This window comes from Anas acuta, chromosome 3 (assembly GCF_963932015.1).
Source record: "Anas acuta chromosome 3, bAnaAcu1.1, whole genome shotgun sequence".
NCBI lineage: Eukaryota > Metazoa > Chordata > Aves > Anseriformes > Anatidae > Anas > Anas acuta.
The window spans coordinates 93267272-93399701 of record NC_088981.1 but is presented as its reverse complement, the minus strand read 5'-3'; the positions used below and the strand labels follow the sequence as shown (position 1 = coordinate 93399701).

Sequence of the window (132430 nt, the reverse complement as noted above, 5' to 3'; positions counted from 1 at the left end):
TTTCCTTTCCTTTCCTTTCCTTTCCTTTCCTTTCCTTTCCTTTCCTTTCCTTTCCCTGTCCAAAGCAGTTGAATGATACCATCAGATTTAGTTCCATCATTTTTTTCTCAGGATGGTAGGTCCTTTTTCAGTGAGGAAATCTTCCAAAATTAGTGGGCCTATGAGAAGGAGCTCCTTTGGCTTTGGTTTGCACAGTCTGATGCTCTGCATGTCTCTAACGTCCTTAATGAATTCAGTAACTTTCAGCTCTCTTTACTTCTGTATATGGCTCTTGGAACTAAGAAAACTGAATGAGTAGACCAAAGGAGCTCTCACTCTCTCCCTCAAAAAAAAAAAAAAAAAAAAAAATAATAATAATAATAATAAAAAGATTACTCTCGCTAACAATATTGCCAAGATATGACCAGGTTAGCAATTTTAATTCTTCATGTACATTTCTACCATCATACTCACAGGGATAATAATAAGTGTCTTAGTTAAAATGCCATCTCATTTGTGTACACAAATGGGGTCTTTTATTATTTTGCTCATCTCTGTTGGAAATGGCTGGTTGATGCCTGCTGGCCATACATGTAGATTTCTGATGTTGCTACCTGATTTTCAACAACCTCAGATTTAGTTCTGCCTTATTCATCTGTAGACATTTTGACAACAAAACTCTGCTCTGAAGTGAGTGTGGGGATGAAAACAAAACTCTGGTGTGCACACTAGGCAACAGGTGCTTCACATCATCCTATTCCTGTCAGTGAGTGGTGATGATTATTTAAACATTGCCAGCAGTTACACATTTCCACTTGGAACTGGGAAGGAGAAATCATTTTACAGATTTACATAATTTATTTAGTTACCATATTCGCATGTCAAATTTGGAATACATTTGAGAAATACCATAACTTTTCTCTTTCTCTTCCAAAAGAAATTAAATGAAAGGCAGAGCCTGTGGGCCCAGTAGACCCTCTTTGCAGTGGTCTGATTGTCAAGTGTATAGTTTGGGACAGTCTGTGAGGATAAAGAAAGCAAGGACAAGCCTGGGTGTTGTCAGGCTATGTAGAAATATTTGATTCTTCACACTAAGATCTGTGTAAAACTTGCTGCACCACTGTTATACATTCATTATAAACAGGATTTTCTTTTGTTGATCAGCCATCAGTTTTGGGGTACAGGCATGAAGAGAAATGTTCTATTTCCCCTTCTTATTGCTGTGAATTTTAAATAGGAACACAACACTGATGCAGAAATGATCATTTGTATGAAAGTTTTTAATGCATATAGAAATTTATATATTCTCTGAATGATCTTTGCGACACCTTGAAATTAAAAAATACTTATAGATATTATGCTGGAGATGGGGCAACTGCTTGATATTCAATCAGCTAAAAAAGGGATGCTGAGATAAATGGGATAAATAGAGACATGCTCTGTAAAATCTCTAGGAAGATGTACATCTTTGCAAGGTTTGAAAGGGGAAAGGAAAAAGAGTGGAAGCAAGCCAGGCCTTTTCCTTCCTCTCCTAGTGGAATATTTAGGACACCTGCAGGACCCAGTGCAGCCTAAGATAGAAACAAAAACCTTGAAAGGAGAAAAAACAAAACAAAACAAAACAAAACAAAAAACAATTAAACACCAACCAACCCTTGTATGCTTTTGAAGAGACTTACTGATAACTTACTGATGTGAAAATGTATTTTTCTATTCATGTTCATCCTCCTTACACCTGCCCCAAATACAGCAATGTAGGTTTTATTTCCACCAAGACTCAAACAATGCTGATGAAGCTCTCTATCCTTTAGTTTCATTTTCTGTGTTGACAAGAAGACGCCTGCACACAACTACAAGGAAGCACGTCATATTGCAACTTCTTTTTCAGTCCCAGTATAACATTATACTGAGATCTTGGCTATATTCAAAGGAGGGCTACAAATATGGTGAAGGGTCTAGAGGGGAAGATATATGAGAAGCAGATGAAGTTTGTTCAGCCCAAAGCAGAGCAGGCTGAAGGGAGGCCTGATGGCAGCCTGCAGCTCCCTAACGAGGGGATTGGAAGGGCAGGCGCTGAGCTCTGCTCTCTGGGGACAGCGACAGGACCTGAGGGAACGGCATGGAGCTGGGACAGGGGAAGGTCAGGCTGTATGTTAGGGAAAGGTTCTGCACCCACAGGGTGGCTGGGCACTAGAACTACTCCCCAGGGCAGTGGTTATGGAACCGAGCTTGCTGTGGTACAAGAAGCATTTGGACAATGCTCTCAAACACATGGTCTGATTTTTGGGTGTTCCTGTGTGGAGACATTAGTTGGACTTGATGATCCTTGGGGGTCCCTTCCAACTCAGGGTATTCTAGCATTCTGTGATTCTATGATACTCTTCTCAGCTTCTTGTCTTGTATCTGTAATGATTTTGTAGTCAAAGGAATTCCTTGTCCAACCTCTTCCAAAGGCAAGCAGCTCATCCCCTATATGAAAAATTAATGGGAGTCCTTGTGATTGTATCCATACCAGAAAACAGGGACAGTTCTCTGGCCCTGAGGGCAACTGGTGTAGTACAGTTTGCCATAGCTCAGTTCCTTTCCCTGATTCAAACAACCCAGCTTTGTCCAAATTGCATACTGGAAATGTTCCCTGGTTCATGCTGTTCCTGAGACCTCTCCTGAGCATTATCTAAAATATGCCTGGAAGCCTGCTAGGAATGAAACATTATGGATGATAGGAATGATGCTAAGTTGGTGTCCTGGTCCTGTTATTTTACCAAGTTGCACATATACGCCTTTGGGCCTCCTGCACATCCTTTGCTTTGTTTTGCCTCCAGGCTAGCCCATAATATTAACTGCTTTGGTAGCTGTGTGAAAGGGTATGTGAAGAGCAGTTGCATCTCTGATTTGACTGTTCAAACCTCAGATTTCTTCCTTTTTTTTTTTTTTTTTTTCCCCTTCTTTTGTCTCTTTTATATTTTTCCCCCCATAAGTCATTTGGTGTAGCCCTGCAGTTCTTCCCAATGCAAAAGATTTTTATTTCCTGATGGTCTTTGGTCAGAAGTACATAAAAAAAAAAAAAAAAAAGTGTATTAAAATAAAATATGAAGCATGGTAAAGTGAACTTCATTTTTTTTAAGAACATCCATCCAGTTTCTGTTTACTTAGGAATATTTAATGTTGGAAGTAGCACTGATTTTAGTGCTCAGCAATGATGGACCTATCTTCCATTTATTTCGTTGCTTGAATTTCGTTATAATATGTCCTGTAATGTTTTCCTCCAATGAGTTTTGTTTTATTACACATTATGTAGAATAAAGTAATTCTTTTTAGCTATAAATCTTCTAACACTGTATTTCATTAGTTGTTCCCAAGATATTATAAAGTGTGAATTATCTATCCCTACTCACTTCCTCCAGATTTGCTGTTTGTGACTTCTAGATCTTTCTCATAATCTTCACGTACATTTTAGCCAGAGTTTTACATCTGTTTTTTTTTTTTTGTTGTTTTGTTTTGTTTTGTTTTTTAGCAATTCATCAAACTCTTTCACATCTTCAGACATTACTGTTACCCTTTTGATTTATTTTATTGATATAGATGGTCAGGATGGTACTGAATATTTAAGATCTGTGTGAAATATTACATACTGGCAGAAAATCATGAGATTTCTGTTTTGTCTGCAGTTCTTAATACATCTAGCAAACAATTTACCTGTTTTAATTCTTGCTGAGGACTTGACCTTCCTCCACTCAACCTCTAGAATAAAATCACTTTCTGATTATTTCCATTCTGTACTTTTGTACATAGGAGTTATGAAGCATTGTTCTACTTTGTTTACTTTTTTTTTTTTTTTCAGTTTCACTAGGATCTACAATCATCACTTCCTCAGATGCTTCTCCCAGATGAAAAACAGAGGATGATTATTTTTTTTTTTTGGCACTTCAGAATGAAGTTGTGTTTATTGTAACGTTTTGAGAAATTGCGAAAGCATGTATTAAAGGACTCTACTTATTTAATAACAAAATTCAGGTTTCACTCCCTAGATTTCACTGTTCTGGAAAATGGCACTTAAGCATTGCTTGAGACAGTTCAATTATTTGACTACTCCGTTATTTTGTGGAATCCTCAAGTGAAATACTCAAATAATTCTCAAAGGCAACTGCACCTATTTTCTTGTAACATCAGTCCATTACATATAACAGACCAAATCTAGTATATGCTAAATTTCCCTAAAATCTCTTCTCTTTCTTTCTTGTTTTAATATATAAAATTGTAACTATTTTTGTTGCCTTTGTATGCAAATCTCAACCTTGCTGCCAAGTGCTGAAAAGATTTCACAACAAATGCAAAAGAAAGAAATGCTTGAGGCAAACTCTTTTTTTTTTTTTTTTTTTTTTTTTTTTGTTCTTTTCTGCCATGGTTACAAATCATGTAATTGTAATCATGTAATGACTTTTTACAATATCCAATGTAAAGAAACTATCTTTCCTGTTGTATTTAGTAGTATGTATTTTAGTGCTAAAGCCTACCTGCATATTTTCTTTATTTCAATAAACTGTTGAGGTGTATATGGTACGTGGTACAACTTGTAATGAATTTTTAATGAATTTTAATGGATACAGTTCAATTCCTGGTAACACTCCCATGTCCAGAATGCTGTACTTACAGCCTCCTGTAGGTACAGTGTACCAGTTTAGCTTAATTTTCATGCTGTAATAGTTCAGATGAGAGCAGGCATGAAACAACAAAATTATAAAGATGGATGTTGCAGGCAAAGCCAAATTTTCTGATGTTCAATCAGACCTGATCTGACTATATTAAAACTTTATTTTTATATTCAAAACTTACTTCCTGTATTGCCAGAAAGACAGAGATCTTGATTTAGAGAAACTGAAAGGATAATGTCCATGTCATGCCAGTTTTCAGAAACATCATTTGTGTCTATATCATCATAATAATGGACATTTGCTTTTTCCACACAATAAGTCTGAGTCAGGCAACTAGGGAGTTTTCAAAGGGTCTGCCTTAGACCTTCTCTGTTGACAGAGCAGAGCCTGTTAGAGATGCAGACTTTTATAATGCCAGTCATTTCAAAACTCAGATGAAGTAACCATTCAGTTGAGTTATGAATTAATAGAGGTCACTCTACCTTTCCTAGTACAAACAGGTCCTGCTGCAAAAATGGTGAGTGAGCAAAGCATTATTGTCCTGCCCAGGCCTCTTAAGAAGGAAGAGGAACACAGAGAAGTGGAGTTCCTTCTGCTCGGCTACCTCTTCAAATCAAAAGTGTTTCCACTTAATGTTCCTCAACAATAATTGTCTGCTGGAAACTGGCCTTAGCTTGCATGGAAACATTTGTGACTGTCAGATTGGAACAATTTGGGATTCAGGTGCGGGATTTTTTGCTTGTTTGTTTGTTACCAATGCCCGCATTGGTAACAGCTTCCACTGGATGAAGTTCACAGTATGAAGATGAGTTTTCAGTACATAAGCGATACTGAGACCAGTACACTGCATTTCCTTTAACAAAATTTAATTTTCATATATGTTGAACCAATGTAGACAAAATGAAATATCCTGCTTATTTCTGGTCTCATTCAGAGTCTCCGTCCCCATTAGCTGGAATGTGACTGGAATTCCTAATGTATAGGAATCATAGTCCTAGCCATTTTAAATATACATCCCAACGGAAAGATAAAATTGTACTAATTTCCACTTTTCCTCTGAACAAGTTCCCCAAAGAGACTTATTTATCTGACTGCTGTAGTAGGATCAAAAGCCTGCCCTGTGTGCCTCCAGCACAGTGGAGGAGTGCTGTTCAGAAGCTGGCATACAGAGAAGACTGGAATTAGCCAATATGGGAAATTTCAAGGACAATCCCTCTGGGACTTATGTTGCCTTGTCACCTTCTGGCAGAAGATGCTTTCTGCACAAAAGGTTGTCAAGAAAATTTTTCTTTCATAAGAATCCATTTTTATTTTATTTTATTTTTTTTCTAAAATATTTCAGAAAGCATTGTCTTCTTCCCTACTAAAATGTAAAGGGCCTTGTGTTTAAAACCATCACCCAGAAGTGAGAGGATTTCTCTCCTTGTCCTGAAATGACCCAAGCCCACAGTTTCCACTCTCTGGTTATCTCTTTGCTCCGGGCAGAGTGACTGGTTGCAGTGGACAACTACTGAAGTCCTACAGTTTCTCCCAACAGGGACTCAGGATCATTGCCACAAATGGCTAGCCCCACAGGGAGAGTTTGGGAGTGATTTTGGGAGCGGCTTTACATGCACTCAAGGAGATGTGAGGGCAGCAGTGTCTTGGGGCTCAGGGCTCTGCCATCTACCTGCTCAGCTCCCAGTCCATCGCACCACCCCCAGGCATCCTGGTGCTTTCCTCCAAAAGAAAGCTGCCCTGCCCTCACCAAGAGGTCTCAAAGGCTCAACAAATGGCTTGAGTTTGTTTTTTGGTGGAAAAGGACTGCTAGGAGAAGAGGAAGGGGAAGCATTGCTCTTACACCATGGAAGAGAAGAAAGGAGGAAGATGTTGAATAAAAGAAGGAAGAAAGAACATCCCCTGCTTTTTCTTCTACCCCAAGCACATCTGCTACAGAAATCATTCAGTGAAATTCTCTGGACTCCATTCTCCCACCCAGACCTGTGGAGATGCTCAGAGCCTTCTGACTCCTGCCTCTTGTTTAGCATCCCACATAGCTCTCCTCTGCCATCCCACATCTAAAAGAGCCAACTCTGCTGCTAATTCTACCCCTCTTCTCTCAGTGCTGCTCAAAACATACTCTGCCTCTCTCACCCATAAATATGATCCTCCCAGTGCCCCTCTGCCCCCAACCTGATCAATCCCAGTTATTTTCTCAAAGCAAATTAATTTAAACTGTAGATTTAGGCATTTTAAAACTAGGAAGTGACTTTTTAGGTTATATATAAGCAGCACTTATTTCTCCATAGAAATTACAAATGTTTTTTAAATAGTATTTATGTTTTAGTTTTGCTTTACAAATCCTGGTAAAGGCATATTATTTCTGTACGCCAGTCAGAAAAAAGCCTTATAAAAAATGTAAAGTATCTTTAAAAAAGGAGACAAAAGTATAGTACCAATAGAGAAATGCTACAAAGAAACACTCTTGTGGGTGAAAAACACCAGTTGATCATCTTTGATCAATTTCAAGTTAGTTTAAACTAATTCTAACTGAATTTCCCATGTGATGTAATTGTCTATAGAATGAGAGCATGCATCACTGGGCAAGAGTTATTTTTTGTTTCTTTCTTCTTTACTTCCTTTTCTTTGGCATTTTACACAACAAGCATTTTGCCCTCCTAAAAGACACAGAACCCATTGATTTTTAAAGTTACCTATGGAATTCTGCCCTCTAAGGTGCAAAGTGAATGGAGAAAATCACAAAATGTGGTGAAAGCCCCTGTGGAGCCCTCTCTAATTAACTGTGCACTCCTGCAGGATCCCCAGAGAGGAGAGAGAAAGGTGCTTGTTAATTGATGCAAGGGTTTCTATGGAAATGGAAAACAACTACTGTCTTAACTTTCTGCATGAAAACAATTGGGCCCATTTTTTTTTTTTTTTTTGAATTATCCCATGTTTGCTGCATCTTTCCAAACAGAAAACTTGGCTATTTTCATCTCTAATAATGACATGGGGTCCTGTTACTCATATTAATACAAACAATTTGTGTAACATTATTAGCTTAACTTGTTAGAGCCAAGTGGAACATGCTATACTGTTCATGCATGTGAACATGTTCAGCTAATTGTCTTTAGATATATTGCTGTCCTTTCGAATATAATTCTGTTCAGATATTAGCTATTTTACTTGTCTATCGATCAATGAAATCCTGACTTTAGCACCAGGCTGCTGTGCAAACTGCTGTTATACAAGCTGTTCTGTAACAGATGTGAAAACCCTCAGGAGCCACCTCGCCAATGAGTTCTGCAGATGCCACAGTGTCCGATCTTACAGTTCTCAGCCCTCTGCAGTGGGGGAAATTCAGGTCACTGAGCACTTAAAGCAAGACACAGATGCAAAATGATCTGAAATCGCTGTATGGATTTCACAATTTAATTTTTGCAATAGAAGCAGTATATTGTGTTTGAAGCCCTGCAAGGTCTGTTACAATGAACAGAAACTAATGAGTTGTTAAGCAACAAAAACATAGTGAATATAAATATTTCATATTCAATTTAAACAGTCCATTTTCTTCTGTTGAAATAATAATAATAAATTTATTTCTAAAATTAATTTAATGATCTTTGCCTTTCTGAAAACAAAATAACAAAGTATAAACACTTGAAGTGGGGTCTTACCCTGAGGATGTTTTTGCAGCTTAAGATGTATTTCTAGCCTCACTGAACTTGATGACATAACTGCTGCTCCCTTCAGTGGGATGGCACTCTGGTCTGTGAGAAAGAAAAACTAAGTCTTCTGGTTCTGACAGACCAGCAAAGCACTCTGTTTTTACTACTATGAAAGCAGGCAGTAAGTTAGACATACCCTATTTCCACCTTCAGAAACAGGTAGGGTTAACATCTAACATCCTTGAGAGCAGTAAGCTAGCTGTAGAAATACCACAAAAATTATCAGGCAGCTTGAATTCATAACTTATAGAGAATAGTTCTCTGACATGCCTTCAAATAGTTCTGGCCTTATGGAAATATCAGAAACAATGGATGGAAATAATAATAATAATAATAATAATAATAATAATAATAATAATAATAATAATAATAATAATAATAAAACAAAATGATTTATTTGTTATTCTGTCCTTATTGGATCATTTTCTGGTATTTGAGTAGTTCATGTTTAGGCTCTTGCTTCTTACACGCTTCCAAATATTTCCAAAATATATAACAGAAGTCTTATTTCTGCAGCATTTATTTTAATTGGAATTTGAGATATGAATTCACACCTAAAAGAAAAATGCTGGGGGATTGTTCATCTTTGAACATAATATCTTTTGCTGAAAATATATAAATAAATAAATAAAAAATCTCTGTGCAAATAGTCTGATTTACAATTAACCTCCTATACCCTGTTAAGAGGAAAAGAAAGATAAATTAAGTTGTCATTAGCATATCTCCACTGATATTGCTCATCACTGTTTTGATAGAAAAATGGTAATTTTTTATCATGATTAATAATCACACAAGTGAAAATAAATTTTTATTAAGAAAGCTATTTAGAGAATTAAATTTTTCTTTTATGTCATAATCTTCTGTAGAAGACAATGTGACAAGGAAAAAGGGATTTTATTGACTGCTTTTGTATATCAAACTAAATCTTTAGCTGTTGTTCAAAGGACCGGAGAAATCAAAGACAAATAATGGTCTGCAGTGTATGAGAGGCTAAACCTGATCACCAGAGAATGACAGATCTGAAAATTGTTTATGAACTGAGATTAAGATGATAGAAAACTGCTCTGAAACATTATGAATAAAAAGCTGGAGGATGATAATATAATTAATATTAATCTTCTAATACAAAAGACCTACTGAAAGTATATCCTGTCAAACTAACTTAACATTAGTGCAATAGTGCCAGTTTAGTTTACTTGGAGTTCTATAAAAACATTAATTTCATTTCATGAAATTTTGATGAAAAGGCTTTAACGATTTGAAATGGACAGGCTATGTGTTGACTAGATAATCTGTACATAAATCTTGTAATTTTAAAGGAAAACTCCCTGTTATATTTCTGCTGGGTATACCAAGCATCATTTCTTAGCTAAAGCTTTATTAGTATTTATACCATCATGGTGATGAACACTGTCTGTTTACTGTCTCTGTATCAAACTCATTGTCTTTGGTCATCGTTTTTTATTCATTATCAGAAGTAGTCACTTAGTATTGATTGACTATTAAACTGTGATAACTGGTGTGTGACTTATTTTGTATTAAATAATAATACATATGTGTCACTCATGAGCCAGCAAGTGCAAACTGCAAGGAGATGAGGGACAGGACTTGGTCCTTGCTGGAGCTCCCCTGAGATCCTCTGGGTTAGCCTCCAACCTCTTCTGAGCTCCCTGGCACTTTTACCACTTTTGTGGATAAAAAGAAAAACAAACACTTTCAATTTTAAGGGAATAGGCAATGTATATTGGGACCTGAACTGCTATAGTCAGTCACACAAGTTGGAACCAGCTGCATTCTTTAATGGCTTATAACTGCATAGTTAAACTTAATTACCAAACAAAGTAGACTCCTGTCAGACTCTGGCTATGTATGTACAACCAAACATGAAATGTTGGGAGTTGTTTTCTGGTCTTGAGACCAAATGGCATGGTATGGCTCATGTCCTTAAAGGTAAGTGCTCTTCTTCAAGCACAGCCACTTTGTCCATGCGGCGGGGCATACACCAGCAATTGAGCAGTGGGGACAATCACACACCTGTGCTTGAGCTCATGTTCAGATTTATCTAATACTCTTGTCTCTGGATGTTGACTAACGAAAGCACATTAATGTAATTAAAGGGAGTTAAAAATCACCTTTATTTGGTCAGGTAAAAGCATCATTGACACTCCTTAGAAACATGTAGTACTGGAGAACACTTAAACAGCAATCTGTGTCATAGCTGTAAATGATGAGTGCTAGCTAATTCAAGGTGGTCTTATTTCTGGCAACAAATGGCCTTGCTCCTAATAATGCATAGTCCATCACCCAAGTTAATGATGAAACTGCATATTAGAAATGCTCAGGGAGTACAACATTCTGTGTAAAACACATATTTTTTTTTTTCTGAAAAAAAAAAAAAAAGTGACTGAAACAAAAAACAACAGCAACAAGAACAACAAAAACTCAAAAAAAGCTAAAAACACCCAGAAATCAGCTCATCTCTACTCTAGGGCAGCAAATCCAGTTCTACAAGTTTTTGAGGTTAATGGAGTCTATGATAACAGGATAAATCATGACTGGGATATGGGCCAAATCTCACAGATATATTGAGGAAACCCAGCATTACCACTTAGGTAAGGAGTTAGAATGTGCTGAGCAAATAAAATCATCCAGTCTTAAGTAGAGCTTGTTCTCTAAACACAACACCAACACCGAAATCCAAAATGATGGCAGTCAGAAGAGTGTTGAAAATCAGGAGTATTCAAGAACTGAGTACCATTCAAAGACCTACAAAGCATCATATTCTGCACAAAACTTCATCCACTATTGCAATGTTCATCACTCTGACAGAGATCTGAAGCTGCCTTGCAGCATATGCCTCATGGTCAGATGATGACAGCACTGTCAGCTCCCAGGAGTTCTTCGTGGGAGAGAGAGAGTTGCAAGAAAAGAATAAAGCAGCTGTCATGAATTCAGGTGGTATTTTTGGTTTTAAACTGGGCATGTGTACCTGCATCTGTTACATCATAAATAGAAGAACTAGTAATATAGGAAGAAGTGCAGGGACTAGAGGTTTCAGGTAACTGAATTATTCAGAACATTTTATCTGAAGTGTATATCAACCACACCTTCCACCATTCCCTCCTCTTCGGTGTTCATATCACACAGAATTGCCCATAAAATACATAATAAAGAGGGCTTGATCCTAACAGGCCCAACTCTGTCTGTTGTTTTGTAAAATTACTCCTCTCTTGAGAAAAAATCTGGATAAACAGGACTCTTTAAGCTTTCAGAAGAGAATGTACTAAATGTACTCTCACAGGGTAATTCATGTGCTTGCTATTATCCACATTTTTGTTTCATCTAGCTTTTCCCTATCCTGCATTACACCAATGATGATGAAACTGTGCACACTGTGCACACTTGGAATTCATCTCTTAATGGGAAAAGTTGTTTTTGTTTGTTTTGTTTTATTTTGGTTTACTTCCAGAAGGTGTAAAGACTTAAATGCATGCCTTTGTGCAAAATTTGAAATCTATAATTATGATACTGTTGGAAAAAAAGAGACACCAGTACTGGATTAAATGGGTGTCAAGGTACTGTCAAGTCAGAACTCTCATGAAAAGGTAGCGAATCAAATAAGAAAGAATTTCAGGAACTGTCAAGGGGATGGAGAGTCTCTCAATGGAGACTAGATGGGAATTGCTGATTTACAAAAAGGAATATATATATGTAGTTTCAGATACTGTTACTGAAGTTGAATTTTTGTTTATAGGTGTTATGCCTTAATCAGAAGAGGCCTGTATCACACATGCAAAATTAGCTCATGCTAATGAGCTAATTAGCTCATTAGACTGGATCCTTTCCAGTCTTCAACTCTGTATCATAGTGGTACTGAAGGAATCCACAGCAAACCTGTTTTTTTCTCTCAGCATCCCTAAAGAGCATAATTATTTTGAACTTTCTGGGAAATTAACCCAACTTACTGACTTAGACTTTACTTAGACTTACTGACTTTACTGACTTAGAGGGAGAGTTTAGGATCGGAGTTCACCTATGAGTTGGGCTCAGGTCATCATCACTGCATTTGTGTATTCTCTATAATGATGCTGTGTTGGCCAGAGTATGAAAGAGAACACAGAGCTAATCATAACTTTCCTGAGACATTAATGAGCTGAAAGTTTCACTGAGCAGAAGATGATTCTCAGTGTCCATGTCTTCTTCCATTTCTGTGAAAATTTGGAAGGGTGCAATATCAAATTTTGATTGTGAAAAGCAAGCTGAACTTCCCATATATGTGTTCCTATACAGAGAAAATGCACAGGTGTCCTTCTAAAATCAAAGTATACGGAGAAGCTGGGACTGTCACTTCTGAGAATTAGCATGTTTATATGATGGCCTTCACTTGGATAAAATATGCATCTATATCTCTAAGTGTTGCTTATTTGCAGATATAGTGAGAACTGGTTGAGCACCTTCTAGCATATCAATGAAAACTCTTTGCTTCTGCAAGCTAGGACTAGCCAGACACACCTTGAATGGCATGAGAGACTAGTAGGCGAGTGACTTGCCTTTCACATGTTAATATACATGGCATAAGTTTACAATGTGTTGAGGGCAATACTGATATTTTTTGAAGGTCAAAGGCCTGCTCAGGAGGAAATTGTTATAATTTGGAAAGACAGTTTTAGGTAAGGCACTGTAATACAGCCTACTCTTTGTTTAATTGTCCTGAAGATGCTAGATAATCATGTGTGGGATGAACTTCCAAGTAATTTGAAAAGTATCATTAAGGAAAAGAAGACAGAATAAGGCATCCTGTGCCAACATTGCTAGAGCTGGCTCTTTCTTAAACACCTCCCACATACTTGATTCTGGGAGAGCTTTTACAGCTTGCACGTTCCATCCCACTGACAAGCTTCTTCTTGGATTAACAGTTGTTGAGAGCAAACTATATAATTTGAGGGGTGTGAATTAGCTCTCACTTATCATTTCTGATTTAGCAAAGGATAGATATTACTTCTTATTTTCAGAAAAATATACCAGTATTTCAACTCTTCTTGAGGTCTACTGTAATATTTATCATTTCTGAATCCATAAAAATGGAATGGAGGACTAATGAAATAAGGAACTATCATTCCTTGTTTAAATCTCATCTTCATCTTCTGATTTTGACCAGAATGAAATGTGTGTTTCTGAAATAAATAACTTAATACAAAAAGATAACTTTTATAAAACTTTATATCCTATAATTCTTTCTCTATGTTTAAGAGGTAACCTAAAATGTAAATTAAGTATCCAATAGTGTTTTAACTTCTATAATATTTTCAAAATATTATGATTATTAATGATATTTCTTTGTTGTTTTTTTTTTTGGTCTTTGTTAGAGGTTTATGTAGCAGGCATTTTTTTTTAAATGTTGCATTTTCTAGGATTTCTGATAAGCCGGTTTTTAAATTGGCTGACTTTCAGATCTAAAATATTATCTACTGTATTATCAATTTTTTAATATTTTGTAGTTGCTTGGATTTCCACCCCACACACACCTTTAAATCCTCAGGCTATTTTTTTTTATATTATTGAATTAAATTATTTAAATAAGTTTTCCAAATGTGGGATAATTATTTCTGGGAGTTTTGAAGAGCAAATGAATTGAAATAGAAGGTTTTAAGAAAAGATCAGGCAAGAATTTATCAGGAATGGTCTAGGCAGCTCTAGTCCTAGTATCAGAACAAAGCTATGTACCAGATAACCTCTTGAGGGCTTATGCAATTCTACCTTTTAATGTTTTTTGTTTGTTGGTTTGCTTTTAAGTAGAAGAAACCGTGAGATAATGGTATCAGAAACTTACCAACAAGTTGAAATATAGTAATATAGTATCTGAGAATTGTAAGTTAAAATTAGGCTGTTCAGCTCTCTATAGGTCAAAGAAATATTTTGCTAGTGTGGTTCTTTTATTGATTTTTAAGAGGACAACTCTGTTACTTGAAGAATTTACAAAGTGTCATCCTAAGAACTGAAATCACAAAATAAACCCATCACCTTAAAACTCATAAAAAGTGTAATTTACTCTAAAATACATTAAAAAAAAAAAAAAAACCTGCAATGGCACAAGAAACTTGACATATCACAAGTGTATTCTAGATATATAATTCTGGGATTTTTTTTGTGCTTTATAAGCTCTTATATATTATCTTTAGAATACTGTCGTGTAGCCAGTATTACCACAGCTGTAAAGAAGGGAAAATTGGTGCACAGAACAACTAGAATGACAAAATCATGGAGGAAATTGTGGTTAGGTTGTTAATAGAGCCCTTGTACCACTGAAGCAGAAGAAATTTTCTGCATCCTCTTAGGGTGCAAGGACAGTTTCAAAATACATATCTGTGAAAGAGATTCTATCTGTCTCTTCCCATAGCCTTTAGTGTATGGGGCTGCAAGGTGTTGAACGCAAATTTCATGATGTTTGAAAGCACATGGATTATCTACACCTGTATCACATGTAGTCTTCCACAGGTATGGAAAGTATGTTGTGATTTTGTGTTACTCAGCCTGTTGTGCCTTTTGCTTATGAACACAACTCTAATGAAATGGCATAAACAACTAATTTCAGATCATGAAAGCTGTAGGCAAGTTACAGGATATGAACACTTGTTTGAACTTGTATGTGTTTTTTTTTCGTTTTGCCCAATTCAGTATTTTGCATATTTTCCCTATTTTGCCTTTACACTTCTGGTGTTATAAATGGCTATGGGAAGTAGATGTTAAAATAATTCTACAGTTTATATTAATTAGACACTGAATGAGGGCCATAAAATAACAGTTTTATAAAATCATTAGATTTTATAAAATACATTTATAAAATACAAAATAAAACAGGAAATTACTTTCACATAATCAGGAATGGAGGTGAATGCTTAGATTTTCTAATACTTTGTAGACTTAATCTGGAAGGCATATTTTCCCCTGTATGCAGTGAATATTTTTAATTTCTATACACCCTGAGTATGCAAATACCATCTTGAAACCATCCCGTTTCTTTTATTCCTCTTATTAATATGAGTTTATATTTATTTAAAACTTCTTGATTGGCCTTTTCTCATTTAAAATGAGCACCAGAATTGTTGCTTTTGTTTCACAAATGCATAGATATTAAACAAAGTTAGTTACTCTGAATTACACTCTGGTGGAATAGTTTTGACTTATGCATGGTTGGTTACCTTATCCTCCAAAAAATAGGAAGAAACAGTCATTGTAGTGGTGATGAAAATCTTGAAACAAATGAGTAAGTGAGTAGACATCAATTATTTGTCAGAATTGTCTTCCAAATGTGGGAAGAACTGCCTTCCCACCAAAGTATCTTCAGCAGTTGCTCATTTATTTAATCTGAGCAAGAAAGCATTTATTAAAGGCTTCCCTGTTTTTGTAACTGTCAGTAAGAGGTTTGGTAGGGGAAGGGTTCCTTTAAATACAATGCCTTTTTTTTTTTTTTTTTTTTTTTTTTTGGCATCTCTGATGTAACTCCAATGAAACTCAAGCAAAGCAAGCCTAGTATTATCCATAGGTACCTCGGGAATATTGAGACAGCAGCAAAACTTGCTTAACCTGTTCGCTTTCCCATACTCCCAGGCTTTACCTAGCTGCCTTATGCCAACCTCCTGCTTAATTGCTTGATTTAATTGTTTCTCATAGAATAATAGTTTTTCTTAACCACATCAACTGCTGTTATACAGTTTTGTTGTTTTTCTTGCTTTCATTTATGGTTGCAATATTTTGTTTGTTTGCTTTTGACATTGAAGAGTTTTTAACTCATCCAGTACTTAATTTATGGTCCTAATGTTTCTCCATTCCCTGTGTCATAGAAAGAGATTAGGAAAGCCAGAGAGTGTCATGAGATGAAATTAGCTGAGATTCTTTCAAATATATCTTCCCATGGTGTCGAAAGAAGGCAGGGCCAGCAACCTGTAAGTTCTGCTTGTCCTTGGGATCCTAAAACAAGAAAAGTGGCAGAGACAATGGGAAGGGCCAAATTGTTCCTTTGAAAGGATAGGCACTGAAATAATAATATAGCTGCTGGAAAGCATTGCAGGCAAATACTCAGCCCTCCCTCTGTTCTGAGAAGTGTAAAGTGAATAAGCATGAAAAACTCAACATTTGTGTAACCTTTGTGATTCACTGTTTCATGGTTATCTACAGCCATACAAATGATTACATATAATCAAAAAAAAAAAAAAAAAGAGAGAGAAAACCAACACAATGTGGTTGCAAGAGATTACTTTTTAGATGCCTCTATAAAAGATCTCTTAAGCTGAGTAACATTTTCTCTCACGCCACATTCCATTACACAGATCTAGTTCCACTGGCCTTTATTCAAAAACAGGAGCAGCCAACATATTCCTATCATGCATCCCAGTGGGTATTGTTACAGCAGTGCTATTTGAAGGACGTCTCTTAACTTGTTGGAACTTGACTGTGCAAAGGCATATGGTATTTCATGTACTTGCCTGTTTATTGCTAAATAAAGGTCTTAATTGCTCTATTTTCAGCTTTTCTCTCACTTCACAGGAGTCATTGCCTGTTTTTTAGCTGCTCAGTAGAGAGTTGTTCTGATCATATTTTATCATTTAGTGATACTTTCTCACTTTCTGCCTCAGTTTGCAAACAGTTCAATTACTGATGTCAACTTTTGGCAGCCTTTACTGATACCCAGTGAAAACTCCGTTATTCTCACCCTGCCTGGCTGACACAGCACGACAGCAAAAGCCTGAATCATAAATGCCTTGTTTAGAGAGGAACATGCAGAGCAGATGGGTAGTGTCCAAGCCATCCCATCTGCTGAAACCTACAGCCCCGTGTCCTCCTTTCTGCACAAAGCTTCTTCCAATGTCAACACAAAAGAGCTTTGACATTGCAGCTCAAACCCAATTCTACTGGCAGTTTAAGCCAGGCTGCAAATTTGCTGGAGTAAGGTAGCATATGTGCTTTCTGTCACTCCAGTACTAACCTTGCTAGACGCCTGGGTCCATCCTGGAAATTTTCAATTTTAGAGTGTTTGCCAGATGTCTTGATTGCAGAGCAAACAAGTTTATTAAAAGCCTGTGTATGCTAAGTTTTCTGTGGTTTCAGTTTGGCTAATGTGGAGCTGACACTGCTTTGCTGCTAGGCTGGTGGTGTTGGGCCAGCTCCAGCCTCCAGCCCACAGCCAGAAGAACAGTGAGGGATAGTGACAGTGCACATTAACACTAGATAAACAGAGATTTGGGATGGATGTGTGTCATCTACTTGAAATGGAGGAATAATTTTTGAAGACAATGAGGGAGAGAGGAGGATCTGCAACTGGAGGATTATCAACGCTCATAATCAGAAAAAAAAAAATGCCCAGTCTGGAGATCCACAGATTTTTCTCATGGGAAGTTAAACAGATAACCAAGTAACACTTACTTTCCTCAAAGGCCTACACACCTGATCACCAGTTGCAGAAAGGCACTTTGCTACAATCAGGACATGGTGCCCTTTGCCCTCTTGCAGTTGGTTTCCTGTGTTTCTCCACAGAGTGGCTCCTTGCTGGGTGCTGGGCAGCTGAGATGTTCAACCAACAGCATCCTGAGTCCTGGCCTCACGCCTCTCCTCATGAAGGAATCTGAACACACAACTTCTGCCTGCGATGTCCATTCAGCAGTATCTGAACAGAGCTTGGACAGACATAAAAGTACACTAAAGATGTGGCATGAAGGCAGAGGAGGCCCAACCGAGCTCCTGGGGTTCCTGGGGAAGGCAGACTAGCTAGCAAAGATGAGCCAGGTAGGATGTGAGAAAGAAGTGGGGTGCAGCCTTTCTGGGAGATGAATTGGGCCAGAGGAAACTGAGTGCAGGGTATGTTCATGTCCCTCTTCTGTTAAGAAAAAACTAAGAAAGCCTTGAAAGTAAAACCACCAGAGTATTTTCTCTCCATTTTTCCCTTTTGAATTGGTAAGATTATACACCCTAACTCCATACTCACTCATAGTTATACTTGACAGCCATCTCCAACACAGGTACTTGGGTTCTGCAGACCTCATTGGCTGTTGTGTCCTATGTTTTTGTTTGTTTGTTTGTTTGTTTGTTTGTTTTTTATTGAGTTGCAATAAGTTGCTGTGCTTTTAAATGAGGCAAGAAAGAAGAATTACTTTTTATTAAACCATCTGAGATACTTGTGAGTTAAGGTAAAGGTAGCCACAAATTAGTGTGGTGTAGACTCCTCCCTGTATAGATCTTACGTACAATGCATTGTGAAATTTCCTGTTTTGTGCTATTTAGATTTTTCATATTTAAAGGGGGAGGAGGAAAGATTGTCATGATAATAGTGGTAATAGCTTTTGCCACAAGCATTTTGTGAGTATAACAGTGATTATAAAGTTTCTGGAGCAGTCAAATTCAGGATTGTGCTACCAGTTCTGAAGATGCTTGAAGATGTTTTTCATACTCTGAGAAAACTTCAGTCAGTTTATTAACAGTCTTCTGAGTCATCTTGAAAATTCAGGACCCAGAGATGACCTTCATGGAAGCACAGCAGCTTCTTTCATTTTGGTGCCAATGATTCTGATCTGGGCTTAACTAATCTGTCAAGTATCAACTGTTAAGATTAGGATTGTTGCATCCTGTCTTGTTCTGTCCTTCAGCCAAACATATGCTTTACTTAACTTGCATTACCACAGTGTGACTCTTCCCAACCACTAATCCAGTGCTCTGTATATTTTGGTCTGCTTTTCCTCATACAGAGACATACTGCAAGTTTTGTCACCAGACCTCAACCTTTCCTAGTACATTTTATATTATGCTCAAAGAAACATAAAGGACATAACTCTTAGCTTTAGGCTATTGTTTAACTTGTGATAACTAGATAATTCTGCAACTAGATGTTTCAGGAAAGAAAAAGATGAAGAGATCTGGATTTGCCTACTCATAACACTGTAGCTAAGAAAATAAATGAATGAGAAGAGTGTTGCAACTTCTGAGGCTAGTGAAGTTTAACTTAAAAAGTGCTGAAAAATACATTTTACTTAATTTCTGTTGGGAACAAGTTTAATCAAAAGTTAAGACTTATATTTAAAGCACATCCAAAGATCATAGAATCAGAGAATCACAGAATACCCCAAATTGGAAGGGACCCATAAAGAGCATCAAGTCCAACTCCTGACACCACACAGGTCTACCCAAAAATTCAGACCATATGACTGAGTACACTGTCCAAACACCTCTAAAATTCCAGCAGGCCTGTTGCCATGACATGTCCTTTGGGAGCCTGTTCCAGTATGTGACAACCCTCTCAGTGAAGAACCTCTTCCTGACGTCCAGCCTGAACCTCCCCTGAAACATATTTGCATATGTTTTTCATCCAAAGGTTTTAAAGTAATTGAGTTATATTTAAAGCACAACCAAAGATATTCTCATATTTTTTTCATCCAAAGGTCTTCAAGTAGTTTATGTTCCTCTTTTTATATCGTGGAATCCAGAATGTGGATAATGGAATGACTGAAATCCTTGTGTACATACAAATTACGATTTTTTTTTTTTTTAACAGAAACAATGTACGTTCTTATTGTTGGTCAGAAAATGAAATCTGTTTTCAAAAGAAAGTTGTCTTTGTTTCAACCAGAAGTTAGAGAGCTGATGCATGGATTGGCTGAATTTCTTCAGTTTGTCATCTTCCTATGCCAATAGAATGTCTGTTATCAAAATATTCATCTTTAATCAAGCATTTGAGTTATATCTTTGATAGCTGATCATTAGTAGAGATAGGAACAGAGCCTGTATCCAATGGTTTCCAGGCCAGTGCCTTCTCTGATAGGCCATGAGTAGAACACTTTAAAATTTATTGCATATATTACATATGTTAGAAATTGATTTATTATCATCCATGTTCATAATATTGCTTGTCAGAGATGTATAGTGTATATGAATAACATATATTCAATAAATAGAAACATTTTTTCACCACTAGAGTTAATGACAGGCCATCCATTGATGGAAAAAAAAATGTGTTTTAACTAAATGTAAGTGACTTTGGGACACTTTTGTATACTTTTATGCTGCCACTTTGTTTTGTCTTCTTGTTTGCAGGGACCAGTCAAGGAACATTTTACACAACGTGCCTATATTAATTCACTCCCAAGCTACAATTTATAGCAATCCTATTAGTTCTCTTGATGAAAAAGCTTTGGTTAAAAAGAGAAAACTTTTCTGACAGCTGAGTCAGTTCTTTTATATTATCCCAAGAGGCCACATTCCAATTTCCCTTTGACATAGTCTTATAGGTATGATATAAATATGCAAATGTGGTGCTCTATGAAACAACCGTTTCATTATTTGTGTCTTTCTTTTTTTTTTTTTTCAACATCTTCTGGTGAGGAAAGTACATGCAGCTTCTCACAGACTCCTTTCCCAGCCCACTGCAGAGAATTTACTAGGTTATTTGTGAGAAAATTTTCAAGCCTGCTGTATGTACACAAGCACCCTGGGAATTTCACTAGTCATAATTGAAATGTGCAAAACCTGTCAATCAGAGTGTATTTATCAGTTTCACTTCTTTGTCGAAAGTTGATTCTGTTAGAGGAAGATAAAGATTTTATAATGAGACAAAAAAAAAAATTATGGAAAATTTTGCACTGTCTCAGAGTTGCCATGCTACTGACATGCAACGTAAAATAAGTTTATGCATAGCCCACAACAAAAAAGGCACATATAACCCATTATCTTTATACTTCCAGAAAACATATCTCTACCAATTTTCCTTTCTTTACACAATGTTTTCAAGATAGGTTTGAGAGCATTTATATTTAAACATGCTATCCCACCTGCCTAATGGAAATTTCCATTTAAAAAGCCACAGTTTCATTCTGCTGTTGTAGCACTTCTTACTGAGTGATACGGCTTCCTCCCCAAGTCTAAGCTTTACGTCTTCTCAGTAGAGGTGATAAGTCTTTCATTAAACTATTCAGCTGGTCCTATCCCAGTTCTTACTTTACTCATTTATTTCGGTCTTTTTACTCTATCATATTGTTATCTGTCCATTTCTCTCATTGAATGCTTGCAAGTGTAACTACAAAGAGCTTGTATTTTTCCTTCCAGCCATAACAGAGTGATTTGTTGCCCGGACATTTCCATCCTTCCAATTTTTCTTCTACATTTATTAGAAATAAAACTTATTTGAGAAGGACATTAGTGTTTGCACCTGCTGACGGTAGGTTTTATTGGGATGTATAATACTATTTCTTCCCCAAATTTTTCAACAATCTGAAAGGAAAAAAAGCTTTTCTCAAACATCCTTCAGCAATATATACTCTACCCTATTTTAATTAAAACATTTCACATCTAGACAGAAAAGATATTAGCAGTCTCTTCCAGTATGCTTTTTCCAACTGCCTAACAGAAAAGGTAAATTGAAAACCACTAACCTACTTCTTCAAGAGAAAGACACTCAACAAGAATGTTTTCAAGAGCAGTCAGACAGATAGTGGTTGCAGATACAATGCCTTCCTCTTTCTCACAAACCACATGGTCTTTTGAAGTTGTCTTGAAAATGACTGGCTCCTACAATTCCACCACATCTACAACAAAAGCAAAAACCAGTGAATTATTACACACTAAGAAGCAATGGAGATATTCAGAAGATCTGATTTTCCTGAAAAAAAAAAAAAAATCATAAGCATTTTTTAAGTTCTTTTTGGAAGCTTATTTGAGGGGTGGAGTTTTAGAAACAAACCTTAATGAACTAAGTAAGGTGCATATTTAAATCTGTGTAAATCAGCTGATTATTGGGACTTGAAAGAGCATTGCAATATTTAGCTACTTTGGGAAAAAAATATGTTTTTGTTTGTTTGTTTGTGTGTGTGTGTGTGTCCTTGCATTAGACAGTAAAATGTGCCCTAAGTCATCATTTTAGAACTGACAACCATGAGGACTTCTTAGACGTTCCTTTTTGTAGCAATATTTTCTCATGGCTGAAATATGTCAAAAGCCAAGAATCTAAACTCTTACATTATAAATCTATATATTCAATTCAATATAAATCTATAAATTCAACTAAGCTCCTTTCAGTACCACACATGGAAGTTATACAACTCAGACAAATAAATAGTGATGCAAGTATTCAAAAATAACTTTTAAATGATAGGATCATAGTGATTACAAATAATATGGGAGAAAAGAACAATAGCTGCATAGTCAAAAGGAAACAATATCCAGCATCTTTTGAAAGAAAACGATGTAAAATGGTGGTCAATTCAAAAGAATCATACATTCAAGACAGGATGTAAGAATGAACCACTCTTGTAATAAGCAATGAAATATTACATGTTATATTAAAGATATTTCTGTCTAGACATAAATAATTAGTACAAGGTAAAACAATAATATTTATTTTTTAACTATGAAAATATTCTTTGGAATTAAATCTCAGAGCTACAAAAATATTAATTCCTCTTCAATTTTCCTTTCAGACTTCTTTAGCTAGGGCGTCCTTGACTGACATTTCAGTTAATTGTTTCTGTTAAGGACAATTACAACAAGAACAATTGCGTATTTTTTCAGCAAACACATGTGACATAGTTTTGGAGAATACATCAGTGTATGCTGTCAAACTGCAGTATTTTACTCTGATGTTCCAGGATGAAAATATTTATTTCTGTAATCATGTCAACTCATCATTTTTCATTAACTATCTCTTCCCACCTCCTCTGTCTCTCCCTTCTCCCACATTACCTGCAAAGTCCAGGAGAACAGAGTACAAGTGTCTTTAAATGACATTCACAATTTTCTGACTGAGTGAATGCAAGTGCTGTAGATGTTGTGGGAGTAATTCACACTTCCAGTTTAGCTAAATGATCGCTCTCAGTATCATTATCAAAATCCCTGCAAAGTTAAGAAAGATACAATCTTCTACATTTAAATAAGCAGATTTAAAGAGAAAATAAACTCAGACCACAAGATACTTTTCTGCTAGGATACTTTTTGCTGCTTTAGATCTCTCACCTGATGAATAGGAACGATACCAAAAGTGAAGATGTTGTCTGAGGATCATCGGGATCGTAAAGAATTTGGGCCACCATTTCACATCCCGGTAAAGAAATAATATTCCAAACTTCACAGCAAATAAATATTATTTAATTTCCTGCTGATGAGTTTGATACCACAGCAGTGACATCAATACAGAGGTGGCTAGGGAGGCTATGTCATTCTCATAGTGCAAATGAAAACAATTTCATTATATGTGTTAGTTGTTGGCCGATGTTTTGTAGCTTCCAAGTGGCAGAACCTCTTCCATATGCATGAAAACATTGATCATTTACTTAGATTCTTGAAGGTTGTATCAGACAAAGCATGATTACATGGTTTGCCTAGAAAAGTTGCAGAAAATGAATTCAGAATAATACATCTGAAATGAACCAACTAAAATCTGTAAGTTCTGAAAAAGGTGTTGTCACTTTTAAAAATGATTAGAATAGCATTTCAGAAAGCTTGGCCATAGTCAAAAAGGTGATGATATCACCTTAGTTTTTAATCTAACCATGTACATCATAATGGGTGTATTAAAATTCATTTCATAATTGAGCAACAAAACAAGATAAAGTTTTTACTGATACTAAGCAAAATAAAGGGCTATGCTAGTTTATATATCACTGCTGGAATAATTAACTGTCTGATTCAATTTTCATTAAATAAAAAAGGTAGTCAAATCAGGGTTTGATATTTCAGCAAGAAAAAAAAATCAATTGTCATGTCCACTATACAAAATAGAAAGAACTAAGCTTATTTTTTATGTTCCAATTTGACTCTGAGGTCTAAAATTCTGTTTTCTTTTCTTTTTAAAGAAGCAACTTCAACCTGGAGACAATTCCACACAGTTATCTCAACAGGTCATTCATCGTGAAACAAAACAAAATAAAACAAAACAAAACAAAACAAAACAAAACAAAACAAAACAAAACCACATATAATAAATCCCTGTAAGAGTCCTTTCTCAACTGTACAGTTCTTAGTTTAGTGTTTGATTCAGATAAAGCTTTCTTATTCGCAGGAGTGCTTCAGAGCTCTTCATTGCAAAATACCTTCGTTTTTAAACAAAAAAAGTTGTGGCCTGCCACAAATACGGTTAGACTGTTATATTTTTTAGGCAAACATCTAAAGACTGTTTCACCAGGTCTTGCAAAGTCAAATATGCATTTTATGGCAGGATATTTTGACCTGTGCAGTTATCTAAGTGTGACTTTGCTCTCTCGTCTTTTGTTTTCATAAATTGTCTGATGTAGGCACAAATACATGTACACTGGAAATACTATGGAAATACTATGGAAAAAGCAGATCCCAAACTTCCCCTAATATGAGATTTTCAGGGAAACAGCTATATTTCACTATATCTTAGATTGGATTTTATAACTGCCAGGAAACTCCTCTTACCCTGAAAGTGAAAGCAGAACTTCATATGTAGAATAGATGATTTTATGTCGTTAAACATATTATATTCTAATAGTGTAGACAGGGATATAATTTTCTTAAAATACAGAGAACAAAAGTATTTTTCTATAGAAACAATTCATATGCTTTACATGTATTTAATGAACATTGAAATGGAGGTTCAGAAAAGATGAAACCCTTTTGAATTTCGATAATGAACAATGTCTTGGTGAATGTATTTTTTGGATAATGAACAATGTCTTGGTGAATGTATTTAACAAGTGGTAAATTAATTATTTTCAAAGAATCTTAAAAGGCTACAGACCTCTTCTGGTAGGGAAGCCACTTCCACTGGGTCCTTTGCTCATCCTATATTTAATAAATGTGCAACTATCAGGCTTGTCTATTCATGACAATCTGATGAAAGTATCCTTTAGACAAGGTGGCTAGCAATTAAAAAAAAAAAAATCTGTTCTCCTTTAGACCTTCATTTTTAAAATAATAAATAAAACAACAAACAAAATTAAACTTAGTATCCAAAGGTAATATCTTGTAAGAAATCACTATGCTAAATCCTCTCCGTTGGAATATAACATTATAAACAGTCTTCAAGGCATTTTGAAGGCATACCTGACATCTAAGTTTATGGTCTCTGATGACAAATGTATGTGGTGACCACTGACTCAGAAAGCTGGAGTTCAAAATATCTTTCAGAACACTATAAACTATACACATATTATTATAATCTCAAGAATCAGGTTTTCTGTATTTGTGTGTATGTGCAAACTGTATGTATTTAGAGACAAAGATGTATTACATATCATTTTAGGAAAAATTACATTGGTAATAAACAGAGACTGTTCCTGAATACAAGTGTGAAGTCTGAAAGCTGCCGGTTTAGATCTCCCAGACTGACATCCCAAACTACCAAACTACTGCCATAAACCTTTGACCTTAAACAAATTCTATACAGGTTTTCTTACTGGAGGAAAAAAAAAAAAAAAAAAAAAAGTTAATTTGAGCTTTGTGAGACTGAATTAATTGTTTGTGAAGCACTCCAACACTCTAGAGGAAATGAATAATTCTACCTTACAGCAGTGTTTGAATAATGTGAAGCAAATAAGGCCATGGGGTATACAGTGAACAGCAAAGAGGCAAATACAATATACAACTGCTCACTGTTGGAGTGCCATCTATTCTCTGTGTTTAATGAGATAGGGTCCCTATGTAATCTTAGTGTCACAGTGTACTCAGCAAAAGAGGGCTGAATTAAGGTTTCCTGGGCAATCTTAATTCTAAAATTTCCTATCTTTTGGGTACTTGACACTGCAACCTTAATAATGTTCTTTTGTGTGCAAGATTATTTGTGTTTTAAAGACATCAATCATTATAGCACCTAGGCAACACCTCATGAAGTACAAAGAGCTAATCCTTCATTACAGAGGAATTTGCTTGCTTTCATCTCTTCTTCCTCTACAGGAAATAATCCACAACAGTGTTTCCCACAGCATGTTTCCAGGAGCAACTCCGTCAGTAGCAAGGCACCTGTAGAAAGCAGTCTGCTACTGAAAGCTACCTTAGATTTGAAGACAGGCTTATCTCCAGCAGCAATGTTCTCCAAAGGGAGAAACCCTTCACTGAAAATACTCTGCTTTCATTCTCAAAGCTGAAGCTATTCTGAACTCCCCTGTCACAATCAAATGCAATAACCACACAAAGAAACCAGTGTAAGGGAGCAAGCTGGAGAAGCTGAATAGGAAGACTGCATAGGCACATCGGCATTTTAGGCTACTGCAATGAATCCAGCATTACATAAATAGTCACTTTACAGCAAATTATGATATAGCTTATTTTTTTCCATCCACGGTAGCAGCTGGATTACCAAACAAGATGCTGTAGCCTTTGAAGAGCATTGAAATTTTATTGGAATACATTATGATCCATTTCTGTGGTAGTTAACTGTATGCCTTGCTTCCGTGAAGACCTGTATCAAAAATCTGACTGGTATAAACCAGATAGGAAAAGACATACATAGCTTCTTATGCTTTGGGAAGCCCCTTAGTACATCCCAAAAGGTGTCTTCATAAATGCTAATCACAATAGGCACTGAGAAAGATAGCTCTCCAGGCAGACCTGAGTCTATCTCAAATAAAGGACTTTGTCAGGAGGGCTTTGCAGTCAAGTTCAAAGCTGGGCTATGTGACAACTCTGGTTGAGGCTGGCTGGAAGGAGGAAAAGTTAAAGCTTTTTTGCTTTCAGTAGACCTGTGCCTGAAACATAGCCACACATGTAGCACTGTGGGCAGATAAGAAAACAACATTCTTGCCCAGATGATCCTATACGCTGATTGTAACCTGCAATAGAGGAAGATTACTGAGAGGGCTTGGCTTTTTTTTTTTTTTTTTTTTTTTCCAGAACAGCAGTTAACAATACAGAAGAGTTCAGCTTAGTGCATTCAGTTTTATTTGATTTCTTCCAGAAAAGGCATTATGACATGGAGATCATCTGGTTACTTCCTATTACTGCTCCACCAGGACCTGAACACTATGAAGTCCCCCATACCCTCATTTTGAAATAGTGCTTTCTCCCTGAAATAAATAATTGTCCATCTGCAAAACTGTCTTTCTCTTATCAGCTTCCAGTATAACTTTTTCTGGATGTATAGAACTGGGGTTTTGAGGAAGGTATTTTAGACATGTGAACATATTCTCTTTTATAATGTACTTTTTGCTCTTCAATTTGTATGAAGCGTTTAGAACCAGTCAGTGACCCCCTCCCCACATATAATAACATAGGCTATTTGGAAGGATTATCAGAAAAGAACATTTTTTTTATATACTGTTATTTACTACTTCATAGTGAATCATAAAATAAAAATAAAATAAATTTATTTTCCTTTTTATTACTTCACTTTTACATTTGGGATATCAAAATGTTTAAGAAAAGGTATTATTTCACCTTCTGCTTTTATTCCCCATCTCATAAAGGAATGACTGCAAGTCCCTAAGGCGGGACAGGTAGCCAAAAGAAGGAGGACCAGACTGAAAAGCCCGGGAAGTGTTAACCAATCCTGAGCTTAGTTTCTGCAATATGTATGAGTTGATTATGTTCAAACTAGATAAAAGGCGACTGAGCTATCCATTAAAGTTGAAGTTCACTGTTCACTCATATTGAGTGTCTGGGTCTTCCTTCCGTCGGCAACAATTTTCCTTTTTACTACTTCACTTTTTTTTGGGATATCAAAATGTTTAAGAAAAGGTATTATTTCACCTTCTGCTTTTATTCCCCATCTCATAAAGGAATGACTGCTGCAACTTGGTATCTCATGAGAATTGTATGGTGATCTATTTATCAAAGATTGACTCTGATGTGTCTACTGAAAACCAAAGAGAAAGATGTTAGTCTTTTCCCTTATTTAGGGATAATGGAGCAATGGATCGGTCTTTTTAATACAAGAAGAATTACAATGTAACGCCGTCTTTATTTTGCTATGCTACTGCTTATCTTTTTGTTCCAAGTGGTGAATGTTTAAAACAAAAATGCAAGAAATATAAAGTATTCTGTTGTTTGCTTAGATGTGCTCCAGAAAAATCAAAACAAGACAAAATAGTCTTACCACTGATGAAATATTTCATTCTATCATTGGCTATTAATTAAATCTTTCTCATGGTAAGGCAAAATAATCAAATTAGAGCCCATCTATAGTCAAGAGAGGTGTCTGGAAAGTGAGAAGAAATTACTCAGAATCCATGTTGCTAATGTAGATTGAGGCTGAAGCTGAAATGAGGTTGATGATGAAAGGAAAGGGCTGCATAGTAAAGTAACCTCCCACACCTATAATGGGAGGTTCCATATATTAGGTAGTGCTAGTGGGTGGGTGGGCAGAACAATGCCCAATCTTTTCTTTCACTGTCCTCTATGTCGATCTGTGCTGGGTCTTCACCATACAGACTGCTGAGCTGCTCCTGGAACAATTCCAAGCATTCTTGTGGAATCTCTAGGAAGAGATTCACTTTATACACCTTGACTGAAGCTCTTAGATGGTACCATAAAATGCAGAGAGAAGAAAAAAAAGATGGCATGTATTCTTGTCAACATGCACTACACAAAAAACGTCTGTCCGTTTGATCCAACAGGATTTCCCAACAATGCTAATGAGGCTGGCTACTGCATAGATGTCTTCTGAGAAAACTGGCATGAGTAGTCTATACAGAGTGATTGGGAAATAATTGTTTACTTTTTCTTGTAATACAAAGCAATACAATACAGTATAAAACATTTAAGAGTTACTCATCTAAATGAAAGACAGTCACCCTTGTTTCACCTTATGGTCAGTGGGAGCTCCTACAAAACAGTACATTTTGTCTGTCCTAAACAATTACATTAGGATAAGCTGTTTAGCCCTTGGGGAGTGTAAATTTTCTTCCATTAACTATATAAAAGAGAATTAGTGATGATTGTCTTAGACAATTAAAATAACTTTTAGGAGTATAAAAGAGGTCCATTCTTGTTTTCCTTATGAATAGTCATGAAATCTGAAGTTACCAGGGTCCTAATGAGAGTCAATGGGATTTACCTTAGGTGTTACGTCTGCCGCATTAGGACTAATCCATATGTAAATTGAAAATAATGACAGAGTATTAAACTTTGTTGAACTTTTAGGGTGCTAGGACTCTGGCTGAATAAAAATACTCTTGTAAATGTTTTCTGATGTAACTCTAATGTGAAATCTCATTCATGTGCAAAATAAGACTGCAACATTAAATGCAAAATATTAATTCCTATTCCGCTGGCACACAGGCACACACAAACACACACACACAAAGTTTAAATTAATAGAAAATACAACTCAAGGAAAATCCTGTGTTTATTTATTTATTTATTTTCCTGGTTGCTACTATTTCCTATTTCTGTCATAACAATACTAAAAATTTCTATTATTATTACAGTTCTATGGAGCTACATACTGTATAAATTTAAGAAAACAAATTTTCTAATATGCCAAAGTATAACCCTAAGGAAGAAATCAGAAGTATTACTGTTTTTTTTCCTCACAGCCTCATCACAAAAAGTGATGATTTTTTTTTTAAATTCAAACTGACAGATGTGAAAGACTAGATATAATAAATATTACATAGTCTATACCCTGATCCTTTTAAGTAACAGTTTGTAAAGTTCTGAACATATTCCATAGCTGACTTTGAAGACATTTTTCTTTCTCATTATGTCAAGGCAAATACTGGGAGGCGACAGCATATCTTTCACTTTTTTCCCTATCTCACTAGAAACAGAAAGTAGAGTGGAGAAACCACCACTTCGCAAGGTAAGTTTTGCAAGTTTTCTCTTTTTTTGGGTCACAGAACTACAGGATTACAGTTGAGCTTGGTTATAGAATTTAACAGCTTGCTGGTGAAACTGATGGAGCTTTCATGGTACATGAACTGAAAAGAAAATGAACGAGGTACAAACAATATCCTCCAGTTAATACAGAAGAGCTCTACAGATACCTGCACAACTTTCAGATCCTCAGTCTATATCTGGAATAAACACACAAGACATTGTATAGCAACTATTTCTCACTCCTATTTTTATTTGTTTATTGGAATTAAAAAGATTGGAAGGAGAATAATAAAAAACAGTCATGTACTTGAGATTACTGACTGAGCTTAACTAAAATTACAGAAATCATAGATATCCTGTTGCATTTATCTTGGTAATTATACATTAAAATCTTATCATAATAATATTATAAACTCCTATTTTCCTATTAATTTTGAAATAAATCTTCATGTGAATCATAAATATCTTCTACATTAAAAATCAACTCCTGAATTTGCTGGATTTTTTTAACCAGATAACCTCTTTCTATCTTTACTCCATGGGTGAAAAAACAGGTTCTACTTAATATAAACAAAATTTCTATCACAGATCTTCTAACTGTCACATTGTTTTGTTTTTTAAAAATTGCCTATCTCTCACAGCCTCACTGAAATACAATCACAAGTGATGGTTAAAACACTGCAAAACGTACAGTAAAACAACAACAACAAAAAGCTTATACAAAAGCATTTCTTCATTTGGTTTGTGGTTTTGATTTTAAAAATAGAAATCATTATTAGTAGATGGAAAAGGTTTAATCTTAAATATAGCTTTGTTAAAATGTTAAGTAATAGTCAAAAGTGACAAAAGTGGAGAGTCTTCAACACATTTATTTAAAATAGTTTTGTTCTTCCCAGACACTCAGTGTATAACCATCATGGCCTATTACATTTTCATTACTGGATGAATTCTAACACTTTCCACATGTATCAATGTTCAAATGTGTGTTCCTAAATCTAAGCTCAATGCTGCATGATGCACAATATTTTGACTGGTCAAAGAACAAAAGGAAATCAGAAGAGCAGACTAATCTTTAACAAAGCAAGAAACGTTAAAAAAAAATGAACCAACTTGGGCCTCATTAGACACACACTTATAGTTCACTAATGACTAGATGTTTTGCCATGTCACATCATCTGTATCACATAACATGATACAGTTATAGTATCATACATGTACCACTAAGATCAGGTACCTAAATATTTATTTTTGTTAACTGGAGCACCAAAATGCATAATCTGTTGGCCTTTATTTCGGCCATTCACTGTCTTCTTCCAAGATTGCTGACTACGATAATGAATAAGGAGAAGGTTGGTTGGTTGGCTTTAATTTATTTATTTATTTTAACTTGGCTTGTTTAACTTTAATACGGTAAGCAGTCTTTTAATGCTTGGCACTCTATCAAAAGTTGCAAATCCAGAAAAATGCCAAAACCCTATAGGCTCCTGCTGTGTGCATAGTCTTTTTCTTTTTTTTTTTTTTTTTTTTTTTTCAATAGCTCTTATGAATAAGAATGATCATCAGGTATGAGAAAATTCAACTGGAAAAGTACTGATGTTAGAGAAATATTTTTCCATGTTGTAACATGAATTTGAAGATTCTTTACCTAAGTATTGAGTTACGCGTGAGTACGCTGTGAGACAGCTACCCTCGAGGCACAGTACAGCTGAAGGTGCAGAGGAATGAACTCACCAGAAGAGTCATGATTTACTGCTAACCACACCTACAGCATTTAGAAACTGTCAGTGCAGCACATCTTCATGTGGGAGAGAAAAAATACATCTAAGCAATGTTTCCTTTAAGAAATCTCATTTTCCATGGTTTATATCTTTGTTTCCACTGCATTTGAATGCTTTTTTTTTTTTTTTTTTTTTTTTCTCAAATCAGAATTATCTTGATATTTACAAACCAGCTGCTATGTACGACTCCTCCAGAGGAATTTTGTGGGAGGATTCCAAGTGCTTTCTTTATATACATGAAAGGAGTTCTAGTGTTTGTGGATAAGGTAGAGTTGGAACTGCTTGCATCTGAAGTATTTTATTGTCTACAGAGAAAACCTGGGTGGGTTTCTGTGTTTTGTTCCTCTCTCTCTTGTGCACTAGTGTTAATATATCTTCTTCAAAACCAGTGTGAGACTCCACTAATGTCAAAGGAGAATGTTTCATTCTGTCTTTTAAGTCTACAGACAAATATGCTAGTAGAGACAATTTTGCCTTGGTCTGTTTTGTGGGAGGAATAACAGACAACCAAGAGATCATATATGAAAAGCTATATTTTAGATAACCTTTTAAATAGCTTCTAGATGCTAGCAGTTTCTTATTGAATCATAGAATATCCTGAGTTGGAAGGGAGCCACAAGGATCATTGAGTCCAACTCCTGGCTCCGCACAGCACCACTCAAATCAGCACTTATGTCTGAGGGTATTGTACAGCAGGTTTGGTGCTCTGACCACTGCCCTGTGTAGTCCATTCCTGTGTCTGACCACCCTCTTGCTGAAAAACCTTTCCCTAACACCCAGCTTGACCCTCCCCTGTCCCAGCTCCATGCCCTTCACTTGGGTCCTGTCACCGTCACCAGACAGCAGAGGTCAATGCTGCCCCTCCACTCCCCTCATGAGGAAGCTGCAGACCACCATGAGGACTATTAACAGCTCAACAGATGAAATAATGATCAAGAGGTGAAAGGATTCACTTTCTGCTGTATTTCTCAGGAAAAAGAAGAAAAAAAAAAACTTGGTTTCCAATGGATACCTCTGAAGTTTTGTCTGGAATTATCTATAAATGGTGGGCCTTTTAAAAGAAAAAAACTTAGCATGAAAACAGATAGCTCAAGAGCATTTTTACTTACAGAGCAAGTTTGTTCTCAGTCAAAAATAATCGTGTTTTAAAGGTATTCATTGAGGATCTGTATGGACATGTTTACAAGTCAAGTCACACCCTGCTGCATGGGGTTTACAGCACATTTCCCTTGCTATGAATCACAGAAGGAAACAGTTTGAAAGTTTGGCCTGCTTTTTGTTGAGTGCAGTCCCAAAGCAGTTGGAAAAAAAATATATATATATATGTACAAACTTTACCTGGGAACAACACAAGGAGGACACAAGGAGGACATTTCCTTGCTTCTGTAATCTTCAGCTTAACAGAAAACATTGCCTTTGGGAGGCAGTTTTTCCAATTAGTAAATCCCAAGACAGACGTCACAGCATTATAAAGTGCCAATTAAGTACTCTATCAAGGGAAGAGTATCAGCAGATGACTGACCATCTACAGCAGAGGATGGAGAAAAGGGATGAAAGATAAAAAATTAAATGTGAAAAAAATGACAGAGACAATTAATTAAGAATCACCCAGAATCTGATTTTTTTGCCACTCTAGAGTTAGTCTGTAAGTACTCCACTTAGATGTCTGATGGAATAGCTTTGATGAAGATTAAATTTGTGTTATTGCTCAAATTCAGATATTTTGAGAAATAGATTTAAGCCAAAATTTTTTATTTATTTGATTAATTGCCTGTCATTTATGTTTATATCTTGGGTTTATGTATCTTTGAGCAGTAAATGATTCCACAGGTGAAAAGCTCATTTCCATCCTAGATGTCCTCATCTTCTTGATTCCAAGAGAAAGAAATAAAATATCCCTGAAAAACCTGACCAGGAGAGCTCTACAAAGGGAACAGAATATGCCAACAAACACAACTGAAGATGACAAAATCAAAATCAGAGAGAGTTGACATGACTTGCACGGGGAAGATAAAAGGCCAAAAGCAGGATGGAGAGTGGTTGTTGGTCTCCTGGTTCAGATCAGTTTGTCTGATTCACAGTTATGTGTAAAGCTTGAAACATTACCACAGAGAATAAATCCTTGAACTTACACTTTCAGGACAAAATATGAAATTCAATGAGGACAAACAAAGGCAAATAACCTCTGGCAATGATCCAGGCTGCGGCCTGCCTGACTAGGGGGTAGCCATGCTGAAGAGCCATGGGAGGCTCTGGTGGGCAGAAAGCTGAGCCAGAGCCATCAGTGAGCCCTGTCAGTAGGGTTGGTCAATAGCATTCAGGGCTGTGTTAACAGAAGCATGATCAGTAGATCAAGACAAAGGTTTATATCCCTTTATTCAGCACTCATTAGGCCACACCTACAACATTGGATCCTCCCTCAATAAAAGATAAACATTGATAAACTGAAGTGATTTCAGTGGAAGCCAACAACATGGTCAGGGATGGAGCGCTTGGCCTGTGAAGAGAGGCTTCTTGAGCCTGGAGAAGACACAACTCTGGAGGGAACCTAACATTAGATCCCAGTGCCTACTGAGAAGCTATTGAGGAGACAGTCAGGCCCTTCACAGTGATGAATTGTGGGAGGATGAGAGAGCAAATTGGAAGTCGAAAGTTCAGAGTGGGTATAAGGAGAAACTTTATCACCACAAGGGCAGCATGGAGCAGAGCAAATTCCCCAGAGAAAGGTTGTGCAGGTTTTCAGACCTGCCTTGGTCTAGCCCTCAAGAGCCTGGCCTGAATATATAGCCTATACCTGACCCTGTTTTGACCAAGAAGCCAGCCTCCTGAGGTCCCTTCACACGTGAATTACCATATGATCCTATGACACTGACTGTGACTATTTATGTCTTATGTGAACATTCTGTACTGGCAATAACACTCATATCATGCAACTTCCACTTTTTGTACAATATTCCCAAATGGGTTACCTACCCTTTCAGACTAACTGAAGTGAAAATATAAGCTTAAAAATATGAATTACTGTCTGTTAACATTGTTCAAAAATGTTTTCCAATGTTTAGTTTTAGAAAAAAAATAATAGACATTGACCTCATGATTCCCAATAACTTAAATCATTCCATTAATGACACTTTAAAGGTAGCCCTCTCATGTCACTTAGTACATTTGTTGGGTCTCTGCTTTAGAAAAACAACATTCTTTGTTGCAACCACAGTGAAAAACAAACTTACTGGCTGTCAGTAAAATCCAGTTACAAAACACACTGGGAATTGCTCCACATAATTACGGGTGCAATACTGCTAGTATATATTTCTGTAAATGCTCAACTATGTCAGCACTGTTTGTGAGGACACACCATTTCTAATGATTTTGTTGTTGTCATTTTTTCCAACTGAAGCAACACGTACAACACGTAAAAGAGGATGGCAAAATTCTTATTGACAGTTTGAACCAATGCTTCAATGATAACATGGAATTTCTCTGACAGAAATGAAATTCATTCTCTGACTGTCCAAAGCTACTTCTAATACTGAGGTCCTGTATCAGAGATAATCCCTTCAGAAGCTCATAGCTGGCATAAAAGGGTTTTTACTGTGTGCAACTCTGTACTAATTTCATACTTCTCAAGCTTCTACTTCCCAAAACTTGCTATTACAGTCCTTTTCAGAGACACAGCCCATGATACTGTGCATAAGCAAAGGCAATAAGGTTCAAATCTGCTAGACAGTGATTCAGATACATCGATCCACAAATGGTGTACTTTCAGTGTTCTTGTGACACAATGAAACTCTTTGCTTCAAGCCATAATGAAAAGAGTGGCTCTCTATTAAATCTAGGATTTTGCAGGTATCTTCTCACACTCAGCATAACTGATTAATTTCCACCCTAATCAGATCACAGTGTAATCCTGTACAGAAAGGATTGGAAACAAGCTATTGGTTTGAAATACATTAATGCATAATAGACACAAAAACTTAAACAAAAACTGAACATCTTCACATGATTTCTTCCTTCACTTTCTTTTTGCTTTTTTCCTGTGTGTTCCAGAAAGATATTAATATTGCTATAAAGAGGGATTCATTGCTCATATAAGCGTCTGAAACACAAGGCTGTTTTGTTAACTGAGGCTTCTGTCTTTTCACTTGTTACTCCTATGTATTTCTTTGGCCTATTTGCAGTGGTCTTCTTATCAGACCACTGCATACACTATACTGCTTAACCCTTTATCTCTTCTTCTGAGCTGACTCCAGTGCTAACATCTATCTACTTTTGTTCCTGTACAGCCAGCTAAATCAATAAAATCAGTCATGAATATGTAATTTTGGCTAAAGATAACAAACCTTGTTCCAAACTCCTTTAATTAGCTAGGATCGCAAAATCAGGGAACCTAAAAATTAAAAGGATGAGTCTTAAAATTGTTATTATTTCCAGTGATTCACCCCAGATTCAACCTAATATTTGCATAACAATTTATTCTTTTAATCAGTCCTCTTCAAGCCCCTGAAATAAATTTGTAAGTTAGTAAGTTTGTTCCTTTTCTACTCTCAAGAAGACAACAGCTCGAAAGATATTTAAATTTAATTCCTTTTCCTTATTTGCAAGCTATCACAATGACTAACTCATCTACATGTAAACAAAGCTGTCCTAACAAAGAGATTCTCTAAACTTGCAAGCAAGGACAGGGTACATTTTCTGCAGTACCTAAAGGCAAGTACACTATACCTGTCACCTTATGCTGGGACTCTTTGAAGCTGTTCCCAAGTTGAGGAAGCGCTGAAAGAAATGCTGTCCCTGGTCTCTATATCCCAGAAGATGCAGATAAACAGCCAGCAGCCACAGTTCAGAGAGAAATCCCAGGATAATAAATCTCCATATTCCATCTCCATATTCCTTCTGATAGCAATGACAGGCAACAAACCATTGCGTACATATCTGCAGACAGATGTAGCTCATGTTTCTGGATCCAGAGGCCCAAATGCTGTACCTGAAAATTAAAACATTGTAGGTTTTTATCTGCTTCCTACTGCAACAACTGACAAGCATAGGATGCTCTCATGTAGAGTTTTCTCCCAGGCAGTAAAAGATTAGAAAAAGAACAAAGGATCTTTGAAAAGAGCTATGTGAAAGTGTGTCAGATGCATAAGCATATTTTTATGTTTTACTCCAAGATTACCCTTCCATTTGACACTTTTATTGTGTCTGGTTATCAAAGCATTAGTGCTTGCTTTAAGTTGCTGTACTTAGCCTTCCTTCTGCTCTTTGTCATCCCTCTTATCTGTGGCTCCTCCAAACTTACAGCACTGTGTTTAACTGGGAAGTGATGGGGTGCTGATGTAAATATCCGTGTGATAATCAAAACCCTGCTAGGTTCTTCTGTGGTGGGTTGACATAGCACTCTACCTCAGCCTGCCTTCCTGCCAGCACTGCCTGGAAATAACCCTGGGATGTTCCCAGGTGTCCTGTTAGTTTAATCACATGCATCAAACATTTCATTTTGCAATGAAACCAGCTGCAACTGTGCTGCTTAGCATTTTCCTCCTAGTAACCAACTATTTTACAATTAGAGATAAAACAGATCCTATAAAAGCATTGGTGAATTAATAGGGGACAGATTTTTAGATATCTGTTTATAATCCAAACCACTGAAATAGTGTTAAATGGTCAAGTTTATGCCTAAATGTGAGGTATGCCTCCTTACATATGTTAACTTAAACACCTGATACAGCTTGTCATGTATCAATGAATACACATGAAGAGAAAAGTTGTAATTTTAGCCTCTGAGAGACAAGTCCAGTATAATAAGGAATAGGGTTTCCACCTGTAGATACTGAAACCCCTTAAGTGAGAGCAATAGGAAAGTTTAATTTTCATTGTTCCTGGAGAGATAGCTATGCTAGTGAAAGATCAGAAGAATCATTGATAACTGACAGTATTTTACTATTTGTGTTAACTGCAGCAATTCTTGGAGGCATGGCAAAGTACCAATGGATGCAACAAAATGGGCAAAGAGATTCTCAGAAGACATTGCCAGCCATTGCACACCACCAGAAGCCACTGAGGAGCAGTGAAAGCCACTAGTGTGATCAGCATACACGAAGTCTTAAAGTCTTATGTTTCTGAATGATTTGAAGCAGATTTTTGCCTAGAAAGCATTGGGAGACAAAGTATTTATGACTGGTCTTACCAATTTTGGGTTAATACAGTGTCAAAATGCTTGTTTATTAAGTATTAATAATAGCAGTATGCATATTTCATTAGAAGTCTCCCTCAAAGATGTAAGGTAAGTTTCAAAGGAAACTCTCTTTCCTGGTGTCATACATGTAACACAACCTTCACCAGAGATATTGCTAGAATGGGAAATCCCCTTAGGAAATGGGTCTGGAGAAATAAAACAAAGGTGAGTGATCAAAAAGGGATGAAAGGGAAGAAAAAAACAAATATCCCCTTTGCTATTTAGATACATGTTGTGACTTTGCAGCAGTCAAGCAGTGGTTCCTTAAACTTCTAAAAAGTCATATTTTTTTCCAAGACAAATATAAACACCCCAAAGTGAACCATAGTTACATGGGGACTTTTCACTTGGTGAAATATCACCATTTCATTTTGTGAGTCATCTATGCAGTAGGTGACACGTAAAATTTGCACATGTAAATCAGTAGAAAACTGCACAAATACACTGCATTGGTCATGTGAGCAGTTCTGCCAGCATGAGCTGAGCTTCCTGGGTTGTGGAAGAGTCAGAGGCTGCTTGGATCAGAGAATTCTGGCAATTGTGTTTGCAACACAGGTGACAACAATGATGTTATGTCCACCTGAAGTCCATATGCTCTTGAGAAAGAGATTCTTTAGCAAGAAACAGTCCAGAGAAATCTGTCAGATCAGAGCCAGCTCCACAAGACTTGAAAGGGACCCGCCACTGGCCAGAGCCAAGCAAGAGAGTGACACTGGTTATGCCTCTGGGAGAACAAGTTTAAGAATAGGAAAAAAACTGCTATGCAGCAGCATCTGGGAGAGGGCAGTGAGAAGCAGCCCTGTAGCGCCCAAAGTCAGTGCAGATGGAGGGCAGGAGGTGCTCCAGGCACACAGCAGCAGTTCCCCTGCGGCCTGTGGAGAGGCCCCTGGTGGAGCAGGCTGTCTCCCTGCAGCCCATGGGTCCCACATGGAGCAGATCTCCACGCTGCAGCCCCCCCATGGGTGGAGGAGCCCCCGGTGGAGCAGGTGGATGTGGCCTGGAGGAGGCTGCGGCCCATGGAGAGCCCCCACAGGAGCAGGCCCCGGGCCGGAGCTGCAGCCCGTGGAGAGGAGCCCACGCAGGAGCAGGGGGGCTGGGGGGAGCTGTGCTGGAGCAGTTTGCTCATGGGGGGTGGACCCTGTGGTACAGAGCCGTGTGGGAGCAGTGCTCGAAGAGCTGCTGCCTGTGGGCAGCCCCCACAGGCTCAGTTCGGGAAGGATGGCATCCCGTGGGAGGGACCCCATGGGGAGCAGGGGCAGAGAGTGACTGTGAAGGAGCAGCGGAGATGAAGAATTAGGGACTGACAGCAGCCCCCATTGTCCGTTCCCCTGCGCCACTCGGGGGCAGGAGGTGGAATAGGGTGGATGGGGTCTGTTAGCAACAGGCAATACATTACATTAATCTCCCTTATGCTGAGTTTGTTTTGCCTGTTACAGTACTTGGTGAGTGATCTCCCTGACCTTATCTGAAACCATGAGCTTTTTTAATTGTATTTTCTCTCCCTGTCCTTCTGAGGAGAACAAGTGAGAGAGTGTCGTGGTCGTGCTGAGCTGCCTGTCAGTGTTAAACCAGCACAGGTATAGAGAAAGAATAAAGGACATCAGAGCCTGAAAATACTCAGAAGTTGTAAACAGAGAACATATTTATCGGTATGGTGTTTGACCTCCCAAGAGACCAGCTCTTCTAACCTTGCTTCCTGTTTCCTTCTGACATTCTTCCAGCACCGAGGGCAAAGAGAAGGTGTATTTTAGCACAGTAACTGTGTCTATGCATAATCCTAGAATCCTAGAATGCTAGAATGCTTGGAGTTGGAAGAGACCTTAAAGATCATCTAGCTCCAAACCCCCTGCCATGGGCAGGGACACCTTCCAGTAGACAAGGTTACTTAAAGTCCCATCTAATATGGATAGAAGAAATTCTGTGAGATTAATTCACCAAAAGAAAATGTGGGAAAACATTAAGGAGAAACAGAAAAATCACATTGCCCGGCATATTAAAAATTAACCATGCTATTTTAACTGATAAAAACAGTATTAAGGATCAATGCTACACTTCTAGAAGGTGACAGGATGACCTAATATTTTATTTCAGCTTGCACATTCTTTGACATTAATCTGTACTACTTTACACCAGTTTTACACGAGTCAAATCTATTACTCATTCTGAGACTGAGAGGAGAACTGAACAACCTGATCCTCTGATAATCTATGTAATAATATGAAGTTATGCATGTAACTTTCCGATTGCTTCTTTTCTGGATGAAGGGAAGATATTTCTTTTTAAAAGCTAGAAAGGTTGCTAAACGTGGGAAGCTTATATCACTACATCAGAAACGGATATCCACATGAATGAATAAATAAATAAATAAATAAATAAATAAATAAAGCTTGATGCCTTGACAAATCAGGACACTGACCAAATTTAGGTCTCTCTGTTGTCAAATGAATGCTTGGCACAGGTAGGGGAAATCAATATACTGGATGATTGGTGGTCCTATGTCCCATCCTTCATCCTGTATTTGACATAAGGAGTCTACAGTACACTGTTGGCAAATGTACTGGAAACTCAGCTGCACCTGCATTTCAAACCGTGTATGAAACATGTCCATATGGGGCTTCAAGCATCAGGCAGAAATGTGACAAAAGGAGAGAAAGTAAAAACTTCAGCTGTCCTTATATTCAACTATCTTTAGGTGACTTCTTATCCCTAAGGGTACTGTGGAAGTGACAAGTGTAATCTGCCCTAATAAAGCTCAGTCTGCCACAAATGGCTGCTTGAAGGGGCAGTGTAGAAATGCATGAATCAGACAAGGCCAGCTGAATGGCCAGCGGGAGTCAGAGCTAGCAGGCTATTTTTCAGTTCTCATTTTTACCAGGAGTCTGCTCTTTCACGAGCAGTCAATTGCCAGTGGCAAAAATAATAAAAAAATAAAATAAAATAAAAATAATAAAAAAAAAACTTTGTATCATACAGATCTTCCTGTTTGTTTTTCTTTTTGCGAAATAGAGATAATTTCATGTTCTTCCTACATATATTAAGAAAACAACACTATTTACTCTAAAATTGTCTTAAATTAATATAATAATATTGTATATACATCATAAATGAAAGGTGAGTTCTCACTAAAGTATTAGAACCAGCCCAAAGTTTTGTGGCATCCTATATTATAACACATGGCAAGTCAAAACATTTTTTCCTCATGCGTGGTTTCTTCCACATTTGCATTCCTACTTCAAATACACAAATTGCCTGGGGCTATCCTCAGATGATGAGGACTCTTCAGCCATTTTAAGGATTTCTGTGGTCTCTGGAGACTTCCTGCTTGAGGCCAGAAATGAGAAAGAAGATGGAAATTGCACATTCAGACTTGGGAATTGAGAAGGGTGGAAGATGGCTAACATTTGGTGCAATTTCCTGGTGTTGGAGAGTGAGAAATCGGATAGAACAAGTGAAAACAGCATGCAGCCTCTGAGTGAAAGGAACTCCTTTGAGGTCTGAAAGGATATATAAGTTTAGTGCTTTCTCCAGACAAGGATGCAACACCTGTTGAAGAGGTCATGTGTTAGAAAGTAAGAGAAGTTAGTTTTATTTTCACATTAGCTCAGGAGATAAGGAAGCTTCATTTAACATTATCTCTGATCTTAGGGATACCAGGGATGTCTGCTCTGAAAAGAAACTTCAAGAGTAAATTGAACTGACAGAAATTATAGCAATTAACAACTATTCCATCTACCTGTATGTTAACGTGTTTTTTCTGTTATTTTTCCTTCTCTTTGTCTCTGTTCAGTACAGCTGAGCAGAAATAAATAAAAAATAAATAAAAAACACCATTTAACTGAAAAAAAAAAAACGGAGAAACATTCTTATTGGAATTTCATTTCTAGAATTTGTTTCTGCTGAAAAATTAAAGTCTCAATTTGGAGGGAAGGGCAAGATGAGAAAAATCATATTTTAGCTGCTAGAATATGAAAACATAGAATCACAGAATCACGGAACTGTAGGGGTTGGAAGGGACCTCAAAAGATCATTGGGTCCAACCCCCCTGCCAAAACATGTTCCTCAGAGCAGGCTGCCCAGGTAGGTGTCCAGACAGGCCTTGAATATCTCCAGAGAAGGAGACTCCACAACCTCCCTAGGCAGCCTGTTCCAATGCTCCGTCACCCGTATCGTGAAGAAGTTCTTTCGCATGTCAGTGCAGAACTTCCTGTGCTCTAACTTGCAGCCATTGCCCCTTGTCCTATCCCCACAAACCACTGAGAAGAGGTTGGCTACATCCTTCTGTCCCCCACCCCTCAGATATTTATATACACTGAGGAGATCCCCTCTCAGTCTTCTCTTCTCCAGGATGAACAGACCCAGTTCTCTCAGCCTTTCCTCATAGGGAAGATGCTCCAGGCCCCGTATCATCTTTGTGGCCCTCCGCTGGACTCTTTCCAGAAGATCCCTGTCTTTCTTGTACCGGGGAGCCCAGAACTGGACACAGTACTACAGTGCATTTTCCAGTACATCCAGAACGTTTTCATGTTCTGAGTAAAACATAAAAATATTGACATTTTTGAGGATATTACTTAAAAAAAAAAAAAAAAAAAAAAAAGTTCAAAAAGTATGTCTGCATCAAATTTTGTGATTTTATTATTATTTATTTATTTATTTTTAAGCAGAAAGGGTTATTATTGATCACAGCTTACATTCTCTTAATTTATGAATCATATGATATGTTCTGCATTATAACTACAGATTTAGACCATTTGAAAAGTTCTATAACCTCATATTTCTCTCCCATTTTTAAGATGAGATGGATATAATGTACCTAAGTTAAGACAGCAAACATACTTTTTCAGAAAAAAAAAATGAATCTAGCTTTCAGAACTAGTCATAAAATGAGTAGTTTCTGACTAAAATTCAACCTATCTGAAATGTTCCTAAAATATGCCAACTGCTTTACTTGACAGGTGCCGGAGCATATTAAAAAAGTCAAAAGTAACTCTGAATGTTCACTTGTTATTACATTTTGAAGATGATTATAGCCCAGAGGCTTCCAAATCCAGACAAAGAATAGATGACTAGATGACAGTTTTCCAACCATTTGTTTTGAGTTGCTCTTGCCATACAAGGCAAGTGTGGCTGTCACAATGTAATCATGAAAGTCTGCATAAACTCTTTGATTACCTCCCACAGATGAGATTAATACACTCTGTTCATGATGAGCACACTCATTTTTTTCACTATGAACAATGCAATTACAAGATGATATCAGGAAGAAAGTACCAAGCTCAAATTTTTTTTTTAACAGAAATACAGTATTTTTGTCAGATATTAAAAAGAGCTGACTTTCTTACCATCTAACACCTGAGTAGTTTCTTGAGTAAAAACTGATTTTAAAAATAATTACCTGAGTACAGGTTATCTTATGTTATCAAACAAGACAGACAGGTACAGGATAAAAAAAAAAAAAAAATCTGTGCAAAATCAATTTACACTTTATGTTGTGTAGGGAATTGTGCACAGTACTACAGTAGTAGATAAGGTTTTTTCCCTGCCCTACAGAGCCTCAATACAGCATACTAGAACATAAGACTAAAGCCCAAAATAAATAAATGTGTGGGATTATTAATGTGGATTATAAAGAAGAGAGTTGGTTTGGAGATACGCATTTGGGGGGAAGATTGCAGAGAAGAGGGTCTGATAAATGAAAGCAAAAAAAAAAAAAAAAAAGTATTCTAGCAGGAAAGAAGGAAGGAAGCAAAGCAGATAAAAGGAGCAGGAAAATGAAAGGATTGGGAAGAACAGAAGGAACACGAGAAGGAAGATAAAAGCAGGGGCGAGGTGATGAGATATGCAAAAATCTACACAGACACTTATAAAATTAAAAACACACCCTGGTGTGTACAAAACTCACCCACACCTTCTTTTCACGCACAGATCACTCTTATGCTACATGATAGTCCCATAGATATGCACTCCATTTCACAAGTATAAAGGCAAATAAAATCCACGTTCAATTAACTTCCAGTCTAAATCAGATAGAGCCCTCAGTTGAGAGTGATTTATATACACATTGAACTTATTACCATGAGCCATCTCATTGATTACTGGTGGAGCTAGACACAGTCCTGAAGTTTGATATGTAAATAACTGCAGGTGGAGACCTCTGTGTTTATATTTCCCACTTTATTTCCAATCTAATTCTATGCCTATTACTAAGAACCTAGCTTCCATTGAAAAAATAAAAGTGCACTGATAGTACCTAACTACAATGCTGCGCAGAAGTGTCATCATGTGAGTTCTTTGGTGAAAGATGTGCAGTGAGAAAGTCCAGAAGCAGCGTTTGGGAGATGCTGCTTTCGAGTATACTCAAGGCTGCAAATGTTAATATTTGGGTGTGGGTTTTCTTTTTGTTTCATTTGGATTGGTAGTCAAACCTACTTTGCCCACAGGGCTTACTGGTGGCTGGGTAACAGTGGGTAAGAAATTACAGCAGTGGGCTTGGAGATCATATTTGAGATGTAACAAGACAAATGGTTTCAAAGCTTGAGTGTGGGGAAAGTTAACTGCTGGAAGATGCTTTGAGAAAACCCATCATTCTGGCTGGGTGGATGTGCAGTGAAATCTGAGAAGGGATTTGAAAGCTTACATGTATATGAGTGAGAAAGGCGTATGTTAACATAGACACGTGTTCATATGGGTGTACACAGTCTTCTAAACAGAGAGACTAACATACATGTAGATGTAATAGTTAAAGGACGGAGTGATACCCATAAGCAAGCACTTACACATTTTGATCCTAGGAACATTTCATCAGCTGCTTATATCTCTGAGACTTACATTTTTACTGTTAGTGCATGTGTTGTTTGCAGAGGGTGATCTTGCACTGCAAAAGTTTATAAAGACCTACTGCATGCATGCAATCTAACACAGCATGTGACTGTATGAAGAAGTAATATCACTCCCAAAAGATTCTTGCCCCATTTTGAATATCTATTTTTAGGCTCCCCAAATGTAAATAGAGACAATGGGCCACAAAATTCTGTTATTTTTGTGACAAAGAGTAAAAATAAACCCTGTATATATTTGCAGTAAGATAAATCTGGAATAATTCCAGTGAAGTCAAAGTAGAATCTCTTATTTTTCTGAGATGAATTTCTGAAGCATTGGTCCTGCAGTGCATGTCTCCTATATTGATCAGGATGGCCAACTTCTCTGCACTCAGGGCCACTCATTTTTCATGGGTCTGATCAATACATACAGCTCCTAATTAATCTAATAAACCTTGTCACACTTGTCCTGGCATTGTACCTCTCTCCTAGCAATACAAATGCAGGAGTATCCTCAACGTTATTGGCCTGATGACTCACAGCCAAATAAAATTGCCATGCTGCATGACCCTGACCCTTGGATCACCTTGGACCATCAGCTCTGTAGCTTATGAGGAAGAGGAGAAAGTTCACCTTGAAGAGCAGAACACAGAGGCAGTCTCTCCTGCTTTCAGTACAGACTGCTGCCTGTCTGCTGAAGCCCCAAATGTTTTCTGAAGCCCTTAGTATGATCTGGTCTGCCCGCCTGTGTTGGGAATTGTTATATCTGGAAACCCTTAGAGGCAAGTGCATTGGAGGACTGCAGTCTTTTCCTGCACAGCACAGGTGAGGATGGATGTTTAGTCCTTTCCACCTTCATGGACTTGGTTTTCTCTGGACTTTTTGCTTCAGAGAGGGCTTAAAATGTAGTCAATCTGGCATATGTCTTTCATGCACTGAAAACAAGCATGTTAAAGGTGCCAGTATTATGTACTGTTGCTATGTCTTCCCCAGCTTTAGGGCTTTTCTAGCAATTACAGGGAGTTGCCTATCATTTTGATTACAGGCACTGTCAGGTTTGCCACTTCCTCTTATTATGAGCTTCAGCTCTGTTACCCCAACAACAGTGGAGGAGATATAGGCAAAGGAGATAACATCACACGCTCATTCTCTCTCCTATCACCACATCCCAGATTTTCACAAGCAGTTTGGCTTGCTTAGAAGTGATGGTGGTAAATTTAGCAGGACAGAGAAAGAATTGCAGCAGCAGTTGACATTAAGAGGGATTACTACAAGACTAAAAAGGCTCTTATTTTAATCTTTGTCAGTACAGATTCACACACACAGTCTCACTGCTTATTTAGAAGTTTTGACTATGTCCAGAATACCTCTCTGGAGATCAAGAAGAAATATGTGTTAGATAATCTTATCTCCAAGGAAGTAAGAGGCGTAGAACCATGAGACATCTGTTCCAGAAATATCAAAATTGGGCTAATGACTGTCCACAGTAAAGAGTTTGGTAGTATAAGGCAGGAAAGGAGTGCTTTTATCATAACATCTGTAAAAAAATCCATATTTGTCTGGACAATTTAAGATTCAGGAAGCTGCTCCTCTTTGAGGAAATAATTTCTTGAAGGTTTTGTGGTATCTTTTTAGTGGTAGTGGTTACACCACTGAAAAAAATGACAGATACATCTGAAAACCATTGGCGCTGCAGCCTGTACTGTCATCCCGCATATCCAACAGGTTTCATGTAAATGTTCATGGAAGGAAGTTTATAGGTTTCTTTAAGTAGTATTTTGGCTGTCTGTTACGCATCACTTCTTTGTGCTCTGTTGGAAGGTTTGGCTAACGTTGCAACATCTTGCTCAAGTAACGTCATGTTGCTGGGTTAGTGTCTAAAAGCATGTGAATTAAAAGCTGCAGCAAAGTCTATTAAAAAAATATTATCCATAGGCAAATAATGTTCACTCTTACATGCTAATAAAGTTTTCTTGCCTATGTGCCAACCTCATGAAATGGATTGTTTCGGTGGAAGTCGCCTACTATTGGAATTCAGTAATTTGTACTTTCTGTGGACCTTTCTTTATGAATCAAAACTCCGATAAATCTTTGATATGACAGAGTCTAGTTCCAGTTTGTTTTTGTAGAACTAATACAGTCTTACACTTCTCAAGTTTATTGCCAGTTGAATTTTGCCAAAGAAAGCATCTTTTTATGGCTTTTGGTTTTTAAGGACAGTTACAGGTATATTGAGAAAAACTGTATAATACAATTGGCAAGGGAGAAATTGCATATCCAGAGGACTTAAAATAAAAGAGAACTTGACAAATAATATACGTTTAGTTGGTATACGTAATTTCTATTTAATGTCTTTTATTTTAACAACATACAAAAATATCGTCTCCTGTTTCAAACCCAGAACAATTGTTACAAATGTAGATATTTAACAATTTACTATTTGAAACAGTATTAAAATGGGTGGCTTTATATCTAAGTCTACATATAATAGCTTCAGCTTAATAATTTTCAGTTTAAGTCTATTATTGGTGTACTTTACTTCTCTCCAAAATTTTTGCACACTTTAAAACAGTAGAGTTCTGCTTCTGTGAGAGACTGAAGTCTTCAAGGCGTCAATGAAGACATTTTAAAGCTTTATGACGCTATATTTGAGTATATAGCTGCTCTAAAGTATTCTCTTATGTCTATTTGTTTTAAGCTGCAATTCTTTTCCTGAGTACAATAACTTACACATCTCACACAAAAATAGATTTGTGTAATGCATCCTGGATGGTCTTTCTAACAGCTATGAAATTGCTGGTGTTTAATTGGTTTACAGATCATTTTAACTGAAACGATCTACTCACCAAAAGGTAGTATGTAAAGTTTATCTGAATCCATTTATTTTGCAGTGTTAAAGGCCCATGACACACAAAAATCCCTCTATTTTTCTTGATTTTTCAGTTGCAGTTAGTGACTCTGACTTTCCTCTCCACCATTGCCAAACTCCATTTTGTAACAGCTCCTGAGCAGTACTTGCATCAGTGTCATCCATATGCTAAATGAAAATATAACTTTAGGTATATTTCTTTTTTTTTTTTTTTCAGAGCTACGTGAATTAAAGTTACTGTTGTTTGTATTTGAATTGTTACCCCACTGTCTCCCTGGCATTGGTGGCTGTGGGAGAGAAATTCATGTGAAGGATACATTTACACTGCACTTTTGTTTACACTGCTGCAGGGGTACCTGAATGAGGCTGTAAAATCCACCAGGAAAGCCAAGTAAACAGATTAGAAGTCAACGAACACACCCAGCTTCACGCTGCTGTACTATACTGCTACTGCCTGAATGGCAATACAAATCTAAGCTGTGTAAAACTAGCTTGAATATGTCTTTTGAACCTGTAGTGAGCCTTCTGAGTGAAGGCATTCAGTGCAGTCAGGTCTACCTTTAGAAAAAGTAAAAATAATTCAGGAACTAACATGCCCATGAGATTGGTGAAGTAACCAGAGATTCTCTGAGTGCAAACATGATGGGCACTGCTGAGACTGCAGCCTCCCAAATAATAAGTTAAGCTTGATGGAAAAACATAAAACAAGAGAAAGCATTAGGCCATTTCACAGGTGCTGGACTTGAAACGCCTATCCCAATTTATTGGGAAATAAAGTAACAATCTCTATTATGTGATTCCCTAATTGTAATGGGGTTGATCTGACATTGCTGTCCAGATTAGTAGTTCTCAATATATCTCAACTATTCCAAGTCAGTTACTACATCAGTTTGATCAGTGCATTAAATTACATAGTCATGTTTAAAAATATTTCATTTACATAGCTAGTTTTTATTGTCATGGTTTATAGCCACGTTATTACATGCAGCCATATATCTCTGTGCCTTTAACAAGCATAGACCCTCCTCCTTGACCATTATCACTAAAAGTTACAGGTGTGTAGTGAATTAAATTCTTTGTCTAAGAAAATATTAACTAGAAGTTTTCCTTCTAGCTTATTTCACATCATTGAAATCACATAACTTACAGGAATGGTAGCTTCAGAGCCCAAGGAAAATAGTCGCTAGATTTTTTCTGATTTCAGAAAAAAACCTACACCAACATTTGCCTGTACCTGCTTGACATGATTCTGTCAAATAGCAGTCATCTGGGAAACACAGTGCCTACTAGATATTCTTTCTCTGCTTTTTACTTCATGCAAATTTCATTGCAGAATAAACATATTTCTTAATGGATTAGCAATACCCAAACACAATTTCAGTCTCATACAAGCAGTAAAAGCCATGTAAATTACTGCCACGCTAAAAATGAAGCACAGTAACTTTCAGCAGCACATTGTCACTGCATAGGTCATGCTTTGTAGATATAAGAAATCTCAGTCGTCTTTTATGATCTGAGAAGTATGACTTCTCATATTGTATCAAAGTGTCAGCAAATGGCACTTTTTATCACTTTTATCACTTTTATATACAGTTCTAAACTCCTAAAAACATCAAACACCCTTTGTACAATTTGCCCTTCAAATACCTTACATTTTGATTAAAATCCTTGAGCTTAGATGTGCAGCTATATTTGCAATGTTTCTTTCAGTTTTAATTAAGCTTGCTTCTGAGTTTGTTATATCAGGCAAAAAGAGGATTTAAGCCTACTCAGTACTTACAAAAGAGAGCACAACCCAGGGAGGAAGCAAGGCTGAGATTTCACCATTCTAAAGACCAGGCGTGTGCATTACCACATCACTGAACAAGCCAGACTTGTCCTGGGTCACACAGCGGTACACAATCCCATTGCAGGTAGCCACAAAACATGATGCGCTGAATCGGTCAGATTAATGTTTTTAATTTTGGCTTGATGCCGGCTACAGGAAGACTGCCGATAACATGTGGTGAGTATAAACATTAAATTCCATACAGCATTTAATGTTTACCAGACATTGTTGTTTTTTCATTCATATGAAATCACAGTCAAATAAAACAAAGCTTCATAAATCTTTACTCTTAAGAATGGCTCTTACACATGTTGACTTCATTTGTAGTTAATAAAAGCATTGATCTTGCTTGGGCAGGTAATAATGTCTTTATTTCCTCATAGCCATGTAAGAACTGAGTAAACAAAAAGGTCACAACAATCAATTAACCTCAAACTGTTTTCAAAATAACAACTAATCTGTCTTTTAACACTGCAAAATCAACAGAAATAGATCACTGAATAAATGACAAAATATTCCTACGATATGTGGAGCTGTTTTTAATAGGAGCCCTACTTTAGCTTTTACGGGTTCCAGTGTAAATCAAAATATCTACCTGAAGCGGTGTAAGAGGTCACTCTTTTTATGTGCACTGAGAATTGTAACCATTCTCCAAAACTCCTGAGTTCTCCAAAAGTTCACCTGGTAATAGGAAAAAGACTTCAAAGATAATGGGCAATGTCCAAGTGACCGAAAGTAGCACCACCTGTTATCTGCTGACACATCCGTATAGGCACAGAGTTGTTTACTCCCTCTTATTGACTGAGCTCATCAGTTGCTAATAATGAATTGTGTTATTGCTTCAATGTTTCACCCAGTGCTTCACCCAGGCAAGAAAGCTGGGATGCGATTGCTGAACAGCACAACCCATCAGCAACACAAAATGCTCTTACAAGTCTGTGCAAGGCTCTTGGAGCTGAAATAAACATTGTGCCACAACATTATGAATGTGATGGAGTTGTACATCTACAGATCCATATGGGCCTATTTCTATCATATAATCCTGTGACACAAGTGCATCAATTTAAAGAAGCTGACACTGGGAGGGAATAATTCACATGTAAATTGCATCCTAACCATTTTACCAAAGGCCTCTCAACCTTTATCTCCCGGGATGAGAACTATGCCCAACATGGAGATAGCTCTAGTGGATCCAAATATTTCTCCAAGTTTTGTCTTGTCTACAAATTACCATTCTTGGGCAAAATGATAAGAACAAAAATACTAAATTTCAATAACCGGTATTCTAGAAACAAACTCCAAATTCCAGCATGTCACATCTGTCAACATCCAAGAGACAATCAGTGTTTGTAACCCAGACAAAGAATTGAGGTAGCACTAATAGCTGTAATAGATTATAGGATGACAAGCAAGATTTCTCTGCCCATACTTACAAATGGAAAGAGTCAAAACAGAAAGAAAACATTTTCCATGCTACAAAGTGTGATACACTTCTGTAAGTCTGTGGTGGTTTAACACCAATGGACAGCTCAATGCAACCACAACATCCTTTCACTTGCTCTCCTCAGAAGGACAGGGAGAGAAAATATAATGAAAAAAGCTCGTGGCTTGAGATAAGGTCAGAGAAACCACTCACCACGTACTGTAACAGGCAAAACAAACTCAGCATAAGGGAGATTAATGTAATTTATTGCCTGTTGCTAACAGACCCCATCCACCCTCTTCCACCTCCTCCCCCCAAGTGGTGCAGGGGAAAGGGCAATGGGGGCTGCTGTCAGTCCCTAATTCTTCATCTCTGCTGCTCCTCAATGTTCACTAGCAGCACTAACTAAAGATGTAAAATTCTTCAGGTATTTTCAACAAGTTCCCATATATTACTCTGCAATATATAGTATGACATTTCCTTTTCCTTATCTTTTCTGCACTGGACACTGAACTAGAGCTCAGACCACACTTGATAAAATCCTTAACAATGGCAGAGAAAACAAAACAAAATAAAACAACAACAACACACACACACAAAAAAAAAAAAAAAAAAAAAAAAACATTACTATTACACAACAATTCAGATATGCCATTAGCATGCTAGCAATATCACTGTTTTTTATCAGTTCTAAGAGTGCATTTCAGACTGAAATAATAGCAACGATAAAAGCAATCCCATTGGACTCTGCAGAAAAGTGCACTAAAACCTGATTGTGTATCATCACACAGGCTTAGTGATTTGTTATTTAGAAATGTGTGAAAGGAAGTATAGTACAGAATATTTGTGGAAAAAAGTATCACTCACAGTGTCCTTATGGACACTGGACATGTCCTTATGTCCTTATGTCCTCCTTTCCCTCCTGCACATCTGTACAGAGGAGCACAGGGAACTGAGGACAGGAACCAATCTTATATGGCCTACATTACGTCAAACAAACACAGCAGTTAACTTTAGGGCACATTGGAGCTACTCTATTATTAATGCAATTTAGGAGCATGGATCTTAAATTGAGATGTGGAAAGAAGTAAAGATGAGCTGAGCTTGGTTTCATCTTTCCCAAACATCATGCAATAGTAGCAGCTTTCCACACATGGCAAAGAAAAACGTACTCCAAAAAGGCATGTAGTGATGGGTTCAGAGAAGGGCAGTCCTTGAAAGCAGGTAACCAAGTCTTTCCTAAGGCAGTGAGTTTTAGTACAGCCCCTCTCTTAGGCAGTTGCCAATAGCATGTAGTCACAAGTATGTGGGAGAAAGAAAAAATTGATTATTTTCTGTAGAAACTTGATACTGCTAAAGGAAAACTTTAAATCAAAGGTAGACATACTAAATACATGTAAAAAATGATGGAAAATGCATTTGGGTAAGTGAAATAAAAATGAGAAAGATACAAAATGTATGTTCCTACATCTAAACTGAATTCCATAAAAGATATGGAATGGTAAGACAAGAGAAGAGTAGACATCGGTTTAATATGGTTACCAGTACAATAAAATACAAAAATTCTACCAACAACAACAACAAAAAGGAAAGTAAATAAAGGAAAGTAAAACTAGTAACACCTGAAAATGATAAAACAAAGGTTTTTAAGGTACCATAGTAAGAAGACACAGAGCTTTTTAACAGAAACTTTAGCAGAGAAGAAATACAGAAATTTATAACTGAGTTAAAATTCAAGCCCACACTCATTCATTTAAAATGAAAGAGAAAAGAGGTTTTCCTTGGTGCTTTCAGTTAAAATAATATGTTACTATCACTTTCCCTTGTAGTAACATCTTTTCTGTGAATAAATTTGCGAAACAGAAAATCACTTCCAGCAAATCATAAAAGCTGTCAAGGCATGTATGTCTTTCATAGCAATAAAGTGTTCACATCTCAGATTAATTGAGACTGCTCAGGTGCTAACATAATTAAGCATGTCTGTCTCAATTTACCTTTAGACTGGATGTAAGTTGGGACAGTAGTTATCAACAGATCATCTTTCAGATCAGTTACTTTGGTTTCCATTAAAGGCCACAAAAGCATTAAAAAATAGGCATTGTGATTAAGCTCCCTCCTAATTTATTCAGAAAGGTTTCTCCCTTTACCTACCTATTTCTTTAACGGGAATTTCTTGATACACTACTTCAAGTTAAAAAATAAATAAAAATGAATATAAAAAACAGTTTGAGACATCTTTTTGGCTTTTTTCCCTTCCCAGTAGCCAATTTCCAATTCCTTAGTGTGACTCTGCTTTATTACTGTAAACACTAGCGCCAGTACATATTTTTCACAAATTCTAGACACTTTTGGCATTATCTCCTTAAAGGTTGGTAACATAGTCATAAAAACTGAAAAACTGATTTAATGAAAAGCTTTTGTTTAGTTCCTTCAGTGATCCAGTTTTAATTCCAAATGACTTTTGAGCCTATTTTACCTAAGGACCAGTCTGTCTGTGATTACTCTATCAGTCCATCTGGTGTCTGCCTCCCCTTTCCATTCCTTCAGTACTTTTAATCTATTGGCTAACTGCAAATAAGCTTGTAGATAACACCTGATTGAATTGCTGCGAATTTTACAAAAACTGGCTTCTGGGGAGGGAAGAGAAACCCACAGTAATTCTGTTTCTGACTCAAAGCTTCCCATGTCCTCTGTTTCTCTGCCTGAATAGCTAATCAGTCAGAAGGAAGATGTCTTGATCTTGCCCTGACAGGGTGCACATTATGGTGGAAACATGAGGCCTTGAGAAAGTAGCTAAGATTATTGTGTTAGATGGAGTCTTACATGAGACGGATATGTACTAAAAATAAAATAAAAAAAAAAAAAAAAAGAAAAGTTGTAAGAAAAACCTTGTGGCACTGAATACATGGTTTAGTGATTGGACTCAGTAGGTCATGTTGGCGGTTGGACTTTATGATCTTGAAAGTCTTTTCCAGACTAAATGATTTTACATTTCTACGATTCTATTAAAATGACTATAAAGAGTCATGAGAAAATTAGACAAGTTGGTTTTGATTCATGGACAATGGAAAATTTACAAACATTATCTCAAGTTTGGTCAAATGTTAACTGCTTGGAAGGAAATGTTAATTTCCATGGCAGAAATCTCTTATTTTAGGAATCTTGTTGATCATTTTTTTACTTTTCCATCTCTGTTCTTGTATTGCCCAGTAGAGAAAGATGCCTCCCTGTGCTTCATCATGATGCAGTAGTTCTGAGCAGGCTTTTTTTTGTTCGGTTCACATGCCACCTAGCCAGCTGACAGGTCAAGCAGAAAGAGATTGTGAGTGGAAGCACATGGACTCTTTCAGAAATGGAAAAGAATTGGTGTTAGAACCCAAAGGAATGAGCAACAAGGGGTGAAAGAGGGAGAGGTGTGGAGGAAGGCTGGACTTGGCTGTTCCACATGGCTGGAGCAAGAAGCCAGGAACCATTAATGGAAAACTGAGACCAGAAACAGAACAAAGAACATTGAAAGAAGATAAATTTTACAGTACTCTGATCACCTGTAATGGTAAGCATGAATTCTGGGACTGATAGAAAACTATGAGGAGAACTATGAGGAAGGACTACATGCTGCTGCGACATGATAGACACAAGAGGGGGGTATTAGTCATGATTAAGAACAGCTGGAAAAGATATTTCTATGGGAAGGTTACCCTGTGAATGGAGTGAAACAAGCAAGCTGGCTCCAAAACAAGGTAACTTAACATGCCATTAAATTACTGCGTGAGCTAATTAGTCTATCCGAAAATTGAGGCTTGTTACTAGAGGTGTGTCACCATGCAGATATAAAGATATTACTTATCTTACACCATAGGATCTGTGCTTGTATTTCCTAATATGAATAACATCATTTAGACATGTTGACTCAAGTGACACTATCTTGGGGTCTCTATAATCCACTCCATGCTATCAAAGGAACACCCCAAACTGTTAAAGTATACACCCTTACAAAGCACCATTTTACTCTTCTGTCAATGAGTATTTGTGACACTCAGTGTACCTCACCTCTCAGATGCAGAGCTATAAATCCATATGCTATAGATTCAGTCTTGGTCTCTCCCTAGGCTGAGACACAGCTACAATACTGTTCTTAAAGTTGGTGCACTTGAGGATGATTAAAGCTGTGCTTTGAAGATTAAAAATAAATATAAATATATAAATAAGTAAAATCACGAATAGAATCATACTTTGAAAGTGAAGTATGAGATAACTGAAGTTTGGCAGCCAAAATTAGGGAATACTTTTGTCAATTCTAACCTTAATTTTTGCATCTCAGTTTCCCAGATATATAATGAGTGCCAATAATGGCACTTAATTGTGTTGAGAACCATACATCAGCTAATTTTATGAAGTATTTACATGCCATGGTGAGAGCACAGCACAATCATCCATGAAGATATTAGTTAATTTTACATTCTATTCAGGATTTGCCTGTTGGATGCTGAGTAAGATCTGATATCAATTATTGAAGGAAAAAGATAATAAGAAATATGGAGTAACTAACCCTTCACTGAATAAGGCAGAATTTCTCAAAGAGAAAAAAACAATATCTGTATAATCATATAAATAAACGCTGCCTGATAATGTATAAAAAGAGCAGAATCAAATTTATTTGCACAGGAATCCTTTATTTTTACATTCCTCAAATTTTAAATTTCATTAAATTACATAATGGCTGAAGTAGGACGAATGAACAAATAGACTTTTTAAAGACAATTTAAAATAACACTTTTCAATACAAAAAGGTCCAAATGGTATCAAAAAGTTTTAAAAGAGATTTGTTTTTCAATAGGATGTTCTTACGCATGTTTGTGCATAACAATCTAACTTTCTGCATAAGGATAGAGTGAGTTTCCAAGAGAAGGAATGTTTTGCAGGTCATTCCAAAAAGAGTTAAATTGTTTTGGAGAGAAAGTAATAACCATTGCATGTTTAGCAATTTGCATTTCATAAGCAGAATGCATCACTTCAGTCTTAAATTTTCTAATCAAGACATTCCAATTTGTTCATTTTGTTTAAAGCCCACTTCTCTTCCTTGGAAAAGTCCTGCAAAACCAAGCAGCATAAAATCTAAACAACTTTCCTTCTGAAAGAAAAGAAAAGAAACAGAAAGAGCTGTTCATGCTGCTTAGTAAGGTTTAGCCAAAACTCTGTGGGGTTTCATAAATTGATGAAAGACAAGAAATAAAATCTACATTGACTAGAAAATGGTTTTCATTGTATTTATGAGCATTTAATAGCCTTTAATGTATTTATCCGTATTTAATGTAGATAAATGTGTAGTTCATACACATTCAGGCTTTAATATACTTACTAGCATCATGTCATTTAATATCACAGAAATTCCATTGCATTTAGGGTACAACATATGAAGCATAAAGCTTCCCAATACAGATAAATACACAAAAATATTGTCCTTAATTCACTACAATCTTTCCTGCATTACAATATCTGTTTCTCCTCTTAATAACTAATCCTAATCTGAAAAACATTATAGTCCAAGTATAAGCACCAGTATTTTCTGGACAAATGTGTTTGGTCAAACCACCAATAGTTGCATGTAGTAGTTTTTCTTATGAATTAAATCATTGTTGTCATGTGATGTCAAATTGTCCTTTTTCCCCCTTTCCACTAAATGTTCTATGCACTTCATTTTTCTATTAAATTTACTAATCTGAATATTTTAAGCTCTAACCTGAATATTTTAAGCTTAGTATGGATCATTTGTATTTCCAGCTCTATTTCCATTTATTGTGATGTCAGTAATTCATTGGAGTCATCTACTCAGTTCCACTGCAACAGCTGTCCTCAAATTTGCCAGTTGCTCTTATACATTTTTCAGCATTCTGGTTAGTGCATGTCCTACTTGTTTACAAAGTAGATTCAAGTAGTCTTTACAAGTTATAGCACTATATTAATACTTTTATTTCATACTATGCTGAATTTAAACTTATATGAATGTCCTTTCTCCCCATCTTCAGATTTCCAGTCTCAAAGGTCAAGATCACCTTTACATCCAAACAGTTTAAGAAATCTTTCAAGGCTTGTTCTAGGGATAGTGTGACTCCTGTGTGTCAGCTGACACCATAATGTTCTGTACTATCTATCTGGCAACAAACTTAGTAGAATTCAGTCAAACACATAGTCAGTCAAGCACTTCTTACCATAATGATCATGGATGTTTGTTGTGCTTAGCTTTCTGCGGTATCCAATCTGAAATAAAATCAAACCAGAATGTACTGACACAGTACCCAGGCTCACTATACTCAGACTCATATTTTGCAATTTGTCAGGATATAGAAATACTATCATGTATCAATGGACAAACCAACAAGGGAGAGGAGAATGACAATTTAGTTTTTCAGAAATGGCAGGCTTTATTTGGAAACTGAATATAGACAATGAAAAGAGCGAAATACTAACAATGAAAACTATTTTGCTGAGAAGGTATGTTACAACACTGTGTGTACACATCTCAGGTAAGGGGATAAGGGAGATTACACAGCAGCTTATTAAGTCATTTGCCTATAAAATAGCCCTCGAGGAACACTTTTGGTCTTATCACATCTGCAATTACTTGTATTGATATTTCTCATTCACCGTTTTGTCTCTCTCTGTGTTAATTTTCACATACACATTTGTCTCCCAAATTCAGTCCATGATTCATTGTGAACTTTCTTTATGGAAAACTATTTCTGCTATGAATAATATAAGAATTAAATGTTTAATGTTACTGCCAATTCTGAGGTTATTGATCAAAATCTAAGTACAGTTGTTTACTTGTCTTCCAAATCCACTATTTTTTAACTGCTTCCTGCTACTAGGATGTACATAATAACATCTGGACATGACCTTGTATTTGCTCTTCTTCCTGTAGGTGTGGACACGTTGCGTGCTGGTTCATGATGTAGAAAGTCACTGGTACTGTATGTTTCTGAGGTCACCGGAAGCCTTCCTTACTCACTGCAGTTTATGCATCAGTCTTCTGATAAGAAAGATGGTGAAAGATCCTTTACCAGAGCACACAGTGACAGGACAAGGAGCAATGGTTTAAAACTCAAAGAGGGTAGATTTGTACTGGATATAAGGGAGAATTTTTTTTTTATTATGAGAATGGTGAGACACTGGAACAGGTTGCCCCATAAAGTTGTGGATGCCCCACCACTGGAATTGTTCAGTCAGATTGTATGGGGCTTTGAGTAACCTGATCTGATGAAAGATGTCCCTGTCCATGGCAGTAAGGTTGAACTGGATAATCTTTAAAGGTCTCATTCAACCCAAACCATAATTAGATGATTCTTTGATGTGCTCTCTTCTTCAAAATTTTCTACTACATTTTTTCCTGTTTACTGAAGGCTTGAACTAAGGCTGATTGAAGGAAATCAAAATGGAAGCATTTTCTTTCATTTCACTGCAAATCAGACAGTAAATGAAAAATGAAATATAGCTGAGAGGACTAGATGCAACAGAGGACTTAAGTACCTAAAAAGCCTTTAATCTGAGCATCATGTGGTCTGTAAGAGGAGGTAATCAAAGCTTCTGGATGTTGATCGGGCTTATGAGTTAGGTGTGAATGTGCCCACGGGGGCAAAGATCTGTGTATGTAAAGGCATAGAATAACAGGCACCCTGCAGCTTTCAAATGGAAAAATAAGACCCTGTGGAGTCAGTTTAAATAACAGTTGAGTAGGGCTTATTAGATGAGCAATTTTCAGCACAGGTGCCTGAGGTCTCGTGTTAGTCATCAAGTCCCTTCTTAGAGTTGAAATCATTCTGGCTACTTCATTCAGAAGTTGTCTAGGCTTCGATAAAAGAATGAAAGGAGAGCACTTATTTAATTTTCAGAAGTTTTTTATGCTGCCTTATATTTTTTATGATATTCTGCTTCATTTTAGCTTGCCATACATTTATAGTTCTGCATAACTGAACTCCAGAATTTGTTCAGTTTCAAAACACTTTTTTTTTTTTTTTTCTGTGTAACAATTCCATTTTAAAAGAAGTTTGATCCTTGGCAGAGGCAACTGCTAATTTGCACATTCAGAACCAGTCATTTTTAAAGAATGACTCCTTTGCCTACAGATTTTTTATCCTGAGTTGAATTACCCTTATTTATTTACTTACTAAATACAACTCAGTATAGGATTTCCACTTAAATATTAATGCATCTGCTTGTTCAAAATAAATTGTAAGTATATGTCTTCTAATCAATGAATTTAAAATGATTGTTTGAATGTACCTCTGGACTTTTATCACAAAAGTTAACAATTTTCCATTTCAGATAGCTAAAGGGATTTGAATCCATAAATGTTAGAACTTAGGAGTACGTTTTGCCCAAGATACTGTTTATGAGCTTGACTATTTCAAATTAACCTTCCAATATTGTATAGGGCTCAAAGTATTCAAGTATTTCAAGGTTTGTTGCATAATAGTATCTTTTGCAGCTCTATCAATGTTAATGATAATATACAGAAACTTTTCACCTTGTCTGTCTGTATATATTTGACTTTTTTTTTTTTTTTCTGACATGAGATGGTCCAAAGATAAGCCAGGAGTTGGACTTGATGATCCTTGTGAGTCCCTTCCACCCGAGGATATTCTATAACTCTCGCAGTGCTTACTGTAAATTTACAGTAAACTCTCACAGTATCTACTTTGATTGACTTGCAGTTTCCTAAGCAATAGTCATTCATAGTCCATTTACAAGGAATCCACCTAACACCATGGAATTAAGGTTTCAGATTGAAGCACAATAAAATAATAAAATAATAAAATAAAAATAATACATATTTCTGGTCTTCAAGATTTCAAGACAGACCTTAAGAACATGTTCTACCTTAGGCTAAGTGTTGCCAGCAGGTCAAGAGAGGTGACCCTTCCCCTCTACTCAACACTCATGAGACTGCACCTGGAGTCCTGTGACCAGTTCTGGGCTCCCCAGTACAAGAGGCATGGACATACTGGAAAGAGTCCAACAGAGGGCCACCAAGATGATTAAGGAACTGGAGCACCTTTCCTATGAGAAAAAGCTGGGAGAGCTGGGACTGTTCAGCCTGGAGGAGTCTTGGAAGGATCTTATCAATGCCTATAAAAACCTGAAGGGAGGGAGAAGAGAACAGAGAAAGGTTCTTTTTGGTGGTGCGCAGTGCCAGGGCAAGAGGTAATGGGCACAAACTGGAACACAAGATATTCTGTCTGAAGGAAAAATTTATTTATTGTGCAGGTGACTGAGCGCTGGCATAGGATGCCCAGACAGGCTGCAGAGTCTCCTCCTTGGAGATCTTCCAAGGCTACCTGGGCACCCTGCTCTGGGTGGCCCTGCTTGGGCAGTGGGTTGGACCAAATCACCTCCAGAGTTCCCTTCCCACATCAGCCATTCTGTAATCCTTTGACAGAGCTAACTGATGACTCCAGTGTTGGGAATATATAGTTTCCATTACTCTTGATGTTTCAACTCCAAAGACAATTTACATATCTGAGAAATTAGCCATTCTGCACCAATAATATTAATAGACACCATCAGGTAGTAACATTATTTTATAATCTCAAGCTATTCCTTTACTCATTATCTCTCTCAGTTGCTTCTCTTCAGAACTGGAAAGTCCATCAGTTTCCTTGTGGTAGCTTCTACAGTGCTCTTACATGCTGATAACAAAAAACTTTTATGCTGGTGAAACGTAAATTTTGTTTATCACCAGGTAATTCCAGTTAAAGACTGGGGAGACTGTGAGAGAGAAGCCTAATGGAAAATTGGCTTCTTATTGAAGTTTTATGGACTTCTTTATTATTCTAGGTATGAAGTAAACTTTCTGAATTACAGCTGTTGTAGGAAGGACAATAAGTGTAGAATCACGGTATCACAGAAAGAATAGCTCGGAAAGTGTTTTTGGAAGTCCTCTAGTCCATACTCCTGCTCCAAGACTGTCTAACAAAAAGTTTAGAAAAGGATGGCCAAAGCCTTGTCAAGTCACGTTTTGAAAATCTCTACGGAGGCGGATCCCATGGTCTGGCCGGGAAGCACACGTTAGTGCGTAACCACCCTCGCAGAGAGGACTTCCTTCCAGTCCTCAATTAGAACTTCCTTTGCTGCAACATGGGAGCATTGCTTCTCGTCATCTCATTGTCACGGGCAGCACTGCGTGTATCTGCTTCCTCCTGCAACCTCACGGCAAGAGCTTTTAAAAACTGATATTGAAACAAGTGACTCTCTCTCTCTACTTGGAATTTCAGTTATGCTTGGGTTTTCAGCATACCTTACCAATCATCCTCAATTCCTGTATGTCCCTTGAAAAAGCTGGCAACCAAAGATGTGAGACTACAACCTTGCCCAAATCTTTTGTTCTAACCACTTAATGGGCACTGTCAGAGACATGATATTGAGTTAGATAGGCCTAGTGCAGCTACTCCTGTATGGGTAAGTTCTTTCTCATCTGTACGTGATACATCTGTAAGTCAACTCAGAGCAGTTCACAATTTGTTCCTGGATTTGATGTTTCCTTCTGCTTCAGACCTGAAGAAGCTCAAGCATCCATAAGCCTGTATACTTTTCATAACAGTGTTAGCTGACCTGATGAAAGACTAATTCACCTACTTAAAACTGCATCATCTATATCCTTCCTTAATCATAGTCATGGTAACATTATTTCTACGTTATTTCTGAGGACAGCTCGGTAAAAGCAGAGTAAACAATGCTTATTTCATTAATTGCACATGTCAATTAACAACCCTAATTGTAAAACAACAGATTTATGGGAAAGCAGTTGCTGAGCTCATGTGTGAGCATGCATCATTCTTCTAATAAAAGAACCCTAATGATAAGTCATTTGTGTTTTCTGAACAGGTATGTGAACTGTTAAGAAAACCTTGTCTGTAATGTTGGAATATTTTGATTTTTTTTTTCAACTTGTACAGTTGATTGAAATTTTCTTGGCTATAAATGTATTGACAGCTCAAGAATCTACCCAGAAAAGAATAAGCCTGCCCTTTGTAGCAGCTGTGTTCAGACTTACAATGTTGATACATTTAAAGATTAATGGACCTTGCTATGTTGGTGAGACTTTTATATGATTTCATTATTTGATGTGGGTTGCTTTACTCCCTGGTTTATTCTTCCCTTCTACATCTTCCAGTATTACTATTGACGGCCAGAGACCTCCCAAAGGCATCTAGAGACCTTTATTCCATTCTGAATGTTTGCACTAAAAAAAAGTTACAAGGAAAATGGTCTTGGGTTTACAAAGCTCACTAGGACCACAAGCACTCAAGTAAACACTACGGTAATGTCGAAGGCTCCAAGCATCCACTGTAACCAGCACTGGGAGGAAAACTAGCTTCAGGCACTTCTGGGATTGGAAGGAGACAAAGACCTTTCATCCTTTTGCCAACCTCACCTCCAAGCACAGAGGTGAATACTAGGCCAAAAGTGGGTCCTTGTAAGCGCCAACACAGGCCTGTCAAAATGGTAATAGCTTTGAAAATAAGCCATGTGCAAATCGAGCAACAACTTATTCCCTCTAGCCCTATTTCCTTTTTCTCTTTCTATGCATTTATTTGCAGGGTTCACCTTTCTTCTCAGTCAGAAACAACATAGGAGCTTACTTGTAAAATTTCGTGAACAGAAGATCCTTATGGCTAGAGCGTGCTTATATGAGCATCATATCCTTGTTTTGGGTCCATGGCCACAGCCTAATGCAAGATTTGGGGCCAGAGTTCACTAAAACATTAAGAACAAAGAACAGTGGAAAGCTTGCCATTCCTAAAGGAAACTATCCTCCCTTCCTACAAAGAGCTAAATACTCACAGAACCTGTACTGAGGTGACACAGCTTAAACGGGAAAACATATTATCCATTACTAATGTATCAACAGAAAACTTTGGTGCCAAGCTAGTGTCCTGAGTCTCAGGCTAGCTTTTCCTAATTTGATTCTTACTTTTACGCAATACCAAGTGGTATATAATAGTTTATGTATTATTAAAACTTATATTATGCAAAATTTTCTGTAAGTTTCCCTTTCGCTGAATTGATATAAAATTTTCATTATTAGTTTCTGCATTACCCCAAATTTTTAGCTTCAAGACACAAGTATATTCGTCCCGTATTTCTGAAGACTTGAACCCAGATCACAAAACACAGATATGATCTTGTCATTTTATCTCCATCAGCGCTAAATTTCTTGGGAAGGTGTGATGGACAGGCTAAGTCCAGTAAGGAAGTTACTTCAGTAAGTTTATCTTCCTGGTAAAGTGAGCAGGTGGAGAGCCAGATATAAGAGAGTTTCCAACTAACTGGAAAAAAGATATACATACAAACATACACACAAACACACCTACATGTGGATATATATGTGTATGTATATATGGATATATATATATCCATGTATATGTATGGTTATATATACCATATATATATATCTCCATATATATATATGTGAGTATATATACATGTATATATATATAGACTTTACTTTCTGTTCTATTTTGCATTACTGTCTACTTGTAGAGGTAACAGTAAAGTAAGTAACAGTAAGGCAAAGGTGGATGTTAAAGTAAAGGCAAGTAAGAAAAGAATCACAGAATCACAGAATTTCTAGGTTGGAAGAGACCTCAAGATCATCGAGTCCAACCTCTAACCTAACACTAACAGTCCCCACTAAACCATATCCCTAAGCTCTACATCTAAACGTCTTTTAAAGACTTCCAGGGACGGTGACTCCACCACTTCCCTGGGCAGCCTGTTCCAATGTCTAACAACCCTTTCGGTAAAGAAGTTCTTCCTAAGATCCAACCTAAAACTCCCGTGGCACAACTTAAGCCCATTCCCCCTTGTCCTGTCACCAGGCACATGGGAGAACAGACCAACCCCCACCTCTCTACAACCTCCTTTAAGGTATCTGTAGAGAGCAATAAGGTCGCCCCTGAACCTCCTTTTCTCCAGGCTGAACAAGCCCAGCTCCCTCAGCCGCTCCTCGTAGGACTTGTTCTCCAGGCCCCTCACTAGCTTTGTTGCCCTTCTCTGGACCCGCTCAAGCACCTCGATGTCCTTCTTGTAGCGAGGGGCCCAAAACTGAACACAGTACTTGAGGTGCGGCCTCACCAGAGCCGAGTACAGGGGGACGATCACCTCCCTAGCCCTGCTGGTCACACTGGTTCTGATACAAGCCAGGATGCCGTTGGCCTTCTTGGCCACCTGAGCACACTGCTGGCTCATATTCAGCTGACTATCAACCATCACTCCCAGGTCCTTCTCTGCCTGGCAGCTCTCCAACCACTCATCTCCCAGCCTGTAGCTCTGCTTGGGGTTATTGCATCCCAGGTGGAGGACCCGGCACTTGCCCTTGTTAAACTTCATGCAGTTGACCTCAGCCCATCGGTGCAGCCTATCCAGATCCTCCTGCAGAGCTTTCCTACCCTCAAGCAGATCGACACACGCACCTAGCTTTGTGTCATCTGCAAACTTACTGAGGGTGAAAAAAAGAATAACAAGAGCCACATGAAGTATGTATTGCAGTTATGACAACCACATGGCTATCATCACCTGGGAGAAAAGATTTGTAATATTTAGGCTGAATCACAAGGACACATAAAATCTCAGAAGACCTCAGAAAATATGAAGGTGTTGGTAAGCTTGGAGTCCTAACTGGTAGGTACAAGAGGAGATCTCAGAGAAGTTTCCTTCTCTGTATTCAGCCCTGTTTTACAGCAGAGCTACACGTTATGTGATGAACTACATCAGATGGCCTCAGGTACCAACTACATTCCCAGCCTGGAGAGTCCGTCTGTGTTGTTCTTCCTCAGATGGAAGCTGTTCTACCACTTTGATCACCCCTCTTACACTGCTCTTTAATCCTATCTGTAAGCTATATATACTAGGGGCAAAATATAAAGACAGATACATTTTTATTTATGTACTTGTGTCTCAGAAATAAAGCATTTTGAATAATTTTATTCAGCTCTTACCACAAATTTCTTAAGGAAGCCCTCAGATTATCTTCACAGTTGAACTTCCTGAAGTAATTAAGTTTTTACAAGGTTTTGATACAGGACCTGACCTAGGACAAAAATCTGCCATACAGTATATAACATATATATCCGGCCAAAATCTATGGGTTAGGAACCCTCTCCCAGTCTTTCTTTGTGAAAGATCTTGAGTTTAATTTCTTGTGCTGTGAAGTATTGGTCATTTCTTGATAGAACCTGCAGGGGTGATTGGAAAACTAATAATTATTTGGACATTCCCGAGAACTTGCACTATGTCCCTATAACAACTTATTGTACCCCTGACTAGGGAATATGATATCAAAAGAGTGGGTTATGATTATTTAATTTGAAAAAGTATGTATTGAGAGTAGGACATCAACCTTTTCATATTCATTTGTATTCTTCTGTGTCATTTTTCTCTCCACTGCTTTGTGAGAGGTGGGAGTTTCTTTAGTACTAATCAACCCTTACAAATGCAGTACAGCTCATTATACCCACATATATATCCATATCTGTAATTGTACATTTTCTTTGAGGTTACTGTGCAAAATCTCTTTTCTTATGCTTTGGATGAGATGGCCCTTGATTTTTAAATAGCATGAATCTTCCAAATTATACTCTTTCTTCATCTGTTTAAAATCTAATGAAGTTCAAATCCTAAACATCATGTATTGCATAAACATCTGCTGCTCCAAATCAAAGACCCCTTCAGTAAATCTAAATTAAATTATATTTAATATGCAGTATGGATAAAAGTATCATTCATATAAATATTTATCATTAAAAAGTACTCATATCCTAACCTTATGGGCTGGCGTCATTGTATGTGCAATAAAAATCTGCATTCAGCTAGACCCAGAAAAGGCAAGATGTTCTGTCCTAGACTTGACAACTGAAAAGTGATGGAAGTCACAGAGATGACCATCCATCAGCACCATCATCAGAGTTCCTAGGTCATTTCAGACAGTGTTCTTTTTGATTGTATTCTCAACATGGTGATATCAGCAGTTTCTTGTCTCCCATGAAGCTACTTCTAGAACATAAACATTTTTTTTGTAGTTTTCATGAATCAATGGGGTTCCAGTAACATGATTACAATCAATAGGAATGGAATTTTGTCTTGCCCAAAGTTCTATTTCCAAAACCTGTGAAATGAAAGTCCATTTAGGCAGATGAAAACCTGTCCACTTTCTGCAGTCCATTCTGCTCAAACTGCTGCCGCTCCACAGCTGTAGGAGTAAGGATGCTAAAAGGCACATCCCTGCCTATTCCTTTTAGAATCCAGTTTTATACCTGGTGTTCAATAATTTGTCTTACTGCTTATTGAGCTTGCTGATAGCTGTCTCCCTCCATCACCTCCTGTGGATGCAAGACACAGAAGTTTGCTACCTGCTGAATGAAATTGTTCCTTATTTTAACAGTTGACTATAGGTAGCTGGTTTTTGAAACACATTATCCTAGCTGGATTTTATGAAATGTCAGGCCTTGTATCCACTGATAATCTCAAGCATCCCCTAACTGCATGGAAGAATCTGCATCAGCATTTGACATCCCCTTTTTCTATCATCTCTGTAAAGGGTTGCTCATGATTTATAAAGATATGTTTAAGATTCCTTCATCTCTTTCCTCATCATTCTGTTTACCCATCAATTTTAAAGTTAGCATGGGGTAATGGCTATGTAGAGAGCGTGTGATTCTGCTTAGTAGCAACAGCAGTAGTAATAATGCCCTGTTATTACTGACATTACTGTTGTTGTTTTATACCACATTGTTCATTTGTATTGCATATGTGCATGTGTGTAGCTGAAGATCTCAATAACAGACCAGTTTCCCACTGAGCTGGACACTATAGAGGTACATAAAATAAAATAATAATAAACATAAACTTTTCTTGTGCAGATGCTAAGGTTAAAAATAAATAAATAAAAAATAAAAAATAAAAGAGTTCTTTTTCATGTAGATTTCCTTATTTAGAAAACTACTAATCATTACTGGTTTTTGTTAAGCCTGTACTCAAGCACTGACTTCTAAAACTGAGACCCAGTGACGCTTGTAAATTTCATGTAAAGTTTAACCAATTAATTTGAGATCAAAAGTCCTTTTGGGATCATCTGTTCACCTTCTTACCCTTCCTAAAATAATTTTAGAAAATAGATCTACTCTTTTAAGAATTTACATGGCCACTTCTTAATGGACAAGTTTCCACTGATACATGTTCTTCCTGACCACATATTTCCATGGGATAAAAAGCGCTTCATCAAAAACACAGGCAAATACTTTTGGGGATGTAAGAAGGATTAAAACAGTTAATCCAGGTGATCCTATGTCTGTAAACAGTAATTCAGAAGTATACTGACACCAACTATTTCCGCTTGTGAATTCACTGTGCAACAAGTTACTGCCTGGCAGCCACCAGATAAATACTTTCATACACAACCATGTATATTGCTATGTAGACATTGCGTATTTTTACACATACACGCACACATTCTTTTTTTTTTTTCCTTACAGAAAAGTTGTAAAGTCTCAGTGGAACTGCGCTTAGCTCCAGAAACAGGACATACCCTGCACTTACATCTGGGCAGGGAAGGGTAGGTGTTTACGTCGGAAGCCAGATTGGGCAGTGAAGGGTAGAAGTTTGTCTAAAGACAGATTGGGCAGCGAAGGGTAGAAGTTTGTGTCTAAAGCCTGAGTGGACAAATTGTTATTGATCAAGTGCCATGGGTGACACTTCATTGTCTGCTTAACAAACCCAGCATGCTCCAGCCAAGCGTTGGCGTGATACATTGATCCACTGGTAGTTACATGGTCGTGCTACGAGGATGGCCATGCTTTGGAAGGAAGAGCCTTTCCGAGAAGGACGTCAATTGCAGCTGGGCAGAGGACAGCCGTGTTGGCGTGCCTGGTCGGCTGTGCAGCACTGAGGGGACTGCGGGAAGGCCCAGCGGGCATCATGGCCAGGGTGGGGGGCTGTGGCGTTTCTTAACCAGAGACATGAAGCAGAAGAGCGTTTTAATGTAATATAGCGATGAAAAGCAGGCTCGTTCACATCACCTAGTGTAAAGGTGTGGGTACAGCCAGGTATAGCTCCCTTGCCGTGACATTCTCCCTGCAGTTAACTGAGAAACTGCGACTCGAGGCGGAGGGGTGCAGCTTTTCCCCAACTCATCGTTCAGCTTTGGGCTTCATCTCCCAAGTCCACCCTCCCAACACACCCCCACAGACACTCACACACCCTCACACACCCACACACACCCCAGGGGCTGCCGGTGTGCGCGGGGCCGTGCCGAGCCGAGCCGAGCCGTGCCGGGGGCCCCGCCGCGCCCCTGGGAAGGCGCTGCCCTTCGCTCCGCGCTGGGGCCGGGCTTCCCCAGTTCAGACAAGTTCTCGCCCCGCTTCTCTGCGGCGGCGGCGGGTTGTGGTGCGACACCGTCCTGACATGTTGTAACTGGTTTCCACACCCACCGCGCCTCAGAGCGACGGACGGGAAGTACCTGCGAGGAGCCGTGCGCCGGCCGGCCCCGCTCCCCGCAGCCGCGATCGCAACGAGCCGCGACCCCCCCGCCGCCAAGGAGCCGCTCCGGAGGCGAGTCCCCCCTGGGGCAGCCCGGCAGTAAGTGGCTCTCCCTCCCGCTGCCCCGACGGGGCCCGGCCCGGCCGCTCGGCCCCCCGTGGAGCCGAGCCCTTGGGGCGCCGCCTCGTGTGTGTGTCCCCCCCCCCCCTCCATCGCCCCGTAACCGCGAATGGGGGCACAAAATGGAGGAGGCGGCGGCGGCACCTGAGGGAACGGGTGGGGATGGGGTCGGGGTGGTGAGGGGCTGGCGGCCCTCGGGGGGGTTGCTCACAACCCCTCCCGGCCACCCCGCGCCCCGCAGGGGGTTTGCGGGGTCCCCCCTCGGGGACGCGGTGGAGGTGGCTGAAGGTGGCATCCGCGCGGTGTCCCCAAGGCTGAGGCGTGCCCAAGCACGTGGCGGCGCCCGCGGAGGCCGTTTGGGCTGGAAAGTGAACTTCTAGCCCCAAAAACGGGGCGAGCGGGGGAGCCTTCGAGGGGTTGCCTTCGGGTCTGGTGCCCCCGAGTGAAACGATTAGCTGCTGCCGGCCGCTGCTGGAAATTATCGTCTGCGATTCATAGGGTGCCTTGACACAGTGGAGAGCAGGCGTGGAAAATCGCCTGTTTATTCCCTAAAAGCCTGGCCACAGCGGCACCAGAGTGCCGGGGAGCCTTCCGAGATCCCTTTAGCACACAAGGGGGATGCCCACATGGCTTAAATTCCCCTTTACCGAGGTGGCAAGATGGCATCTTTGTGCAGAAGCTGGCCAAGTTTGAGTGCGCTTCTTTTGCGAAAGAGATAAGGACGTCCCTGGGAGAGCACCACGGCCAGGGCCTTCCCATGGACTGGCTGTGCGAGCCTGAGGGTAGAGCTGCTCCCCAGAGTTGCTGAATAGGAAATTTTTGAAATCCTGAGAATATTAGTAAGGCTGGGAAGTTGCTTGTCTTTAGCTCTAGCCTGGAGGTCTGTGCTCCTGGAACCACCACATAATATTGCATCATTTTCTTCAGTGGGCACTCGTCATCTGTTGCTTTTGTGGAAGCTGGGATACTCTGTATCTTCCTCTAAAAACACAAACATACTTTTCTTTCAAGCTTTCTTGCTGCATTCAAGATGGCTGATACACTGGACTGGAACTAACAGTTAAGCTTATTTCTCAGGGTATGAACAACAGCTTTCCTGGTAACATTTGTGGTCATGTATACAAAACCCTGTAAAGCATAGATGACATCTACAAAGGTGGGAAGATGGGTTTAACCGGGCTCCCTGGAAGCCTCCAGAGATGGGCTTCATTCTACACAACCTTGCTGATAGACTTGTGTTTACATCAGGAGGTTAAATACTGATCTTTGAGGAATCGAGTTGATTAGGCAGAAATCATTTTACATGGTTGAGGAAGACATCAAAAATATATATTTTAGAATTTTTTTAAACCTCTGTCTATCAAAGATTTTAGTGGTGTCATAAATAAATTTCTTGTGAAATAGTTCTTGCCTCCCAAGGAGGAAAGTCCCTGTTTCAAGACCTCTAGAGCTTTTGTCAAATATACCTGAAGCCATAATTTTAATTTGAGAGTTTTCTTTTGTTTCTTCTCGTGAATGTATCACATGCAGATATCCTTAATTCAAAAAAGTAGAACTGGAATTATTTCATTTGTCTCATCTTCTATGATTTATTTCCATGCTGACAGGTTTAACATTTATTTTCTTAAATAAATGTATACAGCTTTAAATGTCTTTTATAAACAGCACTTGTAAATCAAAGATCAACATCAAAGATGTTCCCTGAAATGCAACTATTCTTGTTTGGAAGATAGTGCAGTAATGTTGACTAAAGTCTCACCTTTCTGAGATGACAGTATATTTACACCTTGCTTTCAGCATATGTTGTATGTTTAAGCCTATGTTAGTGCATTTGATCCATGCCCTAATTAATTAGTTTGTCAATTATAATAAAAAGTCAAACAATATACTGTACTATTACAAAAAAAGAAAGAAAGAAAGAAAGAAAGAAAGAAAGAAAGAAAGAAAGAAAGAAAGAAAGAAAGAAGAAAATTACAATATTACAAAAAAAAATATATATATATATATAAAAAGAACAAAACAAAACAAAACAAAAAAAGCACATGAGTCAGTGTATACACCTGTATGGACACACAGGCACATACATGCAATCATTTTTATTTGTTCATAACATTCAATGTTTTATATTGCACAAGTTCATATACTAAATACAGTCCTGTTCCCTTATATTATTTTTCAAAGGAAAGAGAGAGAAGAAAAAGGGATTTAGAAAAGGTTTTGAAACAAACACTTAGCTGTCTTTCTCAACTCAAATATGCAATAAGTGGCAAAACTCCTGTTCAAGGACTATATCCATTCTAAATTAATAATCATTTCAGAAATATCTCTCCTTTGCCGTATTAAAATCAGGATTCAGCCTTTAAAGTCATACTAAGACTGTTTTCTTACATTCTTTGGAGTGGTCCTAGTCCTAGTCCTAGTCCTAGTCCTAGTCCTCCTACAGCATACAGGGGTATGTTAGGTTCTCAGGCAAGTTACTTATATTTGTGTTCAGGCTACTCAGAACAACTCAGCTCAGTAATTCTTTGTACTTTTGGTAGTTTTTCACCATTAATCTAAATTTTCTTGAAAAGCTGTTCCATGTGATTACCTTTCATGGGACACTGATATGAAGCTTTTAGTTGTACAATATTTTAAGAGTATGACCTTAGAAATGGTCTGTTTTGACTGTACTGCATGCTTGGTTCTCTGCCATAGTATACCACAGGTTGTCATCTGCAACAGAACAAAGTGTGCATGGAAACAGTATTGTTCCCCTTTGGTAACACTGTATTTCTACATGTTAATGCAGTGAAGAATGAAGCCCTGAATATCTGTCACAGGAATACATGTAGTTCTTGATCAGTGGAGAGCCATCAGATCCCTTTCACTTGCTGCTTTCCAGTTCACCACAAAGAGCTACTCTGGAAGCAGCCAGAAACACTCCTTTCCCTCAGGCTCGAAAGCAATCCTATCTGGGAAGATCTATCCTGCTACTTGGCTGGGAGACAGGATTCAAATGGGATTATTTCATATGACATGCTGATGCCAGCCTCAGATCTGGATTTTTCTTTCCTTGTCTTTTTTTTTAACCTCTGACTTCCCAAGTTCCCCAGAAATCTCAGTTCATTGAACATTTAATTGCATTTTAGAGTACCGGTAGTGTATGGAGATTTTGATTTTCCTTCTGTAGGTTAATGTAGCTAACTTAAATTTCCTTTCAAGAAGATTTAAGCTATTCTGAGCAGATTGTGGAAAATGAATGCGCAGTTTTCAAAAATATCTGAAAGGTCTTGGTGTGAGAATTATATTTATATGCCAGTAAATGAAACACCATACGACTGTTCCTATTATACTGCTATACCAATAATTAGGCTTGCAAGGAAACCCAGTGTTAACTTTCAAACAATACTTTGTATATGCTTATCATAATTATTCTGGCCTCACTGGCTGTTCTTCCTACTTCTACTGTCTTTCTCCTAAGCTTCACAATGATGCAAGCCTTATGCCCTAGCCTTGAGAGATGAAACATGCATCATCTCTCTGTTTCACATGGCTGCGGTCATTCCATTCTCATGTAAATCCCCCTTTTTCTGGCTTTCCTGCCCAATGCAGAAAATCACTGCTGTTTAGGTTTTAGGCGAATAGTAGCTGTGGTTTCATAGGGCTGTACCAGTGTGAGGGAAGAGACACTGGCCATTTGTCCTCTGTCGACCTTAAATCCCAAACTGACGTAGCAGGAACCAAGCCTTTCAATCCTTGTTAAACGAAACAAAAAGATGGTAAGAATGAATTTATAAATCATCAGCAGTAAACAGCTTACTTATTATTAATGTTTTGAAAAAAAAAAAAAAAAAGGTAAGATTAAAGCAGCCGCTCCTTTTGGCAGAAGGGATGAGCAGGGTGGAAACTAGACATCAGATTGCTGATTCAGAGTTTGATCCCAGATGTGGGAGGAGACATCATTCTGGAGTTCCTCATAACTCCCTGAAATGAGGTAGGCTGGTCCTGCTTGGGAGCAACAAGTGGATTAGATCAGCATGGGAGGACAGATAGATAAGGAGAAGGGCCTGAATGACTGTGGTTTCAAAGAAGGCAGAGAAAAGGTACGTGTTGCATCAAAAATTAGGAAATATAATTGGGTTCTGAGGTGCCTCTCTCAACACTACTCTGTCAGCTATTACAAAGAGTTTTGAAACAGTATCTGTAGTCATGAATTGAAATATACCCTGTGTATGTATTGCTGTTACTGGTACCTTGTATTATGAGTTCTGCTGGAGCTTTTAGTATAAGAGCTTCACCAAGTCACTAAATATCATACGTGTTTAGTATTGCCTTAAGTAGAAGAAGCTTTTTAACTAGCTCATTAATAGTCATTTGGGAGTGGTCATCCCCAAGGATTTTCTAAACATTTTTAGGTTCTTGGAAGGAGTTATAAAAACTTATGGCAATATTCTCAGCAAAGTATTTTGTATAGTATCTGTGTACGTGTCTCAGATTACTACAAATATTCTGATTGTTGTCTTACTTTCCTGTCCTTACAGACATATTTCATCAGCTCACGAATGGAAGTTTAAGAGGCTTTTTACAAAATATATGTGAAAATGGAAACTTCATCTTTGCTGTCATCTCTACATGATGAATGCAGATCAGACAACTACATTGAACCTCATTACAAGGAATGGTACCGAGTAGCAATTGATGCTCTAATTGAAGGAGGTTTAGAAGCCTACAAAGAATTTCTTTCCAAAGAGAGATGTTCAGAGTTCCTTGCAGATGAGGAAATCGAATATATTTTGAACAATGTTCATAAACTTCCCCAAAACACAGTTTATTCCTCTAACCATGCCATTGATGACACCTCTTCCTCGGGAACCTACTGGCCTATTGAATCAGATGTGGAAGCTCCAAATCTTGACTTAGGTTGGCCCTACCTGATGCCTGGAATTTCTGGTGGCACAAACATTGATCTGCTTTTTCATCCTCCACGAGCACAGCCTTACACCATAAAGGAAACTGTTCGCAAGATGATACGAGATGCAAGAAAGGTAAACATGAAAAATACTGTGGGAAAAAAAAGGTAGTAGTAATAATCTAGTAGGTGTCTTATCAAAAGTGTGTTCTTTTTCTCTTCCGGCAGGAAAAAAATATCTGGCTGCTAACTATTTAAACTGAAAACTTCTCCCAGGCTGAGATCAGTCCCTTGCTATATCATATGCACCAATGTTATTAGCTTCATTTACAAGGGATCAGGGATTAACTAGAGAGATTAATGAAGCATAATTACCATTTTACTATAATGCTGACCAGTCCATGAGAAATTTGTAGATAATCACCATACCTTTTCTTTGACCTCACTTGAATATACCTCAGATGACACAATTCTATCCAACTTCAGGATATATCCTAAGGTTTCTCCCTTGTGTCAGTGGGAATGAATATGTACGGTTGGAACATGCATCGGTTTGGTATGCTGGCCTGTTGTTATAAGAAAATAACAACTTTATGTATATGGGACTCATGTACCTTAAGGTTCTCAGCTTTTGTGATTTTGCATGCCAACTGTCATCATGGAAATTAGTCAGGAAAGTATTAGAGAGAGCTGGGAAGAAAAAAAATAGATTTAAGAAACAATGAAATGGGTGTTAACTAGGTTCCTTACCTTCATTTTTGGCTAATGCCTAATTTATAAGAAATTTGAACACTTCTCCAAATGTACTTGCCTCTGCTTAGGGGCACTTCCATCTTGAGTTTCCTAAGACTCAGACCTAGATGTACAAAGTGTCTCTTACTTCCTAGTGTCAAGTGGGTGTTTTTGTTTTGTTTTGTTTTGCTTTGTTTTGTTTTGTTTTTAAAGCACGTAAGTGTGCAGTTCTGTTTGACTCTGCACCAAATTACCTCACTAAACAGATCTTACAAAGTTTCAGAAGTATTCCTAGCAAATATGCCACACTCTCCTTTCTTCGGTTTATTTCTGCATTTGGGCTCTGTGGGGGTTTTACTCTGTAGGACATCCAGCTCAAGTGCCTCTGTAAACATTATATTGACTTGAGTGTCTGTAAATGGGTGTAATAGAAGTGGACTGACATGGACGTGGAAGGGAAGGACGTCTTTTTATGATGTCTCTTTTCTATTTAGATAAAGTATATAGTTTGTTGCCACAATAGAGTTATCACTAGACCTTTTGTCATGCAGTTTACAGCACAGAATTAGTCTGCTCTCATCACAAGGAAGAGAGGAATTGCTTTTTCCCCTCTGTGTCCCTTTCTAAATGACAGTTGGTGTTTTCTGGTTTTGGATGTAGTAAGACTTGACTTTTAACCTTGACTTGGCTGGCATACTCTTATCTTTTTCAACGGCAGCTCCTGAGCTATGAATGTATCTATTGTAAGGGAAACAAGGAAAATGGAGTTAACTCCAATGCCAAGGCTAGTTCAGTTCTGTTAGGTCTCAAAATGCTGTAAAGAAGTGCTGTTTCCAGTCAATTTTCACTGTTTTTCTGCCTGTTTTGTTTATGTGCAAACCATGCCCTCTCCAAGGGCTCTGTTGGCTCATGGTACTGTCTTGTTAAACATCATTTTAGGGAGTATGCCTCCTCTGAATTCAGTTAGGTAAAAAAAACTAGGTGTGATTCTTACCTCTTTCTGAAAAAGAAGTTTAATGTATATTACATTAGCTCTCTGATATGCTGCGTCATTTCCACGTTACAAAGAGGATATAATGTATGTGTCACTGTCAAATCTGACAGCTGAAAGGCTTGTTTAGTTGATCAGTAAAACCTCAAGATCAACAACCATAACACTTTTGATACAGTGATATGGGTTAGTTGCTTCGGAAGCAGCAATTAAATCTAAAAGACGTAGTCTCTTCTGTCTGCAGATACAAGTGACATGAATAGAAGAGTTTAAAGGATTTCTAAGTAAGGTAAAATAAGGCATTTAAAACATGCCTACAGCAGGAAAACACTTTGTAAACAGGCTAACCTACTTCTCCTAAGCCACTTTTAAAAATATAGTTATATTAAACATGGTTCTTTGTTATGTAGCAGTGGAGATGTGTAGTCATATGAGAATATTCAAAGGAAATAGAAAAAGGTCACACATGAAAAAAAGAAACCTGTAAAGAATAAACAAGTTCTTCAGCAAATCACATTAAACCAATAAGCAAAATCTATGGGAATTTCAGCATACTTCTGTGGGAAAAAAAAGAGGAGATGGGAATATTTGTACCACCTAACTTTAAGCACCAAACCTGCGTGCCCGGGTTCAGGCACTGATTTCCCTGGGCTACCCGAGCTTGGTGCAGTGGGAAACCAACTCCTACAAGGGCAAGTCAGAGAATGTTTCTGCACCAATTTGCCCTATGAAGAAAACTATTTGATATGTTTATATGTATATACAAGCCCCAAAATTAATAGATGAGACTGAGCTAGTTGAAACCTAGATTCTTTTGAATATTTGAAGATATACAAGGATAAGATGACATTATTAGTGGACTTACTCTTGACCTCTTTCATGCTTGATGCATCACAGTGTCACTCCTTAAAATGATTATTACATATGTTAATTCTGACCTTAAGAAGACGTTGTAAACAACATTAGGCAACTTGCTGGCTGACAGTGATTTTTTCCTGACTAAAGAGGAAAATCATATGTAAGGCTTTGCTACACTAGGCTGAAAACGGTGATTATGAAAAAGTGTCATAAGGAAATCTCGTCTCGTGTTTCTTAATGTATAAGATGTAGAAATACTATGCATATCACCTTCGTGGTAAGTACAGTCAATATAATAATGGAGGCTTTTTACAGAAAAGGGTCAATGTTACTGAATCCTAGAAAATGAGCCACTTCAAGAAGATGAGTCCATGTTTGCGATGTGTGTTTGTGAACATCTAATAGGGGAGCTGTGTCGTACACAGGATGACATTACATTACAGTGTATGCTACAGCACTTCTGTGGGATAGGCACGCTGTCAGAGTGAGGTTAGCAGAGTGCCTTAGGTCAAACCTAACATGCCAACAAAATGGGTTTACTGTTGGTGTAACTAGACCTCATCTCCAAATGATACAGCTTGCCAGCCGCCCTCCTCTGTCGACATAACTGGTGTTCATATGAGGAGGCTGTTCGCCATGACTGTGTCAGCTAGGGAAACAGGAGTCTTTTTCAGATGTTAATACAGCCGTGTGGGAAAGAAAAAACAAAACAAAACACTGCAAGGTCTGTCTGACCTTGATGATGGACAGACTTTTGCAAACAAACCGGTAGCCTTATTTCTTGTGTGTTTTGGAGGCTTCTGCCTTTAATCATTGGCAGGTTTCCGGCTTCTCTGAAGCTTGAGGTGTTCCTACAGCCTGACTCATCCCAGCTGGGCTGTCTGAACCACAACTGATAATGTTTAGCAGTTTTTCCTGACAAGATTATTCATCTGGGAAATGGTATCAAGACGATTAGTCATCTGTGTCAGGTTAATGTGAATCTTCCTTCTCTTACTATAAAGTAACGCAGAAATTTCAATAATGAAGTGTTTTTTCCCTGCATGACTTCTCGTAAGAGATGCCTCAGAACTGTCAGAGGCTTGTACATGGGTGCAACAAACATCCTGTACTGTCTCTCAGGCGTGATTGACAGGGTGAGGCAGTGGGGAGAGGACAGGACAGAGCAATAAAGGGTCCTTCTGGCTCTGTTTTTCTCCCACTGCATTAACTGGATTCCTCTCTCCACCACTGAGACATTCCTACATAGTTTTAGAGAGAATGCATAGCTCTGAGTCTTTTAGAGTGGTATCCAAATAAGGATCAGCTCTTCCTGGAGAGAATTCAAACCTGTTTTGTAAAGAACCATGTTGTTTAGACAACCCAAGGGTTACTGCTTTGCAGCACAAGCCAGAAAACACTGAAAGACCTCCCTGACATACTTCTGGGATTTCTGATGGAGTGTTTTAAGTTGCTGGCTATTCAATAAACATGCAACCCAGCACTCATTTCATTTTACTAGCAGTCTTAAACCTGGGTTTATAAAATCAGTGATAGTTGTAAGACTTTTTAAAAAGTTATTTGCTAAGAAGGTTAAATGGAAATTTAGATAGTGTATTACCATTTTAGAAAATCAAAAAAGGCAGACATTTTAGCTGAATTACTCATGGTTGTGCTTTTTAATGGGAGAAATGTTTGCAAAACTTGGACCCTTGGGAAAGAATTAAGTTACACAGTAAAGGAGTGTAATTTGCTATTAAGTCTTGCTGGATCCACTGCATGTAGGCCTTTAGTAAGTCACAGAGGACTTTTTTTGAGTTCTCGTGAGAGAGAGCTATTGTACAAAATCTAAGTATGATTTCTGTGTTGTGTTATAGAGCCCCAGCCCAAGTCAAATAAACAAAAACGGTTGACTCATTTTATAACCATATAAAAAGGAAAATGTTTTCTTCTGGTTTCTTTTTTGTTTGTTTGTTTGTTTTTCATTTGGTTTGCTTTGGTTTCTTTCAGGCAAGAGTGAGAGGTTGTGTATAACAGAAAAAAAATGATTATTCACAGTTGATCTCCTTGTTTGATTAGATGTATAAATGCAGTAATCATGACCTAGTACTAGCTGCATTCTAGTATGAAAGAAAATCAAGCTCTTTGCATGCCTACATGAAGAGTGATGCCTCTATACAGAAAGAACCTTGTAGAATATGGGTGTGGAAGACTGTTGTGCAATCATTTCTTACTCTCTCAACAATACTCTTTGCCAGCTATTTTAAATACAATTTGAACAGAGTCTGGAACAATGATAATGAATTGTGCTTGTGGCAATGCTTGTCTTAGCTCATTAATTGCAACAGTCCAAGCAGATGAGAGAGGGGCTACAATTTATTGTTCAGAAAAGCTAGAGAAATCTGCTGAATCCAGTGAGAGGACAGGTAAATGAAATAGCCATCCTACTCAAAAATGCTCTGTATTCTTTTTAGAGCATCTGATAAATGATGGATGTTTTTTTTTTAAGTTCTCAGCTGTAGATGTATAGGTAACATTTTCCCTGCTAAAATATTCTGCCAACAGTAGGTGCTTTTTGATCATGATTCTGTGGTGAAAGGAACATTCAGCATTTGTTTCTGCTCACCTTCTGTCAAATGGTTTCCCCATATCTGAAAACCAGCATGGCAGTCACGTGTATAGTTTCCAGGTGAAACACGGTGGTTAGCCTTTGACAGATTTATTAGAGAGAGTGAGGTTGTGTCCCAGATTTTCTAATCACATAGCACACATGCCATGAATTGCACTAGAACGTGTCAAATTCTTTGTTCTCCTACTATGTGATTTGGTGTCAATTTTTTATCTGCTCACGAGTAACCATGTCAGGTATTTTACCTGCTCAGATTTGCCTTTGGAGTCTTCACCCTTTTTATCTGCTTGTCCCCTTCGCCTCCCACCCTCACACTCTCTGAGTAAGCATAGTCATGCAAATGACAATACATACAAAGAGAAGAGGCATCCATGGGACACATTCTGTCCTTTGAAGTGACCGTTTGGATTTCATAGGGGAAAAGTGCAAGGACTGAATTATTAAACTGTCCTTAAAATTAAAGGGTGGGGAAATGCTAATTTAATTGCCAACAGGAAATCATTTTAATACATCCTGAATTTTTAACGTACAGCAGAACTTTTTTAAGTTTTCTAGACAAGAAGTTGGGACAATTTTGAGACATGACGGTTTAGGAGGGAAGGGATGTAAAAGAGCACAAATGAACACCAGGAGGCCTGGGACTTCTGTTAAATGCATTTCTTACACATAGTTCCTCTACACATTATTCCCCCTTTTTTTTCCCTTGGTGGCCCTCCCCATTCAGGAGAAGGATCAAAAGTTAAAGAGCAGACCAAGGCTAGGGCTAGCACAGGGAGGGGGAATCTAACAAAATAGTTTTCATTAGTTGTGGTGTTTTTACTCACAGGCTTCTGTCATATCACAGGTTTACAAGACTATTTAGCAATATTTGACACTTGCATTTTATATTTAAAGGTACCATGGGCCAATGAATGGGTATTGCTATTTTTATGTCACCACTGTGCTAATATGCTATGAAAATATCGGACATCTATCATGAACTTCAAAATGCAATAAAGAAAATTAAAGAACCGATCTTGTAGGCAGTTGTATTTATTAAGGTCTTTCATTCACATATATACAAGAGTTAAGCACATACATATGTTTCGTAGGAATATTTTTCATTAAAACCTGTTCTCTCATTGACATAAATCTTTGTCAGGCAAAACAAAAGAGTGCTATTAAAAGGTCATTCACACTTTTTGTGCATTCAGTAAAGTGTTCTTTATCATATTCAGCAATACTTCTGTACTACAATATGCTGAAACAATTATGAGTAAAGATATGCTATAAATATAAAACTGTTGATTTTGCCCAGGCATAATGCTTCTGCTAGTGCCCAGCCCAGTGTATTTGCATTTCCCTCCCTCTTTTTCTGGCTTCTAGAAAGAAGACTAATAATGTTGGAAGTGCTATTTTTGTTCTTCTGAATTCCTATCCTCAAGAGATCTGAGTTTTCATAATTTTTTTCAGCCAGGGAACAATCTTGCCTGAAGAACTCTAGGCTTAATGACTTCACATTCAGTATTGCCGTCGGCCTTTTTAGATCTCTTGCAGACTTAGCATAGCGTTTGATGTCTAATAGCTTTCCAACATAGCCAACAATGCTCTGAGGGATGGGGGACACATTTGGGGGCAATTTTAAGCTTTAAATTCATTTGTCGTGAATGCGAATTGGGAAACCAAAATATTCTACTACCTATGAACGGGTTTTATAGGAGCATATACAGACTCTGCCCTGCTGTAGGAGTATTTGTGTAATACAATACAACAGAAACTACATGGAGTGTGAGAACTGCTGATGTGGAGTAAAACAGTCCTGAAGCACAGAAACTTACTAGCTACTATCAGAAGTTCCCATTCTCCTGTTTGGTTGGGGTGGGAGAGAATGCCACTGAGTTATTTGTATTTAGTTCCCTCATATGTCAGATCTGACTACAAGTATATACTTCACTTGTAATTATTTCTGAACACCTCTCTTGTAGCTGTGCTATTCTCCCCAAGGAGCAGTGCAAGAATTCCAGTGCAGGCACTGATAGTCAAAGTACACTTTAGAATTCACCTCTTCAAGGCAAGTACAGACCTTGCCAATGATACCAGTGCAATCACAATTTTCCTTTTAGCCTGCTGTTAAATTACATCTGTGACTGTTTCCCAATAAAAAGGTACTATTCTGTGCAATAAAAGTTATGGTCCTTGTGTTCAAAAAGGTTTTCAATATGCTTGCGATCTCACAGGGCTTTTATACTTAAAAATCCGACCCTGATTTACTTTAGAGAGGGAAGAAGCGAGGGCCACCAGAATAATCAGGGAGTGTAACTGGGGTTGTTACTTCACAGGAGGTTCTACTGACATCCATAAAATGACTCACCTCAGCAGAGCTGTTCAAAATAAATAATTACAAGGCCCACCCAATGATGGCTTGCTTGATCAACAAAGTTAATAATTTTTCAGAATGCAGTCCACTGAAGTACTGTATCAGTAAGGCACTTGAATTTACAGTAGTATTATTTACATTATAAATATGTAAGTGGAAGCAACCAAACTAGCTGTCTGTGCTCCTCTGCCTTTGTTTGACATCTTTTCCCATATCCTGGGTGTTTGTTTTCTTAAGCTGTAAACATCATTATGTTTTGCTACAAGTTTGTATATCATACAGTTCAACTGGTATCTTAGTTGTCCCGATTGGTGCCAGCCCGTGGAGAAATGCCACTGCTACAGTATAAACAGTAGGTTCAGAATTTATATGCTCTCCTTTATCCTTAGCCATCAAAGAACATGACCAAAGTGTTTAGAGTTTAGTAGATGAGAATGCTAAGCCACAAAGGCATTGAATTAATATATATCGCAGTTCAAAAAGAGCCAATTATAAACCAAAAGCCTGAGAGTAATATACATTAGCAAACAAAGCAAGTAGGGGCCAGATAACAAATTTTTATTTTCTCGTCTCTGTGGTTTTGGTTGATAAAACATCGTCATCGTGCGTTTAGTGTTATATTTATGAAAACTGATGTCTGAGGAACATCAGCACTTCTCCAGACATGTTTGCGTCAGTATATGACAGTAGCTTTGTAGTGCTTACTTTACAAAAATATTTTTAAAAGTGTAAAGGTCTTTCTTATCTTCAGATAAAGAGGGTGTTTCTTCAAGACATACTCAGGCTGTTCTCATACCTTAGGTAAGAGCAGATTACCTTAACCAGTTCTGTCTCTTGGTCTGGAGCGCTTGCACTCGCTGCCCAGAAGATGTAAGACCTGAGGGAACCAGAACAAATTCCTCAAAACCAGGGTCTACTGTGACCCCTGCCCTCATCAGCGAGGCATGCGGGCACAAAGCTGCCTTCAGAAAACTTCTGTGCTGCGCCTTTTATCCAGTTTTTTTTTTTTTTTGCTAACTGCAGCACCAGATCTCCTCAGGCCTTTTTGCTTCTGCAAGTGATCTGCTGTAAGAGATGAAGCCATGCGATAGGATAATATGAGAACTTATGCACTGTATCTTAGAGATGAAAAGAGAACTTTGATATCTGCTTCATCCCTTAGCAGTCAGGCTTGAACAGTGGCACTGGATTGTACATTCAGGTGGCCAACTGGGTGTGCCTTCAGTTCAAACAGCAGATATAACATCTTAGCCTTATTTTCATGCTGTTTCCTGGAGCTGCAGGCACTCTTTACCAAGCAGGCTGCACTTCAGCTCAATAAACTTCTTTTATGGGTTGAGCACTAGATAAAGAACCAGACATCATATTTTAATTCAGGTGAATCTGAGTGGCATTGACCTACAGAAGGTATTGGAGTTAGTGTTTTCCCACTAGGCTTTTAATGCTCAATACGTCAGGCATAAAAACGATGAAATAAGGTGAAAAAAGGTGAAATAAGCAGCACAGAAGGAAACCAGGTAGCTGCTGATTCTCTTAAGGGACCTTCCCAAGAAGTAAGAACATAGCCACTGAAGGGTAACCCTTTTTAAGCCAAGCAGAATTCACTGCTAGTGAAGCGTACCTCCCGAGCAGTGACCGTGTCAGCCAGCAGCACAAGTGCCAGGGATATATTGCCCGTCACAGCAAGCAGGTTTGCAGCCAGCACAACAAACACAATAATAATAACAACAATATCTGAAGCTGTCTACTCTGCTGATAATTCCTTGGCACTACCTAAGAGTAGATTAGCACAGGCACAGAATAATTGCCTGGAAAGTCGCTGTCAAGGCTGTGGATTTGGTTGTTGTTGTTGTTGCGTTTTTGTTTTGTTTTGTTTTAATAATAGACAGTATAAGTGATTGCACAAGGACTATTTGGTAGGGTTCTGTAACCTGTCTTTGCTGGAAGGGGCAAAAATATCAGCCGTTCATTGGATTCAGCTCTTCCATATGTGCTGATAGAAATATACAGAAAGTTGCTTTAAAACATAAAGACACTGTATTATTTTGCTCAGAGAAAGTTCTTCTGAAATTAGGAAAATAAACATGGAGATGAAATTGGGAATTATGACTGATTCTTGTATTTGTTTATTTATTTTCTGTCACTTTGTTTCACCTCTTAGCACTATGTGATCACCAGGCTGACAGTGTATGTGAATGACTGGAATTAATAATGCTGAAATAGTTATTTTTGCAGTAATATCAGTATTTTGTTTGTGAGTTCTAGGCTGACTGAATTACAGTGACAGTCACTTGAACCAGAAATCATATTAACCAGATGATTTGATTCCTTATGCATAAGTTAAATTTCATGGCGGAGGTGCAGCCCTGATCTGAAGTGCTATGAGGAAGGACTGCAGTCTCCTGACCTAGGAATTTTGTCCCGAGTAGGAGCTTGGTACTTCTGACTTGAAGTTCAGGGGAATTAAACAGTGCCTTTGCAATGGGCTCTTGAGAGCCCAAGAAGCTCTTCTTTGTAAACTTCAGCCTCACTGAGTCAGGGCTCTGAGTGCATTTCGCTGGGAAAAAAAAAGGAAAGAAAAGATGTGCAGTTTTGGGGGCTCAAAGAAAGAGATCTCTGTTAGTCTTTCAGCTGCTGGAGGCCGTCCTCTCAGAAACCAGTGCAATAGCTAAATGCTGTTTGGACCTCCCAGGGGACCATAACTCTCTGAAGCAATCACCCAGGGTGAAAATGTTGGCAGCTTGGGGTTGATTAAGTCTATCTGTGTGGAAGGAAGGGGACAGCTTGAGATAAATGCAGATGGGCCAATATTTGGTTCAGCTGGGCTCTGTTCCACTCTGTCACACCTTGATCAGCAGTGACTCTGTGAGTCAGTATCAAAGGGAAAGCAGTAAGGCATACTTTCAGGGAGGTTAAGATTGGACATTTGGAAGAATTTCTTCATGGAGAAGGGTAGTCAAGCATTGGAACAGGCAGCCCAGGGCAGTGGTGGAGTCCCCAGCCCTGGAGATATTTAAGAGACGTGTTGATGTGGCACTAAGGGACAGGGTTTAGTGATGTGACTCAGTAGTGACTAGGTGGTTCTGTGATTCTATGACTGTTCTATGTGTACAGCTTCTGTAAAATGCAGGCGTTTCTGCTCTCATCCTCTGAAATGACTGTGCTTACAGTATGATAGGAAACCTATAAATTTTGTTTTTATTCCCCTCCCTCTTTGCCCCCAACTCCAGCTCTTCCTACCAGACAACCCTCTCTCCTCTGCCTTTTTTCCTTTAATCATGCACCTCAGCCAGAGGTGAGCGTTCACTGCCTGCTCCAGGTACTTTTGTCATCTTGCTTGAATGCAGTTCCAGGTGTGAAATCTGGGAATTTAAGCTCCCTCCTAAATCACAAAAGAAATGTGCCTTTGAGGATGCAAGCCTGCAAACCTGAAGCAAGCACTTGTGGTACATGGTTTCTTTCCCCCATCCCTTATCTGCCCTGATTAGTAAAATCACTTGATTTTATTGGCAGGTGTCAGATAATTTATTATCAGTCATAGATCTAAAAAATTAAGCACTAGAGTAGATATTTTCTGTATAGGAGCATCTTATTTGTCTTTTGATTTATTTAGCAATAAATTAAGATTTTAAACGTTATTTTTGATTATTTATTTGTTTGGGGGGGAGAAACAACGGTGAAGTTTAGAGATTGAGCACTTGTGTGTCAGAAATTGCAATAGACTCATTATAAAAATGAATTGTATATGCAATTTGTTTCATTTTGTCAAGCAATACATCTAATAAAACTTGAAAAGAAATTTTATAGACATTTAGTAAAGGGCAAAGAGAGAAAAATAATACTTGCTCAAAGAAGACACATTTTTTTCTTGAAGCAAAATTAGATTCCTAATCCTGAAAGGTTTTAAATACTTCAACTTATGTACATGAGAATTTCCATTAACTTAATACGCTTATGTGTTTGCAGGATTGATGCCTAGGGATCTGACCATATATCATTAAGATCTGGATTTTAAATATTTAAATAATCATCTTCTATTAAATTGTGCCACAAGTACATTTGTAATACAAAATGAACATGCATCTTTAGTTGATTTTGACTCTGAACAATTAAAAACAGTAGCACTTCTCCAAGCGAACAGCCTTCCTTTTTTAATTCTAAATAATATCTGAATATCTGAAACCCAAAGAAGGCATGGAAACTGGTAGAAGGTCTTCCCTTCCCAAAGTGCTGTTGCACCACCCAGTTCTCCTTTACTGATCCAGGCATGCGTGCACATGCACATGTGCCACAGAGTCTAACCCGAGGGAATGGACGCACACATGAATGTTGCAGAAGGGGAAAAAAAAAAAAAATCAGTTCTAAGAGCAAGACTAATTTCTCGTGTTGATGCAGAAAGAGCAAAAATAAGTTTTGCCCATGTAGAATGTTTATCAAAAATATTTTTTTTTCCTCTAACTTCATATGAGTGGCCTGAATTGAAACGATTGAGTTCTCTGCCAGCAAGCCTTAAGAGTTTGTGCTTGGGAAGGAAGCTTCATTATCTTCTGCCACATTGCACATACTTGCTTAGCTCATTCACAGTGCAAGGAAAATTCCTTACCAGAGTTTCTCAATTTGTACTCTGACGCTTTTGAAGTGATTGCAAAATAGATATTTAGAACACACGTACTTTTTCATGCATGCTGATGTGCAAGCAAGCAACAAGAAAGAAAATTCAGTAAGAAGTGAATATCTGGAATCTAGCTATTATTATAGAACTGTCTAAAATATATTATTTTAATTTTTAAATGCCGCATATTCTTAAATATTTATCAAAACACCTTGAGAAATACTTTCATGGCCAATTATGACAGTATGCTGATATGAAATGTTGTGCACACAGATAGACATATTTATTGTGAATTTTGTTAGTGTTATTTCAAAAACTCCTAGAGATCAGAATTTCGTACTCTGATAAATTGCATGGAGAGACATTGTTTATACTATTTGAGGAGATGACTTGCTACATTTAATTATACGAAGTAGTCCCTCTGGAGATATAAAGTAAAAGGAGAAAGCATTTCAGTTCTATACTCACTAGTTCATAACACAGCTGAAGGTAGTGTTGAAGGTAGTAGACCACACTTAACAAAAATACAGATACTTTGAAAACAAAAAAAAAAGCTTCAATTTCTGGAATTTGTAATAATAGTACTTAAGTACAGAAATTGAAGTTACTAATCTGAGTAGGATAGTAGGATTCCAGGCCTGAATTAGGTGATGATCTCTAACAGGCTTTTTTTTTTTTTTTTCCCCAAAAAAATGTAATTATTTTTAAAAGAACACAAAAATCTAGGTGTTTGTTTGTTTATTTTTGATTTACAGCAAAGTGCATTGACTGGAATGTTCTAGCAGCACAATTGTATAGCATTGCATGGCATGATATTATTGTGCTGAATAAACAATGAAAAGTTGCAGTGTTTTTATTCCAAATAGAGAGATCTCCTGGCCTTATTTTAAAGACATTCAGAAGTAACAATAACATTCTGATTGGTTCATTTCATTTTACACTGGTTTTCACATAGACATTCTAGTTTTAAAAATCAAAAAGGAGCTTACTCAAAACAGCTTGAAAACACAGTTTGTGTGGGATCCATGGAGTCTGTGTACAAAAAGAATGGATCTAGGTTTAAGCATAAAAAGCATGTCTTGCTCAACAGTTCTGAATGCTTGACTGGTCTTGGCTGAATATATGTCACAGAGTTTAGAGAAAAAAAATCCCCGATATGACACAAAAGTACAAAAACCTCTTGGCAATGCCTGTTGGGAGTATTGCTGTCCTAGCAGTGGAGATGTTACTGATAATTGCACTAAATATTTTCCTCTTTGAAAATTTGGAAACTATGCAAGAATGGAATTTGAGTTTTTTCTCTAGTGAGGAGGATTTCAGAAATACGGAAATTTTGGTAACATATAAACTAAAAGTCCTCTGATAGGATGGATTTTTTTCTGAATTACTCCTCTTGAGTTCTATAGTTCTGAGTTACAGTAATAATACTTAATTATATTTTTGTATGATATATTTTTCAATATATATATACTTTTTCAATAGCTATGAATAAAGTCCATAGCAATTGGGATGTAAGTAACAGGCATTGATCTGTTCTGGTTTTGTTCTTAAATTGCTTTGCTGTGGCTGTGGAAGGGGTTCTAGTCTGAAACACTAAAACATAAAGCAAACTGCTTGGTTAATCTTGTGACTACAGAAATCTGTTTACCTGTAAGCAGAGGGGAAAAAAAATGTGCCTTTAAATAATTTTCAAAAGACCTGTGTAAACAGGTTATATAATATTTGTATAAATGAATATGCACACACACACTCTGGAATTTGAAAAGCTGCCTATCAGCCGCTACCGAAACAAGCAGAGCACCACACAGGCTGAAACATGGAATGCTTGGGAATATGACGTAGGTGAAAATTCTTGCGTGGTAATTATTAACATGTTTAACTAAATTAATGCATTATGAAAACTGACAATGGCACGTCACTTAGGACATTTTAATTTCAAAGCCCTGGCTGGGTCCTGCAGGTCAGCAGGCTGTCCGGGGGGGGAGGTTTCAATATTTAAAAAAAAAAAAAAAAAAAAAAACATACCTTATTTTTCCTTCTTTTCTCAAATTTGCTAAAAACCACAGAACCAACAAAATCTCAAATTACATATTCCAGTTGTTTTCAAATTGCAAGGCATTCCTCAGTGTTTTGGAGGATCATCCATTTGCATTATTTGCTGGCTTGCTTGCTCTCAGGCATGTTTTTGGGTGCTTTGTGACTGGGATTTTGAGGGCAATGGATCTTTTGCCCTGCATTCAGTAAACTTGTTGTGTTTCAGTCGTTCCTCACCAAATCCCAGCAGCAAGGCTTTAATTTTGAGCTTGTTCTTGAAGCCACAGTCTCCCCTGCTAGACTAGTCATGATTCTGATATTTTAATTATGATATTTTTTGTATGCAAGTTATTCTTAGTTACTTTTTGATTGCAGGCAGCTGTTTGTACCGTGTTTGTGTGTCCTCTCCTTGGGCTCTGTCATTGTTTTTAATTTCAGGTATAATTTTCTAATCGATTTTATTGGAAGCTGTTTTGGAAAATAACTGTGCAAACATACTCCTCTAATCCATATTTGTATCCTTTAAAATCTCATACTATGTTATGTGTTCTTGATGCCCCCCTGTCCATCTCTGCAGCCACTTCCAGTTCACAAAATCAGCTGAGGTTGATAAAACGAACAGATTCATGGGTTTTGATGCCAGAAGGGACCATTATGATAATGAAATCTGACTTCAGGCTTAACGGAGGCCTAACACTATTGCATCTTCAAAGAGCTGATGCTAAGAATAAATTTGACCTCAGAACACTTGGGCACTGGCCTTGCAGTCAGCACTGGGAAACTAATCCATAACTGTTCAGGAGATTGGGTACTCTGTACTATCCCTGTTCTCTAAATTATGGAATTTGCTTGAAGAAACCCATTTTGCAAGTCTGGGCCAGCCCTGCCTGAGCTTTGTGCTTGCATATCTCATCACTCTGACACGACAGTGAGCCAAAGGAGAAGGTGCAGAGAATTGCAAATGCAGGACTGGAGGGTGAGGCGAGGCTCGGGCTGCTGCGTAGCTGCAGGGATCGCATTCAGAGGGACTTGGGGATGCTCAGCGTCTCTGTAAACACAGGCCATTAGCTTCTGAGGACTTGTTCACATGGCACGGTAAAGTACAGTGAGGAGATTGACAAGAAGCAGGGCGTTTTCGCCTTCCCAGAGCATCATGTTAGCGTGACTAGACTGTTTCCAGTAACAAAACTAATTAGTCACAGGCTGACTCAGATGGCCCTGTGCAGGACAGCAGTGTGACACGCACACACACACACCCTGTTAATTTACAGTTTCCCAGATAAAAATAGATGTAATAATGTTATTCCCACATTTATGAAATGGTTTGTGCTTTACATATGAAAAGCTTTCAATAGGCACTTAAGTGTTATTGCAAGTAATTTAAGAGGAATTCAAAAAGCTGTTTGTTTTTCTGTTAAATTTGCTAAGTCTTTTATGGCAGAGAAGTAGCTGACTTCAATAAGTTTTAATTTTTATAGGTATGCCAGGGATGATTTAGAAGGCTATAAATAACATTAGTCTATTAAAAATATATTCCTATGCTAATATGCTCAAGAACTAGTTAAAATGCTAGAATGCCTCCTCTGTTCTATGCATTTTTATAGATTCAAAGATCTTTTAAATACTTTCATATATATATATATATATATATATATATTATTCTTTGTATCCTTTGTATTGCTGAATATGAAAGTTTTAGGATTAAAAACATTGGTCTATGACTTATAAAACTTGCATACAGATTCCTCTTAGGACACAGACTTCCTATTTATCTTTTGGCAAATTGTTTAGACTTAGTTTTTCAGAAGACTTTTATGCTCTCTAATACCACAAAAATTAAAGATCTAGGTTCCCATCTATCAAAATGAATATTCACTCAGACTGGTTTGTGTTAACATACATGGTATAGGGCATTGTGTTCACTAAGAATAGTGAACACAGTATCAAGAGCTTAAGCTGTAATCTCAAGTTCTCAAGTTCTTCTAGTAGTTTAAAACTTCATAATTTGCATCAGCCATTCCAGTGTCTGTTCTTGTCCATGAGGTTGTTTGGTTGCTTGCTTTGGAGCATTCAAGCAGAAATATATCTGTTGTATCCAAATACAAGAGAGAACAGTTCAGTTCCCCATTTCCAGGCTGTGTTCTGCGGTTCCTTTTTTTGTCATAGTATTCCTTCTGTGCAGCTGCAAGACACAGGAAAATAATTTTGTTGTTCACTTGAAGTACTGTTTCTGATTTAGGCTGCATTTCAGGGAATGCTCAGTCATCCATGTAAATGTTGTGTCTTACCCGCTGCATAGCTGAAGCTTGCTTGACTGCAAAAAAAATGTTTCTCCCTCAATTATGATGATATAGATTATATTTTTTATCATGGATAAGAGACTGGAACATCTTCCAGTTACCAACTACTAGTCACGGTTGACCAAAAATAATAAATTCCCTGAAAAATTCCTGCCTGACAGCTGTGTCTCAGATGTCTAGTGAACACGGGTGTTCAGCACCTGACAGCAGATTCAGAACAAAGACTCTGAGGGACAGCAAAACCTGTATGCATTTTTAAGGCAGTAATAAAAAAGGAGAAAAGCAGCCTATTGTTATATCAGAAATGAGTGCCGTTTTTTCTACACTTCCATATAATGCTGGTTTTATTTTTTATGTAAAGGAAATAGGCAAATATTAGAATATTTCTTTCTCTCTGTGTGTGTATGCATGTGCATTCCTCTACATGCACACATAAAGGCTGTGTTACAGAAAACATGTTTTTTAGCAGTGCACACAAACACAGAAGGCCTAGCAGTCGGGTACAGAGCCTTATTGGCATGAAATCTGTAGGTTACTCAAGGGAAACTCTCTTTTGAGATCAGAGAGGTACTTCATAAGAACAAATGTTTATTTGAAAGGTACTATTTTGCATCAAAAAGCAGTTATTTGCCAAAGTGTTCTTGGAATAAATTTTTCACCTCTCCTCCACAGAGGTATTGCAGGTTCTCATCTTCATACTTATTTCAAGCCACACAAGTCAAGTATTATATTATGTTATTACCGTGCTTGGCGCATTTTTCAAGAGCAAATTTTCCATCGGAATGTGGCTTAATTGGAGTCCACAAGTGGCTTGCTCAGTGGTGTTTCTTCCTTTGTTCCTTACGGTTAGGTAGAAAATATTGTTTCTGGTAGCATAACAAGTGAATTGATATGGAAGGCTCTCTATCCCCCATGTTAGCTTGTATATTCCATAAATACCCCTGAGGTGTACCCCTATTCAACACAGGAACATTTGGTGGCTGCAGGTGCATCAAATATGCAGCCAATCTCAAACAAAGCTACTGTAGAAAATTCCTGCCACAGAGACTGTTTTTCTTCCTCCTTCACTCTTAAATCCTTCTGTGTTTTGGAAGAGACTCCCTTGCCCTAGCAAGAGCTTTGTGTTTCTCGCAGGTGTTCAGCAGCTTCAGGATGAGATCTGTGATTATCATTACCCAAATGTTTGGGGGTTTGTGGGTATAATTGGCATACCGTGCACATCACAAGGAATATTTTGTAGAAAGGAGAATGATCTCATGGACATGAAGCTGTATAGTAGAAGACGTGATAACCTTTTTCTTTGCTACCCATTAATAGTATCTCATCAATTTAGGATGTTGGTTGCTAACTCAATTGTGTATAAAGGGTCCAGCTATCTGCACGCTGACAACTCCTTTATTTTAATAACTGTTTGTTCGTTTTATTCATTCACAAATTAGTGCTTTGCATTATTCTTGTGAGGATGAGAAAAATGAGAGGAGTAGACTAGGAAAAAAAGGTTCTCATTACCTGTCCATGGCTGAAGCGATGGCCTTCAGATCACAGAACTCTGTCCTGGAGTCCAGCTGGGTCTTCTCTTCCCTAGGTGCAGCCTGGACTACTGATTTAAGCAACTACTGTAGAATACTGAATAAACTAAACATTAAAAGTAAACTTTTACATTGAAATGAAAAGACTAGTAGATAGTAACGATGAAGCATTATGGTTATCTGATCTTGACTGTGTCACAAAGACCAGAGATTTTTGCATAATTACAGTATCAAATTGCAAATGATGAATTAATACTTTTCCTGTGGCCTTGCTGAAGACCTGTATGCAGAACATCGAGAGCTGATGCTAATTGCATGTGCACACAGTGTCACCAAGATCATTCTTAAGCTGTATGGCTTTTTTGACAAAGACGGTTACTCAAAAATTGAGCTCAAATTGAGACCACAAGATCAGTTTAGCAAATACCTTGCAGAAATAAATAAGAAAGAACCATTTCTTTCTATTTTTTTTTTTCTTAAATTCGTTTCCTTTCTTATCTATTGACTGGCTACTCCCTCAGATTACACACCCTCCTTGGAAGATTCACCTTTGGACAAGAATAATAAGGTTTATCATAAATGTTTTCAGAGGGTTTTAAAATCAAAATAATTTTTATAAATACAGTATTTTAAAGAATAATATTACTATTAAATTATAATTTTTTAAACTAATAGTAATTTTAATTGTAATTCATCTTTTTTTTTTAATTTTATTTTTTTTTAATTGCTATACTTGATTCAGAAATTTGCTATATTATTCCATTCTTATTTGCTATCCTCTCCCCTGGGGTGTGCAATGATTCTAGAACTGCTTATCCACTTCATTTCAGTTTGCTCCACTGGAGGTTTGAGCTCTTTTTTTTTTTTTTTTTTTTTTTTTAATTGTTTCCCTGCTATTTTAGGCATCTTGCTTCATTTGGTAATGTGCATAATTATTTTTTCCCTGAAAAGCTACACATAATTACTTTTGAACTAGCTTAATCTTTTCTTATCTTTAGGACATTCTGCTGATGCTTTCAGAATACTCTGCAATTATTTTTCCTTTTTCATCTGATCTGTAATAAATAGTCCGGCATGCCAGGGTAATGGATTTCACTTGAGGATCTCAAGATGATTTGCAGACAATAATTAATTAATTAGTTTCACAACCTGTCTTTAAAACAGGTGAAATTGAAATGAGGGCTGGCAGCATGCGGTCATTAACCACGTGTTGCACCACTTACAGTAGCTGCTCCACAAGCGGGTGACATCACCCGTTCCTCCCTAATATCAGCAAAGGTTCCTGAAGCAAAACAAAGGAGAGCTGAACTCTGCTCAGTGACACCCTGTTAAAAAAATAAATAGTTAAAATCATCTGGTTCAATCATCCCACTGGTTGTTTACCCAGTGTCCTGATGGAAGGGTGTGCTGCTATACGGCCGTACGCAGACTTAAATTAGTTTGTAATATGTGTTGCAAAATGCTGATCAGACCAACCATTGCTGTTGGTTTTGTCGGCAACACAGAAGTCACTGCAGGTATTTGTCCAGGCACAGTAGTTTTACTTATAAATGCATTTTACTATGTCACGTAACTGAACTAGAAAAATATTAAAGATGACCCTGCGGGATATATGTATAAGATGAATTGAGAATTTGTCAGAGTTAAGCCCTGAGGAAACTTCTCATTATTCATCCTCTTGTTTGTTCAAGAGGATCATTGGCTTGCCTTCTTACTAACCCATAACTGACTGTCACCAGTAATTTTAAATGGCCTCAATTCTCTACGTTGCTGGTTTTCACTACTGCATTATTTCTTGAATTGAACTCCTTAAATAGAATTTGGTCCATCTATGGGGCTTGAAAGTAGTGGCAGTGAAGTTCATAGCAGGAAGCAGTAGTTCTGTTGTGAATATCATAAAGATACGTTATATATGGTCATAAAAGTTGCAATAAAACATATTATAGAGTTTGTGTAAGATGTGTAGGAACCCATTTTAAGCCCACATTCAGTATTCAAAATATATATTTTTCCCCAATCCTAGATTTAACTGAATTTGACATTCTTCATGAGAGAGGGAGAGAGAAAGGAAGGGAACAAAGGCAAAGGGAAGAATGGGAAAAAAAGAATGGGAAAGAGAGAGGGAAGGAAGAACAAACGAGATAGAAAAAAGGGGAGGGAGGGTAACAAAAAGATAATAATCTGTAAATCATAGTTATCTTGCTTGCAGCTTTGTGGCATTAGTGTGAAAATCTTCAAAATCATTAAGTCCTACAAACTAATGGAAATACTCCCACCCTGTCATAATATTCTCAGAGAACAATTGCCTCAAATATCTGTCCGTTAACCAGTTGGCCCTCAAATGTGTACACCTCAGGTGTCTTACTTATTTTTTAATCAAATATATAGAGCTAAATGCAAAAGGTGTAATCTTGAAAAAAGATTAAGTGATATTTGAAATAATGTTTTTCCACTTACCCTTCCCTAAACACAAGATTAGCCTTTATTTCTGTGTTCATTGAATCTTGTGTTGGTTTTCCCTTCAGAAGTCAGACCTAGTTGCTCATCAAGCTGTTTTATGAACACTGAGCATGAGCACTGTGTCAGTTTTCTGGGATTTCCCTGATACTCAGTTTTATTAAAAATGACCAGCAACAGACCAGGAAATTCCCTCACTGAAGTGTGAACTATCCAGGTCTGCTAATTGCAGTTGTTCTCAAAATATTACTCTATTGCTAATGGATTGTAATATTCCTTATTAACCATATGAGAAAAGAACATCATCCCCTTTCTTTCCAAATACTGACAGAAGCCTCTGTTGAGGACTACTTTTTCCACTTTGGCAATTACCTTCACTATGCAGTGAAGTAAGGGAGGTTTTTAACCAGAATTGGTTCTCATCTCAGTTGTGGTTTCTGTGGACATCTAAGAAGGTCTTGTGAAAGGACATCCAATTTTTTATTCCACTTTTTTTTCCTCATTTATCTCCAAGACAGTTTCACCAGCAGTGTTCTGTAGGATTATGAAATATACCTTTTGGAAGAAGAGGCTTTGGGTGTCTATAGATGACTAACTACCAACTACTAATTATATAATTAGGAATTGCTTCTCAGTATTGAGTATAATCAGGTCATGCTCATTGGTCTGTAGGCTTCCACTAATTTGAAATCCAGCAATTATTTATTTATTTTTTTTCCACTAGGCACTGAAATCCAAAATAGTTTTGTTTTCCTTTTATGTTAAAAAAAATCATCTTATTTTTTTATATTTCTAATGAAATTCTGTTATTTGCTGCAACCTGATCTAGTGGGTGGCATCACTGCCTATGGCATGGGGTTGGAACTAGGTGATCTTTAAGGTCCCTTCCAACCTGAGCTGTTCTATGATTCTATGGCCATCACCAGGACTGCGTACATGCATTCAAAAGTCTATCTTCCTGATCTATAAGCAAGTCTGAATCATGTCAGCTTTATGTGCTGCCTTGGATCCACCAAAATCTCTCTGCTTTTAGAAGCATTTGACAAAGGTATTGTTTTTTAAACACTTCATCTACCTCTGTTATTTTCCAGGGTCTACTACAGAAGTGCTGTTTCCACCTCTGCCTTAAGCCCTAGCCTGTCTTTGATTCTTTTCTTATGTGCTGAATGTATCTGCAGTACATATTCGTTCTTTTAAGTAGCAAGGGATTGCAGGCAGTACTATACTGCTGAACAATATACTTATGGTTTATTGGAATTTTTTAATCTAAATAATATATATAGTAGCAGGAGCACATAAGATATTAAATATGCTGCTTATGTATAAAATATGAATATTAGATATTAAACTCTTCCTATTTCATTTCAGAAACATATGTTTACTGTTAAGGTCTTGAAGATGACAAACACTGCACAGCACTTGCATAAGCAAACTTAAAAGCAAAGTTATTCTTCCCGGTCTAGAAAAGTTGGTCTGAATCACCTCTTTTTCCTATAAATCTGCCTTTAACTAAAGAGGATCTTTCTTTGTTTCCAAGGGGCTAATTAACAACTGCCAGCAAAGTTGTCTACTTTAAAGAAATATTGCTTGTTTTTATAGGTTAGTGTCTACAGCCTGTAAGTGTTTATTAATATTGTGGTTTTCTATACATTGTCAAATTTTATAAATATGTAAACTCTCAGGAAGTGGGGTTCAATGTTGGCAGTTTGTTTACATGGGATTGCTGAGGCCTCTGAAAGAAGCAGTAGGACGGCATACTGACCCAGAACTTCATTCCATTTCCCCTCTGAGAAACTCCACCAAAACATTTTTTTATATGTAGGTTTAAAAAAATAATCTTAAAGAATTGTCATCCAGTTCAAATCTCAGGCAATTACTTTGATTACTTGATGAGCAACAAAGACTTGATGAGCAAAAAAAGACATCCAGTCTGGTTTTCTTTGGCATAAAAAATATTTGTAAGCAGGAGCAATTTGAATGGTCAATTTTAGTACAGTTTTTCAAGCACTTTTGCCACTTTGCATTTTTCTTCCCCAGAGTTTGAGGAGGCTTTTCCCCATATATGTAGCTATGCATGACAAAGTATGGCAGCCATTCATAGTTTCAAGTATATGGTAGTATCAGGTATATGGTAGACTCATACTTCCCTGGACGATGTACAAGCTTGCCCAGAACATCTGCTGCTCTTACTCTGATTATTCAGTGGAAATCTCAAAATTGAGACTAATCGCCAAGGCATGAGGTTTTCAATCCTGCACAGCACATCAAAAAGTACAATTTATTAAGAGTTTAGCAGAAAGCATGTTCTAATTACTGTTGGAACTTTCTAAAAAAATAATTAAGGCTCACTTATCACATGGTCACGCATTGTTTGTTTTTAGGCAGTCACTAACTAATGCACACATGTATGAGTACTTCTACTTACAAGCAAATTTAAAATAAAAAGTATAATATTATAATATTTAAGCATACTGAACATTCTCTAAATATTAAGGGATCTGGTGAGAACCCACATATTAAAGCTGCTAATATTCTTTTAAATAATAAATTATTTCTAAAGCAGCAAGTCTTTGAAATTCATCGTAGAGAAAGCCAGAGGCTAGAGAAGTACCTTTTATTTTTTGTCATGAATTTCCATTCTGGTCTAGCTGGGTCACAGGCTGTCAGAAAATCCTGGCATTTCCTTTCTGTTTGCTTTCCTCAGGAAAAGCTTGGCAGCCTCCCAAAACAACAACTGAATAAGAACATTCTGAACAGCTCAATACAATTATTAAAATCCTGCTACCCAACCAGCTGCAGCACACATGGCACTGAGAATGGGATCTGATACAGCAAGGACATCAATGGCAAGAGAAGAAAGGGCAGAGCAAGCTCCCAGACACATTCCCTCCATAATGCCAAGGATTTTCTGCTCTGCGTTATCTGCCTCTCTGTAGGACCTCTGCCCACTGCTGTTACACAGTGACAGAAAACAGCTTGCTCGTTAAATACCAGAAGTGGTTTACTTATTTATGGGAGCACTGCAAGAAGGAAGGAAAGTGCTAAAACTGAGCACTGTGAGTGCTTGTTGCTTCAACCAGGCTTGGCAGTTCTCTTTGCAGATTTAAGTCATATTTTTTAATTTTTATTTTTTAATTTTGGTAAATCTTTTCCTGTCTGTGCTGTGCCAGTCACTGGGCAGCTGCTGTTGCTCTGCAGTGTGTTCTAGCTCTTTCCTTTCTTCCAAGGGTTAGGCTTATAAATGCTTCTTGGAAAGCCCCCAGGAAGAATCCGCAAGCTATCCCCTTCCTCTCCCTGACTTGCAGAAACTCGAGACTGCCTGCACAGAAGTCAGCTTCAGAGAAATCATCACCTCTGCTGCTGGCCGCAGTGAGGGAGCACCTCCTTATTTCAGTCAGATCAAACTGTCTTCTTACTAATCCGTCAGCCAGAATAACAACTACCAAACCCATAGATACAGATCACATTTATAGAATTGATGCAGCTCACTCCCATATGTTTTGCAAGATACCTATAAATTTACTCGTGCGTGAATTCAAAGTGACAGCACTGGAGGTGTCATTTTAAGACACTACATGGTATGTGACAAGCTAGCTCAGCCTGTGATAGCTTTCTGAAAGGTGGTGCAGAAGGCTATTATACATTTACTTTTCAGAGAAAACAGTATTATCTTCACTTCAGAGAACTTTTCTTCTCTGTAATTTTTATTTTCTTTTGTAGAAGAGCTAATCCTGACCTCATCCTCTCCTAGAGACATGCTAAGCAGCACAGAAGTTGCCAAACTGAGCGAAAGGTATAACAGTCAGGTGGTTATAAGATGGCACATGGTGAAGATTGGATCTTCCCAGTGTATTTCAAAGTTAAATCATGTCATTTTTCAGAGCTGCTGTTAGCATTTCCATGTCATTCTTTGCTGCCAGAATCAAAGCATATTTTTCCCCATTACTGATTGCTAGAAAGTTCCCCACCACACAGCATTCTGACATGTTTCTTGGGCAGAACAGATTAGGCTTTGCCGTGAGGGCCAGTCAGTTAAGCACAATTAAACTATTATACACTGCTTTATTTCACTGTTTATAATTTTGGGAGAATAATTTCCATTGGTTTCCCATGTTATATTGCAGGAGATTTGTAGACTTTTTGGTTTTCCATCCTGCACAGTGTCTCTTTTCCTGCTGTTTTTATTCATACAAGTTTTCAGTCATGTTGAGCACACCCTTTTACAGATAGAGGTTGTGGTTGTTGGAGACTGCTGACATGCATGTTGAAGTTAATTTTTATTCCATTTAAACTTAGTTTTCACTTTAAAATACTTCTGCTGTGTAGGCAGCACATGACACAATAAGCTGGGGCTGGGTGATCAGAACAGAAGATGCATTCAGTTATGAGCTGTGTACTTTGCGTGTCTTCAGAACTGATGGCACAAATGTGATTTTGGAGTAGCCGGAGGAAAAGAGGATAGTGAGGGCTGTGAGGGCTTGCTCTGAGGTTTGTGTAGCTGCATGTTGGAGTGAAGTGCCAGACTTCAGCCTACAGTTCATTAAATTGCATTTAAAGAAGGTAATAATGGAAGTACATTTCGCAGTACACTGTACGGTTATGGTCTATTGCTCCCTGAATGCAGAGCCAAATTAAATAAATCAAATATGGTCTCAAGCAGCCAATTTTCATGATAAGCCACTACAAGTAGTGACATTAATTTCATGGAAGTTGCGTAAGTGTAAATCACCTATTTGTTCCATTATATTGCCGCCGTAATTGTAGCAGTGTGGGTCATACTCAGATGTTTGATTATTAGTTGTGTGCACGCTCCTGTTTACAGAGGAGGGCTTCCCACATTATACTCTGCTTCAACACTTAATCTCAAGACTTCCGATCTGCTACATTTGGTATGTGAGATCTCAGCAGTTTGGCAGCCCAAAGGTGACCTGGGATATTCAGGTGCAAGTCACAATGGCTTGGAAGTACACTTTGCAGTGGAAGAATGTGTTGTGCAAACCATTTCAGAGCTGTGTTAAATTTTGAAAATTAATATGAAATTATTGTCTTAGGAGCACTCTGGTTTGAACAATAGTGACAGAAAGTGTGCACAACGGATCAACTGCATACTGCTAACAAGAATTGCAGCAAGCATAAACTGGACCTGTCTTATGGACTCCCAACAAAACATGATAATTTATTTGTAACAGACGTATTTTACAGCTTTTTACTGGGAAGACTGTCTGCAGTGGTCATAAGATTTGTCTCTTTTTCTTTTATGGCACCCGAAACCCATGCAATCAGTTTGCATGCTGTCTCATGTTCCTAGCAGCAAGATATATATATCTTATATATATTTCCTTCTGCATTCTGTTGCAAGGACTTGACTGTTCCTTGCCTTGACTGTTCCCTGAGAAAGGAGAGATTCAGGCAGCACCACGCCTGTGCCACAAGGAGATTCTCCCTAACACAGAGAAATGTAAAAAGAAATTTGAAATAGGGTTAACATTTCTGGCTGAAACAGTAGCTTTTTGGTTCTGGGGTGAGGAAGGGCAGTGGTGTTCAAAAGCAGTGTACAGATTTTTGTCGCAAGATGTAAACCCAAAGTAAGCCTCCTGAAAGTTACAAGAAATCAATATTCTTGCAGTGCAGGTAGACCCTTAGCATTATTTCCTAATAGGTTATTGATATCATGGTAGATGTGTCCAGTGAAGCCTGACCTAAGGAAGCAGCTGCATTAGAGGATTCCTCTTTTTTACTGTTTATAAGAAAGAAGGTGTTAAATGACACACTCTGCAAGATACTCAGCAAAGAATGGTAATTAGTGCTTCTAAAAGGAGTAAAGATACTGGGATAATGGAACTGTCAGTAGCATAGACCTAAAGATCACTAGCAGTAAAAGGCCTTTAATTACATCCATGCCCTAATGTCAATACACACGCACTAAAAGGGTTGATTTTGATGTCCTAAAATCCAACTGCAAAGGTTTTTCTTACCAAATATCTCATCAAAAATGGGAGAAAAACTTATCATTTTTCTTTATTCATAGTCTCTGTTTTGTTTCTTTAAGCCTTATAATAGAGTTTATTATCAAATATGGCAAGATGTGCTTGCATTTTGACAAGGATGGAAGTGGAGATCTTAGTCATTGAGCTGCTGACTTGGTAATTTGGGAGGGACCTCAGGAGATCTCCGGTCCAACCTCCTGCTTCAAGCAGGGCCAGTGATAGGACCTGACCAGGTCGCTCTGGGCTTTATCCCGGTAGGTCTTGAAAACCTCCAAGGACAGAGACTACACAAGCACTGTGGGCAACCTGCTCTGATGCTGGACTTTCTGCATGGAGATAAGGATTTTTCCCTGTATCCAGTCAGAACTGCTCTTGTTTCATTTTGTCCATTGTCTCTTGTCTTGCTACAACTGGCTGCATCTTCTTGATGAACCTAGCTGCATCTACTCAAGACACCCCTTGTAGGTGCTGAGGACTGTTGTAAGGTGACCTGAAGCCACCTTTGCTCCAGAATGGACAAGCCCAGATCCTTCAGGCACTCTTCACAGGGCAAGTCCTCCAGCCCTGATCATGTTGGTGGTCTTCCTCTGGCCATTTTTCTGCCTATAATTAAATGTTTCTAAAATGTTAATGTGTGAAGCGCTGCTTTTCTACTGCAAGACATATTCTTGGTTTCAAGACAGTACTGAGGAAGATATAATATTGCATTGCTGGTGCCTTTATTTAAGTTGATAAAACAATGAGCTTTATTAGAAGTAATTTTGTGTTTATTGATTTCACCAGATTTTCTTCATCTGTAAGGATGCCACAAAATATAACCTTAAAAAACATTCACCACTTTGAAAAAGTGTTGGAAGATAATAAGAAGAGATCAGTAGTAACAACCTAAGATGATTTAAATTTAATTGGGGGGGTAGAAAATTGGTAGAAAATTGGGTAAAAAATATTAAAATTGTTTTCTGCACTGGCTTCACCTTTGAAATGTTGTTTGTTTGATTGTTTGTTTTTCTATCTAATTTCAAGTCAGGTGGCAGTACTCCACTTTTGCTGTGCATAATATCGTCTGCTCTGCCAACTGTTCTCTCATCCCTGAAAATGTAAAATGCTTAATTAGTCCCAAGGGCCATTTTTGATCAGGGTGATAATCAGTTTCTTACATTTGGCAAGTTATTCCAGAAATCTGACACTTTCAGCTAAAACTGCTGCACCTATCCAGTATCCCCTACATGGTTGGATGGCCTTTGCATGTCCTTATAAAAGCATTGGTGCTTGTTTTTGCAGAGAGCCCTGCCTTTTGGAAAACAAATATTTTTGGAAAGAAAATGGCATCTTATAAGGAAGCCTAAAATTTACTGTAAGACACTGAAGTGTTCTGCCTTGAGGGATTTTCTTGACACAGGAGATTGCTCTTATGCCCAAAAGAAACAGAATTTGTGGCATAGCCAATTTTCTGAGCTGTTTGCTGCTCTTTGAATTCTATCCCTTTTCCTTTTCCTTGCTGGATTTCATTGTTACCTGGCTTCCTCTTGTAAGTAGCAGTGTGAAAATTCATTCTGCAATTTCAGAAACAAATTTATAACACTGTAGTGACATCTTTTCTTCCAGCATTATGCAGCAAATAACTAATCCTGCAGCTGATATTAGAGCTTTAAGTAAAGGCATTTTCACATTACAGAATACCTATTTTGGGGGATCTGCCTGGTCTTGGTCTCCTTAATCAAAACCTGGGACTCTGAATTGGCTTTCTCCTTGTCCGAGCTCAGTACTCCCTTCTGCTTCAAAGTTGGCAAATGTACCCAAGGAATTAAAAATTAAGGGAAATTTAGTACACTTAAAAGCCAGAATATTCTGATATTTATGGGATCCACTATCTGCATCAAAATATGTAGTTTATCACCAAATATCTAGTTTGACTTACAGAAATCTATATACAGAAATAACCTTATCTCTGTAAATTACTGCTTTTACCTATTGTGTATGTTGATACGTGACACAAATTTGGCTCTCTTCTTCCTTCAGCAATTCAGCCCGCTAAACATTAGTGTTGACAGGATTAATTGTGTTGCTAAAAGTGAATGGGAAGACTAACTAGGGTATACTTCACAAGTAACCTTTGATTTCCAGGGAATAGAAAAATAAATGTCCAGCTGATTGTCAAATCACAAATGTGGCTTTGCAAATGCCCTTAAATCTGTTGAGGATCTAGCACAAATTTCAGGTTTCAAAGTGTAATGCCTTTGCAAACTTTGAAAGCGAAACTTGCTTTTTCTCACAATAATAGTTTGGTACTTCATAGAATTAAGTCTAAAATTTCGAAGTTAAAGGATTTAAGATCAGTTCTGCTAGTGAAGACAAAGAGGGGTGCCCTGTTCATTCCTAAGGTTTGGTGTATCTGCATATCATCAATAGCAGTGATTGTTTTCACTAGTAGTGCACAGCCAGCACTCTCATACCTGCTTGTTTTTTCAATTCATATCTCGCTTACCCTCTTCCTAAGCCAAATGTGGCCATTCTAGTCAGCTTTGGTTTCAATTTGGATTACTTATTCTAGCTGTTTTTTTGTTTGTTTGTTTATATGTTTTCTGTATGCTTCCAGTATATTAGTCTCTGTAACCACAGATACTGCAAATTAGCATTGTAGATATCTGCCATAGGAAAATGTTAGAAGAATTTTTGAAGTCTGTACTGTAGATTTTAAATATTTTAGGTATTTATGTCAGTTTACTTACTCAGGATTTATCCCATAATTTAAATACATTCTTTAATATAATGAGCACCTATTTCTAAAAGATTTCTAAAAGAAAATGAAAGGTTACGAAGAAATTGAGGAAATCAGAGGGAGGGGAACACAGATAATGAAACAAACCTATTTGGGAGCAGACTTTCTTCTTTGATCATTTTTACCTAGCATACTTGATCTATATTGGCATACTTCTGTTCGGATGTAAGAGAAAGAAGACAGATGAATAAATAGGGTTGCCATGTTCAGTTAACTTTGTGTATCTGTGTCAAGACCAAGCAGAAGTGATGAGTCAAAATAAACTTCTGTGGTTTTAATTCTTTTCTTTCAAATGTAGATGAAAAAAATAATTTGTACTGTTAAAAAACAGTTGTTTGTGTGTTGTTGATTGTTTTTTTTTTGTTTGGTTGGTTGTGTTGTTTGTTTTTTTTTTAATTATTATTTTCCCAAAAAGTCAGTAAAAAAGTGAGGTAATACACAGGACATTTGAAAGAATTCAGTTATTTCATGCTATTCAGTTCCTTTCTGACTGGTGGATTAGTAAGGAGTCTTTTTACTGCCAGGTGACATGTTATTGTAAGCCAACTCCTTTCATTTTTATTGCTTCAGGAGCTGTCTTCACCTTTCTTAATGACATTGTTATTTTATTTTTTATTCTTGGTCAGCTCCCGTTTGTATTTCTAGTGTTCTAAGTATATATTTGCCATAAGCGAGTCTTCTGGTTCTAAGCAAACAAATTCAAAATGCAATTCAGATGACTGACTGGAGGCATAGCATTTACCTCTGTGTGAGCAACATCCTTTACCAAATTTTGTGTGTAAGATAAATGTTTCAGTTCCAGAATAAGATGAGTGATTGTAACTTTACAATTATACCATTAATGTTCAAGTATGGAAAATTTAAGGATGAGTGAAACTGGTAAAGCAAGCTCACTATCAAGCCTACTCTTATACCTGTGATAGGCTTTATTTGATTTGAATTTGCACCTGAAAAGTTTCATTGGAACTTCTTGTGAAGACTCTAATGGGTAAGAATAGTATTTTTTAAAGTTCCACAGTTATTTCCACAGTTACATTCCCACTGTTATTTCCTCTATTTCAATATTACTTCATTCCAAATTATTAATGATAAGTAAATTGTGTATCATCTCCAAAATGCGATTAGCAGGACATTGCTTTTCCCAGTCAGAAATACCTGCATTATTCCCCAAGGTTGAAGGACAGCAATGGCTAGTGTTCAGCACTCTCTAATCTTCCTGAACCAACCTCTCACCAGCTGAAGAAGTTTCGTCCCAGTGAGTGTGATGAGTCAGTATGGATGCTGAAGTCTTCATCAACTCCAGCTGTTCAATGTCTGCTTATTGACTCCTTCAAACTCTCAAACTATTAGTTTTAGGGAAAACTGTGAAGACAAAGAACTGCATTTAGACTAGGTTGAACAACCACCTTGTACAAAAATAGTGTTATCTTGATTTTCTGTTATGCAGTCAGACTGCATAATAGAGTTGGCTCCATTTTTTTTTTTCACTGTATTAATATCACTTCCCATTTCCTTCTGTTCCACTGGCTTTCCTTTTCCCTATAACACCCATTCCTAAGCTCACACATAATACAACAATTTGCCAGAGTTTGTAGTTTGTGATGACTGTCGTATAAACAGTCACCTGTCCTCTCAAGAAGAAGATGCAGTGCTCTTGAGAAGCCTTCTGGGTTAAGTGGTACCCCATGGGAAATATCAGAACTTTCTGATGCGTGAATAGCATTGGTGTGTTAGCTGCACAGTGCAAACTTCAGTGAAGAGTTTGAAATGTGTGTTTATACAACACAGTAATTTTTGTCTTTTATTTTTTTCAGGTCATTGCCATAGTTATGGATATGTTTACAGATGTCGATATTTTTAGAGAAATTGTAGAAGCATCTACAAGAGGGATTGCAGTGTATCTCCTGCTTGATGAGTCAAACTTCAGTCACTTTCTGAAAATGACAGAGAAACAAGGCTGTCAAGTTCAGAGGCTCAGGGTAAGACTTCTTCTGTTCCTGTGCTTGAACATTTGCTTGTCATTCCTCTGCAAACCAAAGAAAAGACACTATTATTCAAAACCTCATTATCAAATACTGCTTTATCAAATTAACTATGAAGTATAATCTGGTAAACTCTCAGCAGAACCTTCTCTACAAATGTTACTCTCTTTAGAAAAGCTTTTATCTTTTTCGTGTGCCAAAACAAGAATGTTTGATAGAATTATGTATTTTTTCCATGTTATTTATAAAACCTTTTTCCATTATTATCTCCTTAGGCATAGTACAGCTTTGAAAAACTTTGCTTCCTTTTCCTTTATGTTAAATTAACCTGCAAATAAAATCATAAAGCTTATGCAAATTGTTTGGAATAATAAATGGTATACTTCATTTCATGATCTTTTTGTTAAATGTGATTACTATTAAAATGCATTAAAAGGACTAGGATTCTGTTTTAGTTTCTGTTTAGAAAGCACTTCTTATTATGTCTGTCTACAGCACACAGCATGAGTAGGCTTACTTTTATACATTACATATGTAATTTGCCCTATAAGAAAGATAATTAAGAGAGGACTGATGTTTACATTTTTCACCCAATGTCCTGCACCACCCTACTATATTAGGGAACAGAATGCTAACCATATGCTGCACTGACCTGACATAAATGCTTCATAAATACTTCTAGGTTTACTGTCATTGTAGATATCTCTGCAAATGTTCCAAGCACAGTACCAGAGTTTCTCTGCAAAGCCTTAAACTCTTCTGTGGCTGAACTTCCATATAGCTCCATTTGCAGTTCCTTGTTTCTTAACTAGTAGTGCCATGTTTACTCCTGGCAAAAATATCTCAGAAGCTCTTCTTACAAGCATGCATTTTAAGAACCCAGTCTGAAATACAGATGGAGGTAGAGTGTTTTTGTGAGTATAAAGAAGGCTTTTTTCTTAAAGTTTTGGAACAAACCTGTATTTTATACCAAGTTTTGCTCTGGAGTGTTGACTTAGGCCCTTGAAAGTATTACCAAACCACTTCCCATATTTATTTCTGATGTGGGGGATTTGAGCATGTGGGATTGCCCTCTGGTGGCCTAATACACAAAGCTATGGGAATTTTTGAAAAGAAAATGCCACAAATATTGTGGGTCTGTAGACCCTGGTAGTAATTGCCCTCATGAAGTCAGTATTTGGCAGTACACTGGAACTTCAGACAGCATTGTCTCCCAATAACTTGGGTTAACTTTGCCATAAATGCTGATAAAAACAGAGTACATTCCTTTTTAATGGCATGAGTTTTATCTTGCCAATGTAAAAGAAATTAGGAATATTTTTTTCAAGCTCTATCTTGAAAAATGTGGTAATATGCATTTTCAAACTGATTCCATGCAATATGTATCTACAGCTATTTCTAACTTTTGGGAGTGATTTGGAGGTTTTCATTTTACTGTTGTTTTATAGACCTACAGGCATTTACACTGTGGTTGAAAGAACTCAAGTACATACATTACAGTGGATTTGGTATGGATTTGGTATGGGTTGGAGAGTTTCAGATTTGGCCTTTTTTGTGACCTTATTCTTTATGTGTTTCTGTTCTGTATCGATGGGAGAAACATTTTTACACTGAAAGGTTTGCTTGGAATGCTTCAAGGTTTATCAGAAAATGAAAAATGTATGCCAAAGATCTAAACAGTAATCCTGTTGTGTGCTGGGTTTCCAGTTCAGCTTGTGGTAAAGCTCTTCAGGCTCCTCATCCAGGTGCTACTCCCAGTGACTGTTGCTCTAAGAATAAAAGCTTCCTGCTCCCACGGTAATTATCCTGTGTCTTTCTTCAGGATGAAGGGAAGTCACTGGTGACTGTGAAAGAGCAGTCAATACTTTGGCAAGGTTTCTGTCTTTTTTTTCATTGCCTTGGTGCTTCATTGCCTTTTTGTGCTTTTGGCCCTCCTCTCCTCTTCAGTGAAAGCAAGAAGAGGACAGATGTAAGGATATATTTCTTCTTCCTCAAGATGCAGCAACAGCAGCACTGGCCTTGTTATTCTCTGGCATGATTTGGTTCAGTCTTGAGTATGGCAGACATTTCTTCATCCTGTGCACTCATGAGGAGGAGTTACTCTCAAGCTTTTATGACTTAGTCAATATACTCACTGGCTCTTTATCTCTTCCTTTGAATCAGTAAAAAATGAAATGCTGTAATGAGAGAGACTGTATTTTCGAATTCAGATTTACAATTCACTGGTCTTCTATATGGAAAAAAGAGGATTTATTTGTAAATAAATCTACATTAAATGTCTCATATGTAGTGCAAATCCATACCACGGCATGTTTCCATCTTTTTTTGAAAGAGTATATACTGAAGGTATTGATAGACTATGTATTATGTGACTATGATGTGAATTCTATACGGAAGAATATGACAACTTGAATTTACTAGGAGCTTTTCCAGTCTCTTGTACAACATTTCTTCTCATGGGTTGGTTTTTACTTAAAGTTCACTTTAACATCATCAGTGGAACTCAACTCAAATACGTAATTCCTTTCCTGTACTCTTCCATTTCTCCTTCCCCATTTTCAATTTAATTTATCTGTTTACTGACTGTCCTACATTTCCCCTATTAGCTAATGTATTTCTCTTTCTTTCTTTTCTCTATCTAAACTTCTTTTTATTAACTTTGTCACCAGTCAGACTTGCTGTTTGGTGAGTAACTCCTTTTCATTGAAAGATGAAGAGTCAGTACAGATTATGACTTTTTTTCAGGTACTGTATAAAAATTAATTGCTATTTTTTTTCTAGAGATTTTTTTTCTGCTGCTGACAGGTGCTGCAGCAAACTGTGAGATAGATTTGCACTGCAAAACACAGCACTGAGACGGCAATCCCCAGTATCACCAGAATGCTTAAGCTGTAACTTCATTTTTGATTACAAATAGTGAACCAATGTAGAAAATGCTGTTCAATACCCAAGAAGAAAACCAAGTTCCCTGGCTGATAACACATCTTAGTGTTTTATTTGATATGAGTTGTGGCATGTGGTAGAGGCTCCATACTCTGCAGAAACTTATTTTTACTTCTCTGGAAATTATGAAGAGTCATCTTGCTACAGGATATATTGAAAGCAATTTGGCAGGAACTGTTTACCCGCTGATAGTCTTCTCAGTATTTATAGTTAATGGGAGAAATGAGAAAATAGTACCAGTAAAGAATTGATTTTACTTTCCTTTTGTGAAGTCTACTTCCAAATACACATGCTTAAATGCACAGGAGGAACTGTTCATGAGAACTGATTGCATGCCATTCTATCTCTTGTATCTTTTACCAGTTTTATCAAAATCATTAAAAGTTTTCTAGTACTTCCAAGTCAAAGTCAAATTTGGTTATTAAATGGGTGTGAAAAGCTCAGTGTCATATCAGTGAGCAAATTTCTGTCTTTAGGGCCAGATTCCAGTAAAGTCATGGAGAATTTGACTTCAGTGGTCACTGAACCTGATTGGAAGTCATGACAGAACATAGCTGGAAAGCTACTTTGCATTTGCACAGAAACTACTATCTTGTAGTGAGAACAGAGGCCTAGGATAACAGATAATACTAGTAATAATGAACAATATGAGAAATGCGACTTATTTTTCTTTAAAGTTGCTAGGCTAAGTATTAGATGGACATTCATTCTCTTCTTTATGTACTTCTTGACAGCAAGTACGGGGTGAGTAACTGAATGCTGATAAAAACAGACTCTACAAATAAAAAGAGCTGAAATGAAATGTTTGAGACCAGTGTATTCACTGTTCTTATCATTAGAGTTTTTTTTACTGATGAAAATAAATGTTTAATGTTGAATTATACTTCCACATTTTAAATCATGGTTATGTGGTTATCTCGGGGAAGATAGTCAGCTGCACAGTCACACATAAAAAGAGAAGTTAGAGCTTGTTTCCTGTTCATCGTTTAGCTGTCATTTAATCGGATAGCTATGATGGCCATCCTCAATCTGCAGCTCAGACATCCAGACAGTGGATGTTTAAACATCAGGAATGCAAACAGTCCCTGAGTTGTACAATCAGTTCTTGGAGGAGGGAGAAAATCCCATTTTTGACTTCACAAACCTGCTAAAATATCAAGTCCTCAATTAAATTAGTCCCCCATACGTATTCACTAGCAGTCACTTTCAAAAACAGTTTACAGGACCAGACAGACTTTCCATTTGACTTGCTACAGTTGGTCTCACAAACTGTTGTGTGTCCTCTCAGGATAGCTTCCTCTCAAGGAATTCTTTCCTCTCAATTCCTTCTTAATGTGTGGATTTGTTTGTTCCAGCTGCCCAGCATTTTCTCTCAAGATTCATAAGTGAATTATTGCTTTATCCACTGTGATGCTGATTACTGATCACTTCTGTATTGATCAGTGACAGGTTTTTGTTAGTGCTGTTAGCATGGCAGTCCTGTAGCCTGAGGATACAACCAGGTAGGAAGGAGAAGTCCAGCATTTCATACAAAATGAAGCTTGCGATTATGTGTATACTAATCTATATATACTAATAAGTAAAATAAGTGGAACATATTGTTCTTTTATGTTCTCAAAAATAGTACGCATTTTGGGAGATTATTCAAAGGATGCATCCTTGGCAACTAATTAGAAGTTTTGAAGTAAGTGAAGAATGCCAGATGAGCTGTGGAGGAAGAGGAAGTGTTACATGAGAACAGTGAGCGTGATCTCTGGCACATGCCTTCATAATGCCATGTTCCCATCTTTAAGTGCATGACATACTGAGACGGGGAAAGATTTGGCAGGATTAAGGAAGCAGGACAGATATGCTGCAGGAGGAATAATACTGCAGAAGAGAAGGAAAACTGAAGATAACAGAGGAAACAGTAACTAAGATGTTTAAAAAAAAACAGCAATTTAATGTGAATTGTAATTTTTTTGAGGGTTTAGAGCCTACTTGAAGTTATATTTTAACTTATGAGTACCTAAGGAAAAGTTTCTTTATACAGTACAGTAAATTGAAAACCGTTAGCTTTGCTTGTGCCTACAGCATTCCAGACTCCTAAATGATATTCTGTCCAATACCTACCAGGTCTTATCTCAGTAAGATTTGATGGGTTCAGCTGGCATGTCATTAGGTCAACATTATCTGTTATAGTTATTTGAAAATGTATAAACTGAATCTCAAGTGACCATCAAATTATGACATAAATATATTATAATGTAAATATAAAGCAGACATACAAATGACAGTTAAATGATATAATTGATCTAAATACCTAATCATTGAAGTAAATGTAAAATTAATAAGTAATTCACAATTTTAATTTTTAGTAAATAAGGACTTACTATTGTGATAATCTTTAGAATAGGGCATTTTTTTTTCTTTTTAAGTTATTTACTATTTACGCACTACTTAACTTACGAAAAAAACAAGCTTTTTATTTAACTACTTCTTTCTGCCAAAGTAACTGGTGGGGAAAGAATAGTTTTCTTCACTGGAATTGGCTTGTTCAAAGTTCAACAGTATTGGAAAACCAGGAAAAATGAATTTGTTCTTTTAGATTCCAAGTTAAAAATCAAAGTAGTGAGAACCTGAAGGACTGTGGTGGTTTTACCCTGCTGGGCAGCTTAGCTCCAGCACAAGTGCTCTCTCACTTCCCATCCTCAAAGGGAAAGGGGAAGAAAATACAATGGAAAGGGCTCAAGGGCTAAGATAAGGACGGGGAGATCACTCAACAATTATCGTCATGGGCAAAACAGACTCAGCATAATGAGGTTGATATAATTTATTACCTATCACTAAGAGACTAGAACACTGAGAAATAAAGGAAACTACAAACACCTCACTTCCCCCCTGACCTACCCTCTTCTACCTCCTCCCCCCAAGCACCACAGGGGAACAGGGCAATGGTGGCTGTGGTCTGTCCCTGACGCTTCATCTCTGCTGTTCCTTCATGGTCACTCTCTGCCCCTGCTACATATGCGGTCCCTCCCACGGGATGCCGTCCTTCCCAAACTGATGCTGCAGGGGCTGCCCACAGGCAGCAGCTCTTAAAGAATTGCTCCCACATGGCTCTGTACCACGGGGTCTATCCCCCAGGAGCAAACTGCTCCAGCACGGGTCCCCCACATGTGGGCGGCAGCTCCCCCCAGACCCCTGCTCCTGCGGGGGCTCCTCTCCACAGGCTGCAGCTCTGGCCTGGGGCCTGCTCCTGCGGGGGCTCTCCATGGGCTGCAGCCTCCTCCAGGCCACATCCACCTGCTCAACCAGGGGCTCCTCCACTGGCTGCAGCGTGGAGATCTGCTCCATGTGGGACCCATGGGCTGCAGGGGGACAGCCTGCTCCACCAGGGGCCTCTCCACAGGCCACAGGGGAACTGCTGCTGTGTGCCTGGAGCACCTCCTGTCCTCCTGCTGCACTGACCTTGGTGTCTGCAGGGCTGCTTCTCACTCCGCAGTCTCTCAGTTGCTGTTGTGCAGCAGGTTTTTTGTTTGTTTGTTTGTTTTGTTTGTTTGTTTGTTTTTCCCTTTCTTAAATCTGCTCTCCCAGAGGCACAAGCAACTTTGGTTATTATCTTGGCTCTGGCCAGCAGCAGGTCCCTTTGGAGCCAGCTGAAACTGACCCTTATCTAACATGGGGCAGTTGCTGGACTCTTCTCACAGAGGCCACCCCTGCAGCTCCCTGCTACCAAAATCTTGCAACATTAACCCAATACATGGACACAATGCAAGACAGTGAAAGGTGATTGCAGTTGGAGATGCAGTTAAAGAGACAAAAAATTAGCCTCCAATGTAGTAATGCAGACTGGGTTGTTATTGTTATTGATTCTTTTTTTAACTGTTTCTGAAAATAATCTAGGTATTCATCTATATTTTCACTGAACCCAAGTACTTTTAAACTTTACAGGACTACTAGTTAACACCTATGTATTGAATCAACTTGATGCAGCAAATTAAGAGATAAACTTTATGTTTCTTGCACACTTTTAAGACATTTAGGTCACAATTTTTATTATTTTAAAATGCTGTCTTTGTACATTTTAACTAAGTTGTATTTTTTGTTCAAACAGCTTGAAAAAAATGCTATGTTAAAACTCATCTAACAAATTTAAAGAACTTGAACAGCTTGAGTTAAACTATACCTTGCCAACTCAGCAGTTCTTATGTGCAAGTTTTGCTTCTTTGAATTATTTGTCTTTAGATAAAAAATAAAATAAGCCACAAACAATAAAATATATAGGGTTTTAGAAAGGATGTGTTACTTGGAGGTATTTATCATTTCATACGGATTTTGTCCTAATTTTTGGAATTTTCTGTTTGGAGAGAGTTCAGTGGACTGTAGTGGAGACTACAGTTATAACTCCTGCAATCTGAGTTTATGCTGTACAGTCTGATCCATTCTACTTCATAAACAGATCTAATCCATCTCCTGTACCTGGACTTTACAGAGCACACTTGCTGTGATTTTCAGCCTTTCCTCATAGCAGCAGAATTTGGGGCAGATATGAACCTTGGCAGTTAATGAATAGTCACAAGAAACGAGTTATTTCTGTATTCAGAAGTCATATTCCACTATTTCTGTATATATAGTTTAGGCAACAATCATATAGATTCTGTTTTCTTACTGCCAATGCTAAATTACACATTTCACTCCAACTGAAATACCTGTAAATTACCACAAATTAACATCACTAGAACACATATTTCAAGTCTAGAAACCACAGTAAATGTTGTGGTCATTCACAGATGTATTCCAAGCTCTTTTTATGTCTTGTGAAGCATTTTGTATCCAACAGTTACAGAAGGTAGATGGTGTAGGTTGGTTTGCATTGAACATAAATTTTCTTTTTGTTATAAATAAACACCTTTCTGTAACAATTTATGATGAATGCTATTATATTTCTTTCTGTACCTGTAGAAGAAATTTTTGAAATTTATTATTAGTACAGCACAAAAGGTTTGTTAACACTTCTTTTGAATTGTTCTTTTGCTAAGAGCTTAAAAAAAAACAAAGGACACTAAAGCAAAAAAAGATGACTGAAGTCATTCAGAACTGCATGTGCAGAAAAGATACTGGCTCAGCTGAGGCAACTTCATTAACAGTTTGGGAGAAAAACTGACCACATTTTGGGGTTCCATCATGGCAAATTTCCTCAGTAGAATTTACTGAGTTTGCATGAGTAAAACAGAAAGCTTATGGATAGAGTTTGGAATTCAAGCCTAACTGCTTTGTAGGGATTGTGCTAGCTATACATGCTGTGATAGCATCTCCAGATTTAGAAGTGTAATTGATCCCATGCTGGAAAGCCAATTGAGAAATCTTCTTGGTGATGGAACTGCAAGGCATTCTGAGGCCAGGTGATATCTTTTGATAGACCATCTCAGAGTGAAATATCTATGTGTGTAGATACACTGCTCTTGTTCAATTAAAATAAGTGATACTGGTGCTTTAGATGTTATTTCTGACTTGTTGAGTTGCTCAGAAATCATATATAGTACATAAGATGCTAAAAAGATTTTTTTCACTACTAAATCTCTTTCTCTTGTCAAAGTCCTCTTGTGCCAGAGCCTCATTTCTGAGAGTGATGGCTATGGAAAAGGGGAAATTCATTTTTCCAAGGCCTAGGAAATTTCATCATTCTTGAAGACAAAGCAATAACTTGCCATATTGGGTCCCCAGGGGACAGGTTTGATTAGAATTTACTGTCCTGCAGAATTTACTGATATGCAATAATGTAACTCCTACTGTACCATTGACATTTAAAGCCCTGGATGCTAAATGTAGAATATAGTGTACCAATTAAAGTATTTCAATTATCTTTTTCAGAACATGAGGGTGCGGACAGTAAAAGGACAAGATTACTATTCTAAAACAGGAGCAAAATTCCATGGAAAAATGGAACAAAAATTTCTTCTGGTTGACTGTAAGAAAGTCATATACGGTTCTTACAGGTAAGATCAGTCACTGAGGTGCCCATAGAAAACGTGTGATCTCAGAATTTTGCCTGTTGCAAAATATATTTTTTCTATTTCTGAAAATTATTCCAGGAAACTCCATGGGCAAATTTGATTATATTTCCAGTAATCTATCAAGTTGTCACAGATACTTAATGATAGGTAACATAACATGTTGCCAAATTTTGAGGTCCCCTTGTAATTTTTCATAAATAAGAAATAAAGTATATAGCTTTTGATTTAGGCAAAGTTTTGGAGAAAAGAGAGAAAAATACCAATTTGTTCAATATAGAACTATTCTTGTTTAAAAGTAACTCCAAAAAAAGGCTACCAAAGTATTTCATAAGCTCTCTTGAATGGCTTATCCTTGCAGCAATCTTTTAAAGCTAAAATTGTAGACCAGCTTTATAGCATTTCGTACTATAGCATGGTCAAACTCAGAATTGTCAAAAATAGTCTATATTTGGTTAAGCTTTATTTTATTTTATTTTATTTTATTTTATTTTATTTTATTTTATTTTATTTTATTTTATTTTATTTTATTTTATTTTATTTTATTTTCCATTTTATTTCCAGTATATTTGCACAAAGCATAGGTCAGAAGAACTTGCATCTTTGCAGAGCTGGAAAAAAATAGGTTAAAGCAGGGGCAGTTTTATCTCACACATTATTAAATATATGTGTTCTTTTCATGGTATGCTTCTCTCTTTTGGTCTCCTGAATTAATTTCTGCCAGCCTGATGCTTGGGTGCCAGATCCACAGCTGCTGATTATTGTAGATTTCAACTACTTTAAGCTTTTGAAAATCTGTCTCTTTATCTCCTCTGAGAATTGAGCAGCCCCAAATTCAGATTGATAGGTATAAATGGTAGTGAGGTAAGTGACAAGTTCATAAATGAGTCAGTGTAAGAGAGACCAGAGAGTCTGCCTGCTTTGACATCTACACACAGTGTTAGAGTCTGTGAGAATGTGATAGTTTTTCTCATTTCATTTTGAAAAATAACACTGCTTTAAGATCTAGCACAGGACCTGGAATCATGAACTTCTGTAGAAATTAAACTTGCTTTGAAAAAGAATCTAGTGATTTATAACAGCAAAGATGAGTTTTTTTGAATGCTTGGTCTCCGAACTCAATTTGAAGTTAATTATTTACAAATATTGCAAAATATAATGTCTTAATAAGAACTTCTGTGAAAAAGAAAGAAACAGAAAAAAAAATGTGTTATGTTTTGATTTAATTTCAGCACAGTATCATTTCCTAAAAAAAAAAAAAAAAAAAAAAAAAAACAATTACAAGGAAATCAGCAAATTATTTATGTGACTACAACAAACCTTCATAACCTACAGAAGACAAATGCAAAGTTCAAGTTCATTGATTTCATTTCATTTTTTCACTTACTTTTCTTCACTTGAAATAAGGGTCATAGGACAGATTTTTTTTTTTGGTGTAATCTACGAATTACATGGTTTCAACACCATGATATCAGGATTTTTGAAACATCCTGACTGTACTTGTTAATGTATTTTATCTCATTTTGTAGCTATAAAGTAGTTATAGCTACTTATCTTTGAGCATGTGTTCAGCCTTTATAAGTATGGTAGAAAAGAGGAAAACTTCCTTTATCAGGATACAGTACACTGCAGTTAATAGAAAAATTAATATCCAAGCTGGTGTGCATGGTAGAAAACGTAAACTGTTTAACAGTTTTGAGGTGCATCTTTTTGAGAATGTGTTTAGATTAAAGTTTATTCATACCTGTGGAAACAGTTCTGTTTATTATTTCATACATACATTTTTCACAACTTAACCACGCATTGTCTCTGGTTTAGGAGTGGGTCTAGTTAATCCTGGCTTAGTCTTTGTAGAGGTAACTTTGCACCATTAGGTATTTGATGTTGTGCACTTGTGAATACCTTTTTCCAATATCCCCTGTTTATAAGAGCAATTAAGTAGTTATAGACACAGTCCTGCTCCCCCTGAAAGCACTGGAAGTCTGCCACTGAGTTCAAATTGTATTAGATTAGACCTTTCAAATCCAAATGACATGAATCATGCCATAGTTTATTAATTAAGAAAGTATTTGTGCCAAATCCAAGTGTGTGTGAAAACTTTCTTTTTTTTTTTTTTTCTCCTATCAAGAAGGTCCAGTGAAATACATTAGTTCAAAAGAACTGTTTCTAATGGTCATTTGTTCTTCTTACAGCTTTATGTGGTCTTTTGAAAAAACCAACCTCAGTATGGTTCAAGTTATCACAGGACAGCTGGTTGAATCCTTTGATGAAGAATTCAGGACACTGTATGCTCGTTCTTCTGTTCCTAGTTCATTTGCCCCAGAATTAGTGCGGGTTAACAGTCGCAGGACACTCTGGGATAATGACACGTACCAACACTCAGTGTCTTCCTTAGCTTCAGTTTCTAGCCAAAGAAACCTTTTTGGTAGGCAAGACAAGCTTCACAATTTAGATCCTGTGTATTTGAAAACTCGAGGAAGATATGCAGTGAATGAAATAGATAAATTTGGATTGAGAAATCAAGCCTATAATAAGCAACCATTTCATCCAGGTTTTAATATGCAAAATCCAATCCAGCAGTATCAACCTAGTGAAAAAAATGAGCATTGGAAGAGGCATAGTTATGCTGGGGAGAAGCCAGAAAGGACACCTTACCTATTGCTCAACAGGGCTATTAATAGAGCCAATAATCCATTGAATACTTGGAAAATGCCATCTGATAGCCTTAGTATTGTGTCTTCATTACGAGGAGGATATGCAAATAACTGCAATCCACCCCAACAAAGTTTCGCTGATCAGTTTTCACGACCAAAGGTAAATCTTGCAGAAAGAAATTCAATTGTGAGGAGGTCTTTTAATGGGACAGATCATCAAATCCGCCATCTACAGCAAAGGATGCCGACCCTAGAACACACAACGAAATCATTCCTACGTAACTGGCGAATTAAGTCATACTTAAATGACCAATCTGACTATCCAGTGGAGTCTAATGGGTCAGCCTTGGGTGACAGATATGATAGCTATGACACAGCTGAAAATATTAAAGCTCATGCCCTGTACTCTCATTCTCGCTTACGATCGTCATTGGTGTTTCAGCCAACTTTACCCGAACAGCAGGAGGTAAGCAGCTGTGCAAGTTCTTCAAATTCAACTATAATTGGGTCAGAGGGAAGTGCAACACCTAAAGGGACATCAAATCATGCACCAAGTGTGGAAAACGGAACAGACAATACTTTAGAAGAGCTTAGCACAAATGTCCAACTTAAATCAGAGGCACCAAAAAACCACAGAATTCATACCGCAGACAACAGAAAACCTATGGTAAATTCACATGCAGCAGGGGACCCACCTATCTACTTATACGCAACCCTCTGTGCCGACAAACATGCAGAAAATCTGAAGAACGTTCAAAATGAAAATATACTTAAAAGGAGAAGCTTTCCCATGTTTAATTCAAAGTCCATATTAGACCCTGGTGCAGACAAGCATGCATCCAGTTATGTTTACAGCACATTGAACAGGCATAGGCTTAAGCAGCCAGTTAGTCCAAAACTTCCAGAAGACACTCTGAAGAGCTCTAAAAGTTTGCACAGTGTGACCAACCATTTGCCACAGGAGGAAAAGAACCTCAAAGGAGAGCTGAAGAGCCCAACTGCTACCAAGGCAATCTCTATGGCTGTTCTTGCTGAAGCGAGCAAAGAGGAGTCTAGTAGAGATTGCACATCAAAGAAAGAAAGTAAGAACTCCCCAAGTTTTCTAAAGAAAGGATCCCAGAAACTGCGGTCACTTCTTAATCTCACACCAGACAAGAAGGAAATCTTGTCAAAAAACAAAGGTCCTGCCTTTTATAGGATGTGTAGTAGTTCTGACACTTTGGTTTCTGAAGAAGAGAATCAAAAACCAAAGATCTCTGAAAATAAGACAGATTCTTCCCCAAGAAGAAAGAGAAACACATCAAATTCCCAAGGTAGCTTGAACAGAAGTAAAGAAGATGTCGCTGCAAGCCCATCAAAGTCTCCAAAGTCTCCTAAATCACCAAAGCCTCAAAAACCTCCATCTGATGAAAGCAATAAAAAGTGTCCTGTCTTGTGCCCCCTTGAAAGTAAGTTCATAGAAACTGCAGGAGATGCATCTACCCCAAGATTTAATACAGAACAGATTCAATATCAAGATGTAAAGGAAACTACCACAAATACTACCCCTGAAAGTCCTGCTGTTTGTGCTCTACAAAGAGCAAGTTCAATGACACCACAATTGGCAAGCTCAAAACATCAAGAGGAGCTAAGATCTCGTTTGAGTGAAAGGCGTGTTTATAGTCGCTTTGAGCCATTCTGTAAGATGGAAAATCCTAGTCAACTTGTAGGAAATTTACCAAATAGTTCACATCTTCCAGATATCAAAAACAAGACCTTAGGAAATAACTACGGCAGGAGTAATCACCTGGTCGGCTACAACTCAACTGCTTATCATCCACTGCAGCCTAATGAAAATAAACTGAGGGGATTTATGCAAAAGTTTGGGAACTTCCTACACAAAAACAAATAAAACTTCTGTTGATTATGTTGAAATACAGCAAGAGTAGCAAAGCTGTACATTCTTAACTGGATAAGAGTGACAAGCAACTTTTGTAGAGCTTACTTGGGTTTCTTCAGGGTCTAGGACATTTGAATGAATGTACATACTTTTACATAATTATTCTAGAATTATTATGCTTAAGTCTACAGAAATTCTGTGTCCAGAAGATATCTCAAGAAAGTTGTTTATAGTGTTTATATTGTAAGATTACTTTTATACATTTTCCTTTTGAAGAAAGTATGTGCTGGTAAAAAAAGATGGAGAGTGTTTTTAAACTTCAAATAATACTTTTTCTTAAGATTTGCCCTTTAAAAATAAGATAGCACTAGGAATAGTGGCTTGCATCTTTTCAGCGTTTATGTACTTTTTCAAATGTTAAACACAAATGTTAATGCATTGCATGTTACTTAACTTCAAACTCATTTTGAAACCCTCTTTTAGATTCCATCTTGGTAATAATTTACCCCTTAGCATTTATTGAAATGTTTAGGCAGCAGATGGATATTACTTTATTGAATTTTCCATGTAATATGATATTATTCTGAAGTATTTGGCATACAAATCTTAAAGTGACCTTAATCCCGTCTTTCTCAGACTTTTTTACATGGCTAAAGTAATGTGAATGTAGGATGAAAGTAAAATATATATATATTTATAAAACAAAGTGCCTTGAAAAGAGCTTAACTGGTTTAAATTTCAATGGATTAATTACATTTGTATAACATGCCAGTATTCTGTAACGTAGTCTAAAAATATTTTTTGTTAGATTTTTCTGTTTGGTGTTTCCAAAAAAAAAAAAAAATGTGGACTTACATTTCCCAGGTAAGTTTTTGAGTTTCACATGTAACAGTATGTTTTAGGTGTTGGCAGATTATGTGCAACTCTAGCTTTAATAACCTTTTTTTTTTTTTTTTTTTTGTAATAAGGTTGTAAGTGCTTTAGACTAGGCATATGATGAAGATTGTAAGCTCAGTACTGCAATGCTTAAATTTTCCATGCCCTGTTGCCTTACGTCAGGATAAATGTTACAAGGCCAGGAGCAATTAGGCATCTAAAAATGAGGTTGATGAAAATCACCACATAAATCACTACCTCTCCTAAGCCAAAAAAGTATCAGTGAAGAGCAATAGCAGCACTTGTTTAAACTTAGCGAAGCTGCTTAGGCACCTAACTACAATTTAAGGGGACATATCTGTGTTCATCCAGGTCTTTCAGTCATAAGAATTTTCTTGATATTAAGCGCCTACACCAGATTAGTGCTTACAGAAACCACAGAGAGGGTGATGTGTTTGGGCAGTACCATGGCATCCACTTCTCATTTGCAACCTGTAGCCAGAGCATTCAGCTGGCTCCCAGCCCTCCTTGATGTGGACTCTGTCTCTTAGCAGAGTCCCTTAATGCTCATAGCCATTTAGCTGTGAGATGCTCTGGAACAGTCTTACTGCACTTAAACTCAGTAAGGCTGTTCCACCACACATCAAATAATTACATATTCAGAAGGCTGGAGACAAACAGGTAGACATTTCTCTGATGAGGGCACTCAGCACATTAGAAAAGCATATTCATTCACATCCTTGCCTTGGTAGCACTGCTGCCCCTCTCAGGATATGTTTTAGGCTTGCTTTGAGAACGACTACTAAAAATAAGCTCCACAAGTAAGATCTTGAAAAATACTTTTTTCTTTAAAAAAAAAAAATGATGGTAGTTTATACCTGCAGCAGGCACCATACAGCTCACCACTTTTGGGATTTAGGTAGTATTGTAAATTTTCAACAATAGAAATTCAGAAATCTGGGTGCTGAAAGCATATATATCTTATACAGGGTCTTCATGTTTCTGAGGCATCTTTTAGGAGACCACTTCACTCTTAGATCTGAAAGGTCATGCAGCGTTCTATGGTGGAGTCCCACTGTGAAGGTCTTGGCTCTGTTCTTTAAAAAGAGACACCGGAAAGGCATTTCATTCACCAGCTCAATCAAGTTCATGCTCATCACTGAAAATCCTTGCTGGCTCCCATGAACTCACCGTGGCTGTTGGCAGTGATTTCAGTGAAGCAGTGCAAGCTTTTCATTCAAACTGTTTCTCAGGCAGCCTTATTAGGTTGATGCATTATAGCAATTATTTCACCATGGGGATAGTATTTATTTTTAAGGGTGATTAGATCTGGTGTCTCAATCCTATGCTGAAAGTTTCACTCTCCTCTTTACCCCTGATCATGGAAAACATTTTATGAACTTCTTAACGAACATTGGTCACTTTGTTCACTCCATGCTAAAACACCATAGCAGGTATTTTTCCTAAATGGCCATTCACACTGAAATATTCTGTCCTGCCAGAGGCAGCAATTTCAGACTCTGATCCCAAGGCAAATGATGTCTCCTTAGTATTCCAGGCATATTATCAGTACAGGCACAACATAATTCCGCAGCTACCCAGCAAACAGCAATGCAGCAGTGCACAGCAAGTCCTAACACCTTTTAGCAGGGCAGACAGTTTTTCAGGATGGTGCCTGAATTAACTGTACAGCAAATGAACTTAACTGAGATGCAGGAGGTGCTAAGAATGGTGGAGGTAGGTTTGGGGAGAATATTTAGTTTTTCATTATACTCTTATGAGCTCTGACATACACTTGTAAGCAATACTAGATTTGGGAAGGAAATGAGGGAGGGAGGACGACGGCCTTCTGGCAACTTTTGAAGTGATAGTTCTTTGCATTTTGTAGTAATACTGGGGAAATGTATCTGCTACACTTGGGAAATTTTTTACTCTATTTTCCAGAGTGGGTTGCTAATTATAGAGTCCTGAGAAGCCAGACATTTTAATTTACCAAGTCACTTATTTAGATAGATAGCTATATTTTGTATTTATGCACAGAAGATTAAGAGCCTTCAGTGAAGATCCTGCTCATACACTTAATAATGCAATAAATTAAATGTAGTAGAATTTCCTTTTTCATTTTCAGATACCTCCTCAGAGAACCTGCGTGAGAATGTGTCTGCATTAAGTTCTGATCACAGATCATATGATCTGAATGAAAAAGACCACCACTGACCTCAGTGGCAGTTGGATCAGACACTTAATGCACTGACACCACTATTTTAGAAGTGTTACAAGGCTGAAGGCTGCTTGGGGAGGATGTGGCTCAGACACCATGGGAACAGCAGCCCAATGCCCTGCCAGCAGCTACTGCTTTAGAGATGGGGGAGCACACTGGGGAGCTCCAAGGACAGCTGGTGCGAGGATCGGCTGTTATTTTGTTCCCTCCAGAATTGTGCATTACAGGTGGGAAAACAGTGCTTGCCCATTCGTGTCTGATTTGCCTCCTGGTTGTGTGGGAACCCAGCTGTTTCAAAAATAGAAGGGAAAAGTGTGGAAAAAAATGTACATGCTCTTTGCATCTGCAAAGAAAAGGGATATGTGTGTGTTTGGAACAGAGGAAATATATTTGATCTTCCTTTTCCCAAAGCTTGTTGTGATGTTTCTGCTTTTGCCAAGGAGATGCACTTTGTTCAATGTGTCCTAAATGTGCTCTGCACATTGCAAGTTTGTTACACCCCGCACACACCCAATGCACTCCCAGTTTTGTAAGGCTATGAAGTAATAGTTATTACCATGCGTGACAGTCTTTTGGCCAAATGGCTTGGGAGTTGTGAAATGTTGTGTCATTTCCACATTAAATAAAACTCCATTAGCACCCTAATAGATTCAGGTGATCAGAGCTATGCAGTTCTGAATGTGGCCCTCAGGAGCACGCAGCATTGGGCAATGCAGCCAGGAGATACAGACCCCGCATACGGTGCACATACAATTAACGTCATAAATAAACCACCCCGATATGTGCTCATAGTATCCAGTGAATTAATTGCTTCATTTCTTCAGCCTTGTAATAAACAGTTTTTACTGCCTCTTGGATTGCAAAATGATGGTTATTTTACTAATGAGCTTATGCAGCACTCTTTATTCATGCTAAGAAATATGAACTGCTTGTAAAGAAAGGTTAAAAAATAAGACAAATTAATTTTCCAACTGTCTAACACATGAGGGTAGTATTATTTGTCACAAACCTTGAGAAAACAAAAGCTTATCAGGCAATAGATGTTTGTGCATTGATAGGCGCAGGAGCAATACCATTCACAGAAAAAAATAAATCATTTTTTTCAACTTTCTGAAATGTGTAAGGAAATGTTGTGGTTTATAAAAAAGTTGTTAGGAAAATAAAACCAAAATCTGTAGACAGGTATTTTAAAAATAAAATGTAAAATGGCTCCACTAATGTGTATGATAAATATATATTTTTTTTTTCCATTTGGCATAAGCTGTACAATTGACAAGTATCTGTACAACCACGTAGCACACAGAGATCAGTAAGAACTTATTCCCCAGATCAATATTGTACTGTGCAGCACTATATTTCTAGTGACTTTTTTTTTTTGAGTTTATTTTGATTTATGTTAGAGTTAGACCAACATAAATCTGAAGTATTTTGTTCATAATTAAGAGATGTTCCTCCAATTATGTCTTCAGTTGCATGAGTACGTATTCCATTAGCACCCCAGTGACAAGAGAGGAGTCTTCACTGCTCAAATGCCATTTTGCCATTTCATTCTTTCTTTTATGCAGGTGCTTACAGATATCTTAGTACCTTTCTGTAGAGTCTGAAGTTTTTCATTTTCAACTCTTTACTAAGTTTCAGTTAGGTCTCCTTTTTTCACATTCGGACATGATGCCAAAGAAATATTGCATATTGACAACAGCTTTGAGAAACAGAATTGAAACCATTTGCTTTTGGACAGCTCAGAACTGCGCTGCTTTATTTTTAGGCAGAGCTAGTAGTTTGGATTTCTACTGAAGTGACACTGATTTGTTAAGTTTTGCTTCATCACCCTCTTATTTAGAGCAGTCCCCTCCAGGTCAGTATTTAAAAGCAATTTCCATATATTGCAATGCTTTAAAAAGCAGGCAAGTCCTGTTTCTGAAAATCCGGGAGGATTTAGGGTGCTAGATTAGCAAATCAATTATTTGTATATCTTGAGAATGTATTTGCATTTTTCTGGAAGTGAATCTAGTTTAATAAAAAAGACTGGATATCCCTTGAGAAGAAGCTGCTGGATTCAAATAAACGAATAAATGTAAATATAGCTGGGAGGAGGGGGGAATGAAAAAAAAAAGAAAAAAAAAAAGAAAAAAAAAAGAAAAAAAAAAAACATTTCTTGTCTCTCTGAAACAGACAATTTACGACAGTCCAAGAATCATTATCCTAAAGACTAACAACAAGTAGCAATGTTTTGTTTTGTTTGAGAAATGAATGCAACTTATTTGTTAGCATTCAAACACAGGCCTCTTACATGTCTGTTGTACATTGTCTGTTCTTGCCTCATTTAGCAATCAGCATGCTCAAAATGCAGACTGGTTGTCTATAGTTTCCTAAATCCCAGAAAATCCAATGAAGCATTAAACACCCACTTAACTTTAAACAAGAAGAATGGTTTAAACCCTCCTGGGATAAAAAATAACACCAGCCATACATTTTTGTTTTGTTAGATTTTGGTGTCAAAATTTCAGTGTAGTCTTAGCTGATATATTTTGGGAAACAGTTGACTATATAGTTTCATTGTTTTCTTTGGGCCATGTCTAATTTTGACCCATGATGACATCATGGCTGCATTTTGACATCGTGTTGGTCATGTTTCTTCCAAGTCTCACCTATGCTGGTGTGAGAGTATCTTTGCTCATGGTTTCAGGTTCTAATTTTCCTTAGTGCAGAGTCTGTGGATTCCTGATGATCCATAAGATTTCAAAAGGTGACTTGGAAGTGAGTTCAGATTACTGAAAAAACATGACCAGACCAAAAAAAAAAAAAAAAATTCCATATTTCCACATAAAACAAAGGAAGCAAGTAGAATCAAAAGATTCATGCAAGAGAACATTTGTAATATAATTTTTATCAGTTCAAACAGAGCTGGTATTTCAATGCTGCGGAACTGAAATAAGGATTCAAGTAGTAATAATAATTAGATGGTCATTGAATAAAAAAAGCTGAGGAACGCTGATCTAGAAGATGCAAAACAGTCATGAGGGGTGCTGCAAGCACACAATACCCAGAACAGGTATTACTGAGTAATTTCTGAGGAGAAAAAAAGGAATTCTGTCAAGTTGATTTTAATACTGATATGTTGGTTCCAATACTGGCAGCAACCGACTCTTGGTTTTCATCTAAAATTGTTACTTGATATGTAAATCCTTTTTCTCAGATGGAATTCCTGGATTACATAGCAACTATGTAATGGATATACTGTGTATGTACAGATACAAACCAAAAAGTGTCTTGAAATAATTTATTACTTCTATTTTTTACCAAATAAAATGTTTCTTTTAAAGCTCAGCTCATTTGTGTGTTCTTGTTTTCACTGTCTCATATTGTTATTACCATTTTTCATTTCAAAATTTAGAACGTCTTTTAAAAAAGTGGCATCAGATATGTTGAGCAAATTGTAAACAGAGGTCTCAAGGCTGCATGTGGCAGCATCTGTGTTTGCTGAGCTTCTGTACCTTGTACAGGACCCACAGTCCACCCAAACGGAGAAAGGACCAAAGCTGACATCACTTTAATGTCAAATTTCTGAAATAAAATATAAGCAATAAGCTAAAGCAAGAATTAAATAGAGTAAGGTTTAATCTATTTTTTATCCCATGTTTACTTTCCTTGTATCACTTCCTTGCTCTGATATTTGTGTTTTTTTTTGCTTCCTGGTAATCCTGTCCTACTCATGATGTCAGGTTGAGTAGTCTTTTCTGTTTCCTGCTTCCATCTCCATCTTAATTTCCTGTTTCCTATTTACATGAATCATCCTTCAGAAGTCTGTTTTCCCTACCCCTTGCCTTACTAGTACCATTGAAAAAAAAACACTTCTATCACATTGCTTGCCAGAATTAGCTTCCAGCAATTTCTCCATGCATGAGTGCACACTACGACTGAATGGCTAATGAGAAATTGATTTTCAGTCACGAATATCTCTTGGTTCCTTTGGAAAACAAGTAGGAAACTAACCTTTCTGAACAGCTTACAGTTTGTACTTAATGGAGGAAGGAAATGAAGAGGAGGAGAGGAAGTGAAAAAAAAACAAAGGTTACAAAACACTGAGGTGGTTACTCAGTGACCACTTATGAAAACATCAATGCTTAGAGTTGTGGTGATGCGTATACAGGCACACATACACATACCTGTATGCATAATGCTGAGGCTCCAACTTAGACAGGAACTTCTACTTACGTAGAAATAAAAGTAAAATTCATCTCATTTAATTGAGCTCAAGCCTTTTCTCAGCTCCTACCTACAAGAAATTGTAATTCCCACCTCTTCTATTCTTCCTGTTTCCCTCACTTACATCCAACCCAACCTCACCCTGCCGGCAACTCTGTCTGCAGCATTCCAGCACTAGTTAAATATTGAAAAAATGAAACCTTTAATTTTCTCAATATATCAAGTGGATCAAACAGGAATCTATGCCTATAGCCAAATGAAGACAAGACTGAAGACCACAGGATCTGAGAGTTTCTGAGAGGAAAGTATGTGTATGCCATTCAATATGCAAGTTAAAATATGCCGGTATTTCAGAAAATGTTGAAAAACAGATGAACTAGGTTGAGGTTTATTGCAGAATTACTTGAATCTCCAAGAACTGGTCATAGCTGAGTTAGAGCTGCCATCCCCGCTTGGTGGATAGGGAGCCTAAGGACCAGAAGTGCCACTGAAACTACAAGCAGGAGCAGCCATCAGTTCAGACACGTGGTCACCTCATTCTACCTCCATCCAATGCCAATGCCTTGGCTTTGCCAGTAACACTCATGGCTTGGAAAGCCACTAAACTGGCTCTTGGTTAGCAGACAGACAAGCGCTTACTAACTGAAACGCTTCTATTAAGTGCCTCTAAAACTGTTACTTTTTATATTGCACATCCTTGTATATGACAGCTTTTCCCCATATATCTCAAAAATGACTGGCTTCTGTACTGTATTTGAGACACCCAGCTATTTTTTTTTGTCCAGGAATGGTGGCTAGTGGCACTTGAGGCATTATATTGCTATAAAAGTCAGTAGGTAATCAGCACTTCAGTAGTTAAAAAGATTAAACAACACTCTCTGTGTGTAATGGCCAGTTTCAAGCCCATCAGACACAGCCTTCACAATTGTTCTTTTTGACTTGCTCTTCAGAATAAAAATATCTCTGTGCTTTCCAAGGTGGGACAGACTGTCAGCTCTTACAGTTTGGTACAGCATTACTGAGGTCCATGAACACCTGCATCCAAGCACTGATGAGGACTCAGTCTATGCATGAAGAGTCAATGAGGCAGCCAGGGGCTGGTGCTCCCAGAAACTCTACATGATGTTTTCCCATAATTAAAAGCACTACAGCAATCAATACAAGCAGGTGGTTGCTGCATTAAAGCTTAGTACACTAATAAGTGGCATGCATACCTCAAGATTCATATCCTCTGTTCCTCCTCTTCTGAGCAGAGCAAGGATTTAGGGGAAAATACACAAGGAACTGGAGGAAAAAAAGAACTGGAGAGATCAGAAGCCTTTTTGTCGGCAAATTTTATTCTCACACCTCACATAAAGAACATCTGCCACCAGTTACTTGATAATTAAGTAAATAAACTGTGCTCTTCTAGTTATGTCACTGAAAACCACCTCTGGATGGTCCCTGCACTGCAAGTCTTTAGAGGTGGGGGCAATTTGCTGGAGAAATTCTTGTTTCAGTCAAGAAGCTCAGAGCAGCAGAGCCCCTCTGCAGTCGTCCAGAGGACTGTGCCATCATCCTTCAATGCTTTAAATGACAAGGCAGGGACAGGATCACAAGTCACGGATCTAAAGGTGTGTCCTCACTTTTTGGAAGAATAAGACACAAGAGAGAAGTGTGCCTCCCTCTACAGAATTTGCGAATGTCTGTGGCAGTGTACTCTTCCTAGCCCTCTTACCTGTCACCTGTAACCCTGCCTAGGTGATAGCCATAAGTGATGGCTATGATGAACACGTCTAGTCATGACAGCTGTTATCCGCCCAGGCTCCGGGTGGATTCTGAAGAGACAGATCCAAGGGCATGCACCAGCCAGATATGGCTGGTACGCACATATGATGGTAGTCAGTCATCTTACCTCATAAACGGGACAGCCTCGAGCCTGTTGAGCTCCCCTGTACTGCAGTGGGCTGTGTGCCAGGATCTTACCCTGGAGAAGGGACGACTCTTAAGGTTATTCCTTGAGGTTGAGAGATTCCTTACCTGTGACAGATACTCTGTAAGTGACTAATAGGTAGCTTGTTGAAACTTAGCGAGTAATTTGCTAAGCAAGCTGAAACTTTGTAATCCTAACTAAGGGATATAAAGCACTGATTGTGCATGCAGTCCTTCAGGCATAAACCATCAGGTTTGGGATGGGAATAGGATCTGGTTGTATCTAGGCTTCTCAGAGTTTCGATGGCAAAAGAGACCCCATTCTGAACCTCATGACTCAAGGTGAGGGTCTCCCTGATGCTTTTAGTCTGACCATGTCCTCTATGCAGTAAATAATTAAGTGACCTTGCCATCACAAAACTTGGTAATGTCACATTTGCCATTAGAACTCTGTTAAATCTCCATCCTATTCACGATTAAGTTTTGCTAAATCACTATTTTCATCAGTAAATATGTTAACCATTCTCTCTTACAAGTGGAGTGCATAATTCGTTTCATGACAATATCCGCAACACTGGATGTTTTTAACTCTGTTTTTGTTTGGTTTTGTTGTGTGAGAAACACTTGGCAGTGTTCACACTGCTGCTTCTAGTGCACAGGGCCTGTGCACTACCGATTGGTTTTACCTCTCTGTCAAAAACTGGTAGGCTTGAGTTGCACCTCATACATTGGTCTTCTAAACCACTTTTCACAGCCTGGTTTAATACCCTCTTCATTGCACTATTATTTCATACACCCATCTGTGGGATCTACACTGAGAAATATTTTTTCTGTGGAGTATCACTTGTTACAGAGCTGATATTCGTTGTCAAGGCTCACCTGATTTTGAAATTTATATGTTTATGTATATATATATATTTCCAGTTTGATTAGCTCCAAAGACATCAAATATATTTAACAATGTTCTGCAGTTTAAAAGAGAAGACTTTCTCAGCAGAGAATTTACAGTTTATAGTATTTAGGTTGACAGACGATATATAATTCAGTTCACAACACTAGAATTTATTTGAATTATTTTCTCGTCAATTATAACAGTGCTAATCTCATGACCTTGAGAGACTGATTAATAGCAAGTTAACTTGATAGTTGACCATCTGAATGCAATCAACATCTATTTCATTCCTGAGCAGAGGAAGTGCAAAGGGAGAATGCTATGCCCTTGGTAGCCGATGACAGGACACATGAGAAAGGAACAAAGCTGTATTAGGGCAGGTTCAATTTGGACATCAGGAAAAGTTTTTTTTACTGTGGGGGTAAAACAGTGAAGTAAAACTGTGGGAGGCTTCCTAGAGAGGTGGTTGATGCCCCATGCTTGTCAGTGTTCAAGAGGTATTTGGATAATGCCCTCAGTAATATGCTTTGAATTTTGGTTAGCCCTGAAGTGGTCAGGAAGTTGGACTAGATGATATTGGTAGGTCCCCTCTGAGTGAACTATTTAATTCTATTCTATTCTATTTACATCATTTATTTGAGCAGGCACTATTTAACCTCATTAAAAAGAGTGAGCATTACATTTCTTTATAAACCTGCATAAAGATCTAGAACACACAATCTTTTAAAAATTAGTAGGGAAACAATATTATAAATCTCTCATGCTCCACTTAGAAGTAAAATCATTGCAGGGATTTGGAAATTGAAGTCCCATTTTCAAAACCACTGAGATAGATAAGATTTTTCTTTCTGGGTTGGAGAATTAAGCCTTTCATCTGGATTTTTTATAATTTGTAGACAAGCATATATTGAAAAAGTAATCCTACTCAATTCTCACTGTTGTTTAGGGGAGATAAAAAAATGTTTTTAAAATCTTTAAGGTTTTAAAATTACTTGGGTGATTTTGATGCCGTCAGTCACACATTAGACGTCCCAGGGATGCACTTCAGAGGGGGCTGCTTTCCAGAGAATAGCATAATGAATTTTGGTTATATGGACAACTCAGAGATTTTTTCTAAGACAAGTCTTAGAAAGTCTGAGTAATAAATAAATTAATTAAATATAAATAAAGTTCAAACACAAAAAATACATTTATTAAAAAAAGAAAAAAAATTAATTTTTCATTCCCCAAGATCAAACACATTTTATTACTTAATAAATCCTCTTTCTTTGAATTTTAAATAAATCTCTTCATTAACACAACTGCCTTGGGTTCCAAAATTATAGGAAACACAAAAGATATGACCTTGCAAATTTTGGCTGTCTCAAGTTTTGAGAAGTATACCATAAAGAATATTTTAGCACATTCTGTACTAGCAATTAAATACCTTTTTCCTCTTACTTGAGAAGCAGGAACCATTATGCCCTTGAACTCTTTAGAAATTGTTTTAAAGCAAGAGAAAATATGGGTCAAAGTATTCATATCATAGTACTTCAATACTCCCCTATAAATCTCTTAATTAAATAGGAAAAAGAATCAGAGAAAAGAGATATTAGTGTCTTCATCTGCCCAAGGCAGCTGAAGTTTGCATTGGCATATTTTAATTCTCTGTCAGCAACAAACCACATTTGCAGCCTTTGAAGCGGCAAACAAAGTAAGGTAGCAAGTAAGAACATCATAAAGCACAGGCTACCATTTTACACAGAGCACCATAACCACCTGCTTCTTTGGTCTTTAAACATTAATCTCAGAAAGCTGCAAAAGCTACAAACCTCTGTGATTTGTGTGAACAGAGAGCTGCCACCCCACTGAGCACTGCTGGGGTGAGCCTGAATATGTGCCACCACTGTGCTCAGGGTGCCCTTCATGCTGCCTCACCTGGTGGACCTAATGCTTCTCAGCACCTGGTCAGGCAGTTCCCATCCAAATGTTCTGTAGGTATCTCCATAAGTCTGTCTATTTATTAATCTCAGGTGTGGAGCTCAAGCCTAGAGGAAGACGACCTGTATGGTGTTCTGGCTTATTCTCTGTCAGAATAAGCCTGGGGAGAATTCTAATATTTAATTCTTAAAAGGCATTTGGATAATGCTCTTAGTGGTATATTCTAACTTTGGGTCAACCCCAAGGTAGTCTGACAGTTGGACTTCACAGGTCATCTTCATAGGTTCCTTCCAACTGAAACTGTTCTATCTTCTTGACTACCACATATACAGAAAGAGTGGAAAAGTTTTACCACCCTACTTCACCCTCATTTGCCTCAATGCCTTCCCCTTTTTAAGCATTGAGGAAGCAGAACGGAGCACCAGCACAATTTTTCAGCTCTCCATTAGAAAACACAAAAAGAAACATAAAAACATAATAAGGAGGAATCTGACCTTGTCAGTAAGGTGAGTTAATATCTCTGTTCCTGTAAACACTTCTGAGAAGTCTCAAGCAAAGTCTGGTCCATAGTATTCCTCCTCTGAGGAAAATTTCATACCTGCTATCAAGGTAAATTATCTGGACTTCAGTTTTCCCTCATTTCCCCAAAGAAACTCCTTCTCTCCCCTCACTGTTACCCATGTGTCTGTGAGTACAGAGTAGTGAAGGTCACTGCTGAGAACACAAGGATACACTACAGAAATGTTCAAGGTACAACCACTTTCATAGTTATAATGACATTGCTGAAGTATGTGAAGAGCCATGGGTCAAAGCCTGCCCAGATACCTCTCCTCTTTTGCTTTGTCAAAAATATAGACACAATCACAGAACAGAATACTAAATCCATGTTTTGTGAGATTTGGTACCAATGCGTTGGTTTCATGGTAGTCTTCATATGATAACTGATTATACACAGTGATTGATATATATATATGTATATAACCTCTGTAACATATAGATAATAAATACATATTTAATATTGATGTACTTGGCCTAGCAAAGTAGCAAAATGCCTCAGAATAAAGGGCATATTAATAAATAGGACTGGTTTTGCAGATGGTTCCTCACTGGCCTCCAAAATTAAGAACAGCGCTTTCTTTGAGGTTTGCTTTAGCTAGTAATCAATTATATGAAATTATAGTTAGGAAACATGTAATTAATTTTCTTTCAGTATGATGATGATGATGTAAGCATAAAGGGATGATCACCAGAAGAAAGGGTATAGAAAAGAAGAACCTGATGACAGACTTTTTCAAACATCTTTTTGTGTTGGGTTCTTTTTTTTTTTTTTTCATGTACATGATGCATATTCCCTGTATAGATGAGAAAGTAAAGATGATTCATAAAATGAAAGCAGCATGAATGAATGGATACTGCTGGCTGTACAAACCAGTTAATAATGTATTCATTACTTCCAGCTAATACTAGAGCGTACAGCTGCTACATCTAAATAACACTGAGGCAATTTCCATGCTGATTTACACCCAAGAGAGAGCAGTTCCAAGTCCTGATTTTCAGGATGGGCAATATGTTTAAATAAAGGACTGGACGAGTGCTTGGGAGATTAAGGCTCAGCAGTTCTTCCACGGGTTTCTTACATAACCAGTTAGGACTTGATTTCTAAACAGACCATGCAACCACATTTCTGTATCTTTCATTTGGCCTCTCAGCTAAAATAAAGAGGCAGAGCTAGATGCAAAACCCTGACTGAATGCCTTAAGACAACAGGCACCATTTTCTTATCTGGGTTTGCTACCTGATTGCTCAGATTCAGTAGTAATGCTCGACAGGGGAAAAATTCCGGAGGAGCTCCTAGTTCCCCCTCAGCTTGGTGTGAACCTTCTGCACCAACAAGGGATGCACACAGACCATGTGTACATTGACCAGGTACTTCAAGTACAATAAATGTAGGAAAGCCTAGGTGAGAAACTTTAAAAGTACAGATGTAAGAGATGTGATGATTTTCTCTCTACCAGCAAGATCTAAGTATGCCTTAAAGAACATCTTAATGGTCAAAAGAATAAAATGACAACTGACTGGTGTCCATTGTTTTTCCAGATAGGCTGGAACTAGGAAGCAATTTGAGGCTTGAAAT

General features: G+C 37.7%; 1 protein-coding gene and 1 long non-coding RNA gene across 3 annotated transcripts; one reads left to right on the top strand and one right to left on the bottom strand.

Annotated features, from left to right (window-relative positions):
* The first annotated feature begins 68335 nt into the window (after positions 1 to 68335).
* FAM83B (family with sequence similarity 83 member B) lies at positions 68336 to 124694 on the top strand. Of its 2 annotated transcripts, none has more exons than XM_068678363.1 (5): positions 68336 to 68664; positions 73209 to 73712; positions 104634 to 104798; positions 113598 to 113722; positions 115930 to 124694. In XM_068678363.1, exons 2-5 carry the CDS (start codon positions 73269 to 73271, stop codon positions 118280 to 118282), a joined length of 3087 nt encoding a protein of 1028 aa, XP_068534464.1. In that variant the 5' UTR covers positions 68336 to 68664; positions 73209 to 73268; the 3' UTR covers positions 118283 to 124694. The 2 variants fall into 2 exon arrangements, with proteins under 2 accessions (XP_068534464.1, XP_068534465.1); XM_068678364.1 differs by lacking the exon at positions 68336 to 68664 and adding an exon at positions 72655 to 72770.
* Positions 84778 to 97041, bottom strand: LOC137854650 (uncharacterized). The gene is made up of 3 exons (XR_011095318.1): positions 96665 to 97041; positions 91577 to 91667; positions 84778 to 89949 (listed from the first exon to the last, which is right to left on the bottom strand). It is a non-coding gene; the product is annotated as an uncharacterized lncRNA (long non-coding RNA).
* Positions 124695 to 132430: the final 7736 nt, after the last annotated feature.

Coding starts and splice junctions, on each gene's coding strand:
- FAM83B (XM_068678363.1), top strand. CDS start 73,269: ATGGAAACTTCATCTTTGCTGTCATCTCTACATGATGAATGCAGATCA. Junction 73,713..104,633: donor TGATACGAGATGCAAGAAAG/GTAAACATGAAA, acceptor TATTTTTTTCAG/GTCATTGCCATAGTTATGGA. Junction 113,723..115,929: donor GTCATATACGGTTCTTACAG/GTAAGATCAGTC, acceptor TTCTTCTTACAG/CTTTATGTGGTCTTTTGAAA.